At 36.2% G+C, this 114,036-nt stretch overlaps 9 protein-coding genes, 1 non-coding gene and 1 pseudogene across 22 annotated transcripts; 5 read left to right on the top strand and 6 right to left on the bottom strand.

Annotated features, from left to right (window-relative positions):
- The first annotated feature begins 5,560 nt into the window (after positions 1-5,560).
- LOC120017125 lies at positions 5,561-19,714 on the top strand. Of its 10 annotated transcripts, none has more exons than XR_005472101.1 (4): positions 5,561-6,852; positions 6,962-7,068; positions 8,153-8,223; positions 8,324-8,456. XR_005472101.1 is itself a non-coding variant. In XM_038870221.1 (3 exons), the coding sequence occupies exons 1-2, from the start codon at positions 6,785-6,787 to the stop codon at positions 7,059-7,061; spliced, it is 168 nt and encodes a 55-aa protein (XP_038726149.1). In that variant the 5' UTR covers positions 5,561-6,784; the 3' UTR covers positions 7,062-7,068; positions 19,583-19,714. The 10 variants fall into 10 exon arrangements, 7 of the variants coding, with proteins under 7 accessions (XP_038726149.1, XP_038726150.1, XP_038726146.1 ...); XR_005472100.1 differs by having other exon boundaries at positions 8,121-8,223; XR_005472099.1 differs by having other exon boundaries at positions 8,067-8,223.
- LOC119979859 lies at positions 7,882-15,363 on the bottom strand (annotated as a pseudogene).
- On the bottom strand, positions 13,597-18,667 carry LOC120017122 (nuclear intron maturase 2, mitochondrial). Of its 3 annotated transcripts, none has more exons than XM_038870209.1 (5): positions 16,124-18,667; positions 15,068-15,391; positions 14,871-14,963; positions 14,592-14,796; positions 13,597-14,416 (listed from the first exon to the last, which is right to left on the bottom strand). In XM_038870209.1, the coding sequence occupies exon 1, from the start codon at positions 18,443-18,445 to the stop codon at positions 16,229-16,231; it is 2,217 nt and encodes a 738-aa protein (XP_038726137.1). In that variant the 5' UTR covers positions 18,446-18,667; the 3' UTR covers positions 13,597-14,416; positions 14,592-14,796; positions 14,871-14,963; positions 15,068-15,391; positions 16,124-16,228. The 3 variants fall into 3 exon arrangements, with proteins under 3 accessions (XP_038726137.1, XP_038726140.1, XP_038726138.1); XM_038870212.1 differs by having other exon boundaries at positions 15,101-15,391; XM_038870210.1 differs by having other exon boundaries at positions 16,228-18,667.
- A 58-nt stretch (positions 19,715-19,772) lies between the features above and the next one.
- LOC120017123 (haloacid dehalogenase-like hydrolase domain-containing protein Sgpp) lies at positions 19,773-22,078 on the bottom strand. Its single transcript, XM_038870213.1, has 5 exons — positions 21,832-22,078; positions 21,000-21,114; positions 20,636-20,787; positions 20,307-20,568; positions 19,773-20,218 (listed from the first exon to the last, which is right to left on the bottom strand). The coding sequence occupies exons 1-5, from the start codon at positions 21,996-21,998 to the stop codon at positions 20,027-20,029; spliced, it is 888 nt and encodes a 295-aa protein (XP_038726141.1). The 5' UTR covers positions 21,999-22,078; the 3' UTR covers positions 19,773-20,026.
- Positions 22,079-24,929: 2,851 nt separating this feature from the next.
- LOC120017124 (expansin-like B1) lies at positions 24,930-26,518 on the top strand. Its single transcript, XM_038870214.1, has 5 exons — positions 24,930-25,135; positions 25,233-25,339; positions 25,422-25,603; positions 25,842-25,974; positions 26,091-26,518. Exons 1-5 carry the CDS (start codon positions 24,991-24,993, stop codon positions 26,286-26,288), a joined length of 765 nt encoding a protein of 254 aa, XP_038726142.1. The 5' UTR covers positions 24,930-24,990; the 3' UTR covers positions 26,289-26,518.
- A 10,588-nt stretch (positions 26,519-37,106) lies between these two features.
- LOC120016830 (tobamovirus multiplication protein 2A-like) lies at positions 37,107-42,346 on the top strand. Its single transcript, XM_038869759.1, has 7 exons — positions 37,107-37,243; positions 37,848-38,107; positions 40,175-40,274; positions 40,429-40,509; positions 40,593-40,697; positions 41,617-41,826; positions 42,089-42,346. Exons 2-7 carry the CDS (start codon positions 37,869-37,871, stop codon positions 42,194-42,196), a joined length of 843 nt encoding a protein of 280 aa, XP_038725687.1. The 5' UTR covers positions 37,107-37,243; positions 37,848-37,868; the 3' UTR covers positions 42,197-42,346.
- A 128-nt stretch (positions 42,347-42,474) lies between these two features.
- LOC120016829 (serine carboxypeptidase-like 42) lies at positions 42,475-45,734 on the bottom strand. The gene is made up of 10 exons (XM_038869758.1): positions 45,131-45,734; positions 44,840-44,947; positions 44,633-44,725; positions 44,452-44,544; positions 44,111-44,196; positions 43,733-44,011; positions 43,494-43,627; positions 43,181-43,273; positions 42,976-43,093; positions 42,475-42,877 (listed from the first exon to the last, which is right to left on the bottom strand). Exons 1-10 carry the CDS (start codon positions 45,375-45,377, stop codon positions 42,710-42,712), a joined length of 1,419 nt encoding a protein of 472 aa, XP_038725686.1. The 5' UTR covers positions 45,378-45,734; the 3' UTR covers positions 42,475-42,709.
- A 19,930-nt stretch (positions 45,735-65,664) lies between these two features.
- On the bottom strand, positions 65,665-69,189 carry LOC120016298. Its single transcript, XM_038869002.1, has 5 exons — positions 68,784-69,189; positions 68,310-68,377; positions 68,020-68,195; positions 66,569-66,677; positions 65,665-66,192 (listed from the first exon to the last, which is right to left on the bottom strand). Exons 1-5 carry the CDS (start codon positions 69,061-69,063, stop codon positions 65,884-65,886), a joined length of 942 nt encoding a protein of 313 aa, XP_038724930.1. The 5' UTR covers positions 69,064-69,189; the 3' UTR covers positions 65,665-65,883.
- An 8,016-nt stretch (positions 69,190-77,205) lies between these two features.
- Positions 77,206-85,522, top strand: LOC120017214 (vacuolar protein sorting-associated protein 45 homolog). 2 transcript variants are annotated; one of them, XM_038870362.1, is made up of 13 exons: positions 77,208-77,607; positions 77,915-78,116; positions 78,199-78,278; positions 78,565-78,792; positions 79,073-79,198; positions 79,320-79,400; positions 79,490-79,631; positions 79,741-79,919; positions 81,878-82,033; positions 82,272-82,379; positions 82,456-82,577; positions 84,142-84,273; positions 85,039-85,522. In XM_038870362.1, exons 1-13 carry the CDS (start codon positions 77,518-77,520, stop codon positions 85,097-85,099), a joined length of 1,707 nt encoding a protein of 568 aa, XP_038726290.1. In that variant the 5' UTR covers positions 77,208-77,517; the 3' UTR covers positions 85,100-85,522. The 2 variants fall into 2 exon arrangements, with proteins under 2 accessions (XP_038726291.1, XP_038726290.1); XM_038870363.1 differs by lacking the exon at positions 84,142-84,273 and having other exon boundaries at positions 77,206-77,607.
- A 1,763-nt stretch (positions 85,523-87,285) lies between these two features.
- On the bottom strand, positions 87,286-88,330 carry LOC119979858. The gene is made up of 3 exons (XM_038822482.1): positions 88,190-88,330; positions 87,901-88,102; positions 87,286-87,807 (listed from the first exon to the last, which is right to left on the bottom strand). Exons 1-3 carry the CDS (start codon positions 88,328-88,330, stop codon positions 87,389-87,391), a joined length of 762 nt encoding a protein of 253 aa, XP_038678410.1. The 3' UTR covers positions 87,286-87,388.
- A 17,715-nt stretch (positions 88,331-106,045) lies between these two features.
- Positions 106,046-106,135, top strand: LOC119980171. Its single transcript, XR_005463808.1, has one exon. It is a non-coding gene; the product is annotated as a small nucleolar RNA Z221/R21b (small nucleolar RNA).
- Positions 106,136-114,036: the final 7,901 nt, after the last annotated feature.

The raw sequence follows: 114,036 nt of genomic DNA, 5'->3' as shown, positions 1-114,036 counted from the left end.
CTTTGTGAGATCTTCCCGTGCTCTTGCTTTCGTCCTCTCGATCGCGTTTGGAATTGAAATTCTCACCTTCATGGGCAACACGTTGGATTTCAATAGCCAAGCATTTACCCTTCCTTCTGATGGATTAAAGCTTCGTCCTCAGGGACTTAGCGTGTTTCTGCCTCTGCTAAAGGTCTTTTTCTGCCCGAACAAGAGCTTCCTCCAATTCCACTTTGTAAGGAACTTGCCTCCCTATGTCTTCATACTGATCCCCCCGAAACTGAACATCGTCAGGACGAGGTGATTCTTCCCGCCTAGATCCTTCTAGAACTTGAGACATGATGTTTTACAAAAACTCTTTGTTTTCCCACGGACAGTGCCAATTGTCAATGCAAGTTTTACACCGAAGGAAAAGTATTGTAGAAAGAACGCATAAGAAAGACACAATAATACACGTGATTTGGCAACTTGCCTAGTCCACAGAGATATGATCTTTTATTCAAATAGTGAGTGAGTGTCCCAAATGTTGGAACAGTACATGTATTTATAGTGTTAGAAGGCTTGATATGGTTATGGAGGTTGGGTGCAGTTGTGTTGTCTTCCTCGAAACATGATAACCTCCTGCAGTAACTGTTGTATGAATCTCCTCATTCTTGGCAGTTGAACCAAAGCAGTTGGATTTGTAGAACTGTCTTATCCTTTAACTCATACGAAAAAAATAAGCTCATTTATGTATCTTCATTGTGTATGTATCTTTAAGTATTTCCTCCACAGTATGTTTTGAACTCAATCTTTTTTATGATTGCATAAATTATTATATAATTTTGAGAAGACAATTTTTAATTATGACATTAGAGCAATATATTGTGAACAGTGTAAGTATGACCACAATAATGTAATTAAAAATATCAATATGTAATTATGTATTAGAATAATGTAATTATTCACTGTTGTTTTGTAATTAAAAGTTATCAATGTGATTACACATTGGAATAATGTAATTATTCAATTCGAATAGAGCTTTGAACGTCCAGAGAAAGAGGAGTGCACCCCAATCAGCTTTGAGGCAAAAACAACACAAGCACCAAAGACATACAAACCCACAACATGAAAGACTCCAAACACCAAAGTCACAACATGAAAGACCCCAAACAAACAAATCACACGATATGGAAGACCTCAAACAGAGAGCACAGTAGCTGAAGCCACCCTTGTAAATAAAAACTGCAGCCAACCAATCAAGAAAGAACAGTAGCGGCCCACCAACCCAAACAACCAAGTTGTGAAGATATGACTATCTCATTTTACACAGGTCCTAATTACATTGTGTCGATTGATAATTAGACAGTATCTGGCCTTGATTACATTGTTTAGGTTCATAATTACACAGTATCAGGTCTCCTATCTACAAACCGATTCCCAAATTTCCAAAATCAAATCAGGACAAAACAAAATATGGAAGTAATTAATAAAATTAAAAAAAGTGGTGTATTGCATGTTTCTCCCTCTACAAAAACAAGGTCCTCACTCTTCTTGGTGATAATATTAAACAAAATCAATTTGTTTTTGAAATTTGATGGGAAGTAGACTCTTCACTCTCTTCCCTTGCTTTAAAAGGTCTCGCTTTTATAAATCTTTGAGACCACCACCAACCTCCTCTAGTGCTTCTCGATGACTTCCTCATCACTATATAATAGTAGTGTCGTCGTCTTTCTCGTCATCGAATCTTCGAGTGCTGGTTACACTTGAATCAATGTATACTTGGGTTGTATTTCGATTTTTACTCAAAAGTCTTCCTAATCCACTCGAGATTCACTTTAAGACCTACTAAAAAGGTGAACATTAAGCTCTCTTGGTGAATTTTTGCTTGGGAATGGAAGGTAAAAAGTGACATTTTGTTGGCCCATTAAAAATTGTTGTGCTCCAGCAAGGTCTATTTGTTGGCCTCTTTTTAATTGCCCCAACATAAGGCATAGAACATGCAATGCCTCCACGTTGGCCCAAAATGAGACTCATATCTCACACACAAACACATTTTTACTGGGTCCCACCTCTTTACACAAAAATTAAGTCAGTAAATTTACATCATTGTATCAATAAAAAATCCATCTTATTTTCATTCATAGCCACATCAACAAAACACTTCTCCTTATACAGCCACATCAGCAAAAGACAAATCCTTATACATTACCTATGCCCATTATTAGAGCAACCACAATGGTGATTTTTTGCTGGGGCATGGATAACGAAAATGATATGTGTCCCTAAATTTTCCATCTCTATACTTCCCTAATCTATGTGGCATGCCAACTCAGCATGCCACTTAGATTAAATTACAAAAATAAAAAAAAGTTATATATTTTCTCCCGCTTCTCTCTCATAAGAGTTTATTTTCTTATTAATCTCTCTTTCTTCTCTCATGGACAGTGTAAAAAAGGTATTGAGTCAATTTGTTAGTGTTTTAGTTTTCATAGAAAATGAATTGAAATGATTTTAGATGGAATTTTCGTGGGATTTTATGCTCTAACTTCTTATTACATATTGAATTTAATTAATTACACTGTCAATATAATTAGTTACACTGTCCATTAGGACAGCATAATAAGAAATCATATCCATTTGAGCCAAAGCATCCAAATACATCCAAATAGGTTATTGCCTTATTACACTGTCTAGTTGCAAACAACGTGACTAATCATCATTTTTCGAAAGAGATCTTGCACTAAGGCACTTTCTTTATTTTGGACAATGCAAACAAACCTTACAGTGGCTTATTACACTGTCAAAATAATTAGTTACACTGTCCATTAAGACAGCGTAATAAAGAACTGTATCTATTTAAGCCAAAGTATCCCAATAGGATATTGCCTTATTACATTGTCTAGTTACAAACGGCGTGACTAATCATCATTTTCCAAAATAGATCACACTATGACACTTTCTCCATTTTGAACAACGCAATCAAACCTTGCAGTGGCTTATTACATTTGTCCATTAGTATAGCGTAATGAGGAACTGTATCTATTTGATGAGATGATAGGAGTGGCCTTTCATGTACGGATGTAATTGTGACTGATTCATGTAGAATTACGTTCGACAACTTGTTCAATCACTATAACTCAGAGACCAACTCAATCAATATCAATCCTTATTTTACATATACGTCTATACACTCTTGTTCAAGAACAATAAAACAAAAACCAAACTACAAGATTTATAATTGATTAAACTATTAAAACGGAATAATTACTCTCAAACCCATCCACATATTTTTGAATACTTCTTCACAAGTTGAGGTAGCTTCCCCCTCCCCACCCTTAAAAAGAGTCGGACTACGAGCCAAGGATGGTCGTTGGGGTCGAGTTGGTCTCGGGGCGGCCTTCAGGTAGAGTCTATCCCAGGCTAGGCTTTGGTGTCTATTCGCGCCTGGGCCAAACTTCGGACATTGACTTTTTCTTTGAATCAAGAGCAGAGTTTCACGACATCACGTTTGACGATCTCATCTTGAATCATGTTTATGTTTTCATTTTCTGTTTTAAATACGCAACCAAACAGGTAGTCAAATTTATGTTTTCATTTTTAGTTTTTTAGTTTTTGATTTTTATGTTTGTTTTCATAATTTTTGGAAGTGATACCAAACAACACCTAAGTTTCCAATATGGGACTTTTGCGCACACACTTCTCTTTGGGTTTCAATGAGACATTCACACATGGTTTTTTCCCAACACTTTGGCAGTCATGATAATGGTGAGAATCTTTACACATGCATATGTCACTTCTTTTGCCTACAAGAGTTCGCCCCCATATTGACATGTTTCATCTCTTCTTCAATATAATTGCACGAAAACATTGAACTCCTTATCACGATCTTGTTCTTGTATCAATGGATATCTAATATCGGGAGAAGATGGGAGACTAAGAGAATATGGAAGGCAAGGAGATGATGATTATTTGTATAAATATTTAATTAAAATGATTAGAGTTACAAAGTTTAATTTAATTCAATTGTTTTGAGAAAAAAATATTGGCGCAAAAAGTAAAAGGTTTTAAGATGATTTCATATAAAGATATTTTAATAAACTTAAATCTTTTAAAATAATACACATGTAATGAGACCAAACTTGCGTGCAAATAACCACTCATTTTTTATAAGAAAAAGCGTAGGCCCATTCATTGGCCCAAAACTAATTATGTATGGGTAAATTTTATCTATACACCATAAAAACACTATCTTTACATCATTTTTTAAACATCATAAGTTTATAGCAAAAAATTATAAGTCTACACACAAAATTATAATAAAAAGACCAAATTACCCTTATTTTATTCAATATTAGAAATATTGGCAAAGCACCCACCAAATAATGAATAAATTATTAAAAATTAGTTTTACATATACATATAAATTATTATAAATGATTAACCATAAATATTATCAACAAAAACAACAAAAATGTGAATTCTTATATGAAAAAAATACGATGATAGATCACTGAGTTTCAAATTCAAAACAAGGTTTTCTGGTGATTTCCCTTATGGGTTACGATCATTACTTGAACGGGAATGATGACGGAGATTTCGTCTGAGATCAGATAGGCCTCCGTCGTCTCTCAATTGATTTTGGGGTTCATCTGTTGACCACTTCCATTTCCGACCATAATTCGGAGAAGGTGGGATGAGCCAGGGAGTAGCTTTTCGGTTAGGTGAATGGCGTTGATTATCCGGAGGTTATTGTGTTTGTCGCATGATCTACGTAATCGGATTTGTTGTTGTGTTTGTCATCGGAGTTGGCTGCACAGATCAACTGAGCTTATGGACAAAAAAGACAAACAGGGGAGATTGGGAGAAGCATGAAAAAGGTAGAAGAAAAGGGCGAAGTAAAAATGTAAAAAATGTGAAAAAGTGGATAAAAAAGTAATTTAACTATATTGAGGTCTCCATGGCATGATCATATGATTGAATGAATGGTGCTGATTTGAACAATTATAGGAATTTCAACAACTAATGGATTCTAACCACCATCCCATAAAGTATGATTTTGCCTTAAATTTTTAGTTTAAAGATTAATATGTCATTGTATACAAGATATTTATGTAAACTATAAAAAATTAAAAATGGTGTAAAGATAGTGTTTATGTGGTGTGCAGATAAAATTCCCGTTATGTATGGTGCTCCATCGCTTTTGGTAGATGACATCCATATGCTTTTATAATAAAAAAATTTTTAGATAGATTTATAATAAACTAATTATGTATGGTGCTCCATCTCTTTTGGTAGACGATATCATATGCTTTTATGATGTGAGAGAATTATAGAAATGAACTTTAACTTCCAATCGTTTTGTGGATTCGACCCTTTCGGCAAATACGACAAATAGCATTGTTTGGCCTCCAAGTCTTTACGTTCAACTTATTTTTAGACATTTCTAATTTCCTTGGCTGACAAGGCGCACATTCATCATTACCCACCACAATATTATTATATTCAACCACTTGCATTTTTTTTGTGGTCTAAATACCACTTGCAATTAAATAAAGAAAAGAAATTTCTATTAAATAAACTTCGCAGGCTATGTTCAATTGATATACTTACCATTACAGGGAAAACAAAATCTCTCTCCCTTACTGTCATAGAATCAATGTTTGTGTTTCTCTAACGTAGCTAGTTGCTTGGTCTCTTTAATGGCGGACGATGAAGATATTTGTCTTGGTTCGCTCGTCGTGCGTATTGGCAATCTTATCATTGCCTTGCCGACATTCACCAACTTTCTGAGTCCTCTCTCTAATCTCTTATATGCATAATGTATAAGAGGCAAGAGACCAAGCTTCTGGCTTTTATGGCTAGGCCCCAGTCACCCGTCAGCATTAATTGTGCCCCAGTGAGTTTGGATTCTGAATTAGTTACTGTGTGCGGGCTATGTTCAATTGATACTTCCCATTACAGGGGAAACAAAAGATCTCTTCCTTACTATTAATGTTTGTGTTTCTATAACGTAGCTTGCTATATCTATATGCATGTATGATATTAATTGCTTGGTGTCTTTAATGGGCGGACGATGAAGATGTTTGTATTGGTTCGCTCGTCGTGCGTATTGGCAATCTTATTATTGCCTTGCCGACATTCACCAACTTTCTGAGTCCGCGATCTCTAATCTCTTATATGTACGTATAATGTATAATTGTATATGGATGTGTGTCTGTACTCTGTATTGTGTGTGAACAAGTTCTTCATCTTCTCTCTTTCTTCTTCTCAATCTCTTCTGAATTTCTTCTTGTCTTCGAACTATCATAAATTCATCACACCAATCATCCACATTGAAATCCAACAGGATAGATAGGAACGGGCAAGCAATAATGTTTGACTTCAAACAAAGCCTATATGATTTCCCCTGATCAGAGAGGCCTCTTCATGAAGGTAACAAACCCAGGTCAGGGTAACAGAATGAATTTGCAACAAGCAAAAGCCTCTACGGAGTTGATTATGGAGGTTATGGTCTTTCAAAACGCTAATCCGGCTAATGTACGGTTATGGTCTTTCCTGTACATGCCGGAATGGGATGGTTTGGGGTTTGACTCGATTCTGGTCTGGAGAGTGGAGGCTGATCTCAGTCTCTTTTAATTTGTTTTTGGAATTTTGGGCTGGGCCTCGTTCTTCCCCTCCCTTTATATGAGGTTTAGTCCATCATTGCAGCTGGAGTTAAGGTTAGGGCTTTCTGTAACAGCGAGTGTTACTGTTAATAAATTAGAATGCCCGAGTGGGTAAGAGACTAGAGAGCTTCTCTGCCGTTTCAATTTGACTAAAAGGAATGGCGAAGTCAATCACTCTGATTCAAACAATTGCGTTTGCAGGCGTCTTCTCTGCCGTATCGTTCTGGTAATTCCTTCAGTTTCTTTCACTTTCCTGGGTAACTTCGCCTCTTCTCCTGCATTGCTTCTTCCGAAGTAATTCACTATTAGGAGCAATCTTCACTATGTTTCTTCAGGTACGGCTTCGTGATCGGTAGAGAGTCCTCTCGGAAAGAGCTCGGAGATCTGGTTGAAGATCTTCGCCGTCGGAACTCCGCCTCCTCGCCACCTTCTTGATTCTGTGGTAATTTATTCTTTCTTTCTTTTTCTTCACTATCTTCTTTTTCGTTTTTGTGTATAGAAAAGTATATTATGTTGAGGCATACTGTATTGTGGTGGAAAACTAGACGGTTCCATATTGATTCCGTGCTTTGTGGGGATTGCCATCCACATGTAAGCGCATTTGCTAAATACGGTGAGCACCGAACTGAGGCAAATTGGTGTCTATCATTTAGTACATGTGAGGGATCTTTCCTGGAATTTTTTTAGTTGAACTTGCTTCTTTGCTACCAGAAAACTTTGCTTTAGTTAGGGCCAGAATGTGCAACACCTCTGATGTGGTTTTGTTATTTGTAAAGAATTTCTGTGATTGGGACTTACGAAGAAAGGATACCAGTTATATTGATTTTGTTTCCTTAAAGTAACGTCTTTTCAGCTCCATGATGATAGCTTTCCTTTATGCATATTGCTGCACTGAATGCAAGTGAATCTCGTTGTGCCAGTTATTCGATATTTTGACTTCGCCTCTTTGTATTGTATTACTATTTTATTGTTTTGAAGTTGTTTGAAACTTTTGGCGTGGAAGCATCTACTGATTTCCAGTTTCATATTTAGGCATTTTCTGATAACATGTAGCATGGAATGCCGTTCATATTGGGTATGTAAGTCACCTGAGTTATGAATTTCTGTCTTGAAGCGTAGGCACCGGAGTATTTGTATAAAACACAACATATTTAATCAATATCTTTGGAGAATTAGAGCATGATATGAAATAATGAGCCAATTTATTGAAAGAATAAAATAATGCGCTGTTTTTCATGTACATGCATTTACTATTCTACACCAGAACAGCTTCCTTGCTGATCTTCATGTTCTTGTCTTTGATAAAGCCAATGTATAGGTTAGTTGTGTGTATCATCCTTTGCTAGCCTTTGGTTGTTTACCACCTTCTGACATACTTCTAACAAATTCTGCTAAGTGCCGCCAGTTGTATGCTTCAAACAGCTTTTTATTCATTCTTAGATATGTAAATGCACTCAATCTGTTGACGGAATCTGACCTATTTGTGGCCAAAAGTTGTTTAAAAGCACCTGCTCATGCCTCTCCAGTGCATTTTCCCCAGAAAGTTCTCTTCCAGCAGCCTTTGTGGCCTTCTTTACTTGCAGAATTAGCCCTTCTGGTGAGCATTTTGCTTTTCCAGGCTGTTCTCTATCCCTTATTTCCATGCAGGTGAAGTTGAACATGACTCTATGTTTACTAGACATCTGTGCAATCTGTAGGTAAGCATCTCTGTATCTTGCATTACAGTATCCAGCAGTCAATTCGGCTGCATGCTTTAGTAGCTTCCTGGAGTACCATTTAGGAAGAACTGTTCATATTCTCTGTTCCATGTTCCATCTCTATGGAAAAATCCAGTCTCCTCTGGGAATTCTTTGTATTGGCCAGAATCATGGGGTCCACTTCTTCCCCAGTCTTTCTTTCCCTTTGCCTCTGCTGATGCTCCCAGTGAAGCTCTCGTGTACTGTTAAAAAAAGAAAAAGCATGTTTAACAATGAAGTTCTTTGAAAAAGGAAGTGATTTTTATACCTTGTTCTTTGTTATAATGACTTGATATCCTCTAACTTTTGCATTACTATAATTCTTGTCCCCAATCCCCTCCCCCCAACGGGTTTTGCTACAATTATTGATCTAAAAAATTTGGCCCCTAATAAATTAATAATTCTTTGTGGTAGAATTTGATAGGCTACTATTCTTGACAACGCACCATTTAGATTGCCAACTTCACCTTTTCATAGCATTGAGACTCTCCTATTCCGGGAAACTTCCATGTACCATTGCTTTTCGGAGAAGCTGGGTATCTAAACTCTCCACAAGGACCCATCCCCACTTGAATTTCCTGCAACAGAATTTGGATACGAGTTTCTACGCAGTAGAAAATAAGAAAGGGATTAATATGAAATGAGTTATCCCCAATACTGACTTGTGATATTTAATGTGTGTTTCAAACTGTTGGCCGTCCCCCATTGACATAGGCAATGCCCTTGTTTTATGTATTACGAAGCTGACTGTTTGAATTTTAGCTTTCTACTATTTTTTCCGTCACTTTTTGGTATATATTAATTGAGCCACACATAGGAGCAGCAATTCGTAGTTGAAGAATTGGGGGAAATTAGTAGAAGAATATAGTGATAGGAATCATTAGCATAGTGATCATTTGAAAAAGTTACGAGTAGAGTGTGGGGATAGCTTAAAGGATGATTTATCGTTAGGGTTCGTTCGAAAAACACAGTTTAAAAAACAAGCACCACTAGGATTGACACAGTTTTGGGATGCTCAGAGCACTAAAGCACGTAAGAGGTTTGGAAGGACTTATGGACATAGTGGACACTTGTTAAATATTGAAATACCTATAACCCTTCTTCAAGCTGTTGTACATTATTGGGATCTCGCATATCGATGTTCTAACAATTGACCATACTCTTCTATTAAATGAGACAAATCTATAGAATTGAAAGTAAAACATCGATATGCGGGATCTCAATAATGTATAGCAGTTTGAAGAAGGGTTACAGGTACTTCAATATTTAACTAGTGTCCGATATGTCCATAAGTCATTCCAAACCTCTTACGTGCTTCAGTGCTCTGAGCATCCCAAAATTGTGTCAATCCTGGTGGTGCTTGTTTTTCAAACTGTGTTTTTCAAACAAACTCCAATGATAAATCGTCCTTTAAGTTATCCCCAAGCTCTACTCGTAACTTTTCCAAAGCGTCTCTAGTTTCCCCTGTCTCGCACTGTGCTACTAGTCCCTATCACTGGTGTTGAAAACATCATCTTGTCCAATTGCAAAGAATATGTCTAGTGAATGCATGGGAGTATATAAAAATAGGGAAAGAATTAGTATAAAAGATATAGTGTATAAAACAACTAAAGGATAATGTTTGAGACCCCCAAAAAGTGACTTCCATTTAATGTGGAGTGTTGGATGTGAGGTGGGCCCTATATATGTGTGTTTAATCAATGATTATTTTAATACCATATAGATTTGGGAAACTTTTGAGGGTCATATTTTGGTCTCTAGCATTGTCCTACAATTAAATTATATACAAAGGCAATTAATATAAATGAAAGATATATATATGGACATGTATGAGTGATTAACAAGTGTACAAGCATATGTGGTCAAGTATGGATAATTAACAAGTGTGTAAGTATATATGAACATGCACGGATAATTAACGCGTGTGCAGGTATATATGAACGTTTAATAAGTGTACAAGCATTTATGGACATGTGAGAGTGTATGTATATGAACATGTATAAGTATACAAGTATATATGGATATGTATGGGTAATTATCAAGAAGATATGATCATAACCTAGGCTAACATATATATAGCAAGTGTATAAAAGATGTTCATGTGTGGTTCAATGAATGTATGTATACAAGTATGTATTGAGTACATATAAACATGCCAATAAGAAATAAAGGTACCAGGTATATAAATGTACATAAAGTAAATAGAATTAACGATAGGAGAATCCTCCATTGTTCCTAAACAAAATCAAGTTCCTACAAATTTCTAAAGGTCTCGAACCAGATCTAAGGGTTATCTAATATGCATATGGGTGGCATATGTAACTATAACGCAGCTAGTGACATGCCACTAGATTAGGTTAGTTCGCACACCATATCTAGAAGTTGAACCCATCCCCCAATATCTTAAAGGGACGTCAATCCAGGAAGAAGTTTTTCTTTGCTTAAGTGAGGACAAAATCTATCAAAAGCAAAAGATCAACCCTCACTAATCACTAGCAGGGCCCGGGTTTTATGGGCCATTTGTGTGCATGTGAATAGTGATGTGTGTGTGGGGGACCATACCGTATCCTGAACAACACTCAAATACTCATATTTCATGAAAATCAAAAATCCTACAAACACATTAGATTCCACAAAACTATACAACAAAATAAACAAATGAGCCAAAATAGGAAAACACCAACACAAGAAAAGGCCCGACCCCTTTGGTACAGCAACCAAGTGTCCCTAGTGAAGTCGCCAACTAAAGCAATTGGCATGAAAAACAATGAAGTCGTCACCAATTGATTTTTGGGATGTAATTGGACATCCATTATGCTCTTTGAGAAAAATGGGCAATGGGGTCTATTAAGCATGGGGAAGGTATTAGGCACCCCACAACTCTCGAAAATGGTTACCTTTAAATGTTTTCCTATTTGGCTCTAATTTGTTTTTGAGGAATGATTGTATGTCCCAATTGTTTTAATGAGTTTTTCATATGCCCGAAAAATCACGTATCATGAAATGGGTGGAAATGTTTCATTATTTTTAGACGAAGCTTTGATTTTGAAAATCCCATTTTGATGGGTTTTATTGGAATGTAGTGAAAAATCCACTTTGAGTGGTTTTGAGAAAAATGTGCACGGGATCACTGCAACCATCCCCATCTTGGGCAAAAATGAATAAAAATTGTGGGTTTTGGATAATTTGGAAAAGAGGTGCACGGGATCACCGTGGCCATTCCTGATTTGGTCAAAAATTGGATAAAATCCCACTTGGAGTGGGTTTTGATAATTTTGAAAAAAAATGTGTGCACGGGATCATTGGAATCATAGTCATTTTCCTTAAATCAAAGGCGTACCACTTGCTCGAAACATCTTTCTATTAAGCCAAGCTGGGAATGGCTACATCGATCCCAAGCACAGATTTCAGTCAAGCCGGGAATGGCTACAGTGATCCCGAGCATAGATTTTAGCCAAGCCAGGAATGACTATAGTGATCCCGAGTACTTTTTTAGTCAAGTCTGGAATGACTACAGTGATCCCGAGCACCTTTCCTCATCCTTCCCGTACGAAACTTGGCTAACTACACATTTGTCTACCCATAAAAGACATATAAAGGGGGACAATTGTACTAATCGATTTTTGTCCAGTCGAAGAATAATTAATAAAAACAAAAATACAAAAATGTAAAAGTTCCAAAATTCAAAAGCCCATTTCGTGGGCCCACAAGTTTACAAAAATTAAAAGTCTGCTTCTTGGACCCACAAGCATACAAAAATCTTAAAACTCATTTCTTGTACCATAAGCCTATAAAAATTGAAGCTCAAACTCAATACAACTAAACCCTAGAAAATATCTAAAAAATAAGAGAATTAAATAATAATAAATAAAAACCTTAAGAGGGAAAGTATGATACATTTATTAGGGTTTTGCAAATGAAAGGAAAAGACGAAAGGTTAGTCTCGAGGGTTTTAAAAAAGAGAAAAAAAAAATAGGCTTTAAGGGGCATTTTTGGGATTTGAAAGAAAAATACAAGTTAAAGAAGCAAACGTGTGGTTGCTTTTGGGGGGAGGGGCTGCTCAACACAAGAAGGAAAAAAAAAAAACAGGAGATTTTGGGGGAACAATCGCAGCCGCCACACACACTAGGAGACAAATAGGTTTTGGGAAAGGGATCCACGACTGCTAGAGAAGAGAGAGGAGAAAAACAAAAGAGAAATAGCAGAAAAAATGGGAGAAGGTAATGATCCATTTCATACTTTAATCCCTGATACATCTCCTTGGTTCTTTTTCTTTGATCTTGTTTCTGTATTTTTTGGATCCCATTTTTGATCCGTTGATATTCATTCAAAACATTTGAATTTCGTGAAACCGGAAAACAAATATGTTTTTAGGGATTAGGAGAATTTATTTGAGAACTCAAATGTAGGTTTAAAGATATTTGATCCATTCAATGAGGCTTAAATGAATTTTTCTTTTCTCATAAAAAACATAATTGTAAGTATGGCTTGAATTGAACTTTTTTAATTGATTGCGGACCCTTTTGGTACATCGATCAATCCCCAAAAATTCCTTTTTCAAAAATATCAAAATTCACTCCAATGTGGGATTTTCCATCAAACTTATCCAAATAGCCCGTTTCTAAACTTATCAAAACCCACTCTAAGTGGGATTTTTCATCCAAAATAAGCAAAACAAACATTTTTGGTCAAGTCGGGAATAGTCAAAGTGATCCCGTGTATTCCTTTTTCAAAATTATCAAAACCCACTCCAAGTAGGATTTTATCCAATCTTTGGTCAAGTCGGGAATGACCCTAATGATCCCATGCATACTTTCTTCAAAATTATCAAAACTCACCTCAAGTGATATTTTATCCAATCTTTGGTCAAGCCGGGAATGACCCCTATGATCCCGTGCATATCTTTTTTTCAAAGCGTGCGCTTTGAAACAATCCAACATCTTTGCGCTTGAAGTGTGATTTGTGCATTGATAACACTAATTCTAATGTTCCCAATAAAAACTACTATAGATGATACCCAATATTGATTTTCAATGTAATTATGAGTATGATTTAGACAAAGTCCATGTTTGAAGTCAACATGAAAGTCAATCATTTTTCGTGCCTCTAATATGTGGACCAACAAAATGAGAACAATAAATTTGAAACATTTTTTTTACATGGTCCGTCAAACAAGATAACTAAACAGTTCTAAAAATTATAATATAAACATCTAAATGACCATTTAAAAAAAAAGGAGGAAAAAAATTGCACCGCCTCAAATCAGTAATCCAATCTTTAAATGTCTTGGATGAAAGAGAGCTCTCTCAAGAGACAATAAATGACATTGAAACATTTTTCTTCAGCTCTAAAACACTTCCAACAGCTGGACCCTGGATATTAGCAAATACACCGTTCTCTTCCCAACATTAGAGCCTTTCCAGATTTGAATTCATACATCAAGGGTAGTAAAAAAAACCTCAGATCACAATGAGTATGAGGACTAAAGCTGCAAACGATGACAAAACAGCCCATGAGAACTGATAATGGAACTAATATCCAACTTCAATACAGGGGCTCCTAATGATGACGGAATCTGCAAATGATTGTCGCTGCATGGCAGTCTCAGAAGATGATATTGGTCAGAAATGGACCTAAAATCTAAACGACATGCCCCTTGGCTGCTTGAGCTGCATATTAGTTTGTAACAGCAGTAACTCCATCCCACTTTCCATTGTGAATGTTGTCAACTTAAGATCATTGAGGTTTCATATATGATGGGCAAGTGGCAAATTTTACAAATATCCCGGCTGCTCATGGAAAAAAAATCACGCTTTTCAAGCACATGTAATATTATGATTCAAACATAATGCAGTGATCTGTGGCCAACATTGAAATGTCGAAGAACAAATATGATTAATGTAAATCAGATGACTGAAATTATAATCACTCAAACAAGAGAAAGAAAAGTAAATAATCGTGAAATGGGGCACATAAGGAGTAGATGAAAAACAGTGATTACCCCTCTGGACAAATGGGTCTTCAAATGATACATAATCCATCATTACCTGAAGTCTGAAAAACAAAATCATGTTTAAAAGTGAAGACAGTCACATGCAGATATCTGAATAGCAGTATGTGAACATAACAAAATGAGTAGATGTAGAGGAAATGATGATATGTGAACAGAACGAAATGAGTTGAGGATGGTAAGTATAGAAAAAAAGAAAGAAAAAAACCTGTTTTTTACCCAATGTGCATCGACTTTTTGAGTCTCGCTCGCTGCTCCAGATCTTTGCAAGGTTAATACTGTGTTTAACAACACTGCTTTTCTCTGAGGCTGAGCTGAATAATAAGAGCTCCCTTGATTCAATAATCTTTTTGCGTGGGGTACGTGGTCTGTTTCCATCAATCTCACTCCAAGCAAAATAGACATGTCTTTGGTTTGAAGGAACCTGCTAATTGGCAGTTCTTTCAGATTACAAATACGTTATCTCGGAAACAAAACAGTCTAATGTGCAGTGACAACCTTTAAAGTTAAGCATTTCATGTGAGATTGATACGATTTCCACATCTTATTTCAGTGTCACCCAGGACTGCAAAACTGAGTGGTGCACGAGCCCTACAAAGTACAAAAGACATATACCTGGTTACTGAAGGGATCTGCTAAATACAAGGCAGTCAAACACTCAAAAACTCAATGCAATTTATGCTTCCAGTACTCACAAGAGGAAAGAATGCCCCAGTGTATCCACATACTTGTAATTGTTCCAACTTTGTCAAATTCTGAGCAGATCACAGTCATTTTGTTTTGATGTCATCGTCAGAAATGCCAACAAGTCCTCTTCAACAGCTAAAAACAATCTCAAAATGCTGAATGAGAAGTTCATGAATATATCCGAAACAGAGAAATGTATATTCAGCTTCCCAGAAGCATTCGAATACTTTATCGAGGTGTCAAAAGGCTCAAAAATTCTGATTCCATTGCTCTCCATCGTCAAATCGAATACATTTGCAGTCATTTCAATAGTATCTCCTTTCAGCACAAGTCTAACAACAAGGACGGGCACATCAGATGTAATCCTCCCATTATATATTCTAAACTACTGAACTTTAAAGCAACAAAAACTAATAGAAAGATTCGTTTCTTCTATTCCTGAATGAAACTATACAAAAAGCAAGCTTGAAAATGAAGATAGGGCTTCTTTTTTTATAAGAAAAATGAAGGTGGGTTATTTAAATATGATAACTTTCCCACGTAGTCATCCTCAAAAGAAAATCCCTGACATAAAAATAATCTTCAGTAAGTCTTGTCATTTTTTTTATTGAAGAGTAAAATTTTCAAATCCTAAGGAGTGGCTAACATTAGGTTTCATCATACACTAGTTCAGTCAAACTACTTCCAAAGATATTAAGGCAAGACACGTACCCGGAATTTCAAAGCATAAAAATCTGAAGTAGTGTAGAAGACCGCTAAGCATCATGCATCATGCATCATGCATCGTGAAATCAAGGAATGATTCATCCGATGAACACATTGAATTGAAATGAAAACAGTGCTAATAATTTCTTACTAAGGGGTATTGGATGCAGTGAGACTTCAATGCATTCTTTGGAAATATTACGGGCATGCAAAAAGTTACAGTTAAAATAAAGTAATTCAAAATACATCACCAAAGAAATGGCAGTAATCATTGTAACAAATTTTCATGAAAATTAAATTTGGGATTTCGATATATTAAAAGTTTACTTCTTCTGCACTAACATGGTGTGAACACTTACTGAGACATCAAATTCATTCTGCTCTGCTCCAATAACCAGTACAAAGCTTGGTCACAAGGATAAAATGACAAAAAACCCTCCAAACCACTGTGTAAGATATGTACCTTACATATGTGCTGCTCGAAACCCTTTAATCTGTTCATCCTCTTCCATGTTTTCCTGATCATTGAGCCCATCACTTGAACCTAACAGCAGTTGATGATCTTTTTCCTTGTTATTATCAGCTGTCTTTAGCATGGAAAGCTGGTCCATCGCAATAACATTTCTCTTGTAGTTCCAAACTAGCATTGAAATATAGTCCTGCGGTGAAACTAGACCTTGTTCTCCAATGCTATTCCGTTGCTCATCAACAGTTTTGGGATCATCAAGTCTTATATACTCAAGCAATGCTATCTCGTGATCAGGTCTCCAATTACTTGGAAAAGGTGTGTAGTCAGTTTCGGGTACCAGAGACATTCTTGTATACTGGAGGCCATCAATAGACTCTACAAGACCCATCCTCAGCAAATTATGGAACTCTGGTGACTGCCCTTTCTTCTCCTTAAGAGGCCGGCTGAGATTACGATCACCAATTTTGTACACTTTTGCTCGTGAACGAAGCTTATATTTAGCAGCATAAAGCTTTGCAAGGGATCCCCTTACAATATAAGAACAAAAGTTCACTATTTTCTTTCGATTGTCAGCATACCTATACCACTCAACCATGGTTGACAAAAACTTGTTCATCTGCGCATTGGTGTGAGCTTGAGTAGCATGGAACATTCGAAAACAAGGCTGCGGGTCTGGATCCCTATCCCCCTTGATAAAGTTCAACTTCCTAAATTGTTTGATGCATTGTTTCAAGCTTGCTGTGACTGACAAAAGAGTGCCCACACCCTTTTCACTAATGATCTTTCCCCCAGTTGCAGTGTACCTAAGAGTTGGATACACAACTCTTCGACATAGTACATGATCAAGAAACATTATACCCTTAGTTATATGTTCAATAGGGAGGCTCTCGTTATCTAGCTTTAGCATGTATTTCTGATCACAAAACTCAATTAATTGCTTTCTCAATGTCGCTGCATCTGCTCTTGGTCCCCGAACGCCAATCAAAATGTGACCCCCATATCTTATGTAGTCCATCTTTCTGGTCTTGTCAGGTCCGCTGGTTGGAACAAATTCCGGCCAAGACGTATTCCCATGTTCTGCTTCCCCTTCAGGGTTGTTCCATATCACATCATTCTTTGATGGATGGTAGAATTCCTTTGTCTTCCTCTCCATCCATCTATCAAACTCATCCAGGCAAATATTGGCCAAAAGGGGACTAAGAATCCCACAATGTCCCCATGATGGAACTTTCCCTGCCTCCTCGGGAGCAAAACCAAAAAAGGTTTCTAACCAATAAGGGTCAGGCTTTGGCTCGTCTTCTGCCAACACCCTTTTCTTCTGATATTTCCTCTTCGTCTTCTTTCTCTTCTCTCCCTCATCAACCCGAGTTGTAATCACCGGTGTAACCAGTGCTGATTTTATTAAATCCATCACCTTCTTATCCCTCACATCCCTTAGCAATGCATTTATCACAAACCCCACCTTCATCCCATCCAAAATTGTACTCAAATCTCCCTTAATATACCACAAATACCCTGCAAAACTCCTCCTAATCACCCTCAAAACGGTATGCACGCTTCTTCCGGGCCTAAACGCAAACGACTTCTGGGAGAACCTTGCCTCGTATATTGGCTCCAAAATCATAAACAACACCTCCTGAACTATCTTATCTTGAAAAGCTGCAGGTTGTGTGGTTGTTAGAATCGCCTTGATCTTCCTCTTGGACAACGATGCATAATCGGTCTTATCTTTTGGTGATTTAATAATGAAATCCAACCTTGCCCCCCACTTAAACCTTTCATCCAGAACCGCATTGCGCAACTTTAACAAGTCTTCTAATGCTGATTTAGTTATCGAACTACGGGGCATATACGCCCCCATCTCATCAGCAGACACTTTCTGATAAGCTAACACCCATAGCTCAAATCTCCTAAGATAAGAACTCAAGTTTGTGACAGTTCTATCTGGGTCTCGAAAATTCTCAATCCACATTTGGGAACAAACTGACACTCCATCTTCCTTCATAAGGGTAGAGGGGTCATTGGGATCCGGGGGTTCACGCCTATGCAACGGTGTGAAATAAGAAAGCAAACGAGACAATACCAACCCATTTGTCCTAAACTTTGAGGGATTGGAACAGGAGTACAGTAACCTGGTAGTGGTGATGCTGGTAGGGATGCGATTGGCATTATTGAGAATTTGTTGGGTATAGATAGCAAGACGAGGATGCATCGATGTGGCTTGTGATAGAAAGTTCCAGCGATGTCTTCAGCCCTGCATGTCGCCTCTGCTGTCTGTCTTCGTCTCCTTCGTTGCTCTCACTTTCCTCTCGAATCAGCCTTTGATCTCTCAATCTTCAGTTCAACACTTCAACCTTTACTCGAGAATTCTAGTTTTGTTCTTGTTCGCTTGGGGACTGGGAGGTTGGCTTTTTCATTTTTCTTTCTAGCAATATTTTTTATCTTAAGATTTAGGGCATCATAACTATGTCAAATGACTATTCTAGCCGCCTCATATTTTTTAGTTCGTTCAAAATGGATAAATTAAATTTTGTTGCCTAAAAACTTATAATAAAAAATGATTTTTAATTTGATAGAGAAACTGATAAGCATCTTGTTGTAAGTCTAGTGATCATATCGTCGGGTTTAGAGGTAACATATTGTTCAAGTCAGGTAATCAAACCAATGGGATGGGACGTAATTCCTTGGTCCTTGGAGTTTCTTGAGTTCCGTGGGTTGAGGACCGATGACACGGGCTTGCTTCTTATGAGAGGTTAAGAGCTCTATTTTAGATCTCGGGTCAGTCTTACACTCTTACTTGCGGATTGGGCATCAACTCAGGACTAACTTGATGGCTCGTTGTGCGCACGAGATGATCATTTTGGGTTTAAAACTGTCTCAAGGGTCTCAAAGTGACCATTGAGCTGTGACCTTCCCGGTCACCCAAAAAAAGATGAGGATGATAATTATTATGTAGTATTTATAAACACTACTTTCACGAAAGACCTCACAATCATGCATATCCCTTGTTGGAGAACAAAATTAGTTAAAAAATCTAACATAAATAAATCAAAAAATGGAGTAAAATTATCAAAAATATATATATAAAAAGGTTTTTCCCATTCGGTGTTAAGGATATACCTTTCATTAATATACAATTTCTTGGACAAATGGAGTAAAAAAAAAATTTAAAAAGAGAAGATTCCACACACACATGAAAAAAAGTTTATTTTGGTATTCTTGGTGAATTGGTGATCTTCCTAGAAACCAAGAAGGATGCTTAACTTTAATTTAATTAAGAATTTTTAGAGATTTTCAATTTTTCATTATTTTGCTTGGTTATTTACTTTTGTCATTCCTTCTTCTGCAGGGAAAGCAACTTGCACAGTTACTGGATGAACATCCTGCTGTATTGATGGGAAAGAGGCACCATGCTTTAGTTGGACTGGGAGAAGTGCCGCCAACAAAGTTCATCAATCTGCCTGTACCATTTCAAATTTTGCTCTTAATCCGATTCATTCACTCAACAGATAACTTCACAGGAATATCGTATTCAAATCTTCCTAAATCATATAATTTTATTCCTCAAATCATATATTGTTAACCATAAATCTGGTCAGTACAAGGGCCGATTAGCTTATATGCCTGCCCATAAACCAATTTAACGTCAATTAATTGACTAAACTAACATGACATCAAATGTCTGACAACTCGTCGAGGGGAATATAGAGACCGCTCTTGAACAGATTTATTCAACTGAATTGTTGCTGAAGAGATCTATCAGCTTCATACCAAGTGCGGAAACTTATAACATTTAGTTGGCAGCTGTCTCTACACCTCCCTTCTTATCGAGCTCTTCCAAAGCTGCCCACAATTTCGGATCTTCATAGTCCTTGATGAGAAGGGTAGGTTCTGCTTCCATCAGCAAATGTTCCGGATTTCTGGTGGTTAAACCAACAACAGGGATCCCAGCTGCTACTCCAGCTTTTATACCAGAAACAGAATCCTAGCCAGACAAAAGGAGGAGCACATTTCAATTTCCAGGAAGAACCCAAAACCAATAAGTAAAATCAGGGTCTGGGGAGACTGCAGACCTCGAAAATGACTGTGTGATCCTTTGAAACCTTGAGCACTTCAAGAGCGTTCAAGTAGGGTTCTGGATGTGGTTTGGCGTGCTCACAATCATCACCAATGATGACAGCCTCAAAGAAATCTGAGAGGCCGAGGGTTGATATCATGAGTTCAGCATTTAGCCTGGGAGCATTAGTAACTGCAGCCCTTTTGAGCCCACGATCTTCAATCCATTTCTTCAGTTTATATAGACCATTTATAGGTGTCAATTGTTGAGGGACCAACCTGATTTCCCATCAAAGAAGTTATGAGGCATGTCTTCATGCAAAAAAAGAAGAGAAGAAGAGTTTACCTTCGAAACATGGCTTCCTTATCTTCAATGAATTTCAAACCTTGTTGCACATCATCAGGAAAGAGACGCGAGGCAATCTCCACATTATGCTTTCCAGCAATATTTTCGATGAAGAATTCCTCAGTAATTGGGACCCCGCCATTGAACTTAATCTGTAAGGAATCCCATGTCAGTCAATCTCATGCAAAAAATAGTACCAGTCACAGCTTATTCATACACATCCATCAATGTTGAGCGTATGAGCTAAAAAACATAAATTATGCTTCCAGTTACATGAATACTAGTAGCAGACTATGTGAAGTTCGTCATAATATGATACAAATGAAAACAATCAGAAAATAATGATTGGTAGAAAAACGGGTACCTCTTGAAGCATTTGCCTGAAGGCATAGTGATGGAGGGGATCTGAATCACATAGAGTTCCATCAACATCGAACAACACTGCTTGCAACGGAGCAAGTTTTGAAAGGCAACTTTTACTGCATCCATAAAACAGAGGCAAAAAAAGAAGAGCATAAAATTTCCATTTCAATTTCTAAACCAGAAAAACAAAAAAGAAGAGCATATGAGTATTTTATCTAAACGGCTCTGCAACTAGTTCAGGTACCACATTCTTGACCAATAAATTCCCACCAAAATTATATCAACATCGAGTATCTAGCCATTTGGTTTACCACATCACTCAGCGATGTAAAACTACTTTGCTTTCCCATTAAATTTTATTTCATTCTATCACTCAAAAAACTACTCTGAGAGCAATAAATGAAACAATGGCACTTCTATGGTGAGTATGGTGCAAATCTATGACACTTGATAAATCTAAACCCTAAACTTTGACAAGGCCTATGGAAACGAATCCATCAGAGAAAGGCTTTGATGACATAAAAACAGAAAATGATACATAATGCTCCTACAATGGGCTCTCTTGATAAAATCATTAAAACACAGCGATCAACAAATAAAAGCATTATAGACAGAAAGATAGTAAGGAAAATAGAAGGCCTGATGATAAAGCAAAGCATCCAACCCCCACGATTCTACTAACGCATTGATTTCTATGCGATTGAATCATTATCACATTGCATCAAATCTCCTGAATCGTTAAGACGGTATATCAAAGGAAGCTCCAAAACGAGATTTGATGGTTACCCCAAAAAAATTCGAAGAAAATCACTGTCAAATATCGTACAAATTACCTGTCAACAGAGGTTTCACTGGACGAAAGCGTCATCCTTTGATGGTTACCCCAAAAATTTCGAAGAAAAATTTTCTCTGTAGCTACTGAGATTTGAGAATTACCTCCAAATGTATTGTAGAAGAGGTTGAATCGAGTGGGATTTAATAAGAATTGAAGAAAAGGCATAAGAATATGTGCAGAGAACCAAGAGAAGGAAGCCAAAGCACGCCAAGTGGTTTGAGGCTTTCAGCGACAGAGCTTCATTTTTTTCCTTCTTTTTTTGTCCCTACAGTTTATTTGATAATAATACTATCCTCCCATAAATTTTACATAATTTCATTTTGTATCTGTTTATAACTAAATATATCAAATTTGCTCTGAATTGGGTCTTGGACAATGAATTTGTTAATTTATTTCCTTTAAAATTATTTTTTGTATTTAAATAAGTAAAATTATTATTTCTACTGCTCTATATATATACACACACAGAAATTCTCAAGTGCGGACGTCCACAACTTAATAATTTGGTCGGGTACCCTTTCAATTAGTGAATATCAAAACTGTTCCCATTTAAGGTACCCAATACCAAAACCATTTCAAAACCGTTTTAAAAACCGTTTAAATTTCTAAAACCGGAATCGTTACATAACCATTTACCATCGAGTATCCGTTTACCATTTAATCTGACTTATCATGTTGTTATATTTTAAATGTTTAATCTATAATTCTATTATATTTCTTATCAAAAAAAAATTCTATTATATTATTTTATTTAATATGCTTGATCATGTTAAAATTTAACATCCTAATAATATACCTTTATATAAATGATTTATAATGTTATTACTATAATTCACTTTTTTAATTAAACGGTTTGAGTACCCTAAACTCGGCATAAAAAACCGAACCTAACCCTAAACCGTAACAGGCTTGAAAAGGAAAACCAAAATCATTTTCAAACCCTATAGGATCGGTTTTCGAGTTTTAAATGGACCGAGTATCCTATAGATAGTGCTCGGATCAGTTTTTTTTTACCATCCCTATCTTGGGTGCTTTTTTTTTTTCAAAATAATTTTTTTCCTTATGGCTAAAAAATACAAAATGAGTGGCTACAAATTTTCAATTTTCCTGAAGACTTGGGAAATATGCAGCTAGTTGTCCTCCATTTTCTACTCTTTTCATTTAGTCACTCCTTTTTCTTTATTTGATATCACTATTCCCAAAAAATAATAAATAATGCATCAAAAATGATTAAAGGAGGGGCTTCTCTTCTTACCCCAATCACGTTTTCCTACTACTTTTCTATATTTATACCTATAATTGTTGTTTATAAATTAGTAATTTCCTCGAAAGTGCAGGAGTTCGAGTGCAAATTTGCTACTTCCTCTTGCAAAATAAAAATAAAAAATTTATTTCGTCAAGCTTACCGAATATATTACCTCATCAAAAAGATATCACCATAATTTAGATGTCACAGGTTCAAATCACGAAAACAATCTCTATGTCATGTCTGAATAAAGACGTACACATTTTTTCCTCTAGTAATCAACTATAACTTCTTGTGATGGCTAACAACACTAATGAGTATAGAACAGTTGATATGAAAGACGGGGTCCCTCCCTAAAATGGTTTCCATGTCATGGCTGATGTGGTTCTACACAAGTCTAAGATGGCTTTCTGTGCATGCCTTCCTCTCCAACTTGTCAATGAAAAATACCCAATCAGCTTTCACAATGGAAATGAACTTGCAGCAGGAATTACCAGTACTTAATTCAGAAATCGCTTAAAGTTGCTTCCTGGCTCACCCTTTTTTAGCAATATTAGTGCTGTTTGTTAAAATATGGAGATGGATGTTTCCCTTAAATCTTCTTTACTTTCTCTCGTAGCTAGTGGGAAATATCATTAGATGCCTAATCCCATAGCTTGTGGAGAGTTAGAACTTGAGTCCCCCAACCCTATAGATTCATCTCCAATCAACTCGGTCACCTTTGGATGATTACCTTAGAGGGTATGAAGAGTTGAACTTGAGTCCCCCAACTATAAGGCTTCATCACCAATCAACTCGGCCACCTTTGGGTGATTACCTCAAAAGGCATGGAGAGTTGGGCATGGAGAAAAAATGGTTCCCAATGGAGCCAATTTGGTGGCTCCATTTTGTTTGGACCAACATGAGGGCGGGTACATGGGAGAATGACAAAGCCCATACCCCCATGTTTACTCTCCATGTGGGTCCCACCATTAACACACTCACTTTCTTACACAAAAATCAATGTTGGATCCACATCTATTATACCAAAAATAAATGCAGCAAATTACACCATTATACCAATATATTTTGTTTACCCAACCGCATCAACAAAACACTTCTTCCAATACATTGTCCCCAGCAAAAAACCATCATTGTGGTTGGTCGGGTGTGTGAGAGTTAACTTGAGTCCCCCAATTGTAAGGATTCATCCCTAGTCAACTCAGCCTCCTTTGAGTGGTTAGCCCATAGGGTTGTTTGGTGCATATGTGTCTAACTATGTCCCTCTAGTATTTCTTTTTTCTCAAGCCAAATCCTTGTGTAGTTTCTGATTCAAAGTATTTACAAGTTAATGGATTCAATTTTCTACCTACTTGCCGCCAATCTCCCTCTGTTTGGCAATTTCACATATCATAGTCAAATAGCTAGTGTGCACAAATCAGCCAAGGTTTATGCTTTATCTATGTAATAATATGCTTTTGACATGAAAGACGATAATGACAGCAGAATTTGTTTGAAATTAGAAGCACCTGTTATAATTACCAGACAGAGTAGTATTTGGCTTGATTAAACTTTGAATTTGCTTAATAACATTTCACACCAGAACAAGGTTTAACTGATGACTATTGTTGTTAATACCAACGACTTGAACTCAAGAAAGGAAACTCGATATATAATTTGAATGGTCAAAGAGAAGATCTCTACTTATCTCTAAATCGAGTCAGTCTAGGAAGGGTAGCTAAGAAACAATTCTGGCAGAACTCCACCATAGTATTTTTAGCAGAATGTCAAACTTGACTTTGTTTTACCAAACCAAAGCAGCTGGACCCCTTATTTCACTATAAATACTGGAAACCTTCTTCACTTCATGCATAGCTCTTACCATCTTATCCTCTTTGATATCAATTCCCTGGCCAGCTATTTATCCCTGCAATGGATGTCTCTCTGAGAACCATTTTTCCTTTTTTCGCAACTTTGCTTCTCCTGCAAACTCTATCTTCTGCTACGACTTGCAGCGACTGCTTCATTAGTTCCAAAGCAGCTTATTACCCAGATTCTGACGTCCAAGGAACAGAAAGTAAGAGAACATTATAAACCAAATATATGAACAACTTCTGTTACGTTATGTTATGCTATTGAACATGTGTTCTTACCTAACTTTTCGCTTGATCCAGTCGGTGCATGTGGGTTTGGTTCCTTTGGAGCAACGATTAACGGTGGAGATGTATCTGCTGCATCTGAACTCTATCGAAACGGTGTCGGCTGTGGTGCATGCTACCAGGTATGTCTAACAATCATAGTATATCCCAAACCTAAAATTATAACATTGAGACAGTGCTACTCATGAAATTGTTCCTGTTCAGGTAAGGTGCACCGATAAATACTATTGCACAGACAAAGGAGTGAATGTTGTTATAACTGACCAAGGCTCAGGTCCTCAAACTGATTTCATTCTTACTAGACGAGCCTTTTCTCGCATGGCCCAAACCACAGATGCAGGTGCATCTCTGCTAGCCCGTGGCGTGGTTGATATTGAATACAGACGGTAAGTTAATATGTACAAAAGCTGCATTTCCTTGTAACTTCAAAAAGAAGGATGACTTAATATGACCAGTTGAATCAAAGAGAAAAGAAAGATACTATCTGTTGCTCATAAACAAAATCTCTACTATCAGAGCAAAGTGCATACTCAAGTATTCTTCAAAAATTCTCAACAACACAGCAGGTGGCAACTATTGGATTAGCATAAGAACTCACTTTCTCTCTCTCTTCTCTCCATACAGTGTTTCATGCAGCTATCCGAACAAAAATATCACGATCAAGATTGATGAGAACAGCACCTATCCTCATTATTTGGCTTTTGTGATAAGGTATCAACAAGGCAAGAAGGATATCACTGCTGTGCAGCTATGTGAGGTAATGTGCACTTCATGAGAAATTGGCAATTTTTACGATGAAAACTTGATTTCCTTTCAGAAAATTTTTCATTCCAACATAAATACTATGATTAACTTTATTTTTCATGTCTGCAGACACAAAATTTTAAGTGCAAACTCTTAGATAGAAGCTATGGAGCGGTGTGGACAACTACTTCTCCGCCTAGTGGTCCCTTGACGCTAAGGATGTTATTCAGCGACGATGATGATGAAACATGGGTTATTCCTGTCAATAACATACCACAAGACTGGAAGCATGGGGAAACATATGACACAGGAGTACAAGTGAACTAATAGGCTCATGCACCACCAGATTGTATAACTCATTTGTCCTGGTTAACCACTGAACCAAGACCTAGTGATTTCACACACATAGATATGTATTCCCTTTTATTTGCTAATTATCTTATTCTTATTGGCTTTGAATAAGAGACGTTCTTCAATAGTTCAATGTAATCATTGTGACGTTGACTCGAAATTGCTAGTTAAATAACAAAGAATTGAAACTTTACTCATTTAAAGCAGTGATGTTCAAATGTCTTATTACTGGTGAACTTTTTCATTATTGGAGAAAAAGAATCAAGTTGTTACTTCACAAAATAGTTTTTGATTTCACAGTTATTCTTTATTCTTCCTTCATACGTAGTTCCTTCACAAAAACTGAGACTTTGACCTAGTTTTGCCCAATAATTGCCCCTCAATTAAAAATTGGATTTCCGTTAGTCTCACAGGAAGTATAGATTAACAGGCTTCTTCTAAGAATATCTCCAGCTATCTCTAGCTCAAGTCTAAAGATGATGCCAGCAAGTTGGACCTGGGAGATGGACTTGCAGAGTTCAAAAGACAAATTCTTGGGAGATGGACTTGCAGAGTTCAAAAGACAAATTCAGTGCTGTGACTAATATCATTTCAAACTAATACAATTTGTCCTCGAAATTCAAAATCCAAACTATCCTAAATAAAGAGAGAACAATCGGTTGTTCAAAATGTTTACTAGGAATATGTAAAGATTAGAAGTGTAAACTCTATAAATGGGAGTGGATAAACAATAATTAATTAAATAAAGTGAAACAGGAACTCTTTTAACTTTTGAACAACCAATTGAAAAAATTGCGACAAAATGACATGTTTCATCCCCAAATATGAAAATATGTTTAGAATGACTGATATCTTACGTTCACAGCGCATATTAAAACAATACACCAGTGTCAGTGATCTTTTGTAGTGGGTGTATTGTGGGATTCACAGGTGAAAGTAATACAAGAAATTGAAGGTTAAGCACTCATATCTTCTACTATAATCAACTGTGTAATTTACTAGTTTATCTGAAATGTATTGCAGTTTGAAATACTAACCTCTAGCATGAAAATCTTTGCTTCCAAGCCATTCTCGTCCATCTTCGACCAATGTCAGCAATCACAAACATTCTTGTCCAAAATGCATCTTCCACTTGAGAAAAAAGAATTGAAATAATTTCCCCTTACTATAAAGCTCTTAAAATGTATCTAATTCTCTACAAGATGATTTCATCCAAGCACCAATCTTGCCTAACATTGAATAGATCATGTTTCTCTTATTGAATGAATCATCTGACTTTGAAGATTCTGAACCCAACTCTCTTAGATGAACCATGCTGGACCCCGCTTCTTTCTACAATCCCTTTTTCTTCATCAACTTTCTCACATTTTGACATCATCCCATTTCACATTTGCAGCACAAATGTTTGATAACATAATAGCTAAGGGCATAAGGCCCGATATCATTTGGTTCCACGTCAATTAGTCGTGTGGCCACAATTCCCCCGGCTACGAATTTGAATGGCTAGTGACTAGTGCTTGCAGAAAGTAAGGCTCCCCATAGCGCCGGCCCTGCATTGATAGCCATTTTAATTATAAGCTCTTATGAATCTTTCATCAAACTAGCCTTGGCGGGATCAACGATGCAACCATAGTGCTCCACCTTTGGTTCAATCTTGTAAACACTTTGGATTATATTGAAGTACCACCAAACCTCCAAACCATTTCTGGATGCGTGCATGCAGTTAAAACCCAACAAAAGTTGCATCGTTTGGAATCCCTACATACCCTGAAATCATTGAATTCCAAGTGAAATATTTCTTTGGGGCATTTCATCGAATAGCTTACCTGCAGACTTCAGATCCCTATTCTTCACATACCCATCAATCATTGTATTTCAACTCACCAAATCCAACACAGATGCTTCCACTGAGTGTGTCCTGGCCGAGCTTTCCCGGCAATGCATCTCCACCATCCCTCACAATATCAATGGCTCTAATTCTCGACTCATGAAGTCATGAGCAGTCTACTTCATTGTGGAGTAGACTCCAAATTAAAGCATTTAAATTTAGTTTGGGCGGTTGGACAAATCGCAACTGCCCAAGACAGAGATTTGCAGACTTCACATGAATTTGAAATCTATATAAAAGTAAAATATAATTTCACATTTTTTTCCCTCCCAAACTTTCTTTTTAGATTTTTTAATTCATATTTCAATTTTTATTATGTTTTAATTATTTAGTCATAATCGTCTAACAACAATTTAAATTATCCTTTATCTAAACTCTAATTAATAATTTAATGATTATTCTTTATCATTATTTAAATTATAATATAACGATTATTTATTACTAATTTTAAAAAATATGTATAAAAGTATAATAAAACTTCACATTTTTTCCTCCCAAACTTTCTATTTTTTTTAGATTTTTTAATTCTTATTATTTTTCAGATATTTCAATTTTTATTATGTTTTAGTTATCATACTAATATATACAAGTATAAAAGTTGAATACATTTGACTTTTTTTCCTCCTAAATTTGCAAGATTTTTAAAAATACATATTAATTAATTTTCCACCTAAATCAACATTAAAAATGTTCAAATCAAAGATGTAGTGGATACTAGGATATCTCCTAAACTTTCATGTTCAAATATTTTCAAGACATTTAGAATGATAACCAACACTTATTTTCAAAATTTTTAAACATCTTCAAAAAGATTATGATAACCAACACTTCAAACACATATAACAATAGTAGTTACTGTGTGACATTATTATCCTAGAAGGCTCCTCAGGTGAGGGATCTCACACTTTATTTAAACTACGGGATCCATCCCACACCTTTCACGAGTGAGACTCATTACGTGTGAGGACCAGACTTACACCAAATGAATGGTGTCAGATGGATCCCTCATTCTAAATAAAGAACGGGATCCCTTACCTGAGAATTTTCTTGTTCAAGGCTCGACCACCTCTTTTTTCGACAGTGGCGAAGCAAGAGCATCTTCATCTCTAGAAAAAATATTGTTTGATAATCTAAGTCTTGCTTATTAGCCTGAATCTTAGCTCCGAAGCCCCTTCTTTTTCAGTCATCCTTCTTCTTAGTTGCGGATTCTCCACTTCTTCGGATTTGGATGTAGATGTGGCGGTCAATCACAATCGGGTTAATCCTTCTTGCCAAGTACAAAAATAGTTAGCTGCCTTTCAAATCCACCCACCATAGATTGTGGATCTTGTTTGTAATTGATTTCTGCAAGCCCAAAGAGCAACTAGAAATTTCTTGCATTAATGAGATTTAGCTATATGTACTAATTATAGTTATAATCTCAATTTTAAAATTAGCAAAACACTTTCCTTTTGTTTGATTGTATCTGTTGGCTCATGACTGATTTCTATTGTCACTGTTGTCAAATGCCAATACCTTTGTTGTTCATGTATGTTGTGTTCTTTAGGGAACAAGATGCTTATATTATTGAATAGTACCAAATCAGTATGAGCAACAAATTTGTTTGGAAAATTTGGGATTGAAAATGTCTTAGCTGAAAACTTTTAGAGGGGAAAATGTCATAACTATTCTAAGGGCCTTTTGGATCAGCCTTTTTTGGAGCATTTATACTACTTGTTAGTATAAATGCTCCATGTCAACCAAACAACAATTTACGACACATATTTCGAGACAATTTTTTGCAACATTTATACTATTTTGTGAAATGTTCCATCAAAGAACAATTTTACAATTTTTACCCAGCTTTTTCCAATCTTGCCCCCAATATATTGTTGATTTACCAAATATACCCCTGGATGACCTAATAAAATTTAAATAACTTACCAAATAATGTATACCCTTTCCAAATAATGTATTAATTAAATTTAATTAACTTGGTAATTTATTAATTATTTTATAATTTATTATTTTCTTCAATTAATTTAAATACATTTATCGATTTTATAAAATTTGTATGTTTGTATACAGGTATACAATTAAAATGTCTAATACCCCTACACGTAATTTATCCAATATGCTACACAACACAAATGTTAATAGTAAAAGTTCAACCAAACACCTACCCAGCATTCAAACAGCATATCTGCTACTAAAATTGTCCAACATTTCTGCTACCACCATTTCTGCTATAATATCTGCTACTTTGCAAATGCTCTACCAAACTAGCCCTAAGTCATTTATATCCCAATTTTCGTGGAGGGAAAAATGCTCCATAATTTTCATGAAAAACTTTTGGAGGGAGACAACTAATATTAGAGAGGCTACGTGATAGGTATATTGCCTTTGGATTAATTAAAAGGTTGAGATTGAGGCAATTTGAGACTCAAATTTTGACAAAAGTTGGGAGTCCCAAATCCCTATTGAGCAATCATCTAAGTGATGTCCTTCTACCACATTATGGGCCACATATGATCAAAAGCGATTTAGAAGCTTCATGACATGATAAATGAAGGAATATGATCAAAATGGGGTTCCACCGTTTGAGGTAAGGGACAAAGTGGGGCACCCTTTCAACTTTTTCTGTAGCTAAATAATTTTAAATTGTTCAACGAGTGCACTATTATTTTAGGGAATAGTGTCTTTTCTAGAAGTTCTTGGGGAATTTAAGCAGTCACATCAACGATTGTAAAACAAAACTATACTACAAATGTAAGGGGTAGCATTGAGTTTTTGAGCAAACTGAGCAGCCCATCTAATACTATGAACCACATGGTATCTTTGCAAAATGCTGCAGTGGATCGGTAAATACATTGCTATTGTAGGAAACCACAAGCTGCCCATAATAAGCTTATGAAAAGAAGAGAGGGTTACGTTATGAATCTTCACTTACAGGCCAATGCTGTGCATCATGGGGATTCCATAGACACAGTCAAATAGGAATAGCACGTAGAAATTTTTTTATAAAATCATTCCCAATGATCTCATACCTACACAAAATCCATTGATATGATGATAAGGCAACATATAAGATTTAGGTAATGGTTGATGACTATTGCAAGCAAAAATTAGTTACATAGCTAATTACATAGAGTTAAATATTTTAGTCTCATATAATCCAGTGATAACGTTTCTTTTTGAAGTTGTACATCTTTTAGGCGAAATTGACATTTTTGTTTATTAAGAAGATGTATTTAATGGTCCCAAAGATGTCATTTGGATACTTGGATGATAATGATCATGAAAACGTTTTTTAGATTTTGGATTATATTATTGGTCATGTTGTGTTTAATGCAAGCTATTATTTTATACATTGTTTTGTGAACTCTCTCAATTTACGTTGCAGATACAGAGAAAAATAAGCAGAGAGAAGGGATTGTAGATGCATGAATCGAATCGAAGTAAAAAAAATACAAAATACCCGTAAGAAAGTGAAGATTCAAGGCAATAGTAAACTAATTTAAGTGAAAAGTAATCTCCGTAGACATTATAAGTTTAAGTGAATGCATAATATTCTAAATTTGTCTTGTAAGAGCAACCACAATGGTGTGGTTTTGTTGAGGACAATAAAATACATAGAGAGAGATGTTTTGCTGATGTGGATGGATATTTTGGTGATGTGGTTGGGTCAACAACATGTATTGGTACAATGATATAAATTTGCTAGCTTGTTTTTTGGTGTAATAAAGGTGAGGCCTAGTATTGATTTTTGTGTAGTTATGAGTGTGGGTTGAGGTGGGCCCCAAATGAAACCAACAAGTGGACAATCTAAATACCATGCCTTCTTACCTAGGTCATTAAAAAAGAGACAACAAAATGTCATTGTTGTAGCCCAAATGTGATCCATGGCCCAACAAATTTAAGAATTTTATCCTCCATGGACCAATAAAAACTCTTCATTATGAGTGCTCCAAGCGTGAAGTGGACACCATGAGATGTTAAAAATTTATGACGTGCAATTCTTTCCCCCTTAAATTCTACATCTACCATAACTTTTTTGGTATAAGAGAGAAACACTAGATAGTTTTTTGTATTGCGACCTCCTCAAAAATTTGGAATAGGAGAAAGGAGTTCATCAAATTATGGTGGGGACCGAGTGAGATGTAGGGTGCAATTTGGTTAGATGAGTCAATTGAAATTAGCGTAGAAGATGAGAAACTCCTGCCTTAATTGAAAATCTCAAGCAATACGTGCAGTTTGTTGTTAATGTGCTTGACAGTGTTGTGTCACATGTAGTTTAATGTATCGACATTAACATATTGTTCCATCATCTTTTATAACATCTTTATAAATTTTAAAATATTCATGAATAAGCAAAACCAAGTTAACTTAATAATATTTTAAATTACTTAATAGACTAAAGACAAATAAATTTTAAATTTTTATCCTTACTTCAGTGTCTCTATGACCAAATTCTTTTTTGTCACCATTCTTCCATTTATGTAAGTATTCTTTCAACAGATTTTAGATGACCCATGATATCTGCTAAAGAATTAAAGAATAAAATATATTTAAGTTGTTGTCATATTACAAATTGCATAATCTTGATTCCAAGGTTTTGTCGTCAACAAAACCATGAAAATGTTAATTCTGGTTCATATACTTCTCTTATAATTGTTCATGTTCCAACCTGAATAGTATTTTCATGTTGACAATTCTGAAATTCTTTCTTGCAACATCAACAATGAAATTGGTCATTTTGTAAATTTTTTCTTCTAAAATTAATTTCGTAAATCGAGGTGCATCATATTTTCTAATGAACCCTTAAATTCTCGTAACGTGTAAAATTTTTGCTTAATTTAAACTCTTTGAACATCCTAATAATCATAGATTTCTTTATTCTAATTCACAATTGTAAACACTTACATGTTGTTGATATTAAATTTTTAGGTAACTGTTCATCAACCAAAACAAAGACAACACTCATTAGTTGGATTAATGGAATCTTACAATCATGCAACGCGAGCCTTGATCTTGTAGCCTCATGACGTACCTCAAGCTTAGACAATGCAGTGTGGTCCATAATATTGTGTGTTTTTTATATATTGTCTACTTCATTTTCTCTACTTACTAGAATTTTTAGTCATTTAAATATTATAACTCATAATGTAGCAACCTATAATTATCCATGAGAAAAAACAGGCATTGGAAGATACAATCCAACCTTTTTCAATGTTTGAGATTGGCTTTTGTTTATTGTCATCACATAAAGCAACCTCAAATGAAATTGCATACATCTAATTGTGAATGACCATTTGTTCTCATTTACAAACATTATTAGTCTAGTGACATAAATTTTGTCGCATATATTACTGTCAATAGTACTAGTTGTTTGGAGAACTTTATAGCCTAATTTTATAATCAGAAGACTTGTTCCATTACATAGTCTATTACTCTTGTTAATGTTTCGCAACAACTTAACAAGTGTATTGACTTTTAAAGGAGGGGGTTCAACAACTCAGTTGGGTAAAATAAATCATTATCATTTGATACCTACCAACTTTGTCTATCAAGTCAAAATTTAGATATGTCATCTCTTCTAAAGGAATGAGTATTAAAACATAAAAGTTTATCATATCAATTGTATCATTTGTTTCAGTTATGATTGCCTTTTCTTTCAAGTATTTTGAATTGTAGTAAAATGATAACAAACCACCATAAATTTTAAAATCAATATCTCCAACATCGTTCATTTCAGATTTGATTAATAAAATATTTGCCAACGTATTTAAATAAACATTTTATTAATCTTGAATGATTACACCATTCAACATTTACATGTGCCTCGTATTTCAACAATAATAATTTGTTATACGAAATGACATATCTATTATCATGTTCATAGACAACTATATGGATGACTTTTCCATCATCGCATCATTGGTAAATAACAAATTTATCTTCACTAATCGTTGTCTCAAGGTAATTTCTAGGAAAATGTTGTACACATCTTTCATTTTTCATGTAGGGTGCTCTGGGTTAACAATACTTCATGAGCCAGACGTAATAAAATTTGAGACAATGTTGTATAAACTAGGTTGCGTTTCTTCATCCGAAATTTCTGTACATATAATTATGTCAATGTCATTTGGGTTTGGATACTTGTCATTTGGATGTAGTCAGATGATGATATGAAATGAGACAATTCTCTCTATTGAAACTCAACAGTGTAAATAGCACCAACGACATTTTGAAAATAAACAACATGAAACAATTTATAACAACCCAAAATTCCCTTATTTGAACATAAATAATAGTTTAAAATATGCGATAAATTTAAAAATGTTATTGTAAGTCAAGCATGATAACAGATGCCAACACACTACACGTTGACTAAAATAGATATGAACACAACAAAATGAACAACGAAGTAAAACAAATGAAGATAACACCTGTCCATTCAAAAAAAACCAACAAAAATAGAACAAAATGCAACATTAAAATGAACCGTAGTAAGTATTTTGCTCATTCTTCTGATGAAGACCACATAGTGATGATTAAAAACATCAATGACACACCATAAAGCATAAGCAGATAAAATATAAAGTAGAGAAAATATACTGGACCAAATCATAAAAACCAAAAAGCACATAATAGAATAAACAACAAAAGAGAACAAATCAAATAACACAAGTCACCAGACAAGAAATCGAACAACACAACTAGCGAGTTCAAAGAGGATAATCGAGGAGCGCAAAGGTGTTGATAAAAGGGGATCATCGAGAAGACAAAAGGCTCAACATAAAGCAAGAAAATTGATCTCAACCACATAAATTATTGAACAATAGAAGGGAAATTAAAGCTTAGAAGCAGCACAATGTCTATATTTAAAAAACGATCATTGATAGTTTCAATAGAACCACATTAAATCAAGTCAAAACTAGAAGGAAAACATATTCAAGCATTTGACTAGAACAGGATGAAAAAGAGTAAATATGATACAATTCGAAGAACACAACCAAAATGAAAGAGCTAACCTACGTCATCACAACACGAAGAATGTCAAACAATCAAGAATACAACGTACATCGAAGATGTCGCTCTATAATCGAACATCAATAAACAGATCAAAAGGTAGTTTGAGGAAGAAAAAATAATGATGGACAACATTGATGAATGAGCTTATCCACAGAATGGTAGCACCATCAACAAGAAGCTCCTTCCAAGATGACTTATAGATGGGAGATTGGAGTGATGAATTGATGTCTTTCAAACAACGGATATCAATGGAGAAGTTGTGTCATAGAAGATGCATGAACTAGCCAAAAGCCAAATAGAAACAAAAAACGACGCTGATCTAAGCAAAGATGAGAGGAAGGACTCATGAAAATAAATCACTGTGATTGATACGTCGTCATTTTGCTATCACAACTGCTGGCAAGGAAAATGCGACAACTCCAACATGACATTGCTACTTGACTAGATAGGAAGAAAATGAACGACACACAACACAACGTTGTTTTGTTGACCAATGGCGAAAAAAAAAATATACGGATACGTGAAAACAATAAAGTGAAGTTTAGGAAGTGCAAAAGTATATGATGGAAATAGGTGATTGAGTTCTTTCATTTCAAAGTGTTGATGAAGAGATTTCTTAAAAGAGGTAATGCTAGCAAGATCATCACCACTAATAATCATATCATCAACATAAAATAGTAAAAAAATTGACTTTGTGTAGAAGAATGATTGACTAATCTCTATTACTATATTTATTGACTTGCTTTTGGCTTGACTTGGTTATAATTGTCTTAAGTTTTAATTATATAATAATCAATGCTCTCTTGGAGGGTGAGCTTGTTAATATATGCTTTTGGGATCAACAATGAGACTCTTATGGGGCATTTGGTTGCTGTTTAGAGGTTGAAATTAACCATTATCTTGTTTGATTGATTTTGGGATAGTGGAATCCTAAACTCATTCCACCCTCTATTATCTAGTCAAGTTCACGAAAATGGTGAGAATGACTTTTCTCTATAAGAGAGAATGAGTTTTAATATGCAAAAGATTATTTCACACTTATGAATTAAACTTAGACAATAGAAAATATTATTTTTATTTTTTAAAAGAAAAAAGAGTAATATAGAAATTGTACTATTAAAATTATCGCACTCATACTTACTTTTTATTTCATACCAAATATTATCATAATCACCGAACACAATTTACTCTCATCTCACACTCATTCAATTACGAACCAAATGTGCCATTAATTCTTTGCACAACTTCACGATAAGGAACATAATACTCTAAATAGTCCATATGAAAATAATAATATTCTAAATAGTTCATACCTATCCTATAATATACTCATATAATATATATTTCAACTCATAAAAAAGGAAAGATAATATAATTTTCAGAGTCAAAACTCCATTGTTTTGTTACTCCAACATTTATATCCAAAATAAACAAATCGTGTCTGCCCTTCTTTGGCATTTGTAGAGCTTATTTTTTTAACAAAGAAAAAACCCCGTTATTTTTATTTTTTCAATTCTTGTCAGTAATTTTTTTAAAAAAAATTGAAAAAATCATCAAATGAAAATTTTGCAAGATTTTAACTATTAAATCATGTTATTGTTAATATGGAATTATAAGATTGTATAATGTTTGATACAATTTAGATTTGTTATGTATTTTTTTATCAATTAGAAAGAGAACACATTAAAATCTTGTAAACTTTTTATTTATAAATTTTTTTGAATTTTTAAATTATTTTTCAAATTGGGAAAAAATAACAGGATCCTTTTTTAAAAAAAGGGGCCCTCCGAATCTCCCTCTTTGCCCTTTAAATTTACAAAATATTGATATTCCGTGGTTTATGAAAGAAAGATCAGGGCAAATGTGTCATTTCAAAAACATGGATTGCCAACTGTCCTTCACAGCGGAGCCAAATGAGGAAACGTGTCCTCCATTTTTCTTCCCTTTGAATTTCATCTTTTCCTCTCTTGATATCTCTCTCGATTTTCCGAGAAAATTAAAAAAGAGTAGCTCGCAATTTTCGTTAACCGTAAGTTCTTCTGTTTTCTTATTCATTACCTAGTTCCGATCTAAGCAAGATTGCGTTCTGATATTGTCTTGAAATTTCATTTTTTCGGAATGGAATAATCGGTGCTAATTATAATTTTGAATTGTTCCTCAAAGTGGACGGCTTTTGTCGAATTTGTGTAGTAATACATGGGGAGGGAGTCGCAGATTCTGAATTTTGAATAAGTGGTAGCACGTACCTGTCGTCCCCTTTTTGGTGTGCTGAAAAGATTAAGGTGAAGAGAAGTAGAATAAGCTCGAATTTAGTGTGATTTTATTTTTTGATGCGTAGGATTCAAGTGGATGCACATCAGGGGTAATTGAAATTTGTTTGTTTTGAAATTCCTGTTTCTAAAGGGTAAAGTATTTGGCTTAGCTGTATGATACTTCTTATGCATTTTATGAACCACCAAATGAGCACATGCTCAAAAGTGTGTGTGAACTTTACAATTTGTGAATTTTGAATGTTATTTCGGTGAAATTTTGATGATATAAGGAATTGATTTGTGGGTCAATATGGGTTCTATTGAATGTAATCTGGCGACTTGTTGATGTAAGGAGAGACTCATTCGGGATTTGATTTGAAGGGATTGAAAGAATCATAGAGGATGGCTTGTAGAGGGTGCTTGGAGTGCCTTTTGAAGCTCCTGAACTTTTTGCTGACCCTTGTGGGTTTAGCCATGGTTGGTTATGGAATCTACTTATTTGTTGAGTTCAAGAGAGCCAGTGATGATGCTGGTGGAGTTTCGCCCGTGAGCTATGATCAGGATTTGGTGCAGCTTGGTCGACCCATGCTTATGGCTGTGTCTTTGTCAGCTAATATTTTTGACAGCTTGCCTAAAGCCTGGTATGACTGGTTGTAATTATGTATACATTTCTTTTTATTTTGGTCTCTACAGCTGTTACCTGTTCATCTTTAAAGTTTATATTTGTTGAATATGATCTTCATCTTCTATTTTATGCTACATTCAATTCTAGAGTTCTTGTTTTTTAATTACTCCAGAAAAATTTGAACCTTCTTACTTTGTCCTATATTTCTATCACTTTTAGATGCATGTTAATGTTCAGAGAAGTAGGCTTAATCAACTATTTATACTGTACTCACGTGGATTACTATTGATGAGAAGAAAGTGGAAAACCTTATTTATTACATACTAAAGTAGAGCTAGGCTACTCTACTGTTGATAAGGTGTGGTCTAAGAATCAGTTTTTTTTGGAAAAAAGCTAGTGAAGTTAACTGTGATTTTGGACTATAGTTTTTTATTATTTCTGAATGAAAGGATTGGTGGCTCAGCTAAGTTGTAGATATAAGAGTAGGGGAATTGCTTGAAGCCACGCTAATACAGATTAGCCTTGAAATTGGGACCCTGACGTGTATTACAGGGTTGAATGAATGTATGATACCTAGACTCGAGTACGGGTGTGGGGTATGGGCATGTGTCTGAGTGTCAGAGTCTCCAATTTGAAAATTGACGGGTACGTGGACACTGTCCAAAAACTAAGATACGGGTATGTGGACACCATCCAAAACTAAGATACTAGTACGTGGGTACGTCATCTTAATATGTGTTAGGATTATTATATAAAAATATTAATGTTATGTTATGTTCAATGTAATTTTGTAATGATTTTCTTATTTTTGATACATTTTTTTATCAAACGAAGTTTAGTAATCTTATCAACTAGTAATAACTTAAATAATTTTCTTATACAATTAATGAATATATACTAACTGCTATATATGGAAGAATTGGGACAAAGACATAAAACTGTCTCTCTAATTGGGTCTTCACATTTAAAGAGTAGAATCATAAAGAAAAAAAAATGAAGCGTCCAATTTTTTTTTGATAATCTGACACAGATCCCATACCCATGTCATGTCATGTCGACATGGGTATGGCGGGGGTATATTGAAGAGTCCAGGTATGATAGGTATGAATCATTACTGCATAAAATTTTTCCAGGCAAGGCCTGCCATTTTGAAGGGATTGAGCTAATTTTTGATGCATGCATTAGGTCAGGGTTTAGGGTTTTGGGATGGGTCGCTTTAGGTTTAGTTTGGGTTTTCAACTCTACAGATGACCGCATGTAACATATCTAAACAACATATCGGCTCATATGGTTTGGGCTTGTACAATGTAGAGGCAGTAATGCAGTATTAAGTCTCTATATGAAAGCTTAATAAAAACCTATTCGGAGTCTACCTTGCAGATTCTCTTTTTTCACGAAATTTTTTCTCAGTTCTCACCTGTGATGTAAAAGATATCTTTTTGCTATCTTCGACTATAATAATAGTTAGTTAGTTGAATCCCAGGTGCAGCATCTGCTATTTGAATTCGAAACTTCTAAGTTTACTTCTGACCATAGAGTCCCTTAACTCTCCTTTGGGTCCCTTGTGTGGACTTTCTGACTCTCTTTTGCAGTAACAAAAACTGCTGTAGTTGGTCGATGTTTCTCTTTGGCTTGGAAACATAGCAGTCTTATCGAATTCTGGCCTCAAAAGAGCTGCAATTTTGGAGCCTTGTCAAGCAGGAAGCTATAGTTATTGTGCCATTCAGCATTCGTGTAGGCTTCCTTGTAAGCTTGCTATGCTGACCATTGCACAAATATTTAGTTTCATTCAGTGGGCCAGGGCCACCAGTAAATAGATATAGTTCTTCCAAATTCAAAGGAACTAAAGACTGGCACAGTATGATTTTCAGTAGTAATATTGGGTTGAATTTATTTGATCCCTATACAATCTCTGCAGACTTAAGTTTGAGCAGCTTGATTGTTGTTATGGTTCATGATACCTGTATTTTGCTTCCTGGTTATTAATTTAGCATAAAAAATAGGCTCCTATGCTGACTCCTTGTTCTTTTATATGTGTTTTTCAACTACTAAGACATAATCATTGCATTATTTTCCTTGGCAGGTTCGTATACTTATTCATTGGTGTCGGGGTGGTTCTCTTTGTCATCTCTTGTTTTGGTTGTATTGGAGCTGTAACACGAAATGGATGCTGCTTGACATGTGTATCCTTATTAATCTAGTAGTCTGTAGGAGTGGCATGCCAAGCACTTGTCACTGATATTGTGACATCTGCATCTTTTACATTTCTAATTTTTTTTATTACCTTTTTTATTTCATGTTATATTGTAACAATTGGTTCCCTTAAGTCGAGAAAAGTATTCGGTATTGGTCATATTATTAATATTGGTGGAGGTCGGATGTGCAGCTTTTATTTTCTTTGACAAGAGCTGGAAAGAAGTAGGTGTTTTTTTTTTATGATTCATTGAAATTCAACTTGCATTTTTTGCTCATCCAATTTTTTTTATGATTTTCCTTTCCAGGATCTTCCAATAGATAAAACTGGAGATTTTGACATGACATATCATTTCCTGAGAGAAAACTGGAAAATTGTGAAGTGGGTTGCTCTTGGTGTTGTAATTTTGGAGGTAAGCAAAACTCAATGTCATTGCTTTTTGACTTGTTGTGCTGTGAATTATGATTTTGGGGTATACATACTTACAAACTTGGATGCTAAAGCAGCGGATCTCATGTGGTGATATTGTTGCCTCGTAAATGTATCGCTACACAAGGTGTTCATGAGGCCTTAGGGAAAAGTAACATTTTTCACCTCAAATCATATTATGATGTGGAATGAGAAATTTGCTTTTTAATGTAAAGGGCAGATCTCATTTGGTGGTTCTTGTAACCTTTGTGTGTATTTTTACACCTGAGACATGCTTGTTATCTTTTTGTGAAAAGAGCAAGGTCTTGGTTTGCGTTGTGTCTTGGTAATTGCATGTCAGATTTTTTTATCTGTTAGTTCTTAAGTTTTGTGCATTACACAGACGTTACATTGGTAAAAAAAATTGGGTAAACCACTCCTGTGCACAAGGTTTTTGTATTGGGCGGGGTCGGAGACAGACAGGGTGTACGCAGACTTGACTGTTTCTAGGAATTGAACCCGTGACCTCTAAGTTGCACCCTTGCAACTCTATCATTGTGCAACATGTTTGCCTACACGTACATTACATTACTTATCCAAAAAGAAAAGAAAGAAAAGTAGTATGAGTCTGCAGGATGGTGGGTTGCCAAACTTGAAAATACCAGCAAACTTAATTGTAAAATTCTCAGGTCTAAATCCCATGTCTACGTATCTCTTTTGCTTCTCTCTCTGCCTTCAACCCTCTTGTGTATCCTTGTGACTATAGTAGATATTTACATCAGTGAGTTTCTTTGATGTAATTTAGATATATCTCCTGGATTTTATCTTGGGTTTGTATTTGGAAACTGTTTAATTTTTTTGATTGGTAAAACTGTGTATTATCCCCCAGAAGCACGTTAATATGAAAGAACATGGTATTGCAGGCTTTGATTTTCTTCTTAGCCCTTATGGTAAGGGCAGCAAATAGGCCAGCAGAGTACGACAGTGATGATGAACTCATTGCCCCGAGACAACAAATCCGGCAACCCTTGATCAACCGGTCAGCAGCTCCTGCTAATGGTGTACCTGTTGCTGGAACTCTTGACCAGCGTCCAAGCAGAAATGATGCTTGGAGTGCACGGATGAGGGAAAAGGTGTGAAAATGCACTCTATAAAATAAAATAGCTTCGTTTCTGAATTATCTCTGAAGGTATTTAGGTTGTGAGTCATTTAACTTGGGGTTCATCATACTTTTTACTTTTATATTTTTATTTTCTGTACCAATGACCTAACCATCTTATTACTGATTTACTCTGCTTCCTTCTTCAACCTTGCATTCCCCCCTTCCTCTTTCTCCCCTGAATTCTGTTCCAGTTATTTGATGACTTTTTTGGTTTATCCCTGCATGTAAACCAGTACGGGCTTGATACTTCGGAGTTCACATACAACCCATCAGAGCCGCACAGGTTCCAGCAAGTGGCAACACAGCCAGCAGAGGAAAGGAGCCGTTGCAGCATCATGTGACAATGTTTCTCATAATGTTGAGGTTGTGTACAAAACACATTTTTCAGGAGCTTTACTTCTTTTTCTCTCCATACCTGGTGGATTTTCTAGTGAGCTTAAGCTTACATTTTTTGACAAGTTTGTGAAGAAGCTACTTCATCCTTATCCTTATAACTTGGTCTTGACAGCTCCTCTACCGACTTTACTTTACATACTTATATTTGTGGATCCAATGAAAGCAAACGCTAGCTGAAAACGATTTATATTTATGGATCCAATGAAAGCAATTGACAGCCTACTGGTCATGCAAGTCAATAAAATTCTAATTTATTGATCCAAATCAACAAAAACTATTTTCCCCTAACATTCCAATCGAACCTGAATATTGGAAGTGGAGTAAAGAAAAATTACAGTGAATTCCTCCCCTCCAAAACTACAATTTCTAGATCCCCTTTTATTTTTTGAATCCCATGAAAACCCAGTTACTTCTTTCTTTATTACCTCCATAATCTGGAATCATTTGGACAACAATTCTCAATCATCTATCGGAACACGGGTAGCATTAGGCAATCGTCGCCCACGCACGAATGAGCTGAACAAATGCAGAGCTCTTGATGGCTGTGCATATGGAACCATATGAGAGGCCCCTCTTACCGTTGCAAATGTCAGTAAACTCCCATACTCCGTCGCCCAACCTCCGACCTGCGTTATGCAACTTGAAACATTCAGACAGACCACAAAAACCTGAAACCAGAAATATATGAAATGCTTGGTAAGTTTTAGCATGTTGTAAGGTGTACCTGGCCCTTGTGAAACCAAGCTCCATAAGGTACGGTAATCTTGAATTTTAGATCTTGAGCTAGGTCGCGGACATGTGACCGGGAACCCAGCAATGGCACGACAGAATCTTGATCGCCGCTGCATTGACATAAAATGTGGAATTTTATTATACTCAGAGCTTGAATAATGTGAAAACACTTCCTTGTGCCAGAGATATTATTTTACCTGAACACCCAAACTGGTATGTGACTTCGAACTATCCTTTTGAGCACCGGAAGGATGTTGATGGCAATATCAGGATCACTATAGTTTAATACTCTGTCCAATCGACATCAGAATAAAAAGATGAGTTATAGAAAATGTACTGTTAAATGAACTTTAGAGACTAAATTTACAGAAGAGTTTGAATCGTATCAAGAAAACAAGCTTGCTGAAGTGATAAAAATCGTTCTTGTTTCACTGTGAAGAATAAAAAGAATGCCTGGCAAGTCTTTCTCTCCTTTTCTAGGCTATGGAAAGAATAATTTATATTGCTTACCTACTGCACATAGACCAGCCGTAAGGTAAGCTAGTCCTATTTGCATGAAGAGCCTTTTGAACCTCGGGAAGGTTGAAATAGTAGTGTCGTTCAGACGTCAGACATACATCAACACCTATGCTTATCTTGGTCACCTTCATATATTTTCAGCAAAAAAATTTAAAAGTTTAGAAGATGCTTGAAAATGTAGGTATGATGATAAGAAAAGAATGAAGAATCCAAGTAAAAATTGAGAATACCGCTTTCCGCAATCTCAGCTCTTGCTCTGCAATAGATGGATAGCAAACATCGAGGATTACATCATAATTGTCTACGTAATCACCAACAATACGATTGGCTTCGGCCGTGGCATCGCTGCATGTTTGAGTTAGATTATGAGGACTTGTAATGACGTAGTCATCAAAATCGCATTCATTCATGATAGTAAGGCCAACTTCGTCAGAGATCATGCCATGGGACCAGAAGTATTCATATGTTGAAGAAAGATCCTTGTCGAGTCTGAGGAGAGGATTCCCAATCTAATCAGAGAAATACCAGATTAATCACTCGCAAACACAAATAACTGAAGAATGGGCATGAGATTATTCAGTATGAGCCACACAGTCAGATTTGCTTACCGCTACTCCTTTGATATTGAATTTGAAACCAGAAGACTGAGCATTATAGTCGAGCAGAACATCAGCAAGCTGTGGAATATAGTGTCCTGATATGACAGCATATAGAAATTTAAGGAACTCAATGAAAATATATAATAGTACAAAATACTTTTACACAGTGGATCTTTACTTCTCAAGCTAAAGGTTAAATCGAGCAATTTTCTTCCATAAGCCTGATACCCTCCATCACAAAAAGATAAAAAATTTTAATAAACCGCCGTCTAAACATCTCAACATGGACAAGAAGTGCATTTTAATTATGGGAAAAGGCAGGTGCAATATCCTACTACTATTTGTCACACCTGCATAGCTTTCTCCTGTAAGAAACAATGCTCTTGATTTGAATTCTGGGAATTTCTCAAACCATTTCAACAAGAACGAGCGCATGTCCCTGGCTGCCAAGAGCAAGAGATTGACCTTGGATGAGTCCAAATAAAACATTTAGTCAATATTGGAGAGGCTAGCCAAATTTAATGTCATTACCAGTTGAGGCATCTCCAGTATTATAATCGGAAGTTGTATTTGAGTACGACCATCCCACGCCAGCAGGAGATTCAACAAAGAGAAGGTTTGATGCTAAAATTGATAAAAGAACATACACAAGCGTATAATCAAAATTGTTTAAACCTTAAATCATGAAATACATGTCCCTATTATAATTAGCTTAAGCAGTTTATTTAGCATCTTTACCTTTATTCCACGACATTGAATTTCTCCGAAGGCCTCGACCGTCACCTTTTGGATAAAAAGGACCCAATTCAGTGAAGGCACCTCCACCAACAGAGGAACAACCTGGACCTGAACATGGAATTTTGAACATTTAACTAGTAGTTGCATCTAGACATTATTCGACTCAGAAATTTTTATAAGAATTATATGGTACTATGAAGCCAAATAGTGTCAATATTTATAAAGATTATACAGAGATATCTATATGAGAGAATTAGATGGGGAGTGGGAAGAGTAAAGTAGTGAAAGTACCTCCATTGAGCCAGAGAGTGAGAGGCTTCTTGTCTGGTTCTTCCTCTGCCTCAACAAAGTAGTAAAACAAGCTCCTTCCAGCCTTTACATCCACATCCACATACCCAGCAAATTGCCTGAACCCAACCTTTGGTTGACCAGGCAGCCTCACCACGAGATCCTCAGTTGGAAATCCCTCAACCACAGCACTCACCAAACAACCCAAAGCCAAAATCAACCACAACCCACCAAAACTACACGCACCCATCTCCTAGAACCCCAAGATACTCGCACCCAACACACAATCAATCGTTATTGTTCCCTGCACATTATTTACGCCACACAAAAGGGAGAAGAAGAAAGGGAAAGCAGCACAAAAAGGGAAAAAAAAAAAAAGCTTTATAATAATGACAATAACATGAGCATGTATTGTATTTATATCTTTATCAAACAAATTCTGTTACAACAACAATAGAGCACGTGAATCCTGAGCGAAAAGGGAGGCTAAAGATCTCAAAGACCCAAAACAGAATACAAAATTTCTATCAAGTCTTTATGCATTCATTCACTTCCGCTCAGAAAACCAATATATATATATATATAGAAAGAGTAACTGACTGGGTTAGAAAGTTTCATTCATTCACGCTGAATTTTGTTTTGGAGCTGTAGAGTACTGCGTAAAAGAGAGACGTTGGGGAAGTGTTGTGAAAGAGATAGATAAAGATCATTAAAAAGAAAAAAGAAGATTTAAAAAGTGGAAAATTCAAACTTGACATCTACCAAGATAAAAACAAAAGAGTAGTTGTTTAGTTAAATAAGTCAAAAGCGCCGATATTTAAAGGTTATCCTCATTATGGGAATTGTTAAGGCAGATCCATCCAGGTTCTATTAGTATTTGGAAAAATTTAGAACCACTTGCAGTTCAGAGAGTTTATGATGCACGAACCATGATGGAATCTGGATCGGAGCCCATCCACACTCACGGACACTCCCAACTTGTAGTTTGAACAGAAATGATAAGAGATTTTAGTAAAAAACATCTCAGTCATTTCAATAATAAACGTGTCACCGTTTGGTTCAACTATCAAGTTTTATGAATACTTATACTTACATCAATTAATGGATAAGATCCATTATTGGGATGATTGAGATATTTTTCACTGAGATCTCTAACATTTTTGTAGTTTGAATACTGCTATCTTGTTGCTCGTCCCAAACGGAACTATTTATCCCAAATTTGAGGAAAAGTCTTGTTCATATGCTTATAAAAAAGAAAAAAGAAAAAGCAAAATCTGTTTAGATTTTTACAAATTTTAAGGAATAGTAGGAGGAATGTTGCTATCGAAACAGCCTAATCATACCAAGTCAGGAAACGGCTACGGCACCCAATTCAATGATGGATCAAGGGTAGGTCCAGTGTTTTGAAAAACACTGGATCCATCATCCCATTCATCATTTTGGCGCACTAAAATTTTTTAAAACATTTTGAAAAAAATCATGAATGTGTAGTATTTTGTATGACGAATTCAACGGTATAATTTTTGTTCGAAAAAAAATCAAAATGAAAAATAAGTGACAATTCTAGACCTTTAGATATAAACTCAAAACATTCGATGTTCGATCACAATGAATTTGATTTTTGTTGGAACAAAAAAAGTATCGTTGGATTGTTCATGAGAAATACTACACATTTATTGTTTTTTCGGACTTTTTAAAAATTTTTGGTGCATCAAAATGGTGCACCGGTTGAGTCCAGTATTGACCAATCCTTCAATGATGGATTCAGGGTCCATCATAAATATATGTAGTATTTAATATGTTGAATTCAATGGTATTTTTTTCGAAACAAAAATTAAACTCAACATAAAAAGGAATGACAATTTTAGACCGTAATATCTCAAAGCATTGATTTTCAACCACAATAACTTTAATTTTTGTTTCGAACAAAAAAATACCATTGTATTCGTTGTACCATTATATGATTTTCTTTTTGTCAAATTCTTTTAAGTTACCCCCAATTCTTCAATGATCTTCACTTACCGCACACCAAGTATAAATAACCATAATTTTTTTAGGAATTTAGAGATTTAGGAAAAAGAAAAAAATCGTTTATGTATTAAATAAACTCATCATCCATGTAAACAGTGTTGGGAAATTAGACTCACTCTTCTCTTTGATAGATAAAACAACACGACAATAGATAAATTGAAATTGAGAAAAGCAACACAATCAACATAAGATTTACGTGGAAAACTCTAAAATCAGAGAAAAAAAAAATCACGGTCGTTGTCAAAAGATAACCAAGAAAAAACTTCACTATGTAGAAAATTTGTACAACCACACACCGATAATTTTCTCTCACCAAAAAACCCAAGAATACCCAAGTGTTCAAGAGATTACATAAGCCCCAATCTAGCCTATATCTCTAACACCCTACATCTTCAATCTCTAACCGACATAAACTTAGGCTAAACCCGAGGGATACACCACAAAGTTATCACCCTTTGCTCTCTCTCAACACAAACCTTTGATTTCTCTCTACCAAAACACTAATAAATCACTAGTATTTATAGTAGTACAAAATCTCCTAGTTCAATTCTACCTAGGAGTCCCTCCCCAAGAAGTTTCCAATTACAAATATGATTTCTTTCACATTCCTTACTAGAGACCAACATGAAAAACGAGTTTCGTCACAACCGGGATTGTTTCGTAGCAATTAAAACTATCTAGATTTGTATGTGTTCGTCAACTGTCCGGAAGTCTCCTCTAGCTGTCCAGACAGTTACACCATTTGTCTGCATTCTGTTTGTTTTGCCTACAACCATCCGGATGGCACACCCAGCTGTCCGGACGGCTTCTCATGTGCCAGTTTTCTTCTTTGTCTTTAACAGTTGATTTTTTATCAAAATTCCATAATTCACCACCTTGATCAAAAATCTCATAGCCTTCGCTATACCACCGTCTTCATCGACAGTCACAACTCTCTATATCGTGAATCATCCTCCATAACTTTCGCTATGCATTGTCTTGACCGACAATCATACTCCACCATAAAAGAGTATATCCACTCAAAACTTTACCGCTCCAAGATTTTCCTTTTCGGCACATGTCGAAATAAACCTGTTGAAATTTATGGTGCAACTCCCATGCTTTCCACAACACACCCTACATAACCGTCAAGCCAATGCCAAGTGCAAAGAGACTCCACCATTAGTGACAATATCAACATCTCCATCTATTGATTTGGAGCTTTTAGCCGAACCTGATCTATCTTTTTGGCAATTTTTCTTCAAGTGTCAAGATTGTCCACACCCTAGGAAGCATCGACTCGGCAACATGGGTGCCGAGTTTGCTTCGAGTACGAACTCAGTTCGTGTACGTGATTGATGTGCGAAAATACGGTTGTGAGGCTCGTTGAACTCGTCATAATAGTCAACTCAGTAAAGACTCACCTTCGACACGAGAGAGACTCGTTTTGCAACTTAAATCACACGAAGTCAGAACTGAGAACTCGCATAAGAACTGAGAACACACAGATGGATGACAGATATGCATATTGGAAAGGCAGATCGGTGAGGGAGATGTAAATCGATGATGAGAGAGGCAGATCGAACAACCAGGTCAAATTGTTTGGATTTTAAGAAGTTTTGGCCTGTAACTCCGTAAGAAAGTGGAGAGGAAACCAGTTGTATCACACTATCAACTACATTATAAAATTTAATATACTATATACTATATTATATATAATATACTTGATGGGATGGGACTTGGGAGTATGGGACAGAAAAAAGTTTGATAATATATGTATTATATATTATCTATAATATACTTAATGAACAAAAAGAGTTTGACCTGTATATAATATACTATATAAATATTTTTTATTTGCCGAGTCCCCCTGCACTCAAATACAGGATTCTTTGAGGTTTTGTGAATCCTCCCATCCCCTCATCCGAGTCAGTGCTTCCTAATCCACACCTCTCCGACCCCTTTGTGTAACCCGAATTGTATTAGTACATCCTTGACTTGTCATAAGCCAAAATTCATTCTCCCATCAAACTTCTCGATGTCTACTTTCACCCCTAACATATCTGCTCCAAGGAAACTTTAATCGCTTAAGAAATCGAATCCTGGAGCTCTGATACAAATTCTTGAGAAATTAGACCCACTCTCCTTATTGACAGATAAATCAACACGACAATAGAGCAATTAAAACTGAGAAAAACAACACAATCAACATAAGATTTACAAAAGAGATGAGCTATTGAAATCAAGAACTAACCCAAATCCCTTTCTCTCGGACTCTCACACTCTCAAACCTCTAGGCGACTCTGTCTCACTCCAAGAAAGTTGCACAAACCTTAACTCTTATATAGATTACACGAAACATAAGAGAAGGAAACCCTAATTCGAACTTAAAAACCTAATAGAACTATGATTTGACAAATAAAAAAAAAAGTCAGTCCGTGGCTTTCTCAGAGAAGGGCAATCAAAAAACTTCAACATTGAGCCAAACTTCACAAATATCAAAGTTGAACGTCACAAACAGTAAAAAACATAGTAGTCCATCTAAAACTCTTCATTCTTGCTTGTGAATATCGTCCCTCATGTTGTCTTCTCCAACAAAATCTCAAACTCTAGAGATTAACTTTGACCAAGTCCAAAATCTCTTTGAACTTGTCCGCCAGTTCCGTAACATCAAATAATGCACTAGAAGTCTTTTCAACTAGTCTCACTTATTTTGAAAACTCTAGAACTTGGAGAGGAAACAGAGAGGGAGAAAGAGACGGAGTGCGTGAAAAAGGAGAGAGACTTTTGTCGCCAAGGAAAAAAAAAGTTACTACCGACACAAAAATATGCGTGTGTGTACTTACCCCAAGTGTAGGGTAGTTGGTAAGTAATAAAATCCGGGAGTCCGGGGTTGAATCCATAGGGAGACAAATGCAATTTTGGTGGATGAATGCAAGCAACTAACTAAAGAGCTAAATGCAAAGAATAACAAATAAAGTGCGAAAAAGAGCTCGGTAAGCATGTGAACAAGTATCAAACTAAAGTAATAGTAAATAAATCGATTAACTAAAAGCTCTAACATCTAATTCCTTCAGGTGCATACTCATTTTTCATGCTCAAGGTATAATTGCAAACATGCAAAATCATACACAATGCATTGTGCGATACGATTAACTATGCATATGCAAAGGAAATTAGACATGAAGACTTTGATTCCTACATGGAGGCCATCAGGCCTCTTGGTCTACAACGAACACAAAGGGGTAGGCACCTATTCTTATGGATTAATGTTTCTCTTTGGGGCTCGACATTGCTAGCACCCTAGTTTCATACTCAAAGACCAATTAACCATTACTCTACCATGCATATTTCATAAATTCAACAAAATCACATCATCAATACACACAATTAATAGTTATGCAATGAAAATTCAATCAATTGAGAAAACCATGCATTGGGAATTAACAATGATTCGAAGGAATTTGGGTTGCAAAAGAAGAAAGTAAGAGGAAGAAGAGAGGGAGTTTTGTTGAACAATTAATTGCACACCTTTTATTCAATTGTTCAACCACATATATAGCTTTACAACCTAGTGGAATATCTCACAATGAAATAACTGTAACAGGACACTTAGACACCAATTGATGAACCACCACATATTCTATACAATAACTACATAAATAACTGTACAAATAAACTACAAAACCACTCCCACGTTGCTCCCACTTCAAGCCCATGTTCCCATCGCTAACTCTACATGGACAAGGTCGTGGCATATATCATTCCCCCCTAACTTAAGGATACTTGTCCACAAGGATGAAATCAGGATACAATCTTTTAAAGCGTCACTCATTCTCCTGTGTCGCATCTTCTGTCGAGGCACAACCCATTTCACCAAGATTTTAGACTTAGGACAATATTTACCTTTGCGAATCACTCGTCAATCTAAGATTGACTCAGGTTGTGGGAGGATGGTGGAGGTATCTGAGACAGGAGTCAATTGAACAGAACTAGTAGTGACCGGCCCCAAGTGCCTTCACAATAAATTGACATGAAATACGTTGTGGATTTGAGAGCCTGGAGGTAAAGCCAGCTTATAAGCTACGGGGCTCACTTTTTCTAGGATTTTGTAGGGACCAAAGAAATGGGGTGGCAAGCTTCATGGAACCTCGAAAAGCCATCGAAAGATATGGTTGTAGTTTCAAATACACATAATTGCCATAATGAAAGAGACCTCATGTCGATGTTTATCAGCTTGACTCTTCATTCGATGTTGAGCTAACAAAATATTATGTCGCAGTTCACGTAGAATGGCGTCCTAATCACGTAGGTACTCATCTACCACTTGGACGAGTGAAGCGTCGGGTATATAAGTCAGTAGACTTGGAGGTGGAATGCCATAGAAAGCTTCAAAAGGGGTAATCGTGGTGGAAGAGTGGACTGAGGTGTTGTTGCCAAATTTGGCCCAGGGAAGCCACTTCAGTGGCTGGTCACCAGCAAAGCATCGTAGATATTGTTCCAAAGTACTGTTGACTATTTCGGTATGGCCATCCGATTGGGGATGGTAACTCAGACTCATACACAATTTGGTGCCCTATAACTGGAATAGTGCACACCACAAGAAGCTGATGAATACCTTGTATCGGTCACTGACAATTAATGTAGGAATTCCATGTAATCGGACCACATTGGCGACAGTCACGACGGTGAATTGGTGCCTCAAGGCAATGAAGTGTGCATAGTTAGATAGGCGATTGACTGTTTCCATGATGGTAGTGCATCCATTAGAAGCGAGTAACCCTTTAATGAAGTTCATCGAAACAACAGTCCATATTTGGGTAGGAACTGGCAGCGACTGAAGCAAGCCCGCTGGTTTCATATAGTCAGTCTGATACCTTTTACAAACATCGCATTGTTGGAGGAATTCCTTCACCATCTGATGCATAGTAGACCAAAAGAAACTTTGCTCTATACGGGAGAAAGTTTTGTGAAAGCCAAAGTGACCACTGACTGGGGAGGAGTGACAATTGATAATAATATGAGGAATTAAGCTTGAAGTAGAACTCAAATAGACTTTATCTCTTTTGAACCACACTCTATCCCATTGAAGTAATTGGTAGTCTGAGTGGGAGGGACTCTTCTAGCTTAACTCTTCATAAAAGAAGTTCTCCTGATCCTATTTCTGTAATATGGGCCACCAATCTGTATGTGGTATAAAAATTGATAAAAATTGGAATTCAACTACCTGTGAGGAATCCGCACCTTGATTTTCCACTCCTTTTTTGTACTCAATTTCATAGTTGTCGCAACCGAAATCGTGACGTGGGTGGACCTATAAAAAACAATGAAGTCACCACCAGCTGTTTTGGGGGTGCAATTGACCACCTTTTAAAATACTGGTCTACAATTAGAAAATTGGGTTTGGGGGTCGATTAAGTGTGACGAAGTTATTAGCACCCACAACACTTGCTCACGCGGTTACCAACACTTGGACAAGGGCTAATATATTGTTTATTTTTCTTGAAAATTAGTTTATGGAAACTTCACCCATACGGGTATAGAATACCATGAGAGAGAAGTTTACAAAAATTCAAACAAAGGTATTTTTTAAAATTGATTTTTGGAAAGCTCCTCTTGTACGGGTACAGAATACCAAAAAGAATGAGCTTATAAAAATTCAACCAAAAATATCTTTGAAAATTTATTTTTTCAAAAATTCCTCCTATATGGGTACATAATACCACGAAGAAGGAGCTTACAAAACTTTTGTTAAAAAGTTTTTTCTTAGAAAATTTATTTTGGATGTCCCACTTTTGAATTTAACACTAATCATTTTGACTAAAATCATTTTTCTCGAGTGGGTGGTGAAAACCATTTTTGTTCGTATGGCAACTATTCCGATCAAAAGAAAAATAAAACAGATACAAATAAAGTGTTGGCTAAAAAAATAGACTCATAAATCAAAAGTGGTGGCAGTGTGATGAGTATCCCACATCGAAAAAAATAGGGCTACCAACTCTAGTTTATAAGGATCCAAGGCACCCTCACCTGGTAAACCGGTTTTCTGGGTTGTAGTTCTACCTTGGGCTTTATGGGCCGGGGTGGGTATTCATCATTGGTGCTTTCATTGAGAGAGTCACGTTTGCGGAGAGGGCTACCGTCCGGGAAAGGGCTGCCGTCTGAAGGGCGAGGTAGCCGCCGTGGACGTCAGTTGTCCAAGGGGGGTGGTTTGATGAGTATCCCACATCGAAAAAATAGGGCTACCAACTCTAGTTTATAAGGATCCAAGGCACCCTCACCTGGTAAGCTGGTTTTCTGGGTTGTAGTTCTACCTTGGGCCTTATGGGCCGGGGTGGGTATTCATCACAGTGTTCCTCCTATATGGGGACAGAATCCCACGAAGGAGGGAACAAAAAATAATTCAACCTTCCGGCAAGGTCAACTCCAAAATAGAAGCTCTTCCTATATGGAGACAGAATCCCACGAAGGAAAGAGTTTATGGATTCGGGATCTTACTGTCGTGGGTAGGGTTCTCACCTATACGAGGACAAAAATCCCACGAAGGATGAGACCGAATCAAATGAAACAAAGAAAATATGATCAAAGCCGACACAAATTTCAAAGCTACGAACAACACAAATTGCACGTGAAACATAGCAGAGAACTCAAGAGAGAAAGGATTCCAAGTCATTAAAGCAGAAAGTAACACAAGCTTCAATGAAGAAAAAGAAAAGCCAAAGAAGGAATAGAGAAATTATACTAAAAATGTTGATTTCCTTTCTCTGGTTTTTTTTTTTCTTCTCCTTCCTCCCTCTTTTCTTTTGTTTTTTTCCTTTGCCTTTTTCCTCCCTTTTTCTTATCAATCCCGAAGACCACATTTCCTCTTTTTTCTTCCTTCAACCAGCAGCTTCTTCTCTCCTTTTTTCTATCTCCATTTTTGAAGACCCAGCCCCTCCACTCTTATCACACGAAAACCCACCTCCTTTTGTTTGTCACGTTCAAAATTTCTCCTTTTTCTCTTTGTTTAGCCAACTCCCCCTCTTTTTTTTTTTTCTCTTTCTGTGTTTTCTTTTTCTTCACAAGCTGCCTCCTCTCTCTATCCCTCTAATCTGTTTGCAGCCCCCCTTTTCCTCTCTTTTTGGTCTCTATTTATATTAGGCTAAGTGCTCTTCGGGTTTTTAAGGTTATGAGCTTGAGGGTTTGCAATTGTGGGCTTCATGGATTGGGATTTGAGCCCTTGACTTGGGTTTAAAAATTGAGTTTTGGCATTTATTATTTGAGAATTGGGCTTGGATTTTCGTGAGAAGTCAAGATTTGGACTTTTAACATGGATTGAGTTGGGTTCAATTAAATTTGGCTTTGGATGTTTTTTGCTTGGGAATTGGACTTTATTTGAGAATTGGATTTTTATTGAAATTGATTAAGAGAAATTGAAAGGAAAGATTGAACCAAATACACGAAAAAATAATATATGTGTGCACAACAAAAAATCGGTAAAAAAATCGACCCGGACAAAATCCGGGTATTACAATAGTCTTAACCCTGTAGCTTTGGCAGCCATCGAGTTTGTGTTGGTGTATTGATTTTTTGCTCCAGTAGGTACTTCAGACTTGTCTAGTCCATGTGGACTATAAATGGCTTCCCAAGAAGATAGGGGTGTCATTTCTTGATTGTCTTAACAATCGCCAACATCTCCTTCTCATTGGTGGATAGTGTCAATGCTGACCCTTTCAGCAACTATTATTTTAACTTTTCCCATCTCTTCGATCATGTTTGCACCTCCATCTTCATGATTCGGTAGAGGATTATCATTCACATTAGGCTTCTTCACCTCTTCAAAATTCAACCATCCAGCATCTTTCATGCTTTGCACAACCCTTTTAAAGACTCTGCACTCATTAATGGAATGCCCGGGTATACCCCCATGATATTCACAAGTTAAATTGGGATTGTACCAGACAAGGTAAGGCGGGTTATAGAGTATCCCTAAAACTGGAGATATTTGGCCTTGACCTCTCAACAAGGTGAAACATTCGGTATAGGTTATGGGAATTGGATCAAACTGTTTAATTGGTCTTGTGGGCCTTGGGTTTCGATTCTGGAAGTTGTTGTGGGAAGTTTGGTAGCCAGGGTTGTGTGGTCTCTGCTGGTACGGGGGATAATATGGTGCTTGGTTTGGTTGTTGGAATTGTGGAGGAGGGTTATATGAAGCTGAGGGAGGTGCATATGAGGGATAAACAGGCTGAGGAGATTGAAAGGTGATGGCATGTATTTCAAATTTATTTGTTTTCAACCCCAGCCTGGATTACATCGTCCATGTCATGTCCTGCACTGGCCAAGAAAAGAGGGTAAGGGTCTGGAAGTGCATCTATGAATAAACTGACAAGTTCCTTCTCAGGTATAGTTGGGACTATTTGTGCTACTAGTTCTCTCCACCGTATAATGTATTCTCTGAAGTCTTCCCCTTCTTTCATGATAGTATTCTACAAGTCATATCTGATGGGTGTTGTATCTTGGTTGTGCTTGTATTTAGTCATGAAAGACTCCGTCAAATCCTTCCAAGTGCTAACTTTTGCTGGATTCAGACTATTAAACCATCTTCTTGAAGATTCATCAAGGCTGTCTTGAAAGCAATGGATGAGCAACTTTTCATTGCCAAGATACGGGTGTATACGCTGACAATACATGGTAAGGTGATCCATTGGCATACTTCTCCCATCATAAGTTTGAAAAAATGGCATCTTGAACTTTGTCGGAACTTTTAGGTCTTTTACTAGGCTTAAACTTTGCTAGTCTAGCACTTTGGATGTCTCAAATCCATTAATGAAACGTAACTTGCTTTCTAACTTCTTAACAACCTCTAGTGGATCCTCTGTCATTGGCAATGCTATTTTCTTCTTTTCAAATTCCTTGTTGTCGAAAGTCAGTCCTAGACTTGGAAGGGGTGGCCTAGAGTGGTACATATTGTCATATGGAAATTCCTGGCTAGGTAAATCACTAGTAGAATTGACAGAAGAGGTTGGCATAAACTTATATGGGTCCCATGGATAAATAGTTGCCACATGGCCCGACTGTTGGAATTTTTCAGAGGTGTCTCTGGGGAGGCCAGATGGGGTCTCTAGGATGGATGTCTTCTTTAAAGAGCTGTGCTCTTCCATTGGCTCTTTCCCTTTCGCAGCCAACTGTCGAATCAAAGATTCTATCTGATCTCTCATCTCAGCTGCCCTTTGCTCATGGGCCAATCTGTCTTGTTCCATTGTTCCTGCATCTGTATCATTTTTTGATTCATCTCCTCCATTACTTTAGTTCTCAGGCGTGTGTGGTATGAGTGATGTGGGTTGTGATGTTCAATGATGTAAGTATTTTTTGTAGCGAGAACAAAATATTTATCAATTGGTCATCATTCACCATCATTATTATTTTTCTTTTTCAAAATAAAATAAAACTTATTTTTTTTGTTGGGCTTTGTGGTTTGAAAATAGTATTATAACAAACATCCTTCTGTTAACATCATTTTTCAAATACAATCTCCTTTTTTTTTCTCTTCTTTGTGCCTTTTTTTTCTTTCGAAAAGAAGTGATGTCAATAATACTGGTGCCAAACCACAAGTATGTGCCTCTCTGTATGAATGATAATGAAAAAAAAAACACCAAGAAGCAAACGTGGTTAGTAACCGTCATCAAGTATATAGAAATGAAATTAAACTGTACATAACAAGGAAAATTTTGACAGCATAACGGCATAGCAATAAATAAATAAATAAAATGTGTCAAAAATAAAATGGACAGAGTAACAGTAAGGGTAAGAGATATCTTCTCGGTGTCCTAACTCTAAGCTGTATAATCATGGTTCTATATATCGTGCGAGGTTCTGGACAAGGTTCCCCTGTAGTCCCATAAGGTAACAGGGTTCCTCCCCCAACTCATTGGGGGAGTTTAGTCTAGTGAGGATGTACCTACTACCCATATTGTCCTATCCAAAGTGAAGCCTGGGTGGGGGCCTATGTGTGTGTAAGTGTGGTAGGAAGGTTCACAGTGTGTGCAAGAGATTTTACCAACCAAACCCTTGCTGTACGCTTGCCTAAATCTGTATATAACAAATGTCCATGAAATGCTACAAAATGAACAAACCATTAAACTCCAAAGTCATGAGAATAGAATATACAAATAAAAGAATGAAACATATATACAAATAAAAATAAAAATAAAAGAAACAAATTAGCCCTTGTCCAAGCAGACTTGGCTTGACCCTTAAGTATCCCCAGTGAAGTCGTCAGTTGTCACAACCGGAATCACGACGCGGGCGGACTTACAAAAAACAATGAAGTCATCACCAACTGTTTTGGAGGTGCAATTGACCACCTTTTAAAATACTGATCTACAATTAGAAAATTGGGTTTGGGGGTCGATTGAGTGTGTGGAAGGTATTAGCACCCCACAACACCCGTTCACGCGATTACCAACACTTGGACAAGGGCTAATATATTTTTGATTTTTCTTAAAGATTGATTTCTGGAAACTTCACCCATACAGGTACAGAATACTATGAGAGAGAAGTTTACAAAAATTCAAACAAATGTATCTTTAAAAATTGATTTTTGGAAAGCTCCTCCCGTATAGGTATAGAATATCACGAAGAACGAGCTTACAAAAATTCAACCGAAAATATCTTTGAAAATTTATTTTTTCAAAAATTCCTCTTATACGGGTACACAATACCATGAAGAAGGAACTTACAAAACTTTTGTAAAAAAGATATTTTTTTAGAAAATTTATTTTGGATGTCACACTTTTGAATTTAATAATAATCATTTTGACTAAAATCATTTTTCTCGAGTGGGTAATGAAAACCATTTTTGTTCAGATGGCAGCTATTCTGATCAAACGAAAAATAAAACAAATACAAATAAAGTGTTGGCTAAAAAAATAGACTCATAAATCAAAAGTGGTGGCAGTGTTCCTCCTATATGGGGACAGAATCCCCCGAAGGAGGGAACCAAAAATAATCCAACCTCCCGACAAGCCCGACTCCAAAATAGAAGCTCTTTCTATACGGAGCCAGAATCCCATGAAGGAAAGAGTTTACGGATTCGGGATCTTATTGCCGTGGGTAGGGTTCTCATCTATACGGGGACAAAAATCCCACGAATGATGAGACCGAATCAAATGAAACAAAGAAAATATGATCAAAGCCAACACAAATTTCAAAGCTACGAACAACACAAATTGCACGTGAAACATAGCAGAGAACTCAAGAGAGAAAGGATTCCAAGTCATTCCATTAAAGCAGAAAGTAGCACAAGCTTCAATTAAAAAAAGAAAAGCCAAAGAAGGAATAGAGAAATTACACTAAAAATGTTGATTTCCTTTCTCTGGTTTCTTTTGTTTTCTTCTCCTTCCTCTCTTTTCTTTTGTTTTTTTCCTTTGCCTTTTTCCTCCCTTTTTCTTATAACTCCCGAAGACCACTTTTTCTCTTTTTTCTTCATTCAACCAACAGCTTCTTCTTTCCTTTTTATCTCCATTTTTGAAGACCTAGCCCCTCCACTCTTATCACACGAAAACCCGTCTCCTTTTGTTTCTCACGTTCAAACTTTCTCCTTTTTCTCTCTATTTAGCCGACTCCCCCTCTCTTTTTTTCTCTTTCTGTGTTTTCTCTTCACGAGCTGCCTCCTCTCTCTATCCCTCTAATATGTCTGCAACCACTTTTTCCCTCTCTTTTTGATCTCTATTTATATTAGGCTAAGGCCTCTTAGAGTTTTTAAGGTTATGGGTTTGAGGGTTTGCAATTGTGGGCTTGATGGATTGGGGTTTAGGCTCTTGACTTGGGTTTAAAAATTGAGTTTTGGGCATTTGTTATTTGACAATTGGGCTTGGATTTTTGTGAGATGTCAAGATTTGGACTCTTAACATGGATTGAGTTAGGTTGAATTAAATTGGGCTTTGGATGTTTTTTGCTTGGGAATTGGACTTTATTTGAGAATTGGTTAAGAGAAATCAATCATCAATCATCAATTTATATATATATAACTGAGGATCCACAAGGCTTCTCCTTAATTCTTGGTGCCACGTGGACGCCTCTACTAAAAAGCCTACACATTCTAATTAAACTTGATAAAAAGGAATGATAGACAACTTGAGTGATGAGAATTAATTTAAAAAAACAAAAATGTAAAGGACAAAAGAAAAAATTAAAATATATTGAAAAACTTTAAGACCCATAATGGGGATTTAATGTTTCATGGAAGTAGTTTGATATTGTTTCAGCTTCACTAAGGTCATGTATTATTAATTATGAGAGGCTTTTGATATTACTCAATTAATGAAATTCCTTTGTAGTATTTAGTTTGAAAACATTTTGTATGTTTTTGGCATTAATTATCATCATTTTGTGAGAATTTTTTTGTGTTCTTATCATTATTTTTGTGTGTTTTTATCATTTTATGTGTTTTTTTTATGTATTTTGTGTGTTTTTGTAGTATTTAATTGATGTATTGTGCATGTTTAGAGTTTGGTCAGGTTTAGTAGTCTGTTTGGATTGCAATATACACAACATGAGAGGTTTTTCTCACGCTATATTGTTCTAATGTGTAAGTAAATTCAGCCCATTTGGTATTGGAACATGTAAGTGGTGACAGAAAAGCATGATAGAATTCAATGAGTTGTTGAAGGTCAAAGTGATTATAGGTATAAATCTACCAGTCATACATAACATTTCAAAAATCTTATTCTAAAAATATTAAGAATCTTATTCTAAAAATATAATTTCAAAACTTATGCTACATTGTATTTCTCGATATTGAATGCCACTTTATAGAGAATGTTGTACCAACCATACAATATTGTCTCATAAACATGCTTTGGTGACCTATAACACTTTGTAGATACTAACGACACAAATAAAAATTGATAAACTCTTAACATACTTATTTCTTATGAATCAAATTTCTTATACCCTATTAGAAAAAATTTTTTCTTAGCAAACTAAAAAAAAGGTATTGTACATATTTTATCTTCAACTTCATCTCACAAACATCTCTATTTTCTACAATTAAAACTCTACTCTACTACTCTTCATGTTAACAAAGTATTGGAAAATTCTTACACATCTCTATTTTCCTATCAAAATATGTGCCGCGCGAAGCGCGGGCATGCAACTAGTTAAAAAGAAAATTTGAACCAAATACACCAAAAAAATGTATATGCGTGCACAACAAAAACTCGGTAAAAAATCGACCTGGACAAAATCCGGGTATTACAATAGTCATAACCCAATATCTTTGGTTGCCATCGAGTTTGTGTTGGTGTAGTGATTTTTTGTTCCAATAGGTACTTCTGACTTTTCTAGTCCATGCGGACTGTAAAATGGCTTCCCAAGAAGATATAGGTGTCATTTCTTGATTGTCTTAACAATCGCCAACATCTCATTCTTATAGGTGGATAGTGTCAATGCTGACCCTTTTAGTGCTTCACAAAAAAATGCGACTGGGTGATTGTGCTAGGAAAGAATTGTGCCAACGCCAATACTACTAGCATCACATTCGATCACAAAACGTTCAATGAATTTGGGCAGGCATAAAATTGGTGGGTTAGTCAATGCCTCCTTCAGTTGTGTGAAGGCTATCTCTGCTTCCTCATCCTATTGAAACCCTCTCTTGGACAGAAGTAGGGTCAAAGGGGTTGTCATACAACGAAAGTTACAGATGAACTTCCGATAGTAGCCTGCTAGGTCGAGAAACTCACGAACACCTTTTACCGTTGGATCAATAGACACTTCTGGTTTCGATACAACATGGCCCAAGTACTCAACCTGTAAAACATCAATCGACATTTTCACTCTTTTGCAAATAGACTGTTAGTTGAAAATTTTCAGAATAGTTTGTAAATGTGTGAGATGATCTTGCCAGGACTTTGAATACACCTAAATGTCATAAAAAAAAATCAAAATAAAGATAAGGCCGAAATAGATCATTCATAAGGCTCTAGAAGATTGCTGGCGCGCTTGTGAGTCCAAAGGGTATGACAATGAACTCGTAATGTCCTTCGTGCATCCAGAAAGCTATTTTCAGAATGTCATCTTCGTGCACCCAGAATTGGTGATATCCAAACCACAAATCCATTTTGGAATAATATTTGGCTCCGTGGAGTTCATCCAACAGCTTATCAATCACAGGTATCGGGTACTTATTCTTGACCGTGATGTTGTTCAAAGTCCGGTAGTCTATGCAGAACCACCAAGTTTCATCTGCCTTCTTCACCAATACAATTGGTGACGAGAATGGGCTGTTACTTGGCCTTATCAACCCTGACCATCTTCTCTATCTAGGTTTTCTGATAGTAAGGGTACCGATATGGTCTCACTCACTGGCTCTGCATTTGGTTGTTGTGGAATCTTATGATCATGTGACCATCTTAGAGGCTAGCTGGTGGGAGCTTCAAATACTTGGGAAAATTTAACAAGGAGGCGGCTCATTTTTGGTGGGTAGAAACTTGGTGGGCAGCAATTGTTAGAAGGAATTATCTGCAAAAAAAAAAAAAAAAAAAAAACCTCAGTACCTTGTAAGCCATTGAAGTCCTTCTCTGACAAAACTTTGATGCCGCCCTTCCTCATTCATTGGAAAGTGTGGTTAAGGCCTTCCAATTTGAAGGTCATGGAGAGCTGTTTGTAATCCATCTCAATGGGCCCTAGAGTTTCAAGCCATTGCACTCCCAACACCAATTGGAAGGCCACAGCGGGGCGAATGTAATAATAATCGATGGTAATGGGAAGCACTTGAATGTTGAGGGTGAGCGCTTGACATTGCCCTGCACAATCTATCTTCTCCCGGTTCATAACTTGGAATTTCTTGTCCCGAGTCACTAACAGTCTGAACTTGGAGACTAGAGACTGGTCAATGAAGTTATGAGTGTTTCCTCCATCGATTAACACCGTGACACTCTTGTTTTTCAGTTTGCCGATGACACATATGATTTGTTGGTGTTCAGCACCAACAATTGCATGGAATGAGATCTCAGGTACAGCTACTTCATGCTTTCATTTTCTGGTTGTTCGCTTTCGGCCTATTCAGGGCCTATGGGGGTTGAATCTTCAATCATAAACAATTACGGTCTTTCACAACGATGGCCTGGGGTGAATTTCTCATCAGAATAGTAACATAGCCCATTCTCTCGGCGTTCTCGCTCCTACTGACTGGTGATTTTGGCGGAATGACACTAATGGAGTATTCGAGCTTGGATTGAGACACTAGGTTGCTGAAGGCCCTAAAAAACTAGCTACGGTGTTAGGCGATGCCCGATGTGCTGACGCTGGGTTGCCTTCTTCTGAAAGAGGATCCGCTCTTCTATTAACCGAGCCACTCCTATTGCCTCTGCTAGGATATGGGGTTGTTTAATTTTAACATCAATGTGGATGTCATCACGCAATTCGACAATGAAACAACCAATTAAGAAACTCTTTGGCAACCCGTCAACTAGGTGAGAGCTTTTCAAAAGCTTATTGATATGCTGCCACAATTGTAGTCTGCTTGAGGGGGTTAGAGCTTCCGCCGAATCCTCATAGTCAGTTGGTCTGAACCTAAGTAGTGATGCCTTGATGAGTTCTTCCCATGTAAGTGGTCCGTGGAATTTCTTCAATCACCTATGCCATTGTAAGGCGATATCACCTTCTAAGTGGAAGGAGGCCAAAGGAACCCATTGATCTTGTACAATACTTTTGAACTCAAAATATTTCTCTGCCTTGTGAATCCGGCCGATTGGGTCGTCTCTATTAAATTTTGAAAAACACAATTTGAGATGTTGGTGAGGGTGGTCATTTTGGAGGTTGGAGAGGGAGGTGTGTGGGTGTGAGGATGCTTCTGGGGCAAAAGGGTTGATTTCAGGATGGCTAGTATTTGGGATTCGTGAGGTTCGTAAAGCTTGTAGCTCGATTAACACTACTTGTAAGGCAAAGTTGACCTGATCGAAGCTTGAATCGTGCCTGGCTAAGATCTCGTTAACATCATTGTGAAATTCAGCTTTGGACTTCCCACGTGTACCCATGCTCGAACTAGCTCCGATACCACTGATACGAAGGAATTTGGATTGTAAAAGAAGAAAGTAAAAGGAAGAAGAGAGGGAGTTCGCTTAACAATTAACTACACATCTTTTATTCCATTGTTCAACCACATATATAGCTTTACAACCTAGTGAAATATCTCACAATGAAATAACTGCAATAGGACAGTTAGACACGAATTGATAAACCACCACATACTCTGTACAATAACTGTACAAATAAACTACATAAACCACTCCCACATTGCTCCCACTTCAAGCCCATGTTCTCATCGCTGACTCTATATGGACAAGGTCGTGGCACATATCAAACAATTCCTAATCAAACTTATTAAATTGAATCTCTAAACTATACAATCCAAAAACACAATAAATATTTTATTCTCATGCACTCAAATACACAACTATGACAAAATAAAAAAGAGGAAGCTACGACTCTTTAGACATACCTTGAGTAATCGAAACTTGCATCCACCCTTCGGGAGTAGAAACTAGAGAAGAGAACTACCCACTCGTTATTTTGGTGATAAACAACAAATTTATTGTCATCTAAATAAATGTTTACACAAAATAAAAGAGATGAATAAAAAACAACAAAGAAAACCTAAAGAGAGATAGTCACCCTTCGGGATTAGAAATTAGAGAAGAGAACTATCCACTCATGATTTTGGTGATAAACAACAAATTTATTGTCATCTAAATAAGTGTTTACATAAAATCAAATAGATGAATCACAAACAACAAACAAAACCTAGAGAGAGAAAGCTATTCTACCTACTCCTACAACAACAGTGGCTTAGAATGAATGAGGAAAAACCTTTCTCTTATGGTTTTTACCCTCTTTTTATAAGTTAAAATACCTATCTACCCTTACAAAGTTGTCCCATATTGGTTACAATCAAGATTTGCCCGAAATGCCCTTGAAAATTCTATGCAGAAATTGCTAGACTGCGACAGGTGTCCGGACAGCTATTGAAGGTGTCCGAACACCTTAGCCTCTTCAATTCTTTTGGTTAAGCTTCTGTTTCAATTTGTGAAGTAAGTGTCCGGATACCTAGGGAAGGTGTCCGAACACTTGAGTTTGTTCAAGACGACTCTGTCTTGTTTTGTGGAGCAAAGCACGAAAAGTAAAATACAAATATGAACTACAATAATTATGTTGCAAGTTGGAACTTGTATTTTATAATTTCAATTCTAGATAAACTTTGCATCAAGATTGCCCTCATTTCCAACGTTATCTTTTTCATTATTTTTTATCAATGTCTTTATCAACATGGTCATTAAAATCAATATCATCAAAAGAACAATTACTAAAATTCAAATTTCTGGAGCCGTAGAATACTCTCCACAATCACTATCCTTAACACTACCTTTAACAATTTCATTATTTTGTCCTCCATTTCTCAAAATCATGACCACCTAAATTAATAAGAAAACTAAAAAAGAACACATTTTGTAAAATCATAAGATCGTAAAATCGGATCGTAAGGTCAAGTGATAAGATCAGAAAATACTATTTTTAGACAATCCAATCATTTTGCTTATCTAGGATCGCAAGATCGTATCGCGATTTTGACAACCTTGTTCACTGTATCTTAGAGACGGATTTGTTGTAACCTAGTACAATCATTTCATGGAAGCAAACACTGTCTTGAGAAAAATGACTACACGCCTGGAAAATCCCCTTTTCTTACCAATTTTGTTGCAATCATTAAATTCCTACCTTATTTTTTAAAACTGCAAACACCCACAAAGAGTTTGTTTTGCACACAAGCTAAACAAAGGAAAGACATGGCAAAGTTTTTCTATCAAGAATATGACAAAAATAACCGTAAAAAGAATATTTCGCAGAGCAAAAGAATATTGTCCTCTCTATTCTTCGAATGATCCAAATAACAATAGCCACAAGGCCCACAATGTAAGAGCAGAAACGACACAAACAATATAATCGAAATTTAATTTGAGCTACCATGTAGTGTTTCCACAGCATCAAAAAAATGTAATGGTCAAAATTAAAGCAAAAAATTCTAGAAAGAAACAAAGGCCGCCGGGAGAATAAAAAGAGTCTGCTTGTCAAAATTGAACTTTTTAAGAAGATTTCAAAAAAAGCAAGGTAAAGTGATAAACATCAAAAGGCATGGGCAGGCCACTGTAATTCAATAAGACCAACATAGAAATATTAACCAGGACTCCAATTTGATAAGATGATTAGCCTCACAGTATGGTTCACTCTTGCACCTTGCAACCACCAAGCATGGTCAAAAAAACAATATTAACAATGATTTAACTTTTAACCCATTCAAGAGCTTACCGAATTTACACATTTTTCAAACAACACCATTACCAGGATAAACATTACCTCAGCTCTGTCTTAGTCCAAGTCAGAATGCTATGAAATTAGTCCTTCCCCAGAGAATCACTATCCAGTCATAGAAAACCAAAACAAAACTCACAACCTTGATGCAATCACAGGAAGGGATTGCAATCAAGATCTGCGACAATTTTCTCTCAAATTCGTAGATTCAGACTGTAACATCATCCTTCTACCTTCCATGCAGTGCAATACCTTTTTGTAATAACAAATTGATGTTCCAGAGACTACACTGAGGGTGGTGATATACTTACCTAACCTATGATATTAGCATACACCTTTTACTTTCAAACTGTCATAGATTATCTTGAAACAAACATGGGGGATGGGGGAAAGAGGCACATTTAAAACTCAGAATACAGTCGGACTAAACGTAAGGAATCAAATGTCGTATCCAAACGCCACTCTCGTTGCTTTTTGTTAAGCGGTCTTCCCTTCCCAGCTTTTTCCCTGTTTACTTTTATGTCTGCCAAACCCCAGGTGCAACATTTATTTTCCACGTCAAAAGAAACAAGCCTAAGAACACCATCACTTTCTAAAGGTGAGCCTGTTGTAGTTACTTCACTGACATATTTCACATACATATGCCGATCCTTGAACCTATCAAGATCTTGTGGAATCCGAACTATCCTTTCAAGTCCAGGAGATGACACCTAAGGCAGAAAACAAAACTTCAGACCCTGAAGTTAAGACAAGTAAAATATATATAGCTGCTTTCGCATCAAAGCGACCAACCACGTCTAATGTTTAGTGGTCTTAATATATATTGCCCTAGGCTATTGTGAACAATCATTTGCCTTTCACTTTTATATAACATTTACCAACGGTTTTGCATTTTAAAAGGAATATTAATCAAATTAAGAAATCAACAGAGAAAAGAAGCAAGCAAGAAAGGTGATATACTGACAGTTAAAATGTCAACTTATTGATGATAAAGCACAAATCATAAAACTGGAATTAGGTTATAACATAAGCTCTCACATACTAATAGGAACTATACTAGGGGTAAAGCAAAGACATAAAATATACCTCCAGTGATAGATCAGTAGGAACACTTTTGGTAAGCTCAGCGTCATTCAATCGTGCTCTATAAGATTTAGAGAAGGCTTCAATATCTTCCATATTAGGGGACCCAGACCTGCATTATATCATGTCAAATGACTTTCCAAAAAGAATACCACATCAAGCACATTGCTTATACATTTCATGAATATACAAATTTTATAAGATTTCTTTGAGAGAGAGAGAGAGAGAGAGAACACGTAAAAATCGACAAAGCATAACATAGAATCCAAAATGAAGACAGTAAATAATAGCTGATGCAGCAATATGCACATTTGTTATCCATGAATCTTCCAATTTCGAAAAAGCTTTAGTAATCATTAAATTTTCTAGCTAGCAATAAAGTAAAATATTATAATTATAGAAAAAACAAACGAACATATGGCCCAATGGTATAGTTATATAGGTGCAACCTAAAGGTTACAGGTTCGATTCTTAGAAACCACCTCTCCACATATTATGTGATGATAAGATCTGCACACATCCTGCATGTCCCAACCCCGCCTACTATGCGAGCTTGCGCACGGGAGTTGTTTATATTTTGTTATATTATAAAAAAAATTCCTTCATTCCAACATATGCCACCAGTGGTAGAATTGCTCTGTTGTAACCCATAGATTACAGGAAGTCATAAAAACATCTCCGCTTGCGGGGATAAGGCTAAGTACATCTGCCTTTCCTCGACTCACATCCACTTGCCTTCATAAAAAAAATTCCACTTCAATGCAGCAACCAAAGCATAGACTGAACTTCATATAAGTTATTGGGAGAATAAAAACAGATATTTAGGAGTCCTTTAGAAGACATCTCTTACAAGTGGCATTTCAAAATAAGATCTGTTCAAAAAGTGTGAACATTTACAAACTGCGCCCATTACCTAAAAAGCACCATTTTCTTCAGTTCAAGGTGGGAACGAAAATTAAATTTTCTGTAAGAGATGAAACGGACACTAACAGAAGATACTCTTGTCTTCAAATATATACCAACTGGATCCCCAGGTTACCAACTTTTTCAGGGACCAAGGATATCTGTTTAAACTTGATCTAATACCAAATTGTCCATTTCTGAAGTCAATAACCCATTTGAAGATACAAGTTACTTCAGAATCACAAATCTATGTATTGGGAAGAAGAATATAAAAGCATCTATTTCACTATGTATGTGTATAAACAGCAGATCAGTCCTAGATTAGTGATAGCATAATGAATACCTAGTCACACTTGATTGGGAAACCATAATTGAAATTGCATAAAGGCATTGCTGGGACCAGTTGACGCAAGATGTCAATTATGTTTTTAGCAGTTCGTCCCATCACATACACATGTGGTACATCCAGCATCTATATTAACAACAAATCCTGTCAGACTGGATATCATCTATGTCTAATTTCCAAAAAAAATGTCTCACTACACGCTTACCTATTTGAAAGCTTCTCAATCCGCACTTTAATAATAGAATTTGACAATGTCCTGAAGGCATATATTCCCAAGTCACCATTAAAGGACAGAGCAACCTCTTCAGCTATTGCCAATGCTTCTTTATCCCACCATGTACCAGCCAGGGAAATCCCACCTCCCTCACCTCCATCTCCAACCTTCAGAACACAGAGGCTAAGATACATAATTCCAAAAAGAGAACAGGTCCTAAAAAACTTTCAACTCTAATAAAGAACAAACGAAAATCAAAGGTAAAAATTCAGAAAACATACGTAGAGCTCACCCTCACTCGACAGATACTCGTCCTCAAAATCACCATCATCATCCTCCAGTAATTCATCTAAGCACGTTTAATTCACCCGATAAATTTCTATAAGATTAATATATGACTAAATTTTTCAATAAGAGGGGAAAAAAAACAAACATCATAAAACTTACTCCAGTAATTGAAAAATAGGTGACATTTCATGAAAGCACAGTGACTATGGTTTTGCCAACATGAAACCTAACAATTTTTTTCTCGGAGAATCATAGTTAATTTGATCTCCTAAATCGTAATTATCTTTACAGAAGGTATATCAGTAATTTTGTTTCATCGCTGAGAAAATATTGAAAAAAACTGAATTAAAAAAAAGAAGGAAGAAAGAAATGAAAGCACATAAAACAACTTAAGCTATCAAATCATATCAAACGCAATGAAAAGAGAGAATTAGAGGGAGCAGAGAAGCAGATGCATTTTCTGTTACCATTTTCAAAGTCATCTAGAAGAACCTCGTCTGCGTCTTCATCGTCCTTAAACACTTCTTCAACAATCGTCTGCTCGAGGACCATGTCCGGCTCTAGTTTTCTCTTCTTGGCATAAATTCTCGAGCACTTGTTCGGGATATGCGAAAAACTTGCTCTGGATATCGGGCAGAAGAAGAAGAACTTGCATGGCGAGAGCGAATAACTCGACGACCCGGCGGTTATTCGCGGCGGAAGGGAAAATCCAGGAAGTTTAAAACAAGAAGTTGAAACCAAATCCATTTTTCTCTCTTTCAGAAATCAAATTGTTTTCGTGCATTGATGCGTGAAATGCCCAAGCTCACCGTTCTGGACTTCTACTGGTTCTGAGTTTGGAACGCATTGCAGTGGAAGATTCAAGATTGGGCTTCATAAACGGTGTCGTTTTGCAATGTTTTTTATCACTCTTGCCGACAACCAAAGCGGTGTTGTTCGTTGTTGTTACTTGTTACTGTTTTTGGCGCAAAACAACGTAACAAACGACTTTGAGAAAGAAAAAAAAAAGGTGAGCACAAGCTTGAGAGATGGTTTGAGAGAGTAAAATTGAGAGTCTGGTTATAACGATTTTTCACATAGTGAATTTTCTCTTGTTATCTTTAACAATAACCCTGATCTTCTCCAATTATTAGAGTTTTCTTTGTACTTCTTATGTTGTGATTGTGGGTGTTCATACTCCATTTTTATTTCTCTATCATTCTTAATATTTCTGCAAATGTGGATGTTAGAACGAAAATTTAAGTTGACTTAGTCGGCAATCCGATGGGTTAGGCGCAATTGTGTCCAAGGTTCAATTCCAACTAATAGCATATTTCTCTATGGTATTTCCTCATAGGGCCGTGGGGCTTAAGCCCGTGCCTAGTCAGACTTGTTACATAATGGGGTGCGATTCAGGATTTAGATCTGGCTCAGGGGTTACAAAGTGATTGTTAGGCAAGGGATTTTCCAGGTTATAAAAAAAAAGGAAAATTTAAAATATTACTTTAAAATGTTCAGATTTTTCCCTACACTTATTGCCAATATCAATATAAATTGTAATTGGCATCAAGATACTACAAGGGTGTTATGTAGCCAATTCACTTTCTAAATTTTGGAATTATATGATTTCTACCTGTAGGATAAGAATCCATTAACAAAACACATCATTGATTCTTAATGTGTTTCCTTATGATGAGAGAATCCATGATGTCTGCGCTGCTACTCTCCACCTTCAGCTTCCTTGCAGGTCATCTCGGTCAGAGGATGATTCAGAGTTAGTCTTGTGCCCTTACCAGCATGGGCCTTCATCTTGAAGGCTTCTGTTATTTTGTTTTTGGGCTTATTAAGTTTGTAATAGTTTGGTGCTTTCTATTGGGCCTATTTTCTCTGTATGAGCTAGTTGGGTATCTATAGCCCAATACATATTTAATTAGTTTAGTTTTCATATGTCTTGTCTTAGTAATGTTGCAGTCAGTACTTGTTCTTCTATTTAGGCTCCTTTGTAGCTGTTGTACAAGCACTTTTGAATCTATGAAGTTTACAACATTTTCTCTCATCTTCTTCCTCTCTACTTCTTCTCTTTCTTCTTCTTGTTCTTCTTGATCTTCATTGCCTGCAAATAATCAAAGGACTTTGTTATTACAAAGTATAACATATGATAATAGGACACACAATCCGAGTCATAATCATTAACAGTACTCACATATACGTGTGTGTATATATATACCCATAACTAGGCTTACAATAATAAATCAAGTCTCGTTATTACTTTCTTTCCTTCCTCTTTGGTTTCCTCTGATTATTCTTCAATGGCAAGTAATTCAGATATAAAGAAGATCTTCATCAAATTTGACGAGAATGGCGATGGGGAGACCTCCTACGAGCACTCGACTCCAAGACCTCAATAGATCAAGACATGCTCATAATGCAGGACATCGACGAGGACGAGGATAGACACATAGATATCAATAAATTCACAAAATTTTATAGTGCTGACAGTCTTGATATGAACATAGAGATAAAGGATGCGTTCGACTTGTACGATCTTGACAAGAACGGATTGATATCGTTGAACGAGTTGCATACGGTGATGAATAAGCTAGGCATGAAGTGCACTGTGAGTAGTGCACTAGAATGATTAGTAAGGTTGATGGAGGTGGTTGAGACCTTGGTGATGGAGCATAAGTGGTTGGAGTGTACTTCAAAAAACACAAATTAGTGTGTACTCATAATTGTATGTTTTTAGTTGGGGTTTGTTTAAAGTGGGATGTACTTAGTTAAAAATGGATTGTAGATAATGCTTATCAACCGTATTTTATACATATTTCTAATAATTAATTTATCGTGAATATAATTATTAAATAATAGTACTTTTTATTTTACAAAATATAGGATAATATTTTAAACATTTGTAACTATTTTATTTAATCTAAATATATATACTAAATAATAGTATTTTATATTTTATAAACTATAGGGTTATTTATATATTTTTAAAATATTATCTTATACTTTATAAAACATAAATATTATTATTTAATGTGAATATATTTATTAAATAACAGTATTTTACATTTTTGTTCTATCTTTTGAAATTGAACTTTGAGATTTTGTTAGTCAGTCCCATTGTCATTATTTATCTTGCTCGAAAATTTTCAAATATATAATTTTTTTTTGCACTTCTTCTTACCCAGTCACCTTGTCCATGCCATATTTTGTCTTGTTAAAAGTTTCCACATTTAGAACTTTCCATAAATAGAACGTCATATACACATGAATGGTGGATTATAAAAAAATACAAAAGGCATTTTAAAGTTTAAAATTTTAAAAGCAAATGTAAGACAGAATGACGAAATGGCACAGAAGCTTGGTAGCTTGGAATGGTCATTGTTTCTCCTTTATATGTTTATGGCATTTGGAGCGAGTTATGCTAGAGTACTAAATTTACCGCTTTATGAAATTATAGATGTATATTTGGTAAAGTAAACAAATTATGCTATTTATAACTGATTTGTATAAAAATAATAAAATAAGTCATGCATTCATTACTTTTATTGGATTATCTTTTACTAATTTTTAAATATCGATAAGTTTCTTTATTTTACATATTCAAGAGATATTGTTAATGTCACTCTTAATAAAATTGGACTAAGTATTATGTCACATAAAGTGTATTGAAATGTGCAAGAATGATTTGGGCCTATATAATCAATTTCATTCATTTAACGTCCTAAGTATAAAACTTCTAATATGTACACAAATATCAAGAAGTTGATGAGTTTTTTTATTTTTTATTAATTTTAAATTGGAATGTATTTTAAGCAGATTTAAAAGAATATTGTATATCGATATAAAGCTAAAAAAGAGATCTTGTGAGTTCATTATTTTAAGTTTTTCCTAAAGAAGTTTTTTGAAATATTTGGGAGTAACTATTGAACAAACATCCTAACCTAAAATTATTATTCGAGGAAAACAAAAAATTATCTTTATGAAAGAGATTTGATGATTAAAGTATTCGTGGTTATGTGATTGTTGATTCATCAAATCTCGATCTAAAAAGATGTATAGGGATAACATAAAAATTCAACTATAACTTAAGATAATATTAGTTTCTATTCAAGTAATACTAAAATCAATTTCAATAATGATAACAATGAAAAATATAAACCCGCTCCATTGAGTATAATATGACATAAATATAAAGTGTATTGAAATGTGCAAGTATCTTTACTTTTCATATTCAAGTGATATTATTGTAAATGTCTTTAATTTTAAAAAAATTGGAGTAAGTGCGATGTCACATAAATTTGAAATCTACAAGAATGATGTGGGTATATACAACCAACTTCATGTCATTTAATATCCTTCGTATAAAACTATTAGTATGTACACAAATATTTTTTTTATCTTCTTGTATGACAAATTTTTTAGGACAATTATTTTTGAATAAATAGATAAAAAGAAATGGATGGTTAAAATGCGTTCATAATTCAAATTTTAACATAACTTTTGGCAAGTGTTCCAAAAATTTTTCTTAAATATTATGCATGATTAAGGATCTAGAAGTCGATTAATTTTTTTTAATTTTTTTATTCTAAATTTGCAAATCTTTTGTAAATTTCAAAAAATATTGTATTTTGTTCTAAAGCTAAAGGACATAATTTTGTGATATATTGTATTAAAATCTATTTCACAATGATAGCGATCAAAAGTATAAGCCCGCTCTATGATTAACCACCATTTGAGCGATTTACTCAAGTCACTCAATGGAGACGAAGAATGTTAGTTAACATGGGTTTGGAGCACTCATGATGTGTCAACTCAACTCATCTCTTCAACTTAATTGTTATATACTCAACCTTTGTGGTAGAAAGTAAAAATGTAGCTTGACATATATCTACTCAACCCAAACTTGGGTCCGCTTGAGAAGAAAATGACCTTAAAGAAAAAGAATGTATGTTGGAGAAGTGGATTGTGATTATGATATGGAGGATGGCGAAAGATGATATTTGATCTTGCCCTTGTTGGCATACAGCGCAACGGAAACCACACAAAGAATAGCACCACAAATATCAACAATCAACAATAACCCAATCGGGACAAATCGAGAATTACCACAAGCAATAACCACACACACAATTAAAATAAATCAATAGAGAGCAAAGAAGGACATCAAGATTTACGTGGTCCGGGTATACTAAATCTACGTCTACGGGATTGTGTGAGTATTCCACTAGATTAAGAAAACCAAGTCTCTTGGACAACTTTCAAGTTTGTTCAACTAAGCTTTGATCACGCCAACTCAAGAATCTCACAAGAAATTAGACTATTGTTCACTCAAAGATTGATGTTACAAAGCTCTTGCCACTCTATTTTGTCTCTCTCTAAAACCCTAGAAAGAAACCCAAAAAATATGTGTTATAAAATAGTCAGCAAAAAATATGTGATATAAAGTAGAGTTAGGAAACCAATTTTGAAGTGACCTGTGCGACAATCAATCCATCTATTAGGGAGTCAATCGATCTAGTTCTACTATGACTTGAAAACTGTAAACTAGTAAATTAGACTAGTAAATTAGACTCCAGCCCTGCAGTCAATTCTTTAGCCCTACATTCAATTCTTTAATATGCACCAACTCTGCACCTACAACTCTGCACCTTCAATTCTTTAATATGCACCAATCGATCGGTGTGAAAGAACTCGCTGAAAATTTGCTGTGAATCTTGTGATTGTTCAAGAGCTTCTTCTGAAAATTGTGGAGTGATTGATCTTTCAAGTTGGTAAGTATGAATGGGGACACTGATGAAGAACTAGGAATGAACCCTTCTCGAATTCCTTGGAGAAGATATGGATGATTTTTAATGGATTCGGAAGAGTTTTTTTGCTGGAATTTTAAGCCCTTGTAGAAGAATGGGAATCCTATTGGGGTTTACGATGGATTTATACCAAAATGATATGTGTCCATAATTTTGGTGTTCATACATGGGAAATTTCACTGGTCCCATCCATGTTAAAAATGAGACCAAAAACCGTGCATCTACAAACCGTTAGATGCACGGTTGTTGATCTGAGCTGTTCATCAATAAATATGATTTTTAATTTGACAAAAAATATTCACGTGACTTTAGGTGAGCGAATTGTCTTCCTTACCCATATTCTCCGTTCAGTAAACATCTTCTTTCAAAATTTTCCATCTTCGTCTTCCTCCAGCCTCCCGCGAACTCCATTAAAGCTCCCGATAAACAAAATCAAGAAAGCACTGCACTCCATCGAAGCTACCGCACCCCATTTGGTAAGCTCCATTTCGTCTTGCTCTATTAACATTCCACTACTTTCTACATCCACATGATAATGCCCATTCAATGTCGTTCAATCACCATAGTTGAAGAAGCAGAAACCCTCCATTCATTCTAAACTCCATTTGGTACACCGCATTTGAAGAAGCAGCAGTATAATCAGGTAATTAGAAATTAATATTTCTATTGAGTTTAAGGGAATTAATTCGGTATTTGCGAATTAGGGTTTCGTTACTGTGATTTAGGGTTTTTCGATCCTCTATATTAGAGCATAATCATAGTTTGACATTTGATTTTCGTGTGATTATAGTTGTTATGATCACATATTACTTGTCGATTACTTTTTTAGTGGCATATGATATGAAGAACATTAATCCATGGTACAAAGGTTATGATTTGGGGTTTTTTTGATCCTCTGTATTAGAGTAATTACCATGGTAAAGACTAGGAGTTCAGGGTGATAAAACTTGACGAGTCAGCAGCTAGAGAGCATGAGGTTGAAGGTGAGGAGGGATTTGATGATGAGGAAGAAGTGGCTTTGAAGGCCAGCAAGAAGAAGGGCAAGACAGTTGCTCATTATGGAGATGTAGAGGAGCCTTCGAAGAAAAAGTCTTGTAAGAAGAAGAGTGAGGCAAAGGAAGACAATGGGAAGAAAAAAATACTGGTTAGTTGACCGTGTTTAATTTTTTTATCAGTTGTGCATTAATATGAGTCTTGCATTGAATTGATGTATGATCAAGACTTCTTAAAATCTGGTGTGTTTTTGTAGAGACCTAAATACCCTAACATGCGGTGTGCTCCGATGAGGCTATATGATACTATGGTGAAGATTAAAAATGACGACGCGAAACGCAAGGACATTGAAGATATAGGACTTGGTTGTTTGATTGAGATGAATGGTTTCGTTCTAGACCGTAGCCTTATCAATGCACTTTTTGGGCATTTTGATCCGAAGAATATGGTGTTGAGGGTTCATGGACTTGTATTGAATGTATCTGCCAATGATATGGAGCATGTGTTGGGGTTGAAGGACGGGGGTCTGGACATTAAGAAGCTGTGTTCCCTTGATGCTCATAGTGATTTGCAGCAATGCATAGCTGATCTTGGGTTTTAAAAACTTGTAATCATGCATTGGAATAAGTTGAGTAACCAAATTTTTTGTTGGAATAATCAAACCATTGTAGATGCACAACGACATGAGTAAATGCAATTTCTCTTGGGTTAAGGTGCGGTTTTATCCAGGCCAACCACAGGTAAAGCATGTTTACTTTGGATACTTGTTTAACGTTAATGGGAATACAAACCGGTGTGGCTTAGACAGCAGCTTACTTAAAATGACAGTAACACCATTGCATTGAAAACTGAACAACAAAATTATAAGAGTCGAAACCTGAGCCCAAAATCATAACAAAATCAACTGGGAAAAAACCATAAACCACCAAAAAAATGAGAGGAGATTGGAATTGCGAACAGGAGCACACCCTAGAGTACCGAAAGATTAAGAAATGGATAGGCAGGGGCATGACTTTGGAAGGTCTTGAGAAGTGCTTGGTCGTGGTTGTCAATAATTGGGCTTCTGCCATCTGCGAGTAATATTCTTGTCGAGAAATTTATCATTATTGCGGTATGCATCGATTTTATAAGTTATTCAACCTAGAATGTTAATCAATTCAATGGTTTTACATGAGGATCCAATCGTTCGTTTTATGATAGGGAGAAACTATCCGAAGTACGATAGGAGGTGTCTGATATTCTCTGGCCTTGATGAAGCACACAACTGGTAATATCGAAAGTAGTTGAAGCAGATTGAAGTGCGAAGAAATGGTGGAAAGAGGAGACATGTAGACAATTCTAGAAAAGCTTGTTTTGCTAGTTTGATCTCTAGTATTAAGGAAATTTTGTTTCCTTTTCTTTTAGTTTTTGTTTAGTTTGAGTTCAAACTTAATGGAGATGAATCCCAATTGGAATGACTCAACTAAAATCTTCACTTTCTTAGACTTGTGAGATGAGATCTATGTGTGAGAGAAGAGGAGAAACTGAATTGGGCTTAGAGATATTTGTTGGGTTTGGGTATCACTAGAATTGGGCTGAGGATAAAATACTGGGTTGGCTTGGTTCCCAAAGTCAAAGTTTGGACTTGGGTCAGCCCTGACTGAAGAAATCAGGTTTTTTTGTAATATAACACAACTTTAATCCGGAAATAGTAAATCAACATTGACATCTTCCATTACTGTACCGTTTGTAATTTTTCAATAGATACTGCCCTTGTTAGTAATTTCACAGTCATTTATTTGAATTGATAAAATGGAAGAAAAACAGACACGTGATCGTTGACTTTGACCAACGACACGTGTTACACAAATATCCGTACGGATTATGATCCGTTTATCATGCGTACGGGACAGTAAACGCTTCCGGTGGCATGAGGAGAAGTGGGGGACCATTTAATACAAAATGGTCCCCCACACTTTTCTTCATGCCATCTAAATTATGGATGATTATGGATATCAAAATTATGAATATGCAGTGCTTCCGAGATTTATATGGGAAAAGTTGCTATGGGCCAAACTTGGGCCATGTATGGGCTTTTTCCCCGAATGGTCAGTCCCTGTGAATTTCTGGAAGGTCCAGAAAATGACCGACTCCTTGATATGAATCTTGGGATTGTTGGGATCAGGTACCCAGCGATGAATTCTCCTTCCTGGTCTCAGCACGACTGTAACGATCGCAAGAGATGAGACCATCGACTCAAAACAATAACGTCGCCGAGTTCAAAGGCAACACTCAGAGCCCCTTCTCCTTTCGTTCCTTCTGGTACTTCTGAATTTCTGTCTTTGGAGATCTAAAACTCCGATCGTTTGGTTCAACATCACCGGAAGATATCAACCCGAGACTTCGGGGGGTTTTTGTCTTCAGCACAGGGAAAATGGTATTAGTCACGGCCGCACGGGATTACGTTAACCGGATGTTGCAGGACATCTCGGGCATGAAGGTTCTTATACTCGATTCTCAGACGGTAACTTCCTACCTGCATAGCACTGAAACTTCTTCGATCATAGCTGGTTCTACTTTGTTTTGATTTTGTTTAATTTTATGCTTTTGAATTACGATTTCAATATGTAGAATTTACGGAACCACATTGTTCTACATGTCACGTCAGTTTGAAGTATATTGGGCGACTTTAGTTTATGTTTTAGCCGCTGATTTTGTTTCTTTGTACGTGAATTGGGTTGGTCAGTCATTTACAATAATGGAAAGAAAGAAGGAAATAATGGAAAATTTGTTTTTATTGAGGGTACCTTATGATGGTAATTGAATTGCAGGTCAGTATTGTAAGTGTTGTGTATTCTCAGTCGGAGCTTCTTCAGAAAGAAGTTTTCCTGGTGGAATTAGTAGATTCTATTTCCATGTCCAATGAGTCCATGTCACATCTCAAGGCAATTTACTTCCTACGGCCGACGTCAGAGAATATTCAGCATTTGCGACGTCAGCTAGCTAATCCTAGATTTGGAGAGTACCACTTGTGTAAGTTCTTTAATGTTGGTGAGATACTAGAGACATTAAAATTTTTTTTTTCCTTTTCTTATATCATGCTCATTTTTTGCAGTTTTCTCCAATATGTTGAAGGATACACAGATCCACATCTTAGCTGATTCGGACGAACAAGAAGTTGTTAACCAAGTTCAGGTGCCCCTTGTTTTCCAGCACTTTTTTGTTTAACTAATGTTTTTGTTGTCTTTATATTTTTATATTCATATTCCTATTTATTGCCTAATTCTGCTTCTGATACATAATAATAACATTTTTATCAATTTATGGTCTTTTTGTATGGGATTTGTTCCTATAAAAATACAGATTTTTCTGATGAAGTTCTGTTGGACACTGTTGTGAGTGACATATTTATGATCCGATTATGTAGTTCAGCATGAAAAAAAGATGAAGCTTAATTGTATTTGTTATCATGATCTGGCAGGAGTTTTATGCTGACTTCGTTGCAGTTGATTCTTACCATTTCACCTTGAATATCCCCTCAAATTGCTCGTATATGATCCCAGCAGTTGTAGATCCTTCAGGTTTGCAACGCTTTTGTGACCGCGTTGTTGATGGCACTGCAGCACTTTTTTTGGCTTTGAAACGGAGGCCCGTTATACGATATCAAAGGACCTCTGATGTTGCAAAAAGAATAGCACAGGAAACATCAGTAAGTAAAATTGCAAAGTACAAGAAATGTTAAGTTCCTATTAGCTGTGCTATTGCTAGTATGGAATTGGGTTACACTTTTGAAATGTTGTGTCATAGCTTTTCATAATTTATCACCAGATTCAACTGAAGAATTATGTTCGTATATATGCAGTTTGATATTTTTTTTTAAATGAATTTTAATTTTGTTTCTAGGAATTTTAGTACTAGTAAGCTCGTTTGTATCCGTGAATTTTAGTGTTCCAGAAAAGATAATATGATATTATCTTGTATATGGACAGAAGCTGATGTACCAGCAGGAAAGCGGTCTTTTTGATTTTAGACGCATGGAAGTTTCTCCTTTGTTGCTGATAGTTGATAGAAGGGATGACCCTGTGACTCCTTTGCTGAATCAATGGACTTATCAGGTACATGTATTGTGTGTCACTTCTATTGTGATCTTATTATTCCAAAATATTCGCTTGTATTACTTATATATTACATGATAAGAACAGCTCCTTGATTTGATAAGAGGTTATTTTTTGACAGGCTATGGTTCATGAATTAATTGATATTCAAGATAACAAAGTGGATTTAAGAAGCATTGGAAAATCATCCAAAGACCAACAGGTTGATCTGCATTAGCCTTTGGGCCAAGAATTATTACTTAAGTTACCTCTGGTGCTGAATTATGATGTTTGTGCTACTTATGCTTGCAGGAGGTTGTCCTATCTTCAGAGCAAGATAACTTCTTCAAAGCTAACATGTATGAGAACTTTGGTGATATTGGAATGAACATAAAGCGGATGGTGGATGACTTTCAGCAAATTGCTAAAAGTAACCAGAATATCCAAACCATAGGTGTGCATGAGGCAAAATTCAGATTTGTATGCATGTTTTAAATTTTAGTTAGTTTTTCTTGCCCATGATTGAAGTCTACCATTCATAATATGGCAATTTAATTTTGCAGAAGACATGGCTAAATTTGTTGACAACTACCCTGAGTACAGAAAAATGCATGGAAATGTCTCAAAGCATGTGACATTGGTTACAGAAATGAGCAAGATAGTTGAAGAGAGAAAGCTCATGTTAGTGTCACAAACAGAGCAAGAATTGGCCTGCAATGGTGGGCAAGTGGCAGCTTTTGAGGTTATTAAATATATTTCCTTTATGATTTCGTAAGTTATTACGTTTTTTCTTTTTCATTTTTAAGATTGTTGAATGGGAATGGGGATCGGAAGCTTTCCCATCATAGCAGTTTGTTGAAGAGCCAACCACTAAATCAGTGGTGTTTTTCATGATTGTGTCTCTACTTATACTGATGCTGCATAATTATAGTTCATTGAATCACAACAATGGTAGATATATGGGCTATTGGGCTTGAATGATCCTAACTTAGCAAGAGTAAATAAAGAGTAACAAAGTTAAACTATGCTACTGAGTTGTGATGCATCTAGAGTTTTATTTTATTTTGTTTTTGGGGGTTGGGGGAGGGTAGATAAGGATCATGTATTGGAGGTGATTATTGTGGGTAGATAAGGGTTTGTTTCTCTAGTGTGTCCTACCTTCTTCTTCTTCTTTTCTTTGCTTGATTAGGAAGCATTTTTAAGCAATGAATAAGTTTGACCTATCCTTTTTCAATTGACATTGAAATGTAATTTAGTAATTGTTGGGATGTTGTGATAAAACTGCCTATTCGAATGTAGTATAAATGATGCAAAATGCCCCAATCCAACAAGTTAACTTATTGGGTTGAATGACAAGGTAACAAATTATAAGATGGTATCAGAGCAGGAGGTCTTGAGTTGAAACCTTAGCTTCCTCAATTTATAAATTCTCGTTTCTTTGAATTTCCCACACATTGAGTACCCATTGAAAAGTTGAGCCATAGGTTTGGGGGTTTGCCCTTTAAGGGGCTTTGAATTTCCACGTGTTGTGCTGTGGGATTGTCCAGCCCACACGTGAGGGGGAGTGTTAGAATATGGTATAAATGATGTGAAATGCCCCGACCCAACAAGTTAACTTATTGGGTTGAATGTTAAAGTAACAAATTATAAGATACATATTATGAGGAATTCTGATCACAGTAATGCTGCTGAAGGCAAAAACTTTACCCTTTGCTTGTGATTAAATGGGAAAGTCAGTGGGTTACTATCTTAGGGTTTTATTCGAGAATTGCTGTAGGTTCTGTGAGTCGTGACTTTCAAGGAGTTGTAATTACAGTAATGATCGGAAGGTAATTCAAGCATCTTTCGTATGGCAAAGCTGGTCATTGCGTTTGTCATGTTATTTGAGATGTTGGTTTATAGGATAGGTTTCCTTGAATTATTGTCGTTTTGGTTGGTATGACAAATGAGGATATTGGCTGAGGTTCTATGCAATTTTACCATCTCAAAACAAGATGATAATCATCAAGGTAGAATGGAGCTTTCGAGATTTCATCTTTACAAGGTGGAGAAGTTCTTAGTCGGCTTCACATGTCATTGTATAACTTCAAGACAATTACATGTTCAATGAATATGAGACCTAAAATCGAGGAGAATGTCTCTAGTTTAAGGAGCTTAAAAGGAAAGGGTTGAACAAGCTTAGTGAAGATTGCCTTATTTGTGTATATGGGGGAATTGAGTCATTGACCTTCCTTGCACCAACTTCTCATTGGTGATTATTAGTTGTGTTAAGTAGATGTTTGTGAGAATTCATAAGGAGCTAAATCCTTGATAATTCCATTCAAAATAGATGTTTTGATAAAATATTGAAATGTTTAAAAGATATAAAGAGCAAATTGTGAGATGCTTCTAAAAATGTGTGTATAACTACTAGATTACGACTTCATTGCTTGTAATAAAAACTTAAGAATAGGATTTATCAACTCCTCTGCAACGGCCGTGTGATTACACTCTTAATATTTTGCATCCTGTCCATTATATATAGAATCCAAGAGAGGCTTGTGAATAAATTAATCCAAATTTTCTGTTTGTTCTGATAGGTAATGTCAATTTACTTTCTTATCAGTATACTGCCTGTTCATTGTTAACATGAAAAGAAACTTGGATATTTTTTGTGCTAGTGTTGATCCATAATTCTCTTCTTTAATGACTTTCTTCCAGGCAGTTACGGAGTTCTTAAACAATGAAAATATTTCTGATATTGACCGTTTACGGCTAGTGATGTTGTATGCTTTGCGCTATGAGAAGGAGAGTCCAGTTCAATTGATGCAGCTTTTCAACAAGCTGGCTTCTCGGTCTGCCAAATACAAGCCTGGGGTATTGTAGCCAAACTATTACTGTCTTCTGTTCTTTAAACTTCGTGTGTTCAGCTGTGTATTACCCTGAGTTTCGTTTCTAAATACAACTTCCTTTTTTCTTCAACATTATATTTTCCCCATTGATAGCCGTGTCTAGTAGGCTGCAACAGACAATTATGTTGATACTTTATACATGTACCCCTGACCCGGCTACAACGGAGATACGGGTTCTAAATCTTCTATATGTGGAATTGCAGCTTGTCCAGTTCCTCTTGAAGCAAGCGGGTGTTGATAAGCGAACTGGTGATCTCTTTGGAAATCGAGATCTTTTGAATATTGCTCGTAACATGGCACGTGGACTGCAGGTTTGTCTGGATAATTATACTTTCTTCCTCTACTTATATCCAGATGATTCAATACAGCTTTCCCACCTTCTTGTAGGGGGTTGAGAATGTCTACACCCAGCATCGGCCTCTTTTGTTCCAAACCATGGAAAGCATAACCAAGGGGCGTCTAAGAGATGTGGATTACCCATATGTTGGAGATCATTTTCAGCAGGCCAGGTTTGTTTAGTGAATTAACATTTTTTGCACTAAAAAAAGCATTTTTCTGAAAGGTCGTCTTAAAAGTTTCTTCAATACTAAACTTGTTTTCTGGTTTTTCATGTCATCGTTTATGCCCATGTTATGATAAATTGCCTCTGTAAGTTCGTTAACAGTATGTTGGTTGCCCTATTTTACCTATTTTTAATTGAACTTGATATTTTAAATGCAAGAAATTACCAACTGCATTATTAGTAATGTGAGATGGTGGTTATGTATACATGAAGCTGACAACTAAGAGATAACGAAAAATGCACTCAATGACCCAATAAATATACAGTTTAGCCTATTTATGAACTGTAGACTCCGGAATAATGGCACAGGAAGTTATTAGATGGGTTTCAAAAACTTAATTAGATTGCTTTGATTGGTTTCAACAATATCTTAAATGTGTAATTAAAGGGTAGGTTCATAATTGTCTCTGGCAGGGATAGTTTCTTTAATTGTCTAAGTTATTGTTGTTTCATAAGTCATAACTAAGAGTGTGAGGGCGGATCTCTGGTCAAGTGGTAAAGTTGATACGCGCAACTTAGGAGCCACTAGTTCGAACAGTGAAAATTGCCTCTGTGCAATGAGGGTGAGAATGCAAAACAACTGACTTACCTCAAGCCCTATCTCCACTGCGGGAACCTTTTGCACAGGAGTTGTTTAACATAGTAACAAGGGGTTAAATTATTGGTTTGATCCATCTCTTACTTACTGGGTTAGAAAATCGTCCATTTATTTTTCAATTAGAACTAATAAAATAATATAGTTCTCTTCTCTATATAGGGGAGGCCTGTAATAGTAATCAATATATACTAATATATTAAAGATTAAATAACATTGTTTTGATTTAGTGTTCTTTGCAAGAGTTGCTAACCTTTGGTGGTGAGCTATATCTAATTCTCCTCTAGGAGAGAATTTTAGAAGGCCTTAGGGACATTCTATGCTAATTTGTTTTCTGTTGACTTTTTTTTTTTGAATATGCAAGTCACATGACTAGTTTTTATTTTTAGCTTTCGTTAGCTCCTATGTTTCCCCTACTTTAAACCCTAAATTTCGCCCTTGATTGATTCCTAACATAATAATGAAAAGGCATAAAACCTTAAATTCTTTTACTTCCCTGTTCGTTGTTCCTTCATGAGTCACTTACAACCCTATTCAACACAGTTTACCCAAAATTATCATGGACTACAACCTCGTATTATTTGTAGAACAACTTTAAAATTTTGTTAACTGTTTTGTTGACATGCAGATAAATTACTCTAATTGAACGGCTTTTCTCTGAATTTCATGTTCAGTACTTTGCTCTATAGCTTTCTTTATCCAGTCTATTTCTCTCAAGCGTTACTTTTGTTCAGCTTTCTGCTATTTCCACTTAGTTCAGTCCAGGTTACATTCAAGAAGACAAGTCATCTATAGTGGAGTAGAATGCACTTTAGCATAAACTTCATAATATTTTGTAGAGAGAGTTGAACATGGTAGTATAGTACAAGAGATGTGGCTAGAACATCGTTCTGACACTAGCCTTCTCTTTGAGCAGACCCCAGGATGTGGTTATTTTTGTTGTTGGTGGGACGACATATGAAGAGGCACGTTCTGTTGCTCTGCAGAATGCCAGCAATTCCGGAATTCGTTTCATACTTGGTGGATCCGTAATACTCAATTCTAAAAGGTACCTTTTCACTTGCAAAGGATTTTAACTAAAAACAAATTGGGCATGGTACGAGCAATTTTGTGCTTTTCTTTGAGATTCTTGTATTTAAGAAGGCTGAAAGAATTAGTCACCAGTGTGCTACCTACTCTCTGAACGACACATTGGCAATAGCATAATGTCTGGACTGCTTCACATCATTTGTCTTCATTGTGTCTCTTGTCGGATTGAGGATCATACAAGGTGAACTTGCATCAAATTTGCTCGAGGCTAAATTTTATAGTGGTTGTGGAAACTTGGGTGGCTTTTACCTGCCCATAACTTACATGTGCATGACTCTTTTCTTTTCTTCTTTCCGTGGAAAGAAAATGTATTTAATGCACAAAGCTCCCTCATTCGTTGCTGGCTCTGAGGACAGATGTGAATTACCCTTCCTTATATGTTGTTGAGAGGCTATTTTTGTGGTTCGAGCCTGTGTCCTATGTTGCAACTGAGCTTAAAAGCAAGGAATGAATATTAAAGCTATGTTGTAGGATAGGAATTTGGTTAGGAATATGGCTAACATGGGTAACAATGGACTGAAAGCGATAGCAAACAAAATTGGTGAACTATAATATGATTTTGTAGCAAATTTCTGGAATCCAAATTAAGGTTCTCTGCCTTAAGGTTAGGCAGTTGGTGTTTCTTCCAGCTATATTGTGAACTTGTCAATTCTACATCTGCATGAAATTATATTTTGAGGTTAACTTTCCTTCTGTTTAAACTTCATTTGGATTGTAAATGCAGATTTATTAAGGACTTGGAAGAGGCCCAGAGGATTACTAAATCCAGTGCGAGTGTCGTCTGAGGAAATTAAATCAAGTGCAAGTGTGTGATCTGAAGTTCAATTTCTTCCTATTTAGCATCTCCACACCACATCCATATCAGCTGAATATTGAAATCGTGTGATTGGAATCGGTGAAATTGTGGCCAGAATTTCAGTAGTGGCTAGAGAGGGGTGTAAAATGAGGGGTATTGATTGATAATACACAAGTCAGCCTGTGGTATTGCCTAAAAACCCCTAAAATTCTACTTAGGTGATGAAGTCTCGAGAAAAAAAGGCAATGCAAGACCAACCAATTTTTGTATGAAAGATCTGTAATATACACTATTATGCTGTATGGAAGAACAAAGAAAAACAAGAGGAGATAAATATAAGTAGTACTCCTTTTTTTTTCCCCTTATACACCACTTGATGTATACTACAAGGTTTCAAAGAACTTGATTGCTATTGACCTTTTAATTTGATTGCAAAGGATCTCCTCTCTGTGTGTACTGTGCCATCAATCAAAGCACAGTACACACACACAGAGGAGATCCTTTGCAACTTTTGGATTTGTATTGGAAGTTGAGCAGGTCTCAAGATATAGAGAAGCAAAAAAAATCTTCTTGATTTATATGTATGTAATATGCAAGTCAGTATAGGTCAGCGGCGCAATAATGGGGCAAAATGAGTCATTCAGATGTTCACTTATCTGTCTGATCACTGTTTATCTTTGGTAGCCGCCATCAGTTGCTACTTACTACCATCATTTAATGCCATTTCTGGAGTTGCAGTACTGATACTGGAACTGATAGATCGCACCCTTCACTTCACGGCCGTATTTTATTCTTTGCTAACACAGAGCCTGTCTCAAATCTCAATGCAAGACTTGGGACAGAAAGGACCTGTGCGTATGTTGTTGCTACTGTGTATGTAGCCTAGGTTGTCATTTTGAGCTTCTGATAGCCGATAGGGGTGCGTAGTTAATGGACGTTCATATTGTGCAGCAGTTGCTTTCTATTCACTTGAGAGGAGAAGCGAAGAGGATGGTGTCTGTGCATGTGATCTTATATATCTCAGCAATTCTCACAACTAAACCAAAAATATGGATAATAGTGCGAAGATGAAATTCAATTGTTGTAATAAATCACAATAAAAAAGTGGGTCCACCCGTCACAAAATGGGTTCACATGTGAAAAAAAATCTCATCTATATGTTGGTTCGCATGTGAGAATGTGATCCTTGGTGCTTAGATTTTCATTCAGTTGTACTACTGGTGCATAGAAAGTCTGCCAAATTATCTAAAAAATGATTATTTTTCTTTTGATATTTTGGCAAGAAAGTGAAGGCCTAGGCCTCCTTTTTCATTTCAGACACTGTTAGAGGGATTTGTCTTCTTATGAGTTTTTTAATTTATTTATTGTTTTGACTTTAATAGCTACACGTCATGAAACACATCTACGAGTACTTTCCGGAGGTATTTGCTTTACTTGGAAACCAAGTATTTAACTATATCTGATTAATTAAAAGAGGAAAATACCACAGAAACCTCCTATTTTACAAAACATGTCGATGAAGCTCTCTTATTTATTTTTTCAGATAATTCAAACCTTTAAACTTTGAAGAATGAATTCTGTTAGCCTTTGTATCAAATTTCCGTTAAAAAATATTGATTTGACAAAAAAAAAATGATTTTAAATTATTTGTAATACGTGAAAGATATGTGACGTCTTATTTGAAACAAAAGACTTCAAATTGATTAAACTGAATAGTTTAGGCGATATATAATAACTTGTATAACGGTTCAATTGAAGTAACAATGAGTGCAAGAGTTTGAATGACGGAAGTTAGTATGAGGGACTTGTTTAGTACATGCTTTGATCGAAAACCCAAAAAAAAAAAAAAAAAAGAAAGCTCAATCCATCTATTTTACATATTTTGTAAACTAGATGGACTTGATGGTTTCCTTTAATTAAAACAAACCAAAAATCTGACAAGTACTAGCCAAAAAGATCAGCATTACCTCTTATCATTACAGTAGCTTAAACCCCAATAAAGCATGATGCAGGTGGCTTAAAACCTTTTATTTACTGCAAGTATTCTTGTGTGATCACAATAGATTTCCTCGCAGGGATTTAGTTAAATATATTGCAAGATCAAAACTTGAGGGTTGTCTATGACTCTATGTATGTGTCCACCACAAAACTGGCTTTTTGGAAAAAGAAAAACAGAGAAGAACAAAATTTGAACAAAAATTACAGAAGCAGCTCATAAAGAAGTTCAAAAAATTGGCTTTGTAAAGCCAGAGCCACCATTTTGTTCCTCTCATTTGCTTCACTTCACAAATGGAGGTGCTGCAACTCTAGTAAAAACAGAGGGACAGCAATTAGTAGAAATACTCTTCCCTTCATTTTCTTCCACACCCAATTCCACAGACACTTTTTTACAGTTCTTAGAGAGCCATTTTGACTGCAAGTATCCAGTCTTTCTCCATGGAGGAATGTGAAGACCCTTCTCTTTCAATGATTCTTTTGCAGCTCTGCATAACAAAGAGATTACTTTGTTCAGTTTTTCTTCACTGCCAACAAAGACCGAAGGCAGAATCGCTGTGAGTCGTTTGTATGTTGCTGTAGGCCTTGCCAACATAAAGTGAGACTTGAAATCCATATCCAGTATTACCCTTGTTGCTTTCTCACCATTCTTTTCCTCCATCACAACATCAATGTACTCATAATCATCTTTAATCTGAAAAACTTTACCCCAAAAACAAAGAATTAAAACAAAATTCAAATTGGGGGTTTTTTCATTAATTAATTAAACCATGAAATTAAGTGAGAGAGAGAGACCTTTAGGACTCCCAAAATTGGAAACCCAGGAAGTTCTACAGAGAGTTTGACAGAGAGAAGCATCATAACCAGCCATTCTCAAGCTAACCACAATCAACTTTTTCATCACATTTTGTTCCATTGAAGCTCCCATTGTTTGCACACAAATAAATATTTTCTCTCCAACTTCAGCTTCACTCTTTGTTGATTTCAAAAGAATATCCTGTTAAAACCATACAAAAGTGATCACAAGAGAGAGAGAGAGAGAGACAGAACAAATTTGGATGGAAGAGTAAAGAGAGAAACCCACCTGGAGAGTGAGATATGGAGATTGATGAGAGTGAGAGAGAGGTGATTCTGAATCTGACGGTGAGGAGCTTGAAGTTGATTCTGATGATTCAATGAAGTCTCTCACCATTTGTATTAGCTCTTCCTCCCCAAGACTGCCCATTTTTGTACTTTTATCTTCGAAGGCAAGAGTTTTGTTTACCAAGTACATGTTGAAGAAGGAGTCAACTTTCTTCGTCAAGTCTTGTGAATTTATACTGCTGCTGCTGCTTATAAAAAGCTTGGTTGGAACTCTATTAAAGAAACAAAGAAAAAGAAAAGCTTGGTTGCAGATGTATTAATGGTGATGTCATAGGAGAATGGAAAAAGAGATACATGTTGCCATTTCTCAGCTTTCACATCCAAAAATTTTTTAAAACATGAGTAGGCTTCATCAACTGGTGTTTCATTATGTTTCCACTTCCCTCAGTATCTACGCACAAATGGGCTGGGACAATCTAGGAATAAATGGGCTGGGCCAGATCTGGGAAATAATTTAGCATGATGAACTGGTAATTCAAAACTGAATAATAAATTAGACATACACACCTCATCCATTAATTGGAGTGATAATGATGATGTATATCAATTTGATGATCAGGATTCAAATTTGATCTCCCTTTTTAAAAAAAATAAATAAAATTAGACATTGATATAATTTAGCATGATGATCTAATAATATAGATATTAATAAAATTTAGCATATTAGACATTATTATACGTTATTTAGTACGTGGAGGAGTTGGGTGTGAGATTAAGATTACCACGGATTGGGGGTTTCACAATTCATTTAAAAGTATGAAGTCTATAATTTCAATTCAATGGTTTGGGACATGGAGATGTGTCACATCACATCACATTATTGTTTTTCTATTTTTAAAATTTGTCTATCTTTTTCTCCACCATGAGATTGGAATTATAAGCTCTTGAAAATTGTGGAACCCCCAAACTTGACTAGTGCTAGTACTGCTTACCTTAAGAAACTTGGTTGGAACTCCATTTGAAAAAATGTACTAATGGTGATGACATTGGATAATGAGAAAATAGATAAATGTTGCCATCTCTCATTCTTCGTATTGTCAAGACCTGCGCACAAGTTTGGTCCGGAGTTGGTCAAAGACCCAAATTTCCAGTCAAACATTAAATAATCATTTTATTTATTTTAAAACAATTTTAATCATGTTTTAATATTATTATATTAATTAATACTCAATTACTAAGAATAAAATCAAAATAAATGTTGTCAAAGTTTCTGAATGTAAAATTCAAAATTAAATGTCATTAATGTAAATATTATTAAGAATCTGTTGGTGCTCTTCTGCAAAGGGTGGGAGATCAACTGTTTACGGTCTTCCCTAGCATGCCAAAAATATATTATGACTCTTGGGGATAGGAGTTGATAACACATATTTATGCACATTTTGCACCCCTTATTCCTATGTTTTGCACTAGTTTCCTTTGTGAAATTGGTTGTTTTGATGTCTTTTGTGTAAGTTTTGAAAGAATACATCCCTAACGCTGATTGAGAGCTAAAGAGGCAAATATATGGTGAAATGAGAAAAGATGAATACGTTCATAATTTTGAAGACAAGTCAGGTTCTAAAACAAATTCGTCAACTTCACGGAATAAATTGGACGTGCTCAAGAAGAACTGGACAATGAGTGATATACCTTTGGAGAGATATAGAAGTCTAGTTTCCATAGAATTTTACGGTTCATGATTTGGAGTCTCCTAGAGGAAGTTGTATCAATTTTAGCATCAGTGGTTTAGTGTATAAATTATATACGAGATTAGAAGATTTGATACCTCAAGTTACTATTCTTGGTACTCAAGACACGGAACAAATCTTGGGAGATTACGGGGCACTCGAATCTTGTGTTAGAAGTCAATGACAACTCTCTAAGTGAGTTTACGTTCAATTTCTATAAGGAGAAGTGTATTGAAAGTCAAGTTTTATATCAATTAGGAGAAACACTTCCTTATGGTAATTGAACTTAATTCCTGTATTGTCTCAAAAGTCTCAGTCAGTGGGGTTCTATTGTTGAACTATAAAAGGAATGTAAAAGTCATCAAAGAAGAACAAATGAACGAATGAATGAACGGAGAGCACAAAGAGAAGGTGAAACCAGTAGCAAGCAAGCGGAGATCTACTACTTGGTTGTCTCTTTCTCTTATGTGTTTTAGTGTTCAAAACAGATGATGAGTGGCTAGTTTTCCTTCAGTTAAGGGGTTGGTTGAAGCCCGAACATGATTGCACTGATGCTTCGTTAATCTTTAATCTTATTTCTTGAGATCGAACGAAAATCTTTTCACTATATTACCTGTTGATGAAATCTGAGATGTTTCTTTGAGTGCACGCTTAGATGCATGTTTTAGAATTCTATTGCTAGGACGATATGATTGATCACCCATATCTTCATAAAGTCTCAAGTAGCCAATGAATAAGATAGCTGATATTCTTGTGAATTGATTTCTAGGTGATGTAAGATGCATGCCACGTCTTATGAATTTAGTGATGTTTGCTTTCTTTGTGCTTAATGATTCTTGAGTGTTGAATCTATGAACTTGCCATTCTAGATTGTATCTTAAGAACTAAGTTAAGGAGTACATGCCATGCACTTGACATATCAATTAAGAGAGAGCAATAAGATAAAATCAACGCCATTGTTTTATCTTAAACATCGTCATTCGTGAATCAAGAAATACAGATGAAGGTTGCAGCAGTACATGATTGTTAGTGGTGGATAGCTTTCCCTTGACTCTTTCTCTTATAAGAATCAAAAACGTTTTCTACTTCTTATTGATTATTCTGAGTTAGTCGGTTAGCTCGAGTCACAATTAGATTTGATTTGCAATTATATTTCAATCCTCTGCGGGAGATACCCTTACTCCTCACTATACTCACAACCTTTTTCTTTAGTTGCAAGGATTAAATTGAGTTATTTTTCAACACCTATTTTGGTGTTCAAAACTAGTTGAACAGGAGTTTATGATGTGATGATTCTGTGTTTTCGAAAGTGTCAAGACTTGTATCAATCCAAAGATTTTGATATGGGATTTGCGCACCAATCTGACTTGTTACCAACTGAGATGTGTGCAGTTTGAGAACACAAAATTACTGCTTTGAGGGTGCCTTCATGAAAATGATTTAAAATTTATAAAGTGTCAAGTGAGAAAAGTATGAGATAGAAGACAAACACTGAAATGAAAGTACTTCCATTGAACTGAATGAAAATAATACATCGTATAATGCATTAGAGTTTTCATTGGAAATACATTTTGGAATATATGAAAAACATACTTTAGAAGCTAAATCAACATAATAGTAGCGGAGGCTACAACCATGAAGACTTGAAAGAAAATAAACTAGGCTAAAAATAGTTTGACCGGATTCATGTTAAGTAAAGGATAAAAGTTTAGAAACGCGGAGTCTATGTTTGATGTGGGGTCTTTGCAAATTATGCTTCTTCTCCATCTTATAGTTTTCTTGATTTTCATGGTGGTCATCGTCTCTTGGCTTCTAGTCATGATCTTGTCATGTCATAACGTGGTAGATCATGTTATGTAACAACAATGGACTCTCTAGCCCAAACTTAACTATCTTGTGTACTAGCCAAAAATGGTGAGACCCATTTCCTCAGGTATGGCTCAAAGCCCATTCATCTCTTTGACTTATAAGGCTCGAGGCCCACGTTTTATGTATTAGGTCCACTATGATCACCTTGGACAATCCACGAAAAGGCCCATGGACCGCCACTAGTATGATAGCTATACACTTTATCTTTATTGTTTGCATTACGTGCATGATTGAACATCATGTCCACATTACTCTCTGTTTGGGCAACTTGCCGCCCAAACTTTTCTGTTCAACTCGCCCTCATCATTTGCCTTAGCTGCAATTACCAAAGTCAACCTCAAGGTAACCAATCATGGACTTTTCTTTGGCATCAAGCCTGTAGGGTTTGTTGCTCCATGTAACCTTGTACCTTGCACCCGTTTTATCACGAGAGAAGAGCCGCAATCGGTTACATTCTTTTTGTTACACATCTGATCTACCCCTATTATTACTAAACACCACTCTAAAAATATCTTGCTACAGATCATCCTTGATATTTGACCTCACATGGCATGACGTCATCTTCACTTTCTATATAAACTCTTCATTCTCCCAAAAGAAGGGGAGGTCAATCTGAATATACTTAGAGACTATATTCTCTTATGTCAAAATCACTCTTCTCCATTCTCTCTCTAAACACTTTCTCCATAGCACCTCCCTCCGCAATCACACTCTCACACATTTAAATCCATTGCAACTTTCTTTTTGGATTCCACCTTCACTGTCAGAGCTTCTTTGGTCCGCACCCCACAGGTGCCAAGGTTTTTCTGATTGTCTTTTTCCCAAATGTCATGCATGTTACTGGTGACCCACCTCTAGTTTTCAAAAATTATAGTTCGAGCACCTACAATTTGGCGTCTACCATGGGACCTCAACTATACTTTCAAGACTAAACAACCTTTTCTGATCATTGTAAATGGAGAAAAACCAAGAAGAACTCCTCGCCCAGCTTACTGGGTTTCAGGAGCAAACGAAAGCATACAATGAAAGAATGAAGAACATGGAGGCCGAAAGCTCTGCTACATAAGCAAAAAATACGATGTAGCATAATAGAGTTGAACAATTCACTATTCAAGGTAGAGGAAAGGGCTGTAGTTGATTGCGCGTTTTGTAGAGAGGGGCGTGGAAATCGTTCCTATTGGGTCGTGCGTGACAGCTAAGGTAGATGAAAAAAGGCGGGCCGCGGGACCTATTCTCTGAATAGACGGCTTGCCATAGAGAGAATAAATTCAATATGTCTCCGCTTTTCTTTTGTCTTGGTATTTAGAGTTCAACATTCTCCTATTCAATCATTGGAGTATGGCACACATGGTGCATCCACGAGTCATCTTGAATAGCAATCATCAATTGCGCATGGGTTAGGCATGATGCCTGATCTAAAACCACCAAGTGAAGACCTTCCTCCTAGGAACACGTCAACAGGAGAACGAGATATTGTCCTCCGTCCCCACTTCTAGGAGGACTTCTTCGACATTAGGTTGAACCTAATAACCCAGTCAGAAGAGAAGCCAATCCTCTTTGGGGGTGTAATAGAGATTCCACCCCAGGTGTGAAAAAATGGCAGCTTGGATACAAAGAATTTCAGGAGCACTAGTGCCATTCAAGAAGACTTCACCTACCAGCAACTTGGATTCTTCATTCGCTGATTCGATAGTAAAGGTATATTTGCCACAAAAATTTAGCTTCTTTAGCATGATGTTATATGATGAAATGGCTGATCTAGAAGACCATGTGGCGCACTATCTCCAAAGGATGCTCGCTACCACTATCCCCTACGAGCTTCACAAAAACATGCATGTGCAAAGGTTTCAGTTCTAGTTTAGAAAGACTATCTTTGCAGTGGTTAATCAACCTCGTGAATGATAAGATTGCATCATTTATAGAGTTGGTGGATTCCTTTCTCCAACAATTTGCTAGTAGCAGAAGGCTACGTAATAGTCTAGAGGATTTATACACAATCCGCCAAAAGGGAGACGAATCACTAAGATATCTCCTTAGCATATTCAACAAAGAAAAAGTCTCTATCCTAGATTTCTCAAAAGAGACAACCGCCATGGCTTTCAGACAATAACTTTTTCCTAACGGGGACCTCTACAAAGAACTAACCAAGTTCTAGTGCATAACAATAGAAGACGTCTTCTTGTGAGTCGAGACTCAAATAAGGGGGAAGAAGATGAACATTGCAAACCCGTTACTTCCAATCAGAGCTCGCAAGAAAAGAGCAATGCTTTGAAGACAAGCATGGAGAGAAGCGCATCCGGAGTGGCGCTCATTGATTTGACAACTCAAAGAACAATCATTTTCCACCAGGGAAAAAGACTTTCTCTAAAAGAGTATCGTACAAAGGCCCCAAAGTATGCTCTTGTCATTGAACCCGAGGAGGTAGTCATCTTCACGAAGGGCATGGGAGAGAAAGTCTGGTGGCATGATAAGGGGCGACCTGACACGAGCAACACAGACAAATGGTGCGACTTTCAAAAAGACTATGGTCATGCCACAATAGAATGCTTTGCCTTGAAGTATGAGATCATCGAGTTGCTGAAAAGAGGTCACCTCAAGCATATTTTGTCTGAGAAAGGAAAATCAATGATGGTGAAAAGGGAAAGCGTGATTAGGCAACGCCAAAGCTACCTGAGTCAACTGGTCATTTGAATATGATCATCGGAGGGTCAGAGATTAGTGGGATATCTCACTTTGTGTCATGTCGACGCCTCGAGAAACCATTGACCCTGAGATCCGGGAAAGAAGCTATTCATACACCCCGATGGATGAAGACATTACTTTGGTAGATAACGAAGCCGCAAGCCTACTCCACCCTATCCATAATGCTCTGGTCATCACACTCTAAATTGCCAACTGCACTATAAACCATTCTATTAGGTTTCATAGGCGAACCCAGGTATATATACTATCGGTGATGTATCTTTATCAATTTATGCCCAAGGAACCAACTTCCATATGAAGTCGCTTGTGAGAAACTGTCCTTCGGCATACAACGTAATCTTATGATATATTTCTTTAGAGCAACCACAACAATGCCACTTTGTTGGGGCATAAGTGTGGTTTAATCAAAGTTTCTTGGGGTATGGACCAAAATATTGGCGCAACAATGTCACTTTGTTGGGCCAAGCATGGGAGCATGATATTTGGCATGCCCTCATATTGGCTTCAAATGGACCCCACCACAATAATTAAAAAAAACTAGGGCTAGTCGTACGATGAGATGACGCACGCGGTGGCGTGCTCTTTCTCGCCTTGCTTCCATATCAGCAATTCCTTGCCACGCTAGTTACATTCGGGCGTGGAAAGCAGTTGGCATGGGGTAGCGGCCAGTGTGCTCCTCGAACTCCGCAAAGGCGCCAACCCCATATTCGTGTGATATTGTTGTCTAGAATTGGTATGTAGCGGGAAACTTGATAAATATTGTGGGAAATGACAAGTTCATGAGCGGGAGGGGAGGGGGAAGGGGAGGGGTAGTCATTGTTGCTATATATTTAAAGGATTTTTTTGTTGTGTTCGTAGAGATGACCATGACCCTTTGTATTTGTAGAGGGGAAAGCATGGTGTAAACATACAGTGAAGAATAAGATGAATAAGGTGATCCTCTCCCTCTCCCTCTCCCTGAACATTGATGAACATTGAAGAGCAGCCTAGGACAATTCCATATTTGGGAGATAACTTGTCCTGTTAAACAAATTTGAAAATAGACAGACTCTATAAATGGAATCTCACCTCTTCAAAATGGAATATGGGCATAATGAAGAACAGGAAGTCATAAGAAGAATAGGTAACAAAATAGAAGGGAGGATGTAGATTGGTTTTGACTCGTGGCATCCGTCACTAGACGACCTTTGTTGCATCATCTTATGGGTTTCCAGCTCAAAACTTATTTTGGATGTAAATGTGGGCCGAACAATCAATGGGCCGCCCATAATCACTTCTATCTCTATACCAATCAAACAAAGGACACATAATTTTTTATGAAAAAAACTAAACAGTTACTTTAATTAAAAATTGGATTGTTATTTTTTGTGTGTGTTCTGTGTTTTGTTTACTGAGAGAGTGGGGCAGAAAATTATATTTTTTCATTTTTTGGGACTTGGAGAAGTAATAGATTTGTTTGAAAACAAAGATTAAAGGAGATGACGATGGTCCTAGATAGAAAAGACTGACAATGAATTTGAATTTTTGGTAGTGAAGTGACAAAAATGGCTTTAATAGTCATAAAAGGAACAAACAATATGTTTTCAAAACTTGAAACCGCAAAATGGATTTATTTCAAGAGTTTTAAAATTAAGGTAGGTGTAAATATAGATTAGAATAAACCAACTGCACTTTAAACCATTCTATTGGGTTTCACAGACGAACCCATGTATACCATCGATGAGGTATCTTTATCAATTTATGCCGGAGGAACCAACCTCCATACAAAGTCACTTGTGAGTGACTGTCGTTCGCCATACAATGTAATCTTGTGACATATTTCTTTAAAGCAACCATAAAAATGCCACTTTGTTAGGGCATGAGTGTGGTTTAATCAAAGTTTGTTGGGGTATGGTTCAAAATATTGGCGCAACAATGTTACTATGTTGGTTTGATTTTGTTGGCCCAAACATGGGGGCATGGTATTTGGCTTGCCCCTATGTTGGTTTCAAATGGACCCCACCACAACAATCAAAAAAAAAAAAAAAAAAAAAACTAAGACCTTTGGCTAAGTTTGTTGTCACACCAAGTGCGGGTCTTTGTGAGAGTAACCTTAGTGTTAAGCTTTGTTTATTGTGCATGTGTTAGGCTGTCGGATTGTCCAGTCCACACATGAGGGGGAATGTTTAGAGCAACCACAATGGTGATTTTTTGTTGGGGCATGGATAATGTATGGTGATTTACGTTTTGCTGATGTGACTGTATTGAGGAACGTGTTTTGCTGATATGGCTAGAAATGAAAGTAAGATGGATATAATGGTGTAAATTTGTTGGCTTGATTTTTATGTAATAGAGGTGGGGTCCAGTATTAATTTTTGTGTCAAAATGTGTGTGTATATGTTGAAGTGGGTCCCATTTTGGACAAAGTGAGCCAACAAGAAACCATTGTTGTGTTAGAGCACCTGCATCAGTTTCCCTTAACAGATTCCCTAAAATACAGACAAAATGCCACTTTCCCCTATTTTATAGATTCTCTATCCAACCAACACTACATTACCTATCATATTTTCTACTGTATTAAAATAATATTTATTCTCTTTCCTTTATTTATTCTATTCATATAAATTACTTCTATTTAAAATAATAAATTAATTACATTAAAACAATAGATTAATTAAAATAATAAATTAATGTTATTAAAAATTGGAGAAAAAAATTGAGGAGAGAGAAAGAGAGGAGTGTGGAGAGAGAAAGAGGAGAGAGAGAGATGAGTGAGGAGAGAGAGAGGAGAGAGAAAGGATTGAGGAAAGAGAGGGAAAAAGTGAGGAGAGGAGAGGGAAAGAGATGAGTGAGGAGAGAGAAAGAAGAGAGAGAAAGAGGAGAGAGAAATAAAGGCGTGAGGAGAGAGAGGGAAAAAGTGAGGAGAGGAGAGAGAAAGAGATGAGTGAGGAGAGAGAAAGAAGAGAGAGAAAGAGGAGAGAGAAATAAAGGAGTGAGAAGAGAGAAAGGAGTGAGGAGAGAGAGAGAAGAAGTGAGGAGAGGAGAGAGAAAGAGATGAGTGAGGAGAGAGAAAGAAGAGAGAGAAAGAAGAGAATGAGGAGAGAGAGAAAAAGTGAGGAGGGAGAGAGAGAGAGAGGAGAGGAGTGAGGAGAGAGAGGAGGGAAAAAATGAGGAGAAAGGAGAGAGTAAAGTAATAAAAAATATTATTTTATGTTTAGGGAAGTGAATAGTGGTTCTCTAGATGTAGGAAATCACTGTTCATGTTCTGTAAAATAGGGAACCTCTGGGTAATCTGATGCAGAGCTCTATTTTGACAAATTATCTATAATCTTTCCTTATTTTACAGATATATCCATGTTTAGGTAATCTGATGTGGATGCTCTTACAACTTAACTCCATGGGCCAACAATTTTCTAATATTTGGGATGCATGGGCATCTAAATCTTGACCATTGCATTTGCTTTTAGAATATATATATATAAATGATATGAAATGCCCCAGATCAACAAATTGACTTATTGGGTTAAATAACAAAGTAACTATACCGATCCTTGATGCCCTTGAATTTTCATCAAACTGGCTACCTTTTCCTCTCCTCATTGTGCGTATGTTTTCTTTCTTAAGGTGGGGAGGAAAGCACAATTGATTATATGGAAAGTCAGACCTTAATCAGTTCTAGCATCCCACTTTTGGAACTCTTGTATACTTATGGAGAAATAGAATATTCTTTTCCTTTGAACTACCCTCTTAGAAATTGGAATCTTGGTGCTAACTTCTACCATGCTGTCAAAATTGGCATTGTTCAGTATGTATGTGCTCATTTTTATCTTATTTTAATTTCATTGGTTTCTTCACTTATTTTGATGTTCTATATCACTTATTGAAATATATGCTCTTTAGATGATACTAAAGATGACATGTGCACTTCTAGCCATGAAATTATATAATACTCCAACGAATATGGATGTCCTACCTGTTGGAATGTTGGGACGAGTTCGCCCAATGTGGGCTTGAGCCGATAATTTATATTAGCCCACTAAACAATATATATGGATAAGAGAAATAATCCTATCTAGATAAGAAGTATGGATTAAGGTAGTCCTTTTCTATAAGGACTTGTAAAGACTACTCCAATTTATATAGATATTGGAGACTCAGTTCTAAATAAACTAGAACTAAGGGTTTAAACTAAGTTCTAACAATTCTAGTGGGACTCTCAATCTCTCCACTATAAATAGGGGGTGTAGAGAGATAGAAAAAGATTCATCAAAAATTATCTACTCTTAGTCTTTTTCTCTTCTCTTACTAATATTATAATCTTGGTGATACGAAAGCTTACTCTTGTAAATTATTGAGATATTTGTGCTGTGGATATTTCGGATACAGTCTAGTACCATATCCAAGACCTAGGCGATCCTGTTATACAAGAAGATCAATTTTGCCTGTGGATCTCTTGTTATTCGGCTTTCTTTGTTTTTTCCTACATTGGTATCGGAGCATAAGGTTGAGCCTAACCAAGTTTTTCTTCAACACTTTTCAATATTGATGTTTGTTTAGAGAAAAGCATGCTAGGATTTATTTTCTGAATTTTTATTTAGAAAATTCGTGTTTATATATGCATGTTTCTTTAAAATTGTGTTATAAATATCAAACGTTGTTGAAATTATAAGCAATTTTTATTGTATATAATATGAAATGTTATGTGATCACTGTATAAATTTCGTACAAAATGAAGCTCTGTAGAAAGATATATTGCCAACCCAAATTTGTGCCACCCGAAACTTAATAAATTCATATAAAATTGTACAGATTGAATTAGGAGTAGAGGCTGATATGTGGAGAAAGATAATTTTATTAGCTTTCCAACGACATATAGTATACATGATTTGGATCTATGGATTGTTAGAAATTATTTTTTTGAAGTTTGGTGTGTAATCTGGGATTATTTTGTAAAAATTGTAAAATCTGTTTTCTAGTCTGAAAAATTGTTTCACTCTCGGGAGATGGAGTGTGTGGATCACACCCAATCAAAGAGTTCTTGTGTGATGAAATTGACATCACAAATGAATTCAGGACACCGAAATTAGTCTCGTCGTAGTGGGCCAGAACAAAAATTGCAACTGTCTCCCACGTGCCAATATTGGCGCAGATCCAGGCTTGGAAGCAGGTGGGTCTGACCTGCAGTCCAGATATGGTCGGATGGTTTTTTGTTTTTCAGATTTTTTTATAAAAAAATAATATATTTAACAGACTGTGGGAACGCATGGCAAAGCTTGATGTTGTTGAAGTTCATCCCAATAGCTTTTTAGTTTGACATAGTAGTCAGTCACTGATAAATTAGCTTGTTTGATGTTAGCTAAAGGTCAGTATATCTCAAATACGCGAGTCTTGTTGGTAACCGAAAACATACTTTTCAGATCAAGCCAATGATCACTTGTAGATTTTTGACCAGTGATACTGGCCAGAATTTGTGTGGATACACAGTTGGTAATCCAATTTCTAATCAGGTTGTCCCCTTGCTTCCAAAGTGGAAGGTTAGAATCTTGTGGATTAGGAGTAGGAAGTGTGCCATCTATAAAGACAAGTTTATTCCTTGCTTCCAAGGTAGTGATTATACTGGAACTCCAAATATGATAATTGGATCCAATAAGTTCCACGACAATCAATTTGCTTATACCAAATTCATTTGGAAGAAAATGACAGGGATTAAGGAAAGGATTAGTAGCAGTTTGAGAATGTGTGGGAATGGTGGAATATATTACAGGTGTGGATAAGAGAGGTGTAGTATTGATTGATCGTGTGGTCTAGGGTTCGGACTGGGTTGGGTCTGTTGGCAGCCGACATTTTCGGGTCGATTTGATGGTTGATAATAAGTCAGTCGATAATGGGTCAGTTGGCCAATAATGGCCGGTAACAATAACAAAACTAAAATTATTAGTATTATTTTTTGTATTTTCATTAAAATAGTCTGTTGGTCGATAATTATCGGCCAACCTACGATACGATATGTTAAAAACCATCAACCAACCCATCTATACATGGGTCGGGTGATATTATCGGCCCGATTATGTTGGTCGGTTGATGGTTGATTATCGATCGACCGATAATGGGTTGATTGACCGATAATGACCGATAAAATCGACCCAGTCCCAACCCTAATGTGGGCAAAAGAGGTGTAGTAGTGATGGGTGGGTTAGGAAAAAGTGGAGGATTACCAGTTGTAGTCATTGTGTGGAGATTAACTCCATTATTGAGGTCTGTCACTGTAGTGTACCTCATGCAATGAGACCCTAGAAGTGTCTGAATTTTCGGGATCCATAAGCCTCCGATACCATAAAATAACTAAGAAACCTTGATTGTATTGCACGTAACATATCAAAGAATGAGTAGAGAAAGAGAAAGCATGAAGAAGAAGAATGAGTAAGAGAAGAAAATATAGAGAGATAAGCAACTGAACTTGTAATCTTATTCAATTGCCTTGGTTACCAACGATAACGTTAGCTTGTAATATATATAGGGAACAAAGATCACACATGATCATTTGATGTGACTACAACTCTTATATTTGAACCCAAATAATTTAAATCAATGTTATAATAATCCAAGCTCATACTTTGCAAGTTAAGAGCCCAATTAGCAAATGGGCCCAAACCAATAACTGAAGTCCTTAAAGTAAGAACTCATTTATAATGTAAGGCCCATTTGTGTGTGAGTCCATCAAGGTGAGCTTCAACTTGCAATTACATCTTCTTCGTGTAAATAGCCCTAGCGCTGCACAAACCAGAAACGAGGGAGAACAAGAGCTCAGATTATCACCCCCCCGCAAGCTGAGCAGGAGTTCTTCGTATGTTCAGCTTGTCTAGGAGATGATGAATTCGTTGAATAGATAATGGTTTGGTGAGAAGATCTTGGGTTGATCTGCAGTCTTGAGGTGAGCCAATTTGATTAGTCCTTCTTGAACTTTATCTCGTGTAAAATGTAAATCCAGTTCGATGTGCTTTGTACGCTCATGGAACACAGGATTTGTAGCTATGTGAATAGCAGCTTGATTATCACAGTATAGGTCCATAGGGTAAATAGCCTTGATTTGAATCTCTTTGAATAAATTGTGAATCCAAGTCATTTCACTAACAGTGGAAGCATTGCTCTGTATTCTGCTTTAGTAGAGGATCTAGAAACTGTTTTATGCTTCTTGGATTTCCATCCAGTGAGAGCATCACCTAATTTGACGTAAAATCCCGTTACTGATCTGCGTGTGTGGGTGCATGCAGCCTAGCCTAAGTCACAGAACCCTCTAACCCGTAAAATGTTAGAGGCAGGATAGAAAAGAGAACGGTCCAAAATACCTTTGATGGGAAGACTCAGTTGTATTACACACGTAATCTGCTAGGTATGTGGGTTTGTTCTTAACTTGGAATGTCTATCTAATTCATTGTTAGGATGAATAGAATGTGATATTTCATGTTCCCTGGGATGTTGTTGAGTACAATTTGGTGTTGTTTTTGCTTGAGTAGTTAGGAAAGGGAATTCTATTTCTTTGAAATGTACATCCCTAGAAGTGAACACTTCTAGAGTTTGAATGTTAAGAATATGGTAACCTTTGGTTCCCAGAAGGTAACCTAAGAAAATGCTTGGAATAGCTCTAGGTTGGAATTTAGAAGTAGGTGTTTTGTCTGTTTTGGCAATGCAAAAACAACCAAACACTTTAAGATGATTATAATCAATGTCTTTGTTATAAACAATTTGATAAGGAGTTTTTTGATCTAAAACTCTTGAAGGTAGTCTATTAACTAGAAAGACTGCTATTTTGATACAAAAAGACCAAAAATTTTCATCTAGACCACTCTGACTTCTAAGAGTTCTGGCCATGTTGATGAGAATTTGATGTTTCCTTTCCACTATCCCATTTTGTTGGGGAGTGTAAGGACAAGATTTTTGATGCATGATACCTTCTTGTAAGTAGAAATCTGTCATAAGAAATTCTTTCCCATTTTCAGATCTGATTGTTTTGATTTTTTTTATGAAACTGAGTTTGAATTAAATTAAAGAAGGCTTTAATGTATTTCATGGTTTCTTCTTTGGATTTCATAAGGTAAAGCCAAACCATCCTAGAATGATCATCTACAATGGTAAGGAAATACCTATATCCATCAATAGAAGTAGTAGAATTAGGTCCCCATATGTCCATATGAACAAGATCAAAACAAGAATTAGACAAAGAGTTGCTAATAGCGAAAGGAAGCCTTTTCATTTTTTCATAAAAACATTCATTACAATCCTGTGAATTTTTTGACAAAAAATTTGGCAACATTTGGCTTACAGAATGAGATGGATGGCCTTGTCTCATATGCTATATTCTATTAGAGGTTATAGAATTTGTGCTAGCAGAATACAAAATATGATGTTCTTCATCAAGTTTGTAGATGTAGAGTCCTTTAATCATGCTACCCATTCCAGTTTTCTTTAAGGTGACTAGATCCTATAGTGCACACTTGTTTTTAGAAAACAAGACAGTATGATGACTCAAATTAGTAAGTTTACTTATTGAGATGAAGTTGAAGGCAAAACTAGGAACACAAAGAACATTTGTGAGAGTAATTTGGGGAGTGAGTTTGACAGAACCTATGTGACTAATGCTATGTCTTTGGCCATTAGGTAGTGTGACATAAGAATTACACATGACATGATATTAATGAATCAATGATAAATTACATGTAACATGATCAGATGCACCAAAATCAACTATCCATTAGTAATATTTTGAATAGGATTGGTTATATATGATAATGTTGAAGCTGAAGCTGAAGCTATGTGATGCTGAGGTTGTGAAGAATTGGTAGCTTCTCCATTCACCTTAGTCTTAAGAAAATCAATGAGTTATAAGCATTGAACACTAGATAGATTCATATTTTGGGGTCTGGACTCACAGAGGAGGCTGAAACTTGGTTAGCTAAGTAGGATCGACCATTGTTAGGTTTCTTCCTTGGAGGAAAGCCAAACAATTTGAAGAATTTTTCAGTATTGTGGTTGTCCTTTTTGCAATGTTTACATTACATGCCTTCTCTATTGGATGAAGAACTCTTGGATATATTGTCAGAGTCTCTTTTTGGTCTATATCTGTGTTGTCCTGCTTGAAGGTTTTGTTGGAAGAGGAATTATTTGGCTTGGTGAAAGCCACAGCAACTGGAGTCTCTGTTACTGTCTCTGATGAATACATTTGTTGTGTATTCTCTTCCTGTCTAATCAAATTGAACACCACATGCAGATCAAGGAAAGGAGACATAAGGAGTATTTGACTACTTACACGATGATAAGAGTCATTTAACCCCATGAGAAACTACATAACTTTCTCTGTCTCTCTCTGTAGCATTACAGGTTTGTGAATGTTGCAGACATACTATCCACACTTGCACTATGACAAAGCTTGATGTTGTTGAAGTTCATCCCAATAGCCTTTTAGTTTGACATAGTAGTCGGTCACTGATAAATTAGCTTGTTTGATGTTAGCTAAAGCTCCGTATCTCTCCAATACTCAAGTCTTGTTGGTAGCTGAAAACATACTTTTTAGATCAAGCCAAAGATCCCCTGTAGATTTTTGACCAATGATACTAGCCAGAATTTGTGTGGATGCACAATTGGTAATCCAATTTCTAATGAGGCTGTTACCTTGCTTCCAAAGTGGAAGGTTAGGATCTTGTGGATTAGGAGTAGGAAGTGTGCCATCTATGAAGACAAGTTTATTCCTTGCTTCCAAGGTAGTGATCATACTGGAACTCCAAATATGATAATTGGATCCAGTAAGTTCCACATCAATCATTTGCTTATATCAAAGTCATTTGGAAGAAAATGATAGGGATTAAGAAAAGGATTAGTAGCAGTTTGAGAAGGTAAGGAAAGGGCATAATATATTACAGGTGTGGATAAGAGAGGTGTAGTATTGATTGATCGTGTGGGCAAAAGAGGTGTAGTAGTGATGGGTGGGTTAGGAAAAAGTGGAGGATTACCAGTTGTAGTCGCTGTGTGGAGATTAACTCCGTTATTGAGGCATGTCACTGTAGTGTACCTCATGTAATCACTAACCTCAGCTAATGCTTGTGAGACCCTAGAAGTGTCTGAATTTTCTGGATCCATAAGGCTCCGATACCGTAAAATAACTAAGAAACCTTGATTGTATTGTAGATAACAGATGAAAGAATGAGCAGAGAAGGAGATAAGCATGAAGAAGGAGTAAGAGAAGAAGAGATAGAGAGATACGCAACTAAACATGTAATCAATTTTCACTGTAAATTGGGGATACTTATTGTTAGCAGTTCAGGAAATCTATTGTTTTAATAGTTTGCCTCTTTAGTTGAGTTCATTTTACTCCTAGTGTAGCTCATCTTTTTGGGGAAAAGAAGTTCGTGAAAAAGGATAAGGACTGTGAATTCCCCTATAGTATTTATTGTTCTTAATTTTCTTATGTACATGTTGCCTTGGCTTCTCTCAAATAGGTTGGCTTGCAGTCTCTAAAAATCTGCAACATAGCTGCTTCTACTCTCATATATCATGCACTCTCTAAACAAAAACGATAACAATTTCAAATTTTTGGTGTCCCAAATTTCTCAAATATTATGTGTCAAAGCAATAAGTGAATTTGTGTGGAACTCTTGCATTTAAATTGAAAATAAAATTAATCATTCATTCTACAACAGATCATATTTGATACACGTGATACTAATTTCTTAAAGCAATTACAATGATATTTTTTTGCTAGGACCAACTAAATGTATTGGGATGTGTTTTGCTAATGTGGCTGGGCCAACAAAATATATTGATACAACAGTGTAAATTTGTTGGCTTGATTTTTGTGTAATAGAGGTGTGACCCAATAGTGATTTTAGTGTAAAATGTGTGTACGCGCGCTGTGGAGCCCATTTGTTAGAACAAACACATGGACATAACCAATGCGATGCATCCATGCTCCAACAAAAATGGACAAACAAATTTGCTCCATTGAAGCTTCTTTTTTGAAATGGGCCATTAGAATGAGACAACAATACACTTAATGCCCCATTATAAAACCACCATTTCAATTGCTGTTAGATTCCAATCAATGCTGCTCTTTGAATACTAGATTGGAACATTTCTAGTGTCGTAGGCCATTGATGATTGAACAGACAGTTAACCATATTATGTAAAAGCAAAAAAATTGTAGCGTGAAGTTATTCTTAGAGAAACAAAGAAGCATTCCATCAAAATATGGAATGGTATCAAGAAGAAGTTAACTTAAGCCCATGGGCCATGAAAGAAATTTAAACCCATGGGCCATGAATTAGCTTCTTCGTGAAAGCCAAGGGTAAATACGTCCCTACAGTTTTAGGGAAAATGATTAGGGTTTTCGTCCCAGACCAAGTGTACACTATATATAAATGGTTGCGCCCAGCCTTTCTTGTTCATCGACATACTGACTATCTTCGCGTCGTCTATTTGTTGCGTCAATGAAACGCTGCTCTTTTCTTCCCTTTTTGTTGTTTAATTCTCAGGTGGTTTAGGTGTATAGGGTTGTGGTTTGTTACTGTGATTTTGTGTTAAAATTTGGAGGGCGGTGAGGAGGAAAGTGAGGAAGTCATGCACCACTCTGATGAAATCTGTGCTGATAAACCGTCAATTACCCATTTACATCTGAGCCCCATTTGAATTACTTATGCTTTTAAGTCGTTATTGTTGGATTTTATTTTCTTGTTTGGATTTGTGAATTTGATATAATGCATAGAGGAGGTAACCAAGTGATGTGGATTTCTTTGATCCAACCATGATGCGGACCGTATAGCAGTTTTTGCTTCTGGGGATTACATTTGGTTTCTGATGGTTCTCTGTCGGTGTTTTTCTTAGCTAAATTTGTTAAATCGGATTTGTTATTATTATTTTATGGTTTCTTCTGCTTTGATTCTGTATTTTTTTTTATTAATATTGGCTAAATTTGTGTAAGTGCATACATTTTCTGAATTGATTTTTACTGTTGCCGACATACATATGCAATATTTATTATTTATTATTTTAATTTTGTTTAATGTTAACCATTAGATCTATTTGTCAATTAGATCAAGATCGTTTATGCTAGGTTATTTATCAAAAAGATATTCTCTGTTTCTCACTCTCTCTCGTCTCTACCCTGATTAGGGCCGTTTTTTCTCTCGTCTCTACTCATGCGACGACGTCTACGTAGTAAGCCCGAGCCAGTAATGCGGCTCAATTCATCTTTCACCCTTCATATTCAACCTTCGTCGTCCATCACTTTTCTCGTCTCTATCTGGTATATTAGAGTGATGAAATACACACACATGACACACCCTATAAAAGATTTTAGATTTAATTCATTGACGGATAATTTGTTGTGTCCATCTAGTTCCTTTCTCTTACTTGTTAGACTTAGTCAAGCAGGGAAAGCAATACTTGAGTCTTGAGCTATATCTCTTATGGATTACTGCTGTTGTGTTCTTATGTTCAAAGGTGGAAATTTGAGGGTTTTCAAGTTTCAGGTTATAGCCAATTAATTTGCTTCATTTTCTTGATTGGTAAATTTACCAATCATCGGCTATCACTACCGATTAAATTGTATATCGACCGACGATTTATCGATGTTATCAGTCACAATAACATATACGAATTATGTGATATTGATATAATCGGTAATGGTAATCCGTGTTTGGTAACGATAATCTCTGTTTTCTTGTTTTTCTTAAGAAAAATAAAATGTTACGTTATTTTTCTTTTATTTTGTTTTTGTTGCAGATGGAATATTTGAATGCCTACTTTCTGTATTGATTTGGTTATGTTTCTCTCCAATTTGTACATTACTAAATCGTTCACAAAAGCAGCTTATCGAAGGGTCTTTAGGGCCCTTGGAGTCACCCAAAGTAGCTTCTTTGACTCTCTTGCAATAACTTGTTGGAAACAAGTGACTTTAGAGTCTTGTGCATCATATATTTTATTTAAACAATAAATGTTTTTTGTCAATCAAATAATAATTTTTTGTCTCAAAAATTGAGTTAATTTGTTTATTTTATTCAATCGTCCCATTTTGGACTATTTTGAGACATTTTGACTTTTCTTCTCAATTCACTTTTCCAAAATGGCCTCAAAATAGGACAATTGGAAAAATGATCATATATTAACAAAATGTTTTGATTTTTGGAACGAAAAATTGTTGTTTGGTTGACAAAAATTATTTATTGTTAAAATACAATATATGATGCATCAAACAGATCCCAATGTTTCAATGACTCGTGATGGTTGAAAATTGGACACTTTCAACCAAGTAATGCATGGTTAAATGGTTAAAGACCAAATAAGCTGGTGAGACTAAGATTGACCTCACATATTGGTGGGTTTGCGGAGGGGCGAGTCTGAGTTGGCTAGGGAAGTTTGACACGGTAGTTTAGCAAAATTGGACCGGTTCAACTGATGATTGGCTTTATGTTTGGTTTGGTCTATGATATTAAAATCATTGAATCAAGTTTTGTCTGATTGAATTGACCGGTTCAATCATTGAACCAGATAGAACTGGACTGGTCAAATTGGTAAGTTCGTTGAAACTATAAATTTTGAAATTTTATTTTGAATCTACAACTCCACATGACCATTGTTTTAACCAATTAGGCTATGAGATTTTATTTGTTTTAAATGATACATTAATCATATATATCATTTTCCACAAGTGTCATAAGAAGAATTTTTGAGTTAATTTTGACGTAACTCGAACGGCTTATGACTCATTTGTTATAAGGCAGTTAACGTCATTTTAGTTTTAAAAAACTTTTGAAAACTCATTGAGACAAGCTCCCAAGCAATGGGTTTAAAATTCTCAATACTCTAAAAAGTAAAGCCCGACCCAACAGAACTCGCAAAACTCATACATCAAAAAACACCTAAAAAACCCATCATAAACGCATCAACTTAACCTTCCGCAATGCCTATTTCTGAACCCTCCCAACAAGCGAATTTGTGGATGATTCAATTATATTATCAAAAATCCTAATATACTCACATCAATAATATTGTCCACTTTGAGTTTATTATTTCTAGATCCTATGTTGAAGCTAAACATAGATCAATAGCTTATGCCACAAGTGAGCTGGTCTAGATTAGTGTTTTACTAAAGGAATTCAAGAGCTTCATCAACAAACCAATGACACTATTATGTGACAACAGAGCATCTATCACTATAGCTATGAATGCTGTGTCTCATGAAATGACGAAATACATAGAGATTGATTGCCATTTTTTTAGAGAGAAAGTAGAAAAGAAGATCATTGAATTTAAATACATACACACCACTGGGCAACCTGTAGATATGTTCACAAAACCATGGCGGTTCACCAACTTTACAACTTCATATCCAAAGTCAACCAGCTTCAGCTTTCAAGAGGGTGTTAAGAGATTGAAGAAGTTGTTCTCATTGATGTTGCTATGAACGGCACCTTTTCAAGTATGCTTTATTTTCATTTCTTATATATTTGCTTTCTAGTCAGATGACCCCATTTTGTCTACCCTTCCCTTATATTCGATTTTCTCTGTGCGACGTCGTTTCTTTTTCTTCTTATTTTCTAGTTCTGGTCGTTGTATCAAGGGACGAGTTTCTCCTCTTTTAGGTCACAGTGACTGTTGTAATTGGAGACATATATATTATCTCATCTTCCTCTTGTATAGTATTTTCGAAACTTAATGAATTAATTTAGCTCATTTTTCGTACTCCATCAAGATTCAAAATGATTTCACAACCCACCTAAACACCCAAAACCCATACATCAAAAAACACTTGAAAATCCATCACAAACGAACCTCCTGAACCTTCCGCAATTCCTATTTCCGAACCTCCCAACAAGCAGATTTGTGGATGATTCAATTATACTATCAAAAATCTCAATGCACTCACATCAATAATATAGTTCGCTTTGAATTTTATCGGTTCATTGTGCATACATAGTCCAATAATATTGTCCTCTTTAGGTTTATCGGTTCGTTGTGAATATATCCTGCTCGCTTTGCTTTATTTTTTTATGTTGTTGCCTATGTTACTCAGGCCTATTGTAGTAACCGGATTTCGTCCGATCCAAAAAAGAAAAAAATAGAAAAAAGAACACAAAAAATGCAAAAGCTCATTTCTTTGACCTATAAGCCCATAGATATTCATAATCCCTTTCTTGGATCCTTAAATACTCAAATCTTGACCCATTAAGATCAAATCTTAGAAAATATCTAAAAATAAGAGAATTGTTTTAAAAATGTCACATCTTTTTATTGTTTTTGCTAGAAGAATGGAAAAGTAAAAAAGAAAAAGCCAAGAAATAAGGAAAGTGGGGGAACAAAGAGAGAAAGGTGTGGCACAAATTGAGGAAAGAAAAAGAATAAAAAGAAGGAGACAAAGAGAGAAAGGTGGCACAAATTAGGGAAAGAAAAAGAATAAAAAGAAGGAGACAAAGAGAGAAAGGTGGCACAAATTGGGGAAAGAAAAAGAATAAGAAGAGAGGAGGCGTGAGAGAGAGAAGAAGGAAGGAGGCTTTGGCTTTTGGTGAAGCAAAACAAAAAAAAAGAAGAGAGGAAGAGAGGGAAGAGGAAGAAGAGAAGGAGAGAGGGGGAAAACCGATTCTTTGGATTTTTTTGGTAGAAGCTTCATACCCCTCCTATCTTTCACTCAAGTATTACTCTATTGACACTTGATTTCAATGTTTGATTCATTTTTAGCATCCTCGGATGTTGACTAAGAATAGATATGGTGTTTCTTGCATTCACCTTGGACATATGTGATGCTTGGGAGTGTTTTCGATACTAATATGTTGAGCCCCTTCTCTTTGCATTTTTTTTCCTTCTAGTTCTTGTTGGAAAAAGCGGGAGAGACCATATTTGGATTTGATTTTCTTGGTTTGGATATGTGTGAATCTCGTAATGTGGTCTTGACTCGATTTAAATCTTGATTTACATTTGAGTATTCTATTTTTCCCTCTCTTTATGTTTGTTTTGTTGGACGAGGCTCGGGCTTGGATATTATTTGGACGAGTTGATGGAGGCTTGAGCAATTTCAAGATTTTGTTTGGTTTATTGCGATATTTGGCCGCCATATTGTGTAATTTATCTTATTCATGTCGACTTGTATAATTTCGACATTTATTATTTGGATTATTTGTACAAGTATGGATTATGAATATATAAGTTTAAAATTGAATATAGGTCATTTTAATTAAGGAAATCATAAGTTGATTCCTTTTATTTGAATTATGGACCTTATTTGATTTCATTTATGAATTTGCCATAAGTTGGCAATAATAGATTAAGTTGATAGATGACACTTTTCCAAATAATCATTTATACCATAAGTTGGTATTTAAAATTAAACTTACCAAAAGTTGGTAGGGCATTTTATTAAATAAACCATAAGTTGATATCTAAAATTAAACCTATCAAAAGTTGGTAGGACATTTTATCATTCACACCATAAGTTGGTGTTTAAAATTAAACCTATCAAAAGTTGGTGGGACATTTTATCATTAACACCATAAGTTGGTGTTTAAAATTAAACCTACCAAAGTTGGTGGGACATTTTATCATTAACACCATAAGTTGGTGTTTAAAATTAAACCTACTAAAAGTTGGTAGGACATTTTATCATTAACACCATAAGTTGGTGTTTATAATTAAATCTACCAAAAGTTGGTAGTGTGTCTCCAAATACACTATCATAAGTTGATAAGTGTGTTGAAAGTAATAATTCAAACTTTAACAATTATACCTTGCAAAGAGCAAGTATCCATAAGATAGCCATGAAATTAATTAGGGTAACCGTTTTCAAATGGGAGTTGTGGGGTGCCTAACACCTTCCCCACACTCAATCGATCCCCGTACCCTTTTGTCTGGTTCGCAGGTCTTTACGGTGTCCAATTGCACCTTAAATCAATTGGTGGCGACTCTAAACATTTTTCATCCTCAAACGCCGGTCCGCGTTGTGACCCCGGTTGCGACAACTGGCGACTCTGCTGGGGAATCCAGGTTTTTTAAACCTAAGAGGGTCAAGCCCATATGATTAAATTGATTGGCTACGGTTACTTCTTTTTGTATGATTAATTGTTTGTTTCCTTTATATGTTAGAGATGTTGATTTATTTTGTTGTGGTAAAGTATTTGTCATCTCATACATTTACACTCACTGTAGCCTACCACCCGGGCTCTACCTTTAGTATTAGAGAGGGTTGACCACTATTCTCGTGAGATTCCGTCTCCGCATGGATAGTGGAAGATATCCTCACCGGATCGACTTCCCTTAAAAGTTAAGGGAGGAGCTTTTGTCCCAATAGTTGGGATTTTAAAAGCAACATGATCTGGGACCTCGCGGAGTAGTTAGATAAACTTACCCATGCACTTTATAAAGCCCTAGATCTATGGCCGAAACCTCCAGAAATTTAGGTTACCCCATGTAATGGCATGTTTTATTTTTTTGTGATTTATTCATTTGCGGCTGATGTTTTGTTGTACACATTCTTAATTGGGATTTTAGTGCATCATTAATCATAGCTTTCAAGAAGCAACATCGTCACCCCTATCAGACTCGCCTACAATCAAGAATTATTGAGAATATGGAGCAGGAAATGGGTGAGCATAGTCAGAATCAGGATATAGCTGAAATCAAAGAACAGATGGCCTTATTGATGAAGAATATGGCGTTGCTGATGAAAGGAAAGGGAGTAGCTGAAAATTCTGAAACACTAGAAATTCCTGAGAATCATCTGCACCAGGAAATACCAACTTACCCACCCGGGTTTACTCCTATTCGTAATCAGCCTTTGCCTGGTTTGCATCAGCATCAGTATGTTTCCCAACAGGCAACCACTCAGAACCCGACATATATTCATCCAGCTGAGACCCATGTGCATGATAATCCCTTCCCAGTCAATGCTAATATTGCGGAAGCTGTAACCGCCAGAGTAGTGAATGAGGAAGTTCAGAATGAAGAAAATAACTCAATAGTTGCCATTAAGAAGTTGGAAAAGAGATTAAGAGCCATGGAGGGTTGTAATGTTTCAGGGATGTTGAATCCGGCCAATTTGTGCCTTGTGAAGAATCTGAATATTCCGCATGATTTTGTACTAAAAATTCAGTTTGTTTGATGGCACTGGAGTTCCATTGGATCATCTAACGATGTATTGTCGACGTATGCAGCCATATGCAAGCAATGAGAAAGTGTTGATGCATTATTTCCAAGATAGTCTGATTGGGGCAGCTCAAAGGTGGTTCAATACCCTTAATCCCTCATCAGTAGCTTCGTGGGAGGATTTGGCTGAAGTGTTTATGAAGCAATATAACCACAATGAAGAGAAGATCCCTACCATTTATGATCTGCAGAATACAACAATGAAGAGTGGGGAAAGCTTCAGGGAGTTTGCTCATCGATGGAGGGATTTGGCAGCCCAGATAATTCCACCACTGTCAGAGAAGGATTTGTTGAATGCTTTTATTGATGCTCTCCAGGAACCTTATACTTCCAATTTGGCAGGAGGTGGCCACAATAACCTAGCTGATATGATACAGGCAGGAGAACGAGTTGAACGATGTATGAAGAGAGGTACTCTGCATTATCCCACCCTTGATAAACCGGATCCAGCTAAAGGAAGTAAAGGCAAAAAGACTGAAGTGCATTCTGTAAATTTTGATCCCGCTGTTTATGGTGCGCTTACTTCAGACTATCGCCCTAGAAGCAATGCCCCAAGGATGTCAAACCCAGAAGTCTACTATAACCAGCACCACATCCGAAATCCTTACCCACCCCGATTCAATGCACCGCTACCCAATCAGTACTCGCAAAACCCAAACACTTACCCAAACTTTCAGAACCCAAATACCTACCAAAACCCTCGTCCAAATTTCCAAAATCCAAGACCCAGAAGGCCGGTGGAACATTTTGACCCTATACCTATGACATATACGGAGTGTTTCACTAAGCTACAAGCCCAAGGGGCGGTAGTACCAATACCTGGAAGAGTTCACCAGCCTCCATATCCTACCTGGTATGATCCAAATTCTACATGTCTTTACCATGGGGGCGCACCCGGACATTCAACTGAAGCATGTTTGACTTTCAAGAGGTTAATTCAGGGGATGATTGAAGCAAAATGGCTCAACTTGGATGCTGTGGACAAACCAAATGTTAACAACAATCCGCTGCCAAACCATGGAAATGAGGGTGTGAATTGTGTTGGTGAGTCTCGTGTTATCAAGAGATGGGTGTCAGAGATTACGATGCCATTGAGCCAGTTATTTGACATCTTAAAGGAGCAAGGGATGATTGAAATGATGAGTTCTTTCCGCCGAAGTAATCAACTTGACACAATTAAGACTTGCAAATTTCACAGTGGAATGGAAGGTCATACTATTGAAGAATGCAATGATTTTCGAGAGAACGTACAAGAGTTGATGGATTTGAGGAGAATTATTTTTGAAGAAGGAGAAAGTCGAGAGGGCCATATCAATGTCTTAGGGGGTTACTACCAAGGACCAATGCCGAATTGTGTGAAACCTTTTGTTCTACAATACTCTACAGAGGA

This window comes from Tripterygium wilfordii, chromosome 15, assembly GCF_013401445.1.
Source record: "Tripterygium wilfordii isolate XIE 37 chromosome 15, ASM1340144v1, whole genome shotgun sequence".
In the NCBI taxonomy this organism is placed as follows: domain Eukaryota; kingdom Viridiplantae; phylum Streptophyta; class Magnoliopsida; order Celastrales; family Celastraceae; genus Tripterygium; species Tripterygium wilfordii.
The sequence above is the reverse complement of the archived record's forward strand: the minus strand, read 5'-3'. Positions and strand labels throughout refer to the sequence as shown.

Excerpts from the sequence above, each read along its gene's own strand:
- LOC120017124 (XM_038870214.1), top strand. The coding sequence starts at position 24,991 with ATGGATGTCTCTCTGAGAACCATTTTTCCTTTTTTCGCAACTTTGCTT. Across the intron at positions 25,604-25,841 it reads GTTGATATTGAATACAGACG|TGTTTCATGCAGCTATCCGA; the intron begins GTAAGTTAATAT and ends CTCTCCATACAG. Across the intron at positions 25,975-26,090 it reads CTGCTGTGCAGCTATGTGAG|ACACAAAATTTTAAGTGCAA; the intron begins GTAATGTGCACT and ends TCATGTCTGCAG.
- LOC120016830 (XM_038869759.1), top strand. The coding sequence starts at position 37,869 with ATGGCTTGTAGAGGGTGCTTGGAGTGCCTTTTGAAGCTCCTGAACTTT. Across the intron at positions 40,698-41,616 it reads TTGGTGTTGTAATTTTGGAG|GCTTTGATTTTCTTCTTAGC; the intron begins GTAAGCAAAACT and ends ATGGTATTGCAG. Across the intron at positions 41,827-42,088 it reads GTGCACGGATGAGGGAAAAG|TACGGGCTTGATACTTCGGA; the intron begins GTGTGAAAATGC and ends CATGTAAACCAG.
- LOC120017123 (XM_038870213.1), bottom strand. The coding sequence starts at position 21,998 with ATGCCTTTTCTTCAATTCTTATTAAATCCCACTCGATTCAACCTCTTC. Across the intron at positions 21,115-21,831 it reads AGTGAAACCTCTGTTGACAG|TAAAAGTTGCCTTTCAAAAC; the intron begins GTAATTTGTACG and ends TTATGGATGCAG. Across the intron at positions 20,219-20,306 it reads ATCACACAGTCATTTTCGAG|GATTCTGTTTCTGGTATAAA; the intron begins GTCTGCAGTCTC and ends TTGTCTGGCTAG.
- LOC120017125 (XM_038870221.1), top strand. The coding sequence starts at position 6,785 with ATGGCGAAGTCAATCACTCTGATTCAAACAATTGCGTTTGCAGGCGTC. Across the intron at positions 6,853-6,961 it reads TTCTCTGCCGTATCGTTCTG|GTACGGCTTCGTGATCGGTA; the intron begins GTAATTCCTTCA and ends ATGTTTCTTCAG.
- LOC120017122 (XM_038870209.1), bottom strand. The coding sequence starts at position 18,445 with ATGCATCCTCGTCTTGCTATCTATACCCAACAAATTCTCAATAATGCC.
- LOC120016829 (XM_038869758.1), bottom strand. The coding sequence starts at position 45,377 with ATGGGTGCGTGTAGTTTTGGTGGGTTGTGGTTGATTTTGGCTTTGGGT. Across the intron at positions 44,726-44,839 it reads TTCAATGTCGTGGAATAAAG|CATCAAACCTTCTCTTTGTT; the intron begins GTAAAGATGCTA and ends TATCAATTTTAG. Across the intron at positions 43,628-43,732 it reads AGCTGAGATTGCGGAAAGCG|GTGACCAAGATAAGCATAGG; the intron begins GTATTCTCAATT and ends AAATATATGAAG.
- LOC120017214 (XM_038870362.1), top strand. The coding sequence starts at position 77,518 with ATGGTATTAGTCACGGCCGCACGGGATTACGTTAACCGGATGTTGCAG. Across the intron at positions 79,920-81,877 it reads GGCAAGTGGCAGCTTTTGAG|GCAGTTACGGAGTTCTTAAA; the intron begins GTTATTAAATAT and ends ACTTTCTTCCAG. Across the intron at positions 82,380-82,455 it reads ACATGGCACGTGGACTGCAG|GGGGTTGAGAATGTCTACAC; the intron begins GTTTGTCTGGAT and ends ACCTTCTTGTAG.
- LOC119979858 (XM_038822482.1), bottom strand. The coding sequence starts at position 88,330 with ATGGGCAGTCTTGGGGAGGAAGAGCTAATACAAATGGTGAGAGACTTC. Across the intron at positions 88,103-88,189 it reads CTCCATATCTCACTCTCCAG|GATATTCTTTTGAAATCAAC; the intron begins GTGGGTTTCTCT and ends TGGTTTTAACAG. Across the intron at positions 87,808-87,900 it reads CAATTTTGGGAGTCCTAAAG|TTTTTCAGATTAAAGATGAT; the intron begins GTCTCTCTCTCT and ends TTTGGGGTAAAG.
- LOC120016298 (XM_038869002.1), bottom strand. The coding sequence starts at position 69,063 with ATGGATTTGGTTTCAACTTCTTGTTTTAAACTTCCTGGATTTTCCCTT. Across the intron at positions 68,378-68,783 it reads TCTAGATGACTTTGAAAATG|ATGAATTACTGGAGGATGAT; the intron begins GTAACAGAAAAT and ends AAACGTGCTTAG. Across the intron at positions 66,193-66,568 it reads CTACTGATCTATCACTGGAG|GTGTCATCTCCTGGACTTGA; the intron begins GTATATTTTATG and ends TTTCTGCCTTAG.